This window comes from Apis mellifera, linkage group LG9 (assembly GCF_003254395.2).
Source record: "Apis mellifera strain DH4 linkage group LG9, Amel_HAv3.1, whole genome shotgun sequence".
Lineage (NCBI taxonomy): Eukaryota > Metazoa > Arthropoda > Insecta > Hymenoptera > Apidae > Apis > Apis mellifera.
Window position 1 is genome coordinate 10,049,312 of NC_037646.1, and position 138,376 is coordinate 10,187,687.

The 138,376-nt window shown below is 39.8% G+C and overlaps 21 protein-coding genes, 1 long non-coding RNA gene and 3 other non-coding genes across 34 annotated transcripts in view; 20 read left to right on the forward strand and 5 right to left on the reverse strand.

Annotated features, from left to right (window-relative positions):
- Positions 1–175: 175 nt before the first annotated feature.
- Positions 176–1,876, reverse strand: CPR11 (cuticular protein 11). Its single transcript, NM_001270823.1, has 4 exons — positions 1,846–1,876; positions 1,216–1,294; positions 838–1,083; positions 176–623 (listed from the first exon to the last, which is right to left on the reverse strand). Exons 1-4 carry the CDS (start codon positions 1,855–1,857, stop codon positions 463–465), a joined length of 498 nt encoding a protein of 165 aa, NP_001257752.1. The 5' UTR covers positions 1,858–1,876; the 3' UTR covers positions 176–462.
- A 1,774-nt stretch (positions 1,877–3,650) lies between these two features.
- Positions 3,651–15,212, reverse strand: LOC725710 (D-beta-hydroxybutyrate dehydrogenase, mitochondrial). Its single transcript, XM_006561872.3, has 6 exons — positions 14,926–15,212; positions 7,096–7,323; positions 6,537–6,765; positions 4,716–4,868; positions 4,384–4,591; positions 3,651–4,042 (listed from the first exon to the last, which is right to left on the reverse strand). The coding sequence occupies exons 2-6, from the start codon at positions 7,300–7,302 to the stop codon at positions 3,886–3,888; spliced, it is 954 nt and encodes a 317-aa protein (XP_006561935.1). The 5' UTR covers positions 7,303–7,323; positions 14,926–15,212; the 3' UTR covers positions 3,651–3,885.
- A 2,021-nt stretch (positions 15,213–17,233) lies between these two features.
- Positions 17,234–19,047, forward strand: LOC551133 (methyltransferase-like protein 6). 2 transcript variants are annotated; one of them, XR_001704298.2, is made up of 5 exons: positions 17,234–17,819; positions 17,898–18,043; positions 18,136–18,279; positions 18,364–18,513; positions 18,999–19,046. XR_001704298.2 is itself a non-coding variant. In XM_006561873.3 (5 exons), exons 1-4 carry the CDS (start codon positions 17,448–17,450, stop codon positions 18,501–18,503), a joined length of 819 nt encoding a protein of 272 aa, XP_006561936.1. In that variant the 5' UTR covers positions 17,234–17,447; the 3' UTR covers positions 18,504–18,513; positions 18,999–19,047. The 2 variants fall into 2 exon arrangements, 1 of the variants encoding a protein (XP_006561936.1); XM_006561873.3 differs by having other exon boundaries at positions 18,347–18,513; positions 18,999–19,047.
- Positions 18,845–18,927, forward strand: LOC113219026. The gene has a single exon (XR_003305382.1). It is a non-coding gene; the product is annotated as a small nucleolar RNA snR60/Z15/Z230/Z193/J17 (small nucleolar RNA).
- A 214-nt stretch (positions 19,048–19,261) lies between the features above and the next one.
- On the forward strand, positions 19,262–19,345 carry LOC113219025. Its single transcript, XR_003305381.1, has one exon. It is a non-coding gene; the product is annotated as a small nucleolar RNA snR60/Z15/Z230/Z193/J17 (small nucleolar RNA).
- Positions 19,346–21,943: 2,598 nt separating this feature from the next.
- On the forward strand, positions 21,944–23,037 carry LOC100576161. The gene is made up of 2 exons (XR_003305349.1): positions 21,944–22,100; positions 22,461–23,037. It is a non-coding gene; the product is annotated as an uncharacterized LOC100576161 (long non-coding RNA).
- Positions 23,038–24,331: 1,294 nt separating this feature from the next.
- On the forward strand, positions 24,332–27,222 carry LOC102655429 (proline-rich protein 36-like). Its single transcript, XM_016914159.2, has 2 exons — positions 24,332–24,523; positions 24,675–27,222. The coding sequence occupies exons 1-2, from the start codon at positions 24,509–24,511 to the stop codon at positions 26,574–26,576; spliced, it is 1,917 nt and encodes a 638-aa protein (XP_016769648.2). The 5' UTR covers positions 24,332–24,508; the 3' UTR covers positions 26,577–27,222.
- A 3,390-nt stretch (positions 27,223–30,612) lies between these two features.
- LOC102655476 (hornerin) lies at positions 30,613–32,612 on the forward strand. Its single transcript, XM_006561904.3, has 2 exons — positions 30,613–30,870; positions 31,032–32,612. The coding sequence occupies exons 1-2, from the start codon at positions 30,628–30,630 to the stop codon at positions 32,286–32,288; spliced, it is 1,500 nt and encodes a 499-aa protein (XP_006561967.2). The 5' UTR covers positions 30,613–30,627; the 3' UTR covers positions 32,289–32,612.
- Positions 32,613–34,971: 2,359 nt separating this feature from the next.
- LOC102653835 lies at positions 34,972–37,224 on the forward strand. The gene is made up of 2 exons (XM_006561875.3): positions 34,972–35,269; positions 35,450–37,224. Exons 1-2 carry the CDS (start codon positions 35,258–35,260, stop codon positions 36,830–36,832), a joined length of 1,395 nt encoding a protein of 464 aa, XP_006561938.1. The 5' UTR covers positions 34,972–35,257; the 3' UTR covers positions 36,833–37,224.
- A 3,524-nt stretch (positions 37,225–40,748) lies between these two features.
- LOC100576192 lies at positions 40,749–44,676 on the forward strand. Of its 2 annotated transcripts, none has more exons than XM_003249905.4 (7): positions 40,749–40,823; positions 41,526–41,765; positions 41,860–42,118; positions 42,197–42,441; positions 42,595–42,978; positions 43,777–43,979; positions 44,101–44,676. In XM_003249905.4, exons 1-7 carry the CDS (start codon positions 40,821–40,823, stop codon positions 44,183–44,185), a joined length of 1,419 nt encoding a protein of 472 aa, XP_003249953.1. In that variant the 5' UTR covers positions 40,749–40,820; the 3' UTR covers positions 44,186–44,676. The 2 variants fall into 2 exon arrangements, with proteins under 2 accessions (XP_003249953.1, XP_006561939.1); XM_006561876.3 differs by lacking the exon at positions 40,749–40,823 and adding an exon at positions 41,264–41,362.
- Positions 44,677–45,436: 760 nt separating this feature from the next.
- Positions 45,437–50,289, forward strand: LOC102655512. Its single transcript, XM_026442843.1, has 2 exons — positions 45,437–45,574; positions 47,576–50,289. The coding sequence occupies exons 1-2, from the start codon at positions 45,491–45,493 to the stop codon at positions 49,877–49,879; spliced, it is 2,388 nt and encodes a 795-aa protein (XP_026298628.1). The 5' UTR covers positions 45,437–45,490; the 3' UTR covers positions 49,880–50,289.
- Positions 50,290–51,573: 1,284 nt separating this feature from the next.
- LOC102653932 lies at positions 51,574–59,745 on the forward strand. 2 transcript variants are annotated; one of them, XM_006561877.3, is made up of 3 exons: positions 51,574–51,833; positions 51,908–51,956; positions 55,206–59,745. In XM_006561877.3, the coding sequence occupies exons 2-3, from the start codon at positions 51,930–51,932 to the stop codon at positions 59,394–59,396; spliced, it is 4,218 nt and encodes a 1,405-aa protein (XP_006561940.2). In that variant the 5' UTR covers positions 51,574–51,833; positions 51,908–51,929; the 3' UTR covers positions 59,397–59,745. The 2 variants fall into 2 exon arrangements, with proteins under 2 accessions (XP_006561940.2, XP_026298717.1); XM_026442932.1 differs by having other exon boundaries at positions 51,574–51,956.
- An 881-nt stretch (positions 59,746–60,626) lies between these two features.
- LOC102654008 lies at positions 60,627–63,852 on the forward strand. Its single transcript, XM_006561879.3, has 5 exons — positions 60,627–60,972; positions 61,068–61,479; positions 61,672–62,217; positions 63,050–63,490; positions 63,563–63,852. The coding sequence occupies exons 1-5, from the start codon at positions 60,967–60,969 to the stop codon at positions 63,748–63,750; spliced, it is 1,593 nt and encodes a 530-aa protein (XP_006561942.2). The 5' UTR covers positions 60,627–60,966; the 3' UTR covers positions 63,751–63,852.
- Positions 63,853–63,937: 85 nt separating this feature from the next.
- Positions 63,938–66,529, forward strand: LOC102654053. The gene is made up of 5 exons (XM_006561880.3): positions 63,938–64,307; positions 64,398–64,637; positions 64,710–64,906; positions 65,132–65,369; positions 65,450–66,529. Exons 1-5 carry the CDS (start codon positions 64,290–64,292, stop codon positions 65,546–65,548), a joined length of 792 nt encoding a protein of 263 aa, XP_006561943.2. The 5' UTR covers positions 63,938–64,289; the 3' UTR covers positions 65,549–66,529.
- A 1,280-nt stretch (positions 66,530–67,809) lies between these two features.
- Positions 67,810–70,397, forward strand: LOC725903 (zinc finger protein 512B). The gene is made up of 4 exons (XM_001121697.5): positions 67,810–67,903; positions 68,445–68,518; positions 68,585–68,787; positions 69,770–70,397. Exons 1-4 carry the CDS (start codon positions 67,886–67,888, stop codon positions 70,084–70,086), a joined length of 612 nt encoding a protein of 203 aa, XP_001121697.3. The 5' UTR covers positions 67,810–67,885; the 3' UTR covers positions 70,087–70,397.
- Positions 70,398–72,146: 1,749 nt separating this feature from the next.
- Positions 72,147–73,700, forward strand: LOC102654158 (keratin, type I cytoskeletal 9-like). Its single transcript, XM_006561881.3, has 3 exons — positions 72,147–72,254; positions 72,626–73,094; positions 73,209–73,700. The coding sequence occupies exons 1-3, from the start codon at positions 72,243–72,245 to the stop codon at positions 73,505–73,507; spliced, it is 780 nt and encodes a 259-aa protein (XP_006561944.2). The 5' UTR covers positions 72,147–72,242; the 3' UTR covers positions 73,508–73,700.
- Positions 73,701–75,855: 2,155 nt separating this feature from the next.
- Positions 75,856–77,093, forward strand: LOC725969 (MAGE-like protein 2). The gene is made up of 5 exons (XM_001121754.5): positions 75,856–75,968; positions 76,084–76,222; positions 76,315–76,380; positions 76,453–76,562; positions 76,653–77,093. The coding sequence occupies exons 1-5, from the start codon at positions 75,957–75,959 to the stop codon at positions 76,839–76,841; spliced, it is 516 nt and encodes a 171-aa protein (XP_001121754.3). The 5' UTR covers positions 75,856–75,956; the 3' UTR covers positions 76,842–77,093.
- A 5,515-nt stretch (positions 77,094–82,608) lies between these two features.
- On the forward strand, positions 82,609–83,840 carry LOC102654246 (MAGE-like protein 2). Its single transcript, XM_006561882.3, has 4 exons — positions 82,609–82,720; positions 82,891–83,017; positions 83,094–83,263; positions 83,359–83,840. The coding sequence occupies exons 1-4, from the start codon at positions 82,709–82,711 to the stop codon at positions 83,497–83,499; spliced, it is 450 nt and encodes a 149-aa protein (XP_006561945.1). The 5' UTR covers positions 82,609–82,708; the 3' UTR covers positions 83,500–83,840.
- A 1,725-nt stretch (positions 83,841–85,565) lies between these two features.
- LOC726001 (mantle protein-like) lies at positions 85,566–86,857 on the forward strand. Its single transcript, XM_001121782.5, has 3 exons — positions 85,566–85,658; positions 85,861–86,142; positions 86,547–86,857. The coding sequence occupies exons 1-3, from the start codon at positions 85,644–85,646 to the stop codon at positions 86,685–86,687; spliced, it is 438 nt and encodes a 145-aa protein (XP_001121782.1). The 5' UTR covers positions 85,566–85,643; the 3' UTR covers positions 86,688–86,857.
- Positions 86,858–87,718: 861 nt separating this feature from the next.
- Positions 87,719–88,748, forward strand: LOC726031 (uncharacterized). Its single transcript, NM_001174139.1, has 2 exons — positions 87,719–87,808; positions 88,119–88,748. Exons 1-2 carry the CDS (start codon positions 87,794–87,796, stop codon positions 88,746–88,748), a joined length of 645 nt encoding a protein of 214 aa, NP_001167610.1. The 5' UTR covers positions 87,719–87,793.
- Positions 88,749–89,760: 1,012 nt separating this feature from the next.
- LOC107964934 lies at positions 89,761–91,584 on the forward strand. Of its 2 annotated transcripts, XM_026442728.1 has the most exons (3): positions 89,761–90,429; positions 90,548–90,833; positions 90,898–91,584. In XM_026442728.1, the coding sequence occupies exons 1-3, from the start codon at positions 90,409–90,411 to the stop codon at positions 91,011–91,013; spliced, it is 423 nt and encodes a 140-aa protein (XP_026298513.1). In that variant the 5' UTR covers positions 89,761–90,408; the 3' UTR covers positions 91,014–91,584. The 2 variants fall into 2 exon arrangements, with proteins under 2 accessions (XP_026298513.1, XP_016769345.2); XM_016913856.2 differs by having other exon boundaries at positions 89,763–90,833.
- A 58-nt stretch (positions 91,585–91,642) lies between these two features.
- Positions 91,643–103,499, reverse strand: LOC408996 (1-phosphatidylinositol 4,5-bisphosphate phosphodiesterase). Of its 2 annotated transcripts, none has more exons than XM_026442726.1 (19): positions 103,354–103,499; positions 102,538–102,595; positions 100,548–100,814; positions 99,846–99,905; positions 99,180–99,317; positions 98,767–98,846; positions 98,102–98,237; positions 97,907–98,007; positions 97,672–97,838; positions 97,308–97,518; positions 96,978–97,236; positions 96,493–96,693; positions 95,945–96,376; positions 95,648–95,854; positions 94,047–94,419; positions 93,828–93,980; positions 93,571–93,748; positions 92,696–93,146; positions 91,643–92,318 (listed from the first exon to the last, which is right to left on the reverse strand). In XM_026442726.1, exons 3-19 carry the CDS (start codon positions 100,716–100,718, stop codon positions 92,250–92,252), a joined length of 3,387 nt encoding a protein of 1,128 aa, XP_026298511.1. In that variant the 5' UTR covers positions 100,719–100,814; positions 102,538–102,595; positions 103,354–103,499; the 3' UTR covers positions 91,643–92,249. The 2 variants fall into 2 exon arrangements, with proteins under 2 accessions (XP_026298511.1, XP_026298512.1); XM_026442727.1 differs by lacking the exon at positions 103,354–103,499 and adding an exon at positions 102,663–102,683.
- Positions 103,500–108,466: 4,967 nt separating this feature from the next.
- Positions 108,467–108,539, reverse strand: Mir9889 (microRNA 9889). Its single transcript, NR_127371.1, has one exon. It is a non-coding gene; the product is annotated as a microRNA 9889 (primary transcript).
- A 13,418-nt stretch (positions 108,540–121,957) lies between these two features.
- Positions 121,958–126,460, forward strand: LOC107964944. Its single transcript, XM_016913895.2, has 6 exons — positions 121,958–122,539; positions 122,858–123,099; positions 123,566–123,705; positions 124,227–124,795; positions 125,170–125,364; positions 126,041–126,460. Exons 1-6 carry the CDS (start codon positions 121,993–121,995, stop codon positions 126,202–126,204), a joined length of 1,857 nt encoding a protein of 618 aa, XP_016769384.2. The 5' UTR covers positions 121,958–121,992; the 3' UTR covers positions 126,205–126,460.
- Positions 126,461–131,982: 5,522 nt separating this feature from the next.
- Positions 131,983–138,376, reverse strand: part of Dop3 (D2-like dopamine receptor) — a 142,846-nt gene continuing 136,452 nt past the window's right edge. For 2 of the 5 annotated variants that reach the window (XM_006561506.3, XM_006561504.3), the window contains exons 7-8: positions 133,898–134,361; positions 131,983–133,660 (exon numbers count right to left, since the gene is read on the reverse strand). In XM_006561506.3, the coding sequence (XP_006561569.2) occupies positions 133,452–133,660; positions 133,898–134,361 (673 nt within the window). In that variant the 3' untranslated portion in view covers positions 131,983–133,451. 5 annotated transcript variants of the gene reach the window in all.

Genomic DNA, 138,376 nt, shown 5'->3' on the forward strand with positions numbered 1-138,376 from the left:
TTTGAACTTTGGAAGAAAAATTTATCGCAATAAAGAAAATATTCGAAACATTCGCTTCGTTTTAATTACGTACTTCTGCGAAGGGGAAAACATTTGCTCCTTCCATTTGCTGTTCCAATTTTCCTGGAGGGAGGGAATTTAGATTATCGTGAAAAGTTGTGCGTCGGATCGAGACTTATTTTCAAGTTGAATAAAATTTATTTATCGAATTTACGGCTCGACGAAGAATATTCGATTTTTAATCCTTCGTTTTGAATTTTAATATTTTTTTCATCGGTGTTTGTTAGTTAATCGAATCGCTTCTATTATATCGGCTTTCCAATATATGCTGGTTTATTTTTTAAAACGATTAATTTTTTAAAACAACAACAATGAAAACAATAACTTGGATCTAATGAAAATAAAACATACGACGCGAGTTCAACAAATATATACGGATTGGATAACAATAAACGTTGTTATTTATCCGTGTTTATGTCCACCATAAGTGCCACCTGAATGATCGTTTCCTCCATAATTGTGAACTTCCGCGAAGAAACCTCCATGAGGATCCGAATGGTACTTAACGCTTCTCACGTTGCCTCCGGGCTCGTGAAGATGGTACTCCCCTTCCACTTCTTTCCCTGTAATTTCGAAAACCAATTTTCCAAAAATTCCAAATCAAAATGTTCTCTCGATGAAAGGAAGAGAAAAAACTTTGACAATTGAACTACGTAAGTTATGCAATTAATAGAAATTATAATTCTTCGAAATTCTAATTCGAAGAACACGAAATCTATCATTTTCTTGCCTTCGATCAATCATTCAATCATTTCGTTACATAATCGCTAATCGTACCATCGCGATGCTCTTTCTGCCCGTGGAAATCCTTCGTGTGTTTGTCGTCCACGCCGTACGCGAACTTGTACTTGGGATGGGCCCTGTAGTCGTGATGAAGATGCCCGTGTTTGTCCTTCCACGTGACCTCTTCGTGATGGCCCACTACTGGCCCAGAGAAGTGATGGAAGGAGTGAGCGTGTCCACCTCCTCCCCCGTGTCCACCTCCTCCCCCGTGTCCGTGTTCGCTGCCAGCATCCTCGTTGTCTGCACATCGATATCATTTTTCAAAAATATGAAATCTATATAGAATCCTTTTCACGACGAAATTTAAAGTGAGATAGATACGAGATCTTATCATTACGAAACATATATTATTATAATTGCAATTATACGCACCCAAATCGTGATAGCTCGTCGATTGTACGACGTGGAGGGCGAGGGTTAGCAGCAAGACCGCAGCAGGAACGAGCAGGCTCTGAAATCGAATGATAAAAAAAGAAAAGGAAGAAAGAAAGAGAGAAGAGAATCTTATAACGATGGTTAATTTTATTCGCGAGAATTAATGGGAACGAAGGATGGAGTAGCCCGATAGAAATTTCAATCATGGGCGGATGGGGGGGGTGAGGTTGAAATTGCAGAACGGCCATTATTCTTTGTCGTTGGAACGGTAAACGGAACGGTGGGGTTCGCTTTGCCCGATCGCATAAAGATCTCCGGGACAACACTACTCCCTTCTTGCTTTACGATTACGACTTTGTAATACTTTGTCACGGATCCCTCGATCGATCCGTTTAAGGGAAGGTGGGCCAGCCCGCGCCTCTTTAATCAATAACACGTGAGACTCGAAATTGGAGCGATCGATCGTCTCCCTCTTTCGTCCAAACGCGCGAATTTCCACGGAGGAATCGTAATCCTCGTTTAATCGTCGTTTAATTCCTTAACGAATCCCGATAGCTTCGTCTCTCACGAGGAGAGGGTTCGATATTACGTTTCGAGAAAAATAATTTCGATCCTCTTCTTCCTCACCTTCGACTCCATTTCCTCTTCTCCCACGAAGGATCGGCGATGGACTGTTGCGGCTGATCGCGAGAATCCTATTTTATAAGAGCGTTCCACCGAGAGGAAAGAAACAGCTCGTTAAAGCATTAATTTGTCCGTCATTGCTTGTCACCGAGATCCCGAGAGGTGGTGGTGGTGAGAGGTAAATGGTGGGCGGCGGGGGTGGTGGACCTGCTCGGTGGACCGAACGTTCCTCCGTCTCTCAAAGTGGTGGTCGTCGCAATGGCTCTGGTTTTCGCCAGAAGTCCATTGATCGGTGTTGCGCTTCGTGACGTAAAACCGTTAATAAAAACCGATTGGAAAATCTCAGTCGATGGACTGAGAAGTTTTTAAGATTTCGAAATCCGTCACGAAGTATCCTAGATCCGCGAAATAGTGTCTCGAAATTAGAGGATTTTAATTTTCGTCCGGCTGGAAATGATCGAAACTATGGTATATACATATATGATATACGTTCAACGAAATGCTTTAGCAGTTTTAATCAGGGTGAAAATCTAGCGATAATTCGAGAGTTATAGGGCTACAATTATTCCCATGTTGGCTCCCGCTCGATTCCATTAAAGAAATCCATTCCTATCATACGTACGATCTGTAACTGTAAATTAAACCGTCAAGATTAATGAGCGATAAATTGCCCGTTTTCGACGATAGAGCGAACGAGTGTCAATATGTCGCCTGAATAGCCGCATCCCGGTGTGGCAATACAGTTTATTGTTGAATTTATTGCATTTCCGCGTACCGCTCGCCTCGCATGATACATTCATTCCTGGTTGAATTGTAATCTATCGATTCGACGGAAAGTCAAATATACTCTTCTCTTTCTTCGCCCAACCAATTCCTCCCTCTCCCTTTCTCTCTCTCACACACATACGCATTCGCCCTTCCATCCACTCTCGGAGAAATGTATCTCTTTGATTCGATGATAATATCAGGCGATGCACGTCCTGCTAATGGATAATATGAAATATTTTTGACGGATTGCCTCGTGAATTATTAACGGATTTATCATGGAAACGTTGTATCAACGTTACGTTTATTACGTTATAAACTTTTTTCCCCCCCTGCCATTATGTAAATTACATTGCTTTATCACTCGTGAAACTTAGGTTTTCTCGATTCCGCCCTACTCCTCTCCCCTCCCCTTTCTTGTTCCCTGCAACCTATCGGAAAAAGATTATCCACGGTCCGATGATTAATTAGAATAAGGTTTTGCGCGTTGATAATATACCTTTAAAATTCTTTCTACGCGTATCTGCGCGCCGCATACTTTTCAACTTTTCGAGGCAAAGTCGGGCAAGGAGGGGGCAATTGAGCAATCTTCGTTTTTCGAGTTGTTCGAGTTTGCGCAACTCGCCGAAGAAGGGAGCGGCGGACGGATTTCGCGGGATTAATTAATGGCGCGGCGACGATTGACGAAGGCGAATTGATGGCCGCGTCGATGTTTAATGCGCGAATTCCTTCCAGTAATCGCCGAAATTCCGTATCGGTTACGTAGCGATATTCGTTATTAATTCAAATGCTTTCGAATTATCCGTGAAACTCGCGATGGATACGAAACTAATATACATAGTTTCCGATGATTACAAACTGTATAACATGGAACTAAATAATTTACGATAGGAGCGGTAAAGTGCATTGAACGGAACAGTTCGTTGAACGGAAGTTAAGCCGGACTTGGTTCGTCGATTCGTTCGGAAACTTGATTTCAACGAATTAACGCGATCCCTCCAGGAGGAGCAGGAAACGACGCGGGATAATAAAGTAAATTAGAATTTTTTTGGTTAACGCTGTATTAATTACAAAAAAACTGTACACGTTACATCATTCATTGGAATTTAAGCCTCTCTCAAGTGTGTTGATGCGTCTCAATTAAGATTGATTACATGGAAAGATTTAAACGCATTTTAGATACGGTATGTTATAAAATTAACAATCATTGGATCTCACAAAGGATTATTCCGAATTTGAATTAATTTAGTAATATTAGCTTTCCCTCGAATCTGATTTTTATCTGCAGAAAAATCTCGATTTGGCAACCATGTCGTAAGAAACGTGAGGGCAGGGGGAGGTGAGAGCCGGGATTAACGAATTTTGAATGGCATTGGTGGATACAGGCGCGGTCCATGTCCCTTCCGAGGATACTATTCCAGACTCCACGTCAGACCTGAAAATAACGGTGATTTCTCATGTTAAATTCAAAAGTATCGATCGAAATTTTCCTCGATATAAAGCTGCTGCTACTACTCAGTCTACTACCGCGCAGACTGAAACGGTACGATACGCTGGAAACGTAATATCCCAAGAGTTTCACTATTAGAAATCAGCCTATCCGATTCGGTAGATTATCAGCTCGATACAATAGCAAGTCTAGATTATGGCGATACGATATTCCATACGATTGTTTCCCAGTTTCTGCACGGAGATTTGGAGCATACTCGTGTCGCGGTATTTCTCTCGTAAAAACTAAGAATTACTATTGTGGCGTAACGTCTTATGAGGCCTTACGTCTTGAGAACGGGCGAATTATAAAGAACGAGAGGATTCACTGGTGGAGGTCTAAGAAGAACGACATCGACCCCGGAGGATTGTAGTTCACTTTTTAATGCCTCCGCAGCTCCCTCCACGGCTTTCCTCGACGCGCTGTACGCCACCAATCCCGTTCCACTTTTGCTCCCGTAACTCGTCGTGGAATCGCCCAAAAAGATTATGCGACCTACGAAAAAAAAAAAAAAAAAGAAAAAGAAGAAAAGAAAAGAAAGGATATTTTTGAACATCGATCGTTCGTGGAATAAGGAAGGATCGAATAGAATGTATTAATTTGAAAATTAAAGCCAGACCTCTTTTCACGCGTAAAAGGGGAATGAACATTCTGACGGTCCTAAGTGGCGCCACCAAGTTATGTCGCAACATGGATTCCCACGCCGAACTCGATTGTCTCTCTATGGCACCGGGTAACGCCAGCCCGCCAGTGTACACGATTGCCCAGAGACCTGCAGTTAGCAAAGTTGAAACTTTGGTGTAGTTTAAGTGGCCGGTATTTTGGAACAATGGATGATGGACAACGAGGATGGAAGCGTGTCTTGCGTGAAATTTTTTTACGATTATATCTCGTAAAAAACGGGGGATAATAAACGGTATTAAAATTAAGAAAAATTTAAACCGCTATAATTCGGAGGATAGCGATCCCATGTTAATGGATGTAAAGACCGTTACAAGCACCGAACCTTGACCTTTAAAACGGTTTTTCATTTATCTCGATACGACTTCCGGTTCCCGAGATATCATCGTTCAAAGAAAAGCGTAATTTTTTTTAATCGCGTTTAAGTGTCTCTCTCTCTCTCTCTCTCTCTGTCCTTTCGACCTCTTATTTCGATCTCTCTCGCTCCTCCCATTGACCTATCCCAACTCCAGACGAATAACAGACGTAATTCTTGGAAAAACACGGCACGCAATTGCTGAACGACATAATACACGTTTCCAGGAAATATGCAGGTCATTGACTCCCGTTCCCATTCATTATCTTTGTTTTAAACACCGAGAATACCTCGAGTTGTAATTACTTATATCCAGGTGCAACCGATCGAGATATCGGGATGAACGAAAAAAATATTTCCAATGGCATAGATTTTCTCTATTTTTCGACAAATTCCGAAATTTTTTAATTTCTTCTCTCTTTTTCTTTTTCGTTTGAGAATATTTACAATTTAGCAATTCGGTATTTTATAGAGCGCGATGTTATATATTTATTAATGTAATATTCGTATAACGTTTTAATTATAAATAAAAATTGAAATTTTTCTTTTTTACCTCGATTCTGAAGAGAAATTGAGAAAGCGAAATTGAGAAAGCGAAAACAATTTATAGCCGAGTATCGAGTTTAATACGATTACGTTATAAACCGTAGGGACGTGCAGATTGGCGCGGGTATACGGGAAACAACGAGAAATATCGATAAAAGTAAATTCATTTCATTCGGTGAACAGTTATCAACGACCGTACGATGGAATTGTTTCTTTTAACCCAACTATTTCCAGGGAACCGAAAATGTTTTCACGGCTATGAATCTTTACGGTCAACATATCAGGGAAATCCTTACTCCACCTCCCTTGTATTATATTGGATTAAACTCGACAATCGTCGAGGAAGAACAATTATCGATCTCTGAATTGACGATCAATCCGCAGACGGATCTCTTTTCTCGAAAATCATCATCGTTCTTTGGAAAATTTCCCATGCATCCTTTTAGACTCGTGCAATTAATTAAGGATGAGAGATAAAAACGCGATAACGAGAGTTAAAAATGAATGAGTTCCTCGAGTTCTCCAATTCGAAGCATTGAGCGTATACGAAAGTATTTCTCGAAAACTTTAATTAACGTCCGGGGATAACACGGGTTTTTTGGTTAAATAAGGTAACCCATCCCTTCGCTCGATATCCCTTCGCCACGGATAAAAGGGCCTTCAACATTTTTCCCCTTCTTTTTAAAATTCAACCGGAGTGAAGCTTCGATCGCTAATAAATTCGTGTATCTCGTAATTGAAATTGGAACGGAGAGAATGGACGGAGAAAAGATGGGAGAAAATGAAGGGAACGGGGGATGGTGGTTTGGTTCGATCTTGGCCGATCTAGGTAGCATTAAAAGGGGGGATATTGCTTGCCATCTTCGCCGGCCGGAAGTTTCGCCCGAACTGCATCCAAACAAGCGCGTAAACTATCCTCCCTAGTTGAGTCCAGCTCCAATGGCACGATTTGGCCGCGAGCACGTACTTCCGGATCCTGCGGCTTCCTCTCCACCGGATCCTCCTCCCTTTCTTTCTGCTGCTCTATCGCCCTCAAAATTTTCATCGACGGCGAGTTCCCGGAAGGATCCAGCAGACCGACGAATACCTGAACGACAATAATTCGTACAATCTTGCTTACTGTACCATGCTCTCTTCCTTAACAATAATATCTTTTATTTTCGAAACAATTTTCAATCTCGAATCTAATTATCAATTATTATCATCAATTATCGAAGGAATAGAACATGTGCCGGAATTTTGCACGCAAATCTCGTAGCAAAAAGTTTATTTACTTTAAAGAATCCGATTAAAATTGAAAGAAAAGAAAGAAGCGCCTTCGTTTTTTTTATTCGATTGAATGATATAGAAAGGAAGAGCGCGTGAGAATAACAAAGTGACATAAGATGTGAAATGGGTTTAATAATAATAATATTACCTTGTAACCAGCCTCGTAGAGCGCAAGGGCGATCTGTAGGCCCAGCGAGGTATCGCAGCTGGTCACCAATACATGACGCTTGGTACGTGTCTCGTATTCGTCGTTGGCGTTCCTCGATTGGCGCATTAGGTAAGCCAACAGGGCTGCGACTATCGAGCAGAGGGCCAATATTTGTAGGGCCAAAATGGCCCCGGTTTCAGCATCCATCCCGCCCGGGTAATATTCAATCTGCAAAGCGCAAGTTCACAGTCCCTCTGTTATGGCACAATTCAAGACCGTACGAACGAGTCGCTCCTCCACTTCCGCAATGCGCTGAAACAGTTTCTCCTCGGTACACGCAACTTAACTACGCTAAATTTTCGGCCACGAAATTTCAATTGGCGCGCTGATACGTTTACACGCGCTCAAAGCTGCTCCGTTAACTACTCCTTTTCGAAGGACAAATTTTATCAGGACAAAATTACGTTCCAACTTGGAGATCCTAACGCGAAATTTATTTATTAATTTTAAGAAAGTTTCTTTTTTTTTAAAGATCCGTGTAGAGATGTTGCAGCCTGAAGAAGATTCTTTTTTCGTGAATAATTACGGATACTATTGGAATAAGTTTTCTTACGGAGGACATTTTTATCACGTCGGAGAATTAATTGTCGCGCGGAGTAAATTTTCACGCACACTTGTGAAACTTGTTTTCTGCGTCGAAGCTTTAGCAGTTAGTAGGTCATTCCGATACGAAATTCTGAACGACACCGAAATTTTGTATAATTTATACGATAATTCGCTCCGATATTTTCCGTGATTTTATGATAATAGAATTTCAATTTCATTGCACAATGCTCTTCTATGAATTTACTCGGTACTCGGCCGATATTATTTGTATCAAGGTTTGAACGATAGCACGCGACTCGTATAAATCCGCCACGAAGCGTAATTCTGTGCACGAATGCTGTTGACAGCCGATCAATCAATAATAATGCCATAAGGCATATATATAGGTATATATATTTAACCTAGACGATGAAATTGTTGCGAAATAGTTGATACGACGAATCAACCACTTTCACGTGTGCGTGTTTCGCAGAATCGTATTTATTTCGTTCAACGGAGGAATTACGAATTCGTGTATCGTGTATCGGACGATTTATCGATCATCGTACAGCAATAATGATAAGAGAAGGGGATAGAATACGTTTTTGAACAAAATATTTTTTTCTCTCCCTAATTTTATAACTCTGTATTTTCTCGTTTCTTTTTTCTCTTTCCTTCTTCTTCTTCTTCTTTTTTTCAACCACCACCAGAAAAAAAGTATAGCTATGAAACACTCAGGTTTGCCCCACATTTTCCTATAATTAAACTCCTTGACAGTAACGAGCAAGATAACGATACCTTCAAAAATTAAATGAAGAAGCTCTCGTATCAAACTTTATTTCGCCTCGTCGTAAAATTTTCCTAAAGTTTTCTTCACCTGAAACAACTCCTCGAAACTTGTGGGAATAAATTGAACGGAATTAAATTATCGAGTGTGATTATTCAATATGTATGACCTCGAAAGGATGGGAAACAAGTTTTCATCCGTTTACCGATTAACAGATTCCGATGATTAATTTTAATAAAACAAAATTCTTCGTCCAAATTATTCATCCGCGATTTATATTTCCCCCTCCCTCCATTCCCGATTAATTTCCAACTTTGAGGCCGTTTCGAAAGAGATTTCAGAATGGAAAAGCGTTCGTTCGAATCCGATCAATCGCGATAACGTTGGATAATTGGCAAGGTTGGAGGCACGGCCACGCGAACGTATCGCGACGCATCGCAAATTCTGTTTTTTTCCCGCGAAAAGTGAAGGGTGATGGAAAGGTTTTTGCAATGGCTCGCCTTTCTAAACTGTATCTGAGCTCAGCGAGGCGTGGCCGTTTCTGTTTCTTCACAAATGACCGACATCGATCATCATCATCATCGTCGCGAATATATCTCGCAGATATTGAGAATATTATTTATCGATCTTCGAAGAATCATCGATTTTTCTCGAAAGATATTCGTTCGCAAAGCGTAAGAATGAGCGAAAAATTGAGTGAAAGAGAGTTTGTAAAAAGTTTGAAAAAAGTTTACAATAATTGTAATTTTCATCTCGAGGATAGAGATATAATTTGAAGATAAATATCGTCGAAATCGGAATCGATCGGGTTTTTGTCTATCTATTTTTCCTCGACGATGAAATTAACCACGAAATTCGGAAAAAAAAAAGAAAAGTCTCACTTTTGCTCGATTTCGAACGATTTCACCTATTTCGAACGAAATATATTTGGAAAGCGTATCATCGAAAATTACATCGAGTCCGATGCTCGTCGGATATCGAGGATTTTGTTTTCAATAAGAGTTAGACTTCGATTTCAAACGAGGATTCAACGACCTGGTATAAATTATTCAAGGAAAGTCCGCGAATGATAAATTACGGCTTTTGCCGTTTGAACGCAAGCGGGAATACCGTGCGATCGTTTGAACGCTTTCATCCGTGCCATTGGCCGCAATTGATGCGAAACCTTTGACACGCGGTTGCGTATACTTATTACATTACCGCAATAAAAACTTTAAGTGGATTTAATTTTTTTTTTTTTTCCGCCAAACATTATGTTTCATAACTCCGATCATTTCATTCACTCGTCAAAACGGTGACGAGTTTTAGATTTTTTTTTTTTTCCTTATCGTTCGCATTTATTAGAAGTATAAATACTTTTGCGGAATTAATTTTGTTTTTTTTTCTTTGTCGCGTATCGATGATTCTAGATGAATGTTAACATTTTCCTCCGAAAGAATTTCCAATAATAAAATTGATTATTAATAAAAAAAAAAAAGAAAATTTTATTATAAATTTTATATAACGAAAATTCCAATAAATCTTTCGTTACGTCAAACATTTTCTTTCTTTCTTTCTTTCTTTTTTTTTTTTTTTTATTTATAGATACGCGCAATGTTCGAAAGCGTTTTCAAACAAGTAAACACGCGTGTATGTGTGTGACTATCAACGAATAGTTGTGCACAATGAGATTGTATGCGAGTCTCGATTGCGTGCCAAATCATGGCGGTTAACTTTCTCTGGAATGCAGGCGGAGAAAGAAACCAAGCTGACGGACAGGTGGCACAAAATTATGGAAGCTTATCCAGATGAGATCGCAGAACACTTACAACGTTTTTCTCCAATCCAATCTTCAAGACGAAACGCTCTTAATCTTGTTTATTTATTTTTTGAAATCGCGTTTCACGATTAATTAACATTTAATTCATCGCGCGATAATTATCTCGATCGTTGTTTTTTTTAATTTGAAAACAAGAGATTTTTCTTTTCTCTTTCTTTCTTTTCTTTTATACGTAATATCCTAAAACTTTTCAAACGAAAGGAAACTGCATGAAATTAACATCCACGATATCGGCAAATTAAGAGAGAGAAAACAAGGCTTAATTATTTTAATCGCGTTGCGATTGATGGAAACGAGCAGAGGCAGAGCTTTGAACGGTTTCTTTCAGTTTTTAGAAAGGCTAGGAGTAAAACTGAAAGCGCGTGAAATAAATTATCCAATTTATTTTCTCTTAAATAATATAAATCCTGATATCGTTAATAACCTGCTACACCCCTGCAATTCCATTCGTGCGGAACGGAGTAAAAGGCGAGTCGTGTTGACATTTATTTGCAAACTAGCTCGTTTCTTCCACGAAATACTTTACTTCGTTACGAAGAAAAATTCGTTCGAATTCTAAATTTTCTAGTTTCTAACTTTGAAAAAAATAAAAAAGATACGTACACTGAAACTTAATTGTATTCAAATTTTCCTTTCCTATATTTTTTTTCTCTTTAATTTTACATTTTTAATCGCCAAAATATGTCGAGTTAATTCGTCGTACGATATTACTTACTTAAATATATATATATATATTCGTAGATAGGGATCGCACAGAGGAGGACTATCCTTTGCTACCTCGTCTATCAAACAACAGTAATCGCGATTCCATACCAATGAGCAACTACCTGTGTCGTGTCTATTAATCGCTAATACCCAATCATCGTGAGGCATGCACCAGCTGTCATGCTAGAAGTTACACGGATTACATATACGCGCAAGTTGGCACACACACACACACGTGTCCCGACCGCATACGGACGAGTTTATCGGCGACGATCGACGTAATATTATCGGGTCCTCCTCCTCCTTTCGGTATGCGCGGACGAATCACGTATCGTGGTCGCATTATCGAATTGCGGCAGTTTATTTGCCCGTGCTAATTTCAACGGGAGAATGTAGAAATATCGATTAGAGGAGGCTTGGCTGGCCTCTCCTCCTCTGTGCGCTCCTTCTGATCCAGAATCTTGCCCAACAATTCCCAGGCTCTGGCTGCTGCGCCCGCGCGATGGAACATTGCAACGTTCCATTACCTGACCGACACAGATCTGATTAAAATAATCCTCGTTGAAAATTGAGTGTCTCGATAATCGTATATTAATTGGACAATCTTTGGGGGAAACGAAAATCCCCTAAAGTCGTCTCGCTCGCTTTAAAATCCGACTAAAATAATTCTGAATGGAAAAGCATCATCGTGTATATACTGATCAAAAAATTAGCGGGATTTTCAATATTCTTTTTTAAAAATATAAGTTTTTTTCATATAAGTTTTTTTTTTAAATTTAGAGATATTAATTAAAGAATCTCGGCTTTAAAATTCGATTAAAATAACTCTGAATGGAAAATCATCGTATATTGATCAAAAAATTAGCGGGATTTTCAATATTCTTTTCATATTTTTAAGAAAATAATTTTTTTTTTTTTGGAAAATTAGACATATTAATTAAAGAAAATCTTTAGGAAAACAAAAGTATCGTCTTCTCGGCTTTAAAATCCAATTAAAATAATTCTGAATGGGAAAGCACCATCATGTATACTGATCAAAAAATTAACGCGATTTTCAATATTTTTTAAAAATATAAGCTTTTTTCATATAATTTTTTTTTAAATTTAAAGATATTAATTAAAGAATCTCGGCTTTAAAATTCTGAATGGAAAAGCACCATCATATATTGATAAAAAAATTAGCGGAATTTTCAATATTCTTTTCGTGTTTTTAAGAAAATAAGCTTTTCACTCGTTCCATATAATTCTTTTTTTTTTTTTTTGGAAAATTTAAACATATTAATTAAAATCGTCTCGGCTTTAAAATCCGATTAAAATAATTCTGAATGGAAAAGCATTATCGTGTATACTGATAAAAAAATTAAAAGGATTTTCAATATTCTTTTCGTGTTTTTAAGAATATAAGCTTTTTGCACGTTTCATATAATTTTTTCTTTTATATTTATTCCTATTTCCAACCATCCTCACTTAACTTGTAACAGGTTAAGAAGGATTGATACAACTCGTTGGAATATTGCAATCATACATACGTGACTATATATCCTATTATTTATTAATTGATCCTCAATCGTCATCGTAGAGGAATTTTATCGCTCTCATAACACGTAAACAATTCGTAATAAAAAAAAAAAACAATATTATAATATACTAATTACTAATCCAAAACACGGAACGCACGAGGATTGATCATCGAAAAATTTCCAATTAAATTCAATTGAATTTCTTTTAAAAGAAAATAATTGAGAAATTCTTCTTTTCTTCTCCTTTTCTTAATCTCTCAACGATCGTGCGCAATTAAAAAAAAATCTCGGCTGGATGATGGATATAATTATTATCCCGTCCTTGGACCGCGAAACATTCAAATTAACACGCATCAGGAGGCTTCCGCTACAATTTCATTGCGGGCGGTCGAATCCCGCTAGAGAATTAACCCAGTCCATGATTCGAACGATGATGATCGGTCTCGAATGAGGAAGGCAAGGAGGAACGGGCGGGCAAATTTAACGGAAGCCTCTCAACCGCGCGCATTTCTTCGTATAATTGTCAGAGATATTTCTGGCTCGTTCGAAGCTCACGGGATCGTGAAAATCGTGGCTCGTTGCGAGCTAACAACTGCACACAACCGTCCGGCGCACAACAAGTAAACGCGCAACGGTACTCCAACGGTTGACCGCGAGTGACCGTGTGGAAAAGTTAAATACTTTGCGGTTCCTGGATATCCGTCCATTAATGTTTCGTACGATGATTATCGTCCGCGTCCCTGTTGCGCTTTGCCGCGCGATCAGATAAACCTCGAGACGGATAAACAGATCGAAATACATCCTCGAGAGTTAACAGAGAAATTCGACGATTTTATATAAAATTTAGAATTCTATCGATTCTTCGGTTTTTAAAATTCTTCGAGCGAGAATCGATTCTATGATCGAGGCGAATTCGAAGGAGAGGGGAGGGAGGGGATATCGTTGTTACGCAAGTAATTGATACGCGAGGAAGAACGATTTCGTTCGCGATTATATAAGTAACGCGAATCCTTGGACTCGATTTTAGTTTTAGAGTTCGCGCGGATATCTCGTCCATATATTACCGGCCACGATACGTACTTAGAAAGTTGCCAAGTACTTTCAGTTAACTGGAAAGTTGAATACGATTTGTTTCGTCGAATTAGATCTTTTCTTCTTCTTCTTCTTCCTCTTTTTGTATAAATGAAATTTGCAAACAATTTTTGTAGGAATAAATTTTTTATTAAAACTCCTACGAATTCGGATCGAGTCTTTTTTTCCTAATAGGCTAATAAAAATTCCACGATTTCTTATCTTGAATGTGCAATTAACATTTTGCAAGATCTTAGCCTTGTAGGCAGCTCGTGTGAGCTTTCGCGAAAGGAAGTGTTCGTATCGTTGCACGAACGACTCGTTTGCTTCGATTAGCTGTTAAACGAGGATCGTCGCTTCCGCTTCGAAACTTTCCGATTATCGTCGCTGGCGAACCGTGTCAATAGAATGAGATGGTCGAGTAAGAAGATTATTCGTCGATCGATCCCGATCCCGAGTACGACGTAAAATATTTAAACGCGGCAGTTTAAAAATTATCCATCGAGACTTGTCTTTCCATTCCCATTTTTGGGGCAGATTCGGCGAAAAATATATTTGGAGAAGGAGGTTATATATTTGGCAACAAGAATTTCCCTCCCGAGTTTATAAATAATTAATTATTAACGCGCATTGATTAAAATATTCTATACCTGTAAAGAATCTGCTAACGAATCAACATCGTTCAATATTCATGTTTCGACGTGCAATTTTTTCTCTCTTTCCTTTTCTTCTTCTCCTTCTTTTTTTTTCTTTTTTCTTTACACTACTACTCAGCTCCTCGATCCACGCTCTAATTCATCCTTAATTAACTTATCGCTTCATTGCAATTACGGGTTCGATAAGCTTAATGTTAATCGCGAAATTTCTTATTAGCACATCGTTCTCGCGATTTTTAATGATTAATCTCGAAATAATAGCGTATCTAACGATACGTTTGCTCGCCGAGTTACAACGGTCGTTAAAGAATAAAAAGAATTCCAATTGTCAATTGTAAAAAATTCAGTCTTGCGGCAATCATAAACAAAAGATGATTCGCGTGACTCCACTCCCGTCCAACTTCCGTTTCTTTGCTACAAAATTTCGTGTCCCCTTCCTTAATTCGTAAATTTCGTTCCCTACACTCTTCTATCCCGCAAACACGTTTTATATTTACGTTTTATATTAGACCACGATTCATAAATAAAACTTGACTACATGTACGATACTATAATAATATAAAAAGAAAAAGAAAAAAATATATCGAATTACCTCGACGCGTTTAACGAATCCGAAAATCGTTGTTGACAACGAAAGAAGAAAAAAATGTAAAGATCGCGAGTAGACGATTGACAAGGATTACTCACACAGAGAATCGATGATTCGCAAGAGTTTCGGTGAAGCAGCAGTTGGAAATATTGGACGAATCGGTCCCTCGGTAAGAGAATTCGGTGGGCACGGAAAAACGGGCAGAAAGCGAGGGGAAACGTCGATTTTACGAGCACTTGGAAAGTAGCGGCGAGCGGCAGGCCGCGACGCGTGTTTCTACGGCACAACTGGCTTTCGAGAATTCCCGGTTGGAATGCCTACGAGGACGAACGGTATAAGATGCTTCGACGCTTGCTTGCCGCCTCGACAAATGGAAAAGGAACGGGCGAACCATCTTCGCCGCGCCTACAATTACGTTTGCCGCCCCGTCGTTGTCTACTACTATTCCTCTCCGCGATCCTCCTCGGCCCCCTGCTGGCCTACGCCTATGCCCACGGTTAATTTCTAAAGAACGTGGCGTTTAACGTGCCTCGAATTCCCTTTCGGATGGGTCGCGAGTCTCTCGGAATTGCGTCCCGAAACGGCCAAATTATTACGCGGTCAAACGCGACCCCTTCGTTATGCAACGAAACCGACGAGCCGAGCAAGATATTTTCTCGTGCTGCGAGATATCACCAATCATTCGTTACGGTTGAAAAATATTGAGCAAAAGTGTTCTAGCTGATGAAAAGTTGTAAAATTCCCGAGTCGAGGGAGCTCGGTGAAAAAAGAAATATTAATTTTAATTTGGTTTAGGTTGGTTTAAATAATAAGGTTGAACAGGTGTGGCCGATCTCCCTTGCCCTCCCCTCCCCTCTCCCTCCTCTCTTTTTTTTACACGCATGAGAACGTATAGCGGGGATCGTTCTCTTGCGGAATCGGACAAAATGTCGGTGAATTCTGCGATCAATTTTTTACGGAGAGGAGAAAGACGATGGTTTACCGGTTCTTAATGAGAACGGATTTAAAATTACGTATAATAAGGGGAAGAAGCTTTAAGCTTGTGTAATATGCAAGTAAAGATGGAAAAGATTCCCGTAATACTTTGATCTCCTTTATAGCGAAATATAATTCTTCTTTAATCATTTTTAACATTTTTTTTTTTTTTTTTTTTAACAAAAATGTGATTATAACGTTGAAGTTTTAACAATATCTACGAGAAATCTTCTTGAAGAGAAAGAGAGAGAGAGAGAGAAGGGAAGAATCGATCAGTTTTAAATTGTGCAAGTTCCACGACGACGATAGAAGCCACCAAATGCGTTATTCGAAGAAACACTAACGATTGCAACTTGCGAAACGTGTTTTTCATTTCATTCAGTTAATCTATCGTCGTATCTTCCGTCAAACCCTCTACAAAATTCTAGTCCGCAATGACCTACATACTACTTGATCGATTAATTTCACTTTGACCTCGTTCTTTTTGCAAATTACGGAGGTTGGTTATAAATTATAATACGATAAATGATAAAGCAAAACGTGGGGAACGCGATAATGGAAGATCTAAATTATCGAGTTAGAACGGAATATTAGAGAATTCATTATTAATTTTATGGAAATTACAATTGGTTACTTAAATACCTGGCAAGCAATATTAATATTAACGAAACGTTTTATTATTATATATGGTATTATTATGCTTGATGCTATTTATAAACAATTAAATTTGCATAATTTATATGTAATTTATATATTTATATTTATATATACATAAAATTAAATAATGATTATCTCCGTTGTATTTAATATATTTAATATATAATTTTATAGATTTTAATTACGAATCTTAAATAAAATAGTAACTAACTATCGTATAAAATTTCAGTCACGACTAACCCCTTTCAGTACTGTGTCATCGTGTGACAATGCCGTACGCAGACAGAAAATATTCGTTTTGAACGGGAGCCGAATATTAATTTATCGAATAAGTTCATGCGTGGAATTCATACTGATATTTCGGTGTCTTACAAAATTAAATTAACCCGAAGAAATTAAATTACCGAGATTGAATGGTATGCTAATTAAAAAGTATATTATCTAAATGAAACATCGCGTGATTGCATTTTAAATAGCTCAGTATCAGTACTTGCACTCCATATAATATAATATACGATGTTAAATGTAAATTTAAAATTAAATATATATAGAGCGTACAAAAATAATTTTACGCAAAGATTATATTATTATCTCTTCTCGTTCTACGATTACCGGATGTATTAAAATATATATATTGTTATCGTACGCTTGAATTTTTAGTATAGAAATATCAATAGGGATTTTAGCAGGTATACGGTGGCGGCCTGATCTCACTAGTCTAGTTAAATTGCTATAGTGTGTGCCGTGGTGGGGCGGCGTCCATGCTACGCATGTTCCTCTCTTCCATTTCCTTTTGGAACTCGAAGGTGGGAGGTCGTTCTTCCGTAACGTAGTTCTTCTCGTAGTTTATACTTGCGATCGTTGCTTCGAATATCCGCGTAAATGTTTCAATTAATTACGATAAAACGCGTTTACACACTCTATAAGATTGTTAAATCGCATTTGTCCCGCGATCCGGTAAATTTTTATCAGAACGTAACTCGAGAAAATGGCTGAATCGATGAAGAGTGAATACGCAAGCCACGTGGCGAAGCAACTTACCGAAGAAGAAATTGTAAAGATGCGGGCGCAAAATTCGCGTTTAGTTTCCGAATTTCGAGCCAATCAGTTGGAAAAAGACGCGAAAAAGCATTGGGATCTATTTTACAAACGGAACGATACTAGATTCTTTAAGGACAGGCATTGGACTACCAGAGAATTCGACGAATTATTGAATTTGAATACGAAAAATGAACAAAACGTTCTTTTCGAAGTCGGCTGCGGTGTTGGGAATTTTGTATATCCCTTGATCGAGGATGGATTGAAATTTAAAATGATATTCGCGTGTGACCTCTCTTCTAGAGCCGTGGAACTAACAAAGGTATATATTTAATTATTTATTGATAATTAATTATTCACAATTTTATTTACCATATATATGTAATTATATTCTTTGCAGAATCATTCGTTGTACGATCCAGAAAATATGAAAATTTTTCAAACGGATATTACAACTGAAAATTGTTTTTTGGAGGTGAACTATCCAGTGAACATTGCAACGTTAATATTCGTTTTATCAGCTATTCATCCAAAAAAGTTTAGGAAGTAAGTTGTTTTATACTTTTATATTTTTTTTTAATAATTTTTCTAAATGATTTAGAATTCATTATAAAATTTACTTAATTAAAATATTTCAGAGTCGTGGAGAATTTATATAACGTTCTCGATAAAGGAGGAATCGTGCTTTTTAGAGATTATGGTTTATACGATATGGCTCAATTAAGATTTAAACCTGGTCACAAGATTAGTGAGAATCTTTATATGAGACAGGATGGTACCAGGTAAGATTTCTTTATTTCTTTTTATTACAATCGATATGTACAAAATTACAGTAATATTTTATTTCAGGACGTATTATTTTTCAGAGAAAGAAGTGTCAAATTTATTCCGATCGGTTGGCTTTGAAGTATTAACGTGTCATTATGTACAAAGACGAACTGTAAACTTCAAAGAAAAAATCGACGTACCCAGAATTTTTGTTCAAGGAAAATTTGTAAAATTCTAATAATATAACGGTACGTATTCATAAAAAAAAAAAGTAAATAAAAGAAAAAGCAACGCGGAAATAATATTACTAAGTCGTAAAATCGGTCAAGCGTTAGAAATTTGTGGTTTAAGATAGGACATGTAACTTGAGACGTTTTAAAGGAGATAAGGAACTCTGAGCTCTCCTTTAAATGGATTCTATACACACATACATATATATAATAGTTATGAGTACACACTGAATATACTACACACGTATATACTTTCTGCAGTGTATATTACAATGGCTTCATTAATCGATGTTATCGCTCAATGTTTTCGATTTCACTATCATTTTTATTATTTTCTTTTTATTTTTGGTGCATATAATGATGAAAGCATAGTTCAATTGATTTGCAGTGAAAAATATTAAAAATGTCTTTCGCTCCTATCTGATAAAATAATAATATGTAATTGTATTCAATACAAAAAGATTTTTCATTTTTGTAAAAAATGTGTGTACTTGATGTTTCAGGAAAGGTTCCATGGATCAGTAATTGAAGTATTATTGCAGCTATAATTAGTAAGTATTTTTCTTTTTTCTGGAAAAAAATATAACATGTTTGTAAAATTTATTCGGTGTTCAAATAAATATATTTTTAAAAGATATGGCGATAAAAATTGAATATCAGACGTATATATATTTTATCTCGAATTACGAAATTTTAGCGAAAATTACGATCATGTTATATTTTATCCGTTCATAAAATATAGAAAAGAAGATAATTTGATTAAAAATAAAAGTTTATGATGAATTCATAGTTCAACCGATTTTTAATGAGGCATATTTAAAATGTCTTTCGCTCCTATCTGAATTTTTTTTTAGTCTCAAATATATTATCTAAACATTGTACTTTTTATTTTACCTTCTTTTTTTTTTTTTACAGAAAGAAAACACTGGATTTAAAACTATAATAATAGTTGAAGGTTGTTGGTACAAGTAAGTATTTTTAACTTATTGTAATATATGATTATATATGATTAAATTTACTTTTTGTTATTTTTAAGAAGAAAAATTTTCGTTAATTTTATTTCTGAAATACAGAGCTATTAATTATTAGTCAATATTGAATTTTCAATGATGTATTTCTGTAAATATGTTTGATTTTTCATGATATGTATACATATTGAATTTCGTCACTACCGCTGAGAAATAATATTACATAAAATAATATTTCAAAATTATGATATTATTTATATTAGTAAAGAACAATATTGTTACTTTTTTGCAGGAAGAACTGAATATTTTAAATAGGAAAAATTAAATATAAATCTCCAATCATAGGTAAATAACTATTTCATTTTAAAAGATCAAGTATTACTGATAAAAAAAAAATATTTAAATTATTTTATCACAATGATGCAAAACATTTTCAATGATTCAATGATTACATTCCATTAGCTCTATCTGAAAGTTAAATTTCTCTTTCTATTGAGAAGAAAAATAGAAAAAGATAATCAATTTATGTTCCATTTTTATGTTCCAGGTTACAAAGGAGAATTTTGCCATATGAAATATATAGTGTATGCAAAATATATTTTATCAATATAATATAATTTATAATGTTGTTTCTAATAAATAAAATTTAACACAATTTAATCATTTACATCTTCATTTTTACCTATTTTTATACTCCTTTTATATCGATAAAATAAAAACTCGTTGCATTAAAATTTAGAAAATATATCGTGTACAGATATCGTGTTCCTAAGAAGGATTTGAAAGCGAAGCCGCAAACACGAATAAATTGCATTGAGATTATTAATTAGGCAAGAACGTACCATGTTCTAATTTGCCAAACAATATCTAAATACTAATAATAATAATAATAGCGATAAATCCAAGTAGATTGTAATGTTTTTTACATTCTCTTCAATAATAATAAAAATATCGATACGTATATTTAAGCAACTTAGTTTAAATTAAAAAAAAAAAATTAATATATGTTTATAAATTCATAAGATACGATTTTATTATGAAAAGCGAATTAAATATATGCGTAATTAATAATATGAATAATTATTATCCGATTATCATCTAATCTAATCTGATCGAATAAATTAACTTTGAACGTAAACAAAAATCGTTAAATATAACATTTGATCCAAGAAAAAAAAACATATACAGGTTTCGATTTCCTTAAAAGATAAATAGTAAGAGGTGATGAAGGTCATTTCTTCAATTTTTCTGACCGCTGTACGGATATTTTAAATTGTGGTCAACCGATAAAATACACGCGTCGTTAAAACATTTTTTTCGTTCAATCGGAAAGTGTTAAATTTCATCGTTCGTCCGTGCATGCGAACAGCACAATTAGAAAACTGACCTTGCAAGGAGCCGATATTTTTCGCTTATTTGGATTCTTATCGATTTTCATCCGATTTGAGCGTAGAAAAAGAAAATAGCAAATAAAAAACTATTTGTCGAGAATGTGAAAACGAATTCAGAATACGAATGGAATCGTATATAATCCACCAATTTACCAAAATCAGACAATAAGCATGCATCGAATAGGATGTTGGGCAATGGCCAAAATTTCCCGAAAAATTTAAATTCGAATCGTCAGAATCATTTTACCAATTAAACTCGATCAATCGTTTTACGATCGAAGATAATCGATCGTTTTTATATCATCGAAGTAAGAAATATATTTTTTAATCTTATTCCTAGATCGAAATTCAGCTTCTTACGTACGTCGGATATAAACTCACACGAAATTCCACTCCACGGTCGTATATATTCCTCGTAGAAATGGTAAAAATTAGCAATTCCAATTAATTGGATCTATCACAATACGAGCAAAATCGTAAGCAGAACATTCCTCGACACTCGCAAGGTCACGATGATTAAGCGCCATAAAATATTCAGTTGCTTTTTCTTTTATAGCACAGGTGGTGCGGTTGGTTTTATTAACCGGATGTTCCAGAAAGTACTCTTTCAAAGATATTTTCTGCGAAATCGATAGATAAAAAGCAATCGATATCTTCCTGATCCGGACTTATCTAATCGAGACGTCTAATATTCTTAATGTTTACAGAAAAATCATTCTTCGATCCATGGTTTTTCGTAAAAAAATAATGATGTATATGTATATGTGTGTGTATACATTACGATCATTAAGGTTCAGAGAACTTGTTACAACGTCGTACGAGGTAAAACACTTTCGTTCGTATTTGGCCGATTGCCAAGGTCCCTTGCTTCACCCGCGTGCCATGCATTGGAGGTTATACACGGATCTGCTTCAGGAATACCTGAACGAGATTGCTTAGCAGACCCCGTCGTCCCTGAAAGCTTCGATGGCACACGTACTTACACAGGCGTATATGGTCTCCGGTAAAGCAATAGGACGTGCAACAACCCCGTGCAACATCCACCAGCTCACGCACACACGCAATGGTTACACGCACCACACGCGTGTCCTCGTGCATTGATCGGCCAGTGACGCGCATAGGAGGATCTACTCGCCAGGTATATAAAGGTATCCACCAAAAAGCCAGAGCATCATTCACCTCCAGTTCAACACACGAGCTGATCTCCAAAGATCTACGAAACCTATCAACCATGAAGTGCATCGTTGTAAGTACTCATCTAATATTCGATCTAGATCTTTCTTCCAATCCTCCATGATGGGCCAATTTCTACCATTCTTTATCAAACTCTATACTTGCAATTAATATCGTACAATTATTATTGTAACGTTGCTATTAATCATAACACGTACAATTCGTTTTCTATTTCTCTAATGTTTATTCCGTGCAATAATTTGTCACTGAAAAAAGGTAACAAGATAAATGATTGAAATTCTACAATTACTTCTCACTTGCTTACCTACTTACTACCTTCGTTCTATTTCATTCCATCTTGTTAATATTATCAAGATCGTGTAAATGAAAAAAGAAAAATGTGCGCTTGCTGACCGTTGCTATTTGTTTCCAGCTTGTTGCTCTCTTCGCCCTGTTCGCTGTAGCCTTCGCACAGGCACCCAAGCCTGTCCAACCCGAACAGGAACAACCCGTCGAGGGGGAGGCATTGAGAGACAAGAGAGGCCTGTTACTAGCTTCGTACACTGCACCAGCAGCATTAGCACCAGCGCCAATTGCGTACTCTTCTTACGTCGCCCCGGCAGCCCCAATTAGCTACGCTCTGCCATACGCTTACCGCGCATACCCCAGCTACACGTATCTGGGTTAATTTTAGGGGTATTAGGGATAACACCGAAGGGACCTTTGTGATCACGACTAGGGAAATGATTACACGGCAATTGGAAGGATTTTCGAGCGAGTCGTTTAATCGACGCTTCACTTTAGTTTAAGTAAATTTAGCAACGATAGCAAAACCCGACGAAATTTTCTCTTTTTAAAAAGGTTAATCGCTGTAAATTGTGTATTGTTCGCGCCTATTGTATCGAAGATCACCGAAGATCTGTTTCAATTCTTTGACAAATCTTAATACACCGTTCCGTTGTATATCTCACCATGTTAATTAAATACAGAAATTTTTGATTAAGCTCATACTTGTCGTACTTGTCAATCGTATCATTTTCCTCGTCCAATCTCCACTTTTCCACTAAATATAAAATCAAAGAAGAGAAATTAATTACTACGAGACTTAAACTTGTCGATATTCGTAGGAAAGATAGTACTTGGTTTATCACGTGATCTATAAGGGATCTATGATGCAAATTTCATAATATCTTACGCGACTCATGATTAGACTATTAAACGTGCTACTATTAGACTATCTAACGTTCCATCTTTAATACAAGCATGGATCTTGCTTTGTTGCTGGCGTGCATTAGACTTCCTGTCGAAGTGACACGATGACGATGACATCATCGGATGGCAGTTTGGCGTTGTAATTTGATCATTTAGATTGGAATGAAGTCATTGGAATAGAAGCTATCCTATTGTTTCTGCTTTTATAAAACGAATGAGCGACGTGATCACGATCCCCACACCGATATCGCGCAAAACGAAAATTTAAAAACAGCGAATCTTGCAAATTTCTCGAAACGCGAAACGTTTCATTCGAATCGCCAATTTAACGCGTTGGCCAACGCTGGTGACGCTGGTACAATTATATAACAGAGATCCTTTTAACGAGTCAAAATGCGTAATCGACAGGGGCGACATTTGAAAAACAGACATCAGAGAATTCGAGCACGCGTGACTTATGTGTAAATGGCAATTACACAACAGGAATATATTACTATAAATGAACCGTCGTTCGGTATTCTTGTTCGAGGCTTGATGAGTTTAACCACTTTCACTGAGGTTTTGAGGAGTTTGAAAGCTTTGGAGGATAAATACGTGATGGGAATGGTATCCTATGCTTCGTAATATAGCTTCGAAATATAGAAACCAGTTAATAACAGGAGAGATAATTTTTCATAAAACGGGGACGACGGGAAATTGTTCTTCGTCGCTTCTCCGTCTTTCCGTGGAGAAAAAGTAATTTATGCTAAGAAAGTACGAGGGAAAGGGTACGATTGTATTCGTATCCCTATCGACGATCTCAAGCTAGGACGGAAGCTATGCGTCTTTCTCACTTTCGTACAGACTTTCGCGTTAACGATCGATATAATACGAGCATGAATACTTATTCCCCCTCCCCTTTTTTTCGAATTGAAATTTATTTTTGGAAACCGATTAATATATTCGAAGAGTCACGAGAGGACGATACTCTACATCGATATGTGTAACATCGATCCGTAACAGCATTGCCTAAGTGTGATCGATGAAAGCCAGCAAGAAAGTCTATTGTAATTCGTGGATGGTCGCGACCCGACTGTATTTATACATGTGCAGGTATGGCCGTGGTCTTTAGTCGGTGCGAGCCTGTCCATCCTTCAGGAAATTAGTCTTTTTTTTCCCCCCAACCCAGCTGCCCTGATTCCATGCTCGAGAAGATCGTAGACCAGTTACTAGCTTAGCTCAGGGAACGTCCGATTAGTGCGGTGATACAGTGCGATTGGATTACAAACCATGAAGTTCCTCTTGGTAAGTATACCACGCATTCGAAAATTAACGACTCCTGTTGACGCGTAAACGACTCGATTCGACAATTTTTGCGTGCTTCGCGACGAGTTGACAAGTCGATAAGATCGAGATAAAGCGGTTCGTCTTTTATTTTTTTTTGTTTTTTCTTTAGCTCGCTTGTCTACTGGCTACGAGCTTGTTATTATCCGTGACCGCGAAAACCGAGATCGAGGATGGCGAGGAGAAGCCGGAGATTACGAAGTTGGAAGTAGTTGATCTCGGCGAGGGCGAGGGCGACGTGGACGACGCGGAGGAAGTTCAGAAAAAGAGGGATTCGGGATATTCGTACAGGAGGCCGGCCAACCACGCTTTAGCCTCGAGGACTCGTTTCCAAGTTGGACAATCAAGCGGCCACGGAGGGCGCATAGTTAATAGACATCCCGGGCAAATAAATAGACCGGTTACGAAATACGGTCCACCCGGTTATCAGAACTCGTCCCCAACCAGGCTGACTTCGTCGCACGGTCAACAGCATCGGGACAAATTGCAATTCCACGGACATTTCGGTCAACAACATTCGAGCAACTTGGACGGCCGTCCAGGTGGCCTCCCGTTCGAGCAGGAAATACCAAGTCCGATCAGACAGGTCGATTTCGTCGAACCGAATCCAATATCAACGCAAAACGACGAGCCGTTTGCCGGCCATTCGGCCAATTACTTGCCTCCCCACAATCAAAAGTTACCCGGCCCTTCCACGCCCCAGATCTTCGCGCCCGTCCACCAGGGCCAACAGCAACAACAATTGGCGAATTTTCAAAATCGGGACGTCGCTCAAGGGCATATATCGGACGCTGCCCTTTTCCTCTCCCAAAACGCTCAAGCCATACAACAGCTTTACGGCGCCCCTCCGAACGAGCAGGATTTCGCGCCGAACGCCGACCACCAATTCCTGGGCCACGCGAATCAAGCGTCGCAGCTCGAAAATTTCGAGGCGACCTCCCAAACCCCGCAAAACTTCCCGGCTCCGTTGCCGTCCTACGCGTCTGGAACCCTTACCGCCCAAGAGACGTTGCAACAGATACAATCCCTCGAAAAGGACAGGCTGATCGCCCAGTTGCAGCACGCGCTCGCCGCCCAGGCACAGCCGCTGCAAAACGTGGCCGCGGACGTAGCTGGAAGGTACGCTCAAAATCAGCCTGGCTTCGTTCAGAATCAAGACCTTCTGGCTTCCATCGGGCAGCGAATCACCAAGTTTCACGGTTTAAACGCGCGGCCGAGCACCGTGAGCTTCGGTTCCACAGGAAACACAGCTTTCAATCAATCACCTTTTTTGCCAGGGACGACCGTCGGTCCGGGGTTTCCGCTTAGCTACGGCCCGCTGTCCACCACCGTCCGGCCCTCGACCACCGCCGCGACGACGACCACGTCCACCACCGCAGCGACAACCACCACCGCCCCTCAACCGGCCAAACCCGACGCAACCTCTCAAGTCGGTTCTTCGCTGCCCGCGCCGCAGGTCCCCGTTTACGGGGGATTCGTCCCATTCCTAGCCGGCGCCGCTTTCCTCCCCAACGTCCCCGCGTCCTACGGCCCCGCGTTCCTCGCCCCCGGCCCCCTCACCTCCGTCCACTCCTCAACCTCCTCGCCCACTCACTTCGGCATCCCCATACCCACGGACAAACCCGCCGCCGGAAACACCCCCGCGCCACCCACGTCCCCCGCCACTCCCTCCGCCAGCCGACCGCCCTCCCCTCCCTCGCTCCATCCCGTCCCGGCGACCCCCCTCCACCCCGTCGCGCCTCTCCACCCCGTCGCGCCCCTCCACCCCGTCGCGCCCCTTCAACCGGTGCTCCCCCCCGCGACACACGCGCATCCCCCGCCGACCGCGAATCCCGGCTACGGGTTGCAAACGGCGGTGATCAATCCGCTGCTGTACAAGCCCGTCAAACCGGTCTATCCGTTCTACTATTACCAGAACGTCGCGTATCAGGTGCCGAAACCGTCGGCGTTGCCCACGTATCCGTGGAGCTACGCGCCGACCTATGCCCAAGCGAAACCGACCCAAATATGGTAAATGAAACGGAGTCATCCCGTTCTCAATCGGGTTAATCGTGATAGCTGCTTGCTTCCCCTCCTCCTCCTGTCCCCTTCCTAGTATCGAGACTGACTGTTTACCCACGCGGAAAAGGGAACCCGAACGAGAAATTGAAGAAGAAAGTAATAAGTGTGGCACTGTGTGGCGGCGAGTCGCGGTAACGTTTCGGTTTAGATAACGAGATAGAGAGAGAGAGAGAGAGATGGTCTCGTTATTAGCTCGTGGTTTGAAATTTTAATCTGGAATCTATTTATATACGCGTTGCATGGCGTTTCTTTTTTTTCGTTTCGTTTTGTTTGTTTTCTTCTTTCGATAACTGAGATAGTTATTGTAGAGTTGTATGTATGGATTATCAGGAATATACTTATTCGTTGTTATTTGGTTTTATCGGTACGTAAGGAATAATCAGAGACAGGGTTTTTACTTTTCACACGAAGGTGGGATAAACGGGAAACTATTCGTGTTTCTTTTATTTATATAGGTTAATTTTTAATGTCGATCGATTATCGATTTCCGATTGCGGTTGCCTTCTCCCTTAATTGCGTACGATTTCTCTACGATTAAACGTTGTACATACGCATACAAGTTTTTATTTATTGTATCGAATAAATATTTTTTTACTTGACCGAGTAATTTTGTTTTCTCCTTGCTATAAAAAAAAAAAAAGAAAAAAGAAGCTGATTATAAAAGTTTTGCTCGCGAGTCGAGTGATTCTCGATCGAACGAAAGAGAGAGAGAGAGAAAAGTCAATCGCAGGCGGCGTGCTCGTTTCGTGCCGGTAAAGAAAGTACACCCTAGAAAAGCAACTGTCTCCATTTCCGGCCCGTAAACCTACACCAAAGAACTCTCACCGAACGCTTAATGGGCGTCCAATCGATCTGCTTGATCGTGACCTCAAAAGTCGTTCGATCATTCTAATCACGATCGATATATTCTCGACCAGATTAATCGGATTATTCTGGGCATGCATAATGAGTTCACCCGCCCACAGACCGTACGCATTACGATTAATATCCATTTTCTCTTTAATTTTGAACAGAGTATTAATATCAGGCAAATTTTATTTGGATCGAACCGAAACCTTGAATCGAATTTTCAATAATATTGAAATACTTACACTTACCGGAGTTGTTCGTAATTTTTTAAATCCTTGGTCACGACGAACACGCGACGAGTAACGCCGCTGAGCAGTTTTTAATTTTTGAACTCGATTAAAATTTGTCTTCGCGCCAAAAATTTTTGCTTAACTCCAGATCGATTGGTATTAAAACGTAAAACATGATTCGAGCAATTGCAATATATTGATATTAAGCTAAGATTATTAATTACATTTCTCACCGCTAGTAATAGTATTAAAATTACCGTATGCGTATATTATCTCTTAAAGTCACGTTCAAACGGAATAATAATGGTTAAAATATAACCATTAATTTTCTCCAAGATTGCGTTTACACTCTCCCTATATATATCTTTATTTAACGCGCTTGTGCATTTGTTTGTTTGTTCGTTCACATTTTTAATTTCGTAAAGGCTTATAGGTTTATAGGTTTACGATTTAGTGGCTGACCGGTTCCCGTGCACTATAAGTGAATAATATCCCGGGTAAAAAAAAAAAAAAAAAGGTAAATGGTTGTTACGCTGTGGCGCAATACAGGCGCGAAGCCTGTCGAAGAATCCGTGTGGCCGGGTCGGTTACACGATTATACCGCTAAACGTACCAGATTTCTACAAATATAGAACGAGTGTAATTGGCCTACGAAGTGGCCGGCCGTTTTTCATTTTCCGTCAGTAATCCGGCAAAGGCGGAAAAGGGAAAAGGGAACCACGAGCCACGAAGAAACTCGGAATAGAATAGCGGCTACTTTACGATTCACACAGGTGTCAACTCGCTTTCCGCGACTGACCCGAATCTCAATTTACTTTTCGTTTTAGTGCACTACTACCCGTTTCCTGCACATTTGTCGTTCCAACTTGGACAACAATTCCAGTTCTGGGGAATTATTATTCTTATATATATATATATATATAAAAAGGAACGGTTTATATCTCGAGAAATCTAGAAATCTAGATGAGCGGAACAAATAATAAACAAGTTTAATATCTTGTTAACGATTGTGACTCGAGCGCAATAATTTAACGTTACACCGTTTAAAATTGTGAATTTTTTTTATATTTAAAAAAATGGAGAGAAGAATACATCGCACGCTTTTTGCCCATTTCGTTATATAAATTATCATCTAAGTAACGAAAGTATAATATGTACGAAAGTGTATCTAACTTTTTTCCTTTTTTTTTTCCCCGTAGACATCGAGCTTTCTCGAATGGACGTTATTTAAGTAATAAACACATGTACACGTTCGGAAAATGTTGACAGAAAATTTACCTTCAGGTTATTAAGCACGTTTACTTTTCATGCAAACAATGTTAGTCCATGCAGGTTGTGCACCATTCCGGGAAAGCGTCTCATGTTTTTCGTTCCGACCACCACCACGCGGTCTCTTCCAAAGAAGATTGAAGCTACAAAATTCATTCGTACGTTTGAATAAAGTTACCATGGGATATATACGTATCTTCAACAACTCCTTTTAATAAAGTATTATTTATTATCCCGATTATTCACAGACCATTTAATCATTTATATTTATAAAACGTTAATAACACGTTTATATACGTGTCTTTTCGATAAACGCTTTTTCACAAAAAACTCGAAGTTTTATTTCGAGTTTTTGCCTCCCCCTTCCATCAGTAATTCGCTCTGGTTTACACGCAAGTTGACGAGGCAAGAATCGGCAAAGAATTCGCCTCATCTTTTTTCGTTCGCCTACGGGGAATCGCGATGGCCAACTTCCTTCCTTCGTGGCGCGAGTGAAAGTAAAACGAAATCAATCGGAGTTTTCAGCTGTTCAGTTGGATAGATAGCGGACGCACGCCGGATGGAAGACGTCGTATCCTTGCCTCGTATATTTTATCTTCGCTTATATTTTCGTTTCCCCCAACGCGGGCGAATTTTTCACGATTTCTTCACGTCTGTTCCTCCCGACGAACAACAGCGCAGCAATACTTAAATCTTGGCCATTTTTCTTTTTTTTTTTTTTTCCTTGCCCACCGTCCCAGAGCATTTCACTTTCCAACATCGAAATTGGCTTTCCGAAGGAGGAGAACGCTCGCGAAATCAACCACACCTTCACTGCTCCTTTCATGTCGCGCAACAAAAGACTATTGAAAAACAGTTGTTCCTTGCGCGAGGAATATTTTTCTGGGAAGGAAAAAAGTTTTTCCAGAAATGTTCGTATTCTCTCTCACTCTCACTTTTTCGTTATATAATATTATAATATTGTGAAGACAAGGGGAAAATTTAATCGCAAGCTGTTACTTCTTGGCACAGAATTTTCGTGTCAACGAAGAAGAAGAAACAGTAATTCAACAGTTGCGGTTCGAGAAGTGGATGGAAAGGCAAAAAATGTTTCGATAAATGTAGGATACAAGGGTGAGGATCAAGTACGTATACGGGATGACTTAATAAATTTTCGAGGAACACAGTGATAGTTGTCTTCTCGACGTTGGTTAATTATCCGTCAAGAAGAAGTTTTAATTAACGAGATCCGCGCCCGTTCGTAGCGAGTTATCTCAGAATTAATTAATAGGAAGCATGATATATTTAAGAAGAAAGTGCGTATATTTCCAAGATAACCGTGGTTTCGCAAAAATTAATGAAAACGATGACATTTCGAAACGAGAATTTGCCCGTTTAACGAGGATATCCGATTTTCGTTACAATTTTTCTTTCGTTTCTTCTCGAAAAGTATGTATGTACACGTGTGTAATTAGTAATTAACGTTGTATCGTTATCGTACAACAATCTCGAAGTAAATCTTCTTTCTTTCTAAAAAAAAAAAGAAAAAAGAAACGATCGAGTTCGTTGGAAGGAAACGTGTTTACTCGAGGAGCACAATACCCGATAGATATCGAGTTAATCACTTTTACCGGGACACTCTCGTTTACAAATTTTACATCTAGATTAGACGACTCGATGCTCGGAAGGAATACATTTGGTTGCGAAGGTGGTGGTGCACTAGTACCAACGCGGGGAGATTCACCTTCACCTAGACCTTTCTTTCACCATGTAAGAGGGGATTTGTATATAAAAGCTCTCTTCTGGGTAGCAAAGGCATCAGAGACCACAATTTCACTCACATACCCGGTTCCTTACTTGACCGACAAACAACTAGCGTATCGAAATAATACCTTGTTTAGAATCAACATGAGATCATTAGTAAGTCCATCACAGAAATATATATATATATAAATATACATACACACATATAATTGTTACGCATACAAGCTTCTATAAAACAGATCTCGCAAGATTTTTCCTTCTCCGAACGAGATTCTCCGAATTCTCCCGACACTCATCCGATTTTCACTTTTCGCTAGGTGATTTTGGTGCTGGTAGCGGTGGCCATTTCCCGCGTCTCGTGCAGAGAACTGAAGGGGGACAAACGATCGTCGAGGCTGCCGCTTAAAGGGAAGCGTGGCATCGTCGATTACTCAGGAGGATCGTCTTACAACTCTCCTCTCATAAGCTCTGGATACACCGGCGGATACTCCTCGGCCCATTCCCCCTCCATTCCTTCTATCCAAAGTTTAGGAGGCGGCTCGATGGGATACTCGCTAGGATCCGGAGGACTGGGCCACAACTTCGGCATCTCGTTGGGAGGGCAACACTTTGGGGGAGCGCAATCGTACTCCTCGCCCGGTCTCGGCTCCCTCGCCGGTGGAGGAGGCCTGTTCAGCCCGCCGTCCAAAAATGGACCGGTCACGTTCGGCATCCACGGGGGAGGTGGTTCTTCTTCCTCGACCAGTTACTCGGCCCCTGTCTACGCGACAGGTGTTCACGGATTGTCGTCGTACGGCAGCGGCTCCTCTCATCAAGGGATCAGCCTTTCGTCCATGTTGGGATCCGGTCACAGCTACGGCCTACCGGCCTCGTCCCTCGGCTCGGGTCACGCCCTGTCGATGATCCACTCCATCTCACCGGGTTACGCGGCCAGCGGGGGTTTGGTAATCGATTCTAGCTCCCTTGGGAAAGGATCCTCGAGCTACAGCCTCCCACTCTCCTCCTCCCACGGAAGTTCGTCCCTGTCTACCGGTAGCTCCTCCAGTTACGCTCTCCCCGTGTCCTCGGGATCCTCTCATTCCGGGATTTCTGCCCTTCACTCCGGCTCCACAGCCAGCTACTCCCTGCCCGTCTCCTCTGGATCGTCCATAGGGGGACACATAAGCTTCTCTGGCGGCTCCTCGGCGGACAGTTATTCCCTTCCCGCCTCCTCCATCTCCGCCTCGCACCCTTACGTAACGGTTATGTCCGACGCCTCCTCCTCCTCCTCGGGAAGTTCCAGCTACTCGAGTCCGTCCTCCAGCTATTCCGCGCCTGCTTCCGGATCCATATCCAGCTACTCGAGCCCTGCCTCCTCCTATTCCAGCTCGGGTTATTCCGGCACATCGAGCAGCTATTCCCCTATCTATTCCGCTCCTTCGACGTCCTACGGTACCCCGATGGAGTCACACGGCTCGTACTCGAATCTGGCGGCAAGATACGTCGAGTATCCCGGCTCGAAGAGCTACGAAGATTCTACGAGCAGCAACAAATACGACACGATTTCGTATTCAAGTCCAAGTGGGAAGTATTGAGTTGTTCGTTGTTGCTCGAGAATCGGACGTCCGCGAGACTCGGAGAGGAGGTGGATCTCGAAACTGTAGAGTCTATCGTGAGTCTTGCCCTGAGTTCTTACGGATCCGTGTCCGATCCATAGGATACCGTTCTAATTTATACATTTCACGTTTCTAGAATTAATTGTATTATTTAAAACGCCGTATTTATATTATATACTGCGAATTAATTTGTACGAAGAGTTCCGCAACATCGATATCTCTTCGTTCGATATCGGTGTTCATAGTTTTATACATGTTCTTGTTTGTAATAAAGCGATTCCTTTTTGTAACCGTTTTTCATTATATACTCGTTTTAAGAATAATCTAGTATGTACAACATTGGCTTTCACAATTTTGATTATCGATTTCCAAAATCGATCAAGAATTGAAAATATCTTTCAAGAGGATGTAATTTTTTAAATTATAATAATATCGTTTTTGGCCATTAATTTTATCATTTGGCTGTACAAAGTGTCACCGTTGAAAGATTTTTTTTATTCGTTCACCTTTCGCCGTGAAAGTTATTTCTCGAGAAAAGAATTGATCATTCCGTATAATAACGATGACGAGGGGAAAGAAGAAGAAGAAGAAGAAGAAGAAAAAGAAGATCACTTTTACTCTAAATCCTGCTCCAGCGAAATGAGCGAATTCCTTTCTAAACTTTTGTTCTTTTTGGGAAAGTATCGGACGAGTCGTGTACACTGAAAGCCACTGCTCGTCCAATTGCGGACCGGTTTAACACGATTTCATAAGGAAACTGTTCTTTTTCCCCTCTGCCCTTATTTCTATGAGCGAAGGTATTTAGCCTTCGATATTTTCCAAGAAGAAGAAGAAGAAGAAGAAGAAACAAAATTTGAATTTACAAAAAAAAAAAAAAAGAAAAAGAAAAAGAGATACTCGAGCAAAGAACAAATTGCTTTTCGTTTCGCCTCGGAGAGGAATAATTTGTTGCTTTCTTCTTAAAGATGAAATTTAAATTGGTGAGAGAATTTAATGTAATTCCGTCTCGATCCTGAATCCATCAGAATATTCTTTCGAAAAAGAAAACTTGTAAGCGGAGGAGAAACTTTGCTTGCTCGTAAAGCTTCGAGAAAGTGTTTCGCGAGAATAATAAAATCGTTGGAAAAATCGTTCCCTTATCACTTGTTCAATTCTTACAATTCATTCGATCTTTCCAATAAATATTTGTCTCTTTTAAAATTTATCAAAATTTTATCTATTTTCTTTATGGCAAAGTCGATTAATAAAATTGTTTGTTCGAACGAAACATCGTCGTTGTACGACCTTAATAACATCCTTTGTCGAGGAGTAAAATCTGTCGCGCGGCGTAAAACAACACCCTCGCAGAAGAAAGTGGCGGCGGGCATCGTTCTCGAAACGTACAAGAACGACCCACTTTTCAACGATCGCACGTGCGCATCGATGGGCAAACATGCATCCATCGTCGAAAAAACGAAACACGGAGGAGCGGCTCGAGATCGTTCGAAGGATCGAAAAGCGTTCGATCGATCTGGAACCGGGCTAGATCGCAAGAAAGTTGTATTCATTTCACTGTTTTCCGACTGGTTCGACTGGAGTGACATACTTGCCGATTCACTCTTAAGCCGGCCTGCAGCGAAAACAGGGAAAATCCACCTCTTACTCCTCCTCTCATCTTTAATAACAGCTATCTCTCTAATATTTCGTGCAATTTCTAGCGCGAGCGAAATTTCCACGTGGAAAACGTAATAAAAATGAAAATCGGATTTACGATACGTACGCGTTTCCTTTCATCCGGCGAGTCTCTGGTGTATTGGAAAGATCGCTTTCCCAAGATACGTTTATCGATATCGACCTTGCATCGATTAATAATTCATCGTCTGAAATAATTTTAGACAAATTATAGATATTTTCAATCGCTCGGAATCGATAAAAATTAAACTTTCCTAAATTGAATGTATTTTTTTAAAAATTGCAAGCTAAGATTGCTCTTCGAATCTCTCAAAGAAAAGAAAAAAGAAAAATCTTAACGAAACAAAAATTAATTCCCACGTATGCATTAGAATCTCAATTCGCAGATAACCGCATCGTTAAAAGAGAATCTGCGAATCTGCTCCAAAGATGTCTCCCCTATTCATCGGTGGAAGCGACGATTCGGCGTGGCGGTCGAGGGCGTGGTCCCCGCCCGCCGTGGCAAATATTCGCGGCAACGTGGAAGTCGACGGTGAAAGTAAAGCCGATGGACGGATGGATGGAGGCGAGTGGGCCGCGAGCCGATTCGGAGGAAACGTCCGCTTCGAAAGGCGTACGACGACCGGAACCGAACCAAGGCATCCTCAAGCTTTACTTCCGTGATCCCGCCGCGTTCCTTCTCCGAGGAACTCGCTCTTACTTTTTCCTTCACTTTTTCCTTCATTGTCCCCGCGCAACAAAAGGAGAGACGGATCCGTATCGCTGCGGGGATCGCGTGAGCCACTCGCATTCGAATAATCCGATCCGAATTATTCAAACGGCGATAATTATTTTAAAGTCGAAGTGGAAGTTGTTGTCTCTCCACATCGTTCGACATGGAGCTTTCACGCGCCTCGTCGTTTCGCGCGGCTTGCCTCCATCTCCCGCCCACCTTCACCTTGGAGACCAGTCGCGGTATCTTTTGCCTCGAAGGAGAGCGCCGTTTTAGCAGCGGGCAGGTTTCACTGAACCGGGCGTGCACACTCGCCTCGTACTCTACGTATCTACATATAAGAACGTGGAGAAACGTTAAACTAGTTCTCGCGATTTTTCAACCGGCCGAGTATAAAGGAGAAATTCAATGTCGGCCGATGCATCATTAGACGTCGCGGCGGCGCGCCGATTCCATCTTTCGTTCGTTGAGTCGGAGAAGCGCGAGTGAGGAGAAGCGGTGAATGAGAGGCAGAGTAAACGATAAAGATCGGGGTATTATTAATCAGTGAGGCGGATCACTCGATATGGATTTTTTGGTCAGTATTTATGATGATCAGGATTCGTATTTTTTTTTTTCTTAACGTTACGATGATAGGTAAACGAACCGGATGCCAAAGTATCGTTTCGAAACGTCTTTTTCTCGATAAAATATTTACACGATAATATTATTCTTTCTAAATCGACGACTCGCTTAAAAGTTCTTATTAAAATTTCAGCTACTGCTGTTCCTAGCGTCGTCCGCGGTTCTCGTTCAAGGGTACGGGAAAAGCAACGACCCGAACGACGAGCCGTTCCTACCGATATACCCGGTATACCCTTACAGCCCTAAATTAATTAAAAGAGGGACGGAGAAGGAGGCGGTGGCGCAATTATCCGCCGAATTGTACGCGCCGAAAGTTGACGCGAAGGACTCGTACAGCGCGAGCTACAGCGGCCGAGATTCTTCTTACTACCCTAATTACAACTCGTACCCCAAACTCCCCTCCTCGCCCAGTTACGCTTTCTACGGATCTCTTCCGTACCCCAACGATCCCTACACAACCCCCTACAATCCTTACTCGTACCCGCTCCCTTCACCCTCTTACTCACCTCCCATTCCTTACTCCTCCTCCTATCCCAATTATTACTACCAATCTCCCTATTATTATCCCAATTACTACAACCAGCCTCTGTTCCCACCGCCCCCGTTGCCGCCGCCTGTCGTCGATTACGAAGCTGACGGTGGATACCCCGAGTCGGAGAAGAATAAGGGTTACAGGGGCAAGGACGGAGCATCCCAGCATCAGTTCGTCGACGGGGCCAATTACATATCCGGTGGCTCGAAGGATCTCGACGGCCAGCCGACGACCGCGTACAAAGCGAGCGGCGGCGGCGTCCAGCAGAATCAGCTGGAAGAAGCGGGCAACGTGCAGATGAAGCATCCGCCTGTCCCGTTGCCGAAGACGACGTACAGGGTGATCAGCGTCGGCGGGCAACCGGTTGGCCCCGATTATCCGTTGCCACCTTCCTACGCGAGAGCCCAGCAATTGGAGGAGCTCGCGGCGACGAGGGGCCACCACGATTGGGTGAAGGCGTTGGCGAGGAATTTCAGCCCGCTCGACGCGAAAAATGTCGCTACGAACGACGACGATCGAAACGACGAGGGGAAGGAGGCGAGATACGTGCCTGCCTCGATCGCGAAGACCGGTTACGTGGTTACGAACCCCAGCGTTCTCAGGAAGGTGAACGTTGGACGGATCGTCGGGAAGACCAGGTTGAAGAGCGTCAAGTATCCGGCGTACGCGACGATCGAGAAACCTGACAAGGATCGAGGCGAGTCGAACGAGTACGAGAATTACGAGAGCTCGTCCTCGCGGGATAATCAGGATTACGACGCAGCTTTGAGCAGCCAGACCAGCGACGGCAAGCAGCAGAATTACGAGGAGGACGAGGATCAGAGTTCATATCAGAGTCAAAATTACGTTACGCAAACGCCTTCGTACGGCGGTTATCAGTATACGAGTTACGGCCAACCGCAGACGATCGTTCAGAGGCAAACGCAGCAGTACAAAAGTAATCTGGATAACGCGAATTTTGGCGCCAAGACGAAAAAGGCGTGATTGAACGAACGGACGAAAGACAGTTTTGTCGATACACGATACGGTACAATTGTTATTTCTGTTTCTTTTTTTTTTTTTTATATTCTTAGTTGAATAAGTTTACGTTGTTACCTTTTTCTTAGAGACACGTGGATAAATAATGTTTGCGCACTTTTCTAGCATATCGCGCGAAAATACCTCTTACTAGATATTCTGAATATTATATTTGACGCGACACTCGTTTCTTCGCGTTCTTTTTGTTTTTTATTCGTTCGTCAATCCGATGTTTCTCCTCGAAGACGGTGATATTTTTTTTCTCGACTCGCGTCAGACTTTTACATCCCACTCCATATGCAAATTCTGTATTCATTTTGTTACTGTTAATAATAAAATATCGTTGTTGTTTCTTATGAGATTTTCGTTCTCTCCGCTTATATAGCACGCCTATATAATCCCCAGCATCGAATTTCATTGCCGATAATAATTTTGTCAAGTGTCGATTTATTCTAATATCCTTTCCATTTAAATACCAACTAGTCTCGAACACGATGGTAATATCCATCTCCTCTTACAGCGAGTATACGTCGAGTTTACGTTAAATGAACACCAATTCATTATAAATTTTTTATTCCTAATAATAATTTTGCCAAATGTTAATTAATATCCTTTCTACTTAAGTAATCAAATCATCAATTATGATCGTATTCAAGATTTTCTTTTATATCTTATATATTGAAATGCATCATAGGTCAGCATACGATGGATGAATCGATTTTTCATTATCAATAACAATTTTCCCAAATGTCACGTTATACTTTCTAAATAACCAACTAGTAACGATACTAAAATTTCTTCAATAAATTCGATACCGATTCAATTTTTATTAATAATAACCGAAATTTTAAACTCGTTCATTTTTTAATTAGAAATGAAACGTGATCGACTTTCCCTTCTCCAATAATAATTTTACTAATTATCAATTCATTCTAATATTTAATCTTTTTCTTAATAATAATCGGTAGAAATCAGAAATGATATTAAATTTCATTCGACGTATTCTTATCACCAATAATAACAACCTTTTCCATTTAAATAATCAACTACTGTGACGCCGCATTTCCTCTTATTCCACTCTCTGAACGCAGATCGAATATATATTTACAACGCACGTTTAACGCAAATCGACTCGATTTGTTCCAATAATATATTTCGAATTAATTAATGGATGATATCCAAAACTTGGTCGCAATCGTATACATATAATTCAAGTGGTGTGGGTCGTCGCACTTTGCGGTGAATGCGTTTTCGTTTCGTTTCGATTCGATTCGATTGGTTCGGGAGGAAAGGAAGAGAGGAGCGATCGAATGAAAGGGAACGTCCGGTCGATCGTTTGGGCGCGGTGATGGAAAGGGGAAGTGAGATTCAACAGGAATTCAACAGGGATCCCTCATGCATTGGTGGCAGGTGAGAGAGAGAGTGGCGAGTGTTGGAGAGTGTTTCGCTTTATTTTTCTTGCTCGCGTGCGAGAGTAGTGGATGGTCGAAAAATAAATAAAATCGGACGAGCCTTTTACTTTCTCGTCGCCGGATTTCGGTTCTCGATCCCTTATATACACGATCGCGAAAGCTTCACGCCATTACCTGCCCGCATCCCACCTCTCTCTCGCTCCGCTTTTTACATTAATTCCGTTAAACTGGCGAACGTTATAATTACTTTTACCTTTGAAAGGGGACATTCCCGATTCCCTTTGTCCCTCCCCTTTTCGATTTAATGCCGATGGAGGAAAATTCGTTCGATCCTCCCTCCATTCGTTTCGTTTAATCTTTTCACATTCCAGGAGGAGGACTTCTTCTTCTTCTACGTCCCGTAGAAATAAACTACGAAGCAACGAAAGTTTACACGAGGGTAGAAATTATTATTGCAGCTATAAGCATAATTTTCAAGCGAACTTGCACTCTAAATGCACAGAGGAAAAGAGAGAGAGAGAGAGAGAGAGAGAGTAAAATTTAACCTCAAAGAGTCTTGACAAGTGTGTTGTTCAATTTGTTTGTCTGCGACGAAATGGAGATTCTAAAATCGTCAAACTGAGCAGGCATCATCGTAGCACGCTCGAGAAAGTTCCTTGACTTAATTGAAGATAATTTTACCGGAGATACAAGCCGGCCGGTCATCGTTTATTAGATCATTCTCTCTGCTTCCACACCCAGAATGCGGATAGAAAGTGTTTTTTTCTCTCTCTCTCTCTCTTTTTCTCTCGTTGCTTTGGACACTTGGTTGTTGATTCTCGAGTGTGGTGGAAAGGGTTTGCGGAAACACGCGAGTTTCAATGGCGAGTTTCGTTACAGGTGGGATGGGATTGACAAAGAGATTGATGGACTCCACGAGATTTCCTTTCCCTTCCTTAATTGCTTACCAATTTTTCAAAAGCTGTTTCAAACAGCGAAAAGTAACGCCTTCCTCGTTTGTTGAATGCGTTTACGCGTCTCGCCTCTCTTTTCTTTAATTCTTCGCTCGCGAGCAATAAAATAGCAATAAAATAGTTTTAACACTGTCGACAGTCAAATCCATTTATTATCGATCTATTTATTTAAAATTTAAACGCTTCATCCAAAGAAAATATATTTATCATTCGATCAATAAAAATATTTCTAATAATTGATTTAATGTAGACGTATATTATAATGTAATATTGTTGAGTTAAAGATTGACAATAATAAAATTTCGAATTTGATAAGCATGGTAATTATTTCGTTGAAATCCTCTTACCATGTACGAAACAATGGAGCCAACCTCGGCCACCATTAACTTTTCCATCGTTACCTCCCTTCTTCTGAATACATTTACCGCCCCTTCAATTGTTCCAGCAAAGTAAATTCTCAAATATCTCAATTCCGTTTTTAAGTGAAAAATATAAAAAAAATCATATCTCTCATAAATACATTTGCATCGACGTGTTGTTTATTCACGTACCCATATAATAAATACGAGGAATTATACTTTTCATTCGTAAATTCTCGTCCATCTCTCTTCATTTACATATCCACTAGAGATATTTGCGAAACACGGTCAAACGAGTCTATACATCTCAGCATTACACGCGCTACTTTATCGTTGCCTTTTGTAAAATCTGTCGAATACGAGATGAGAACGAAATCACTTCGTTAAGACAGGATTGCAAAGGATTTACAGACGGAATAATTTAATTGCGTAACTTTTGGAAAATTGGGGGAAACGATTTGTAAGAATATTTGTTCTAAGACGGTTACTTTTTCCGTTCGAAATGGATGGAAAAGAGATCCGTTTAATGAACAACTTCCGATCTCCCCGCATATCGTTCTTTCTATTCACTTTTCGCGACACGTTCTCACAGGCAAACGACCGTAGCTTGTTTTTCTTCGGATTAATGGCCGGTAATTATCGTGGCCTGTATCGTGAGAATTCGCATATCATTTTATTATACGGGGAAAATTAGAAATTGGATATCTCTCGAAATTGTATCGATTCCTTAACGATCCTCCTTTTCCCTTTCGAAAATTAAAATTACATTTCTTGTATAATTCTTCTGTTCCAAAAATTTGCAATTAATAATTGTTTGAAAGATCGATGTAATAATTAAAATAAAATATATATAGAACGAAATATTTTATAATCCGTAAAATTTTGAATAAATTGGAGTAAATTGTGATAAAAATTCGTAATTTTATGGTTGTATTTATACTTGCACAATTTATTTTCTTTTCTCGTTGCGTAGAAATCTCGTGTTCTACGACTTTTAATCCTGAAAGGGATGACGGTATCCTTCACTCCGTATTTGAATTGCGCGTATTCCTAGTAGTTCACGAGGGCCACGAAAGACGCTATGATCCACGAGTGAAATGTGCCCCATCAAGATATACATACACAGCTCGGGTAGGGGTAAAGGCTATATAAGAGAAGGTGAATCTACTTTGGTTTTATAGTAGAGCTAGAATCTTCGGGTCGCGGTCATATCTTGTGAAATTAAGGCAACATGGTAAGTGTGCCTCTTAACAGTTAATCATACTTTATGCAATTGCTCTGTCCTAATTATATTTTACAAAATTTACTTTAGAACAAATTATTATTTGAAAGATGATAAGAGAAGATATCGTCCATTAACGATAATTTGGATTATTTTCAAAATTATAAAATACTTTACGTAATTCCTTTTAATCTGATTTAATCTGATTGTTATTTAATATAGTACATTTTTATGAGAAATTACGACGATGAAAAAAGATATATCGTTCACAACGATTCCATGATATTTGAATTAAATTTTTCCCGATAATTTTAAGATTAATTTTTGAAAATTGGAACGTCAATCAATTGCTATGGGATTGATATGGGAAGCAGGAAGAGAAACTTTTACTTTTACATCTCGGTGATGAGATACTTACTTATAGGGAGGACCACTCCCCATAAGCATTCAGGTAGAGCGTATAAAAGAGTGCTCCTTGCCGGATGTTTGACCCAGAACTTGGCGAGCAGTGAAAGTACATCTCGATTCAAGATCATTTTTTACCAATAATGGTTAAGCGAATACGATCGAGCTTATAATAACGATTTTAATTTGCGCATAAAATTTCCATTTTAAAATTTCAAGCGTCGATCTTCCATGTTATTTAAAGCATTATAATACACGCACAAATATTTTTCCGCTCACGAACTTGCACGACTCTCGTTCATTTTCCAGAAATTTTACTTGGTACTCGGTCTTCTGTTCATCGGCGTGAAAGGCGAGAACAAGATCAACTTGGAGGACATAGAGAGGGATAATTTAAGAGTGGAGGGTATATCGAAGTCCGGTATTGCACGGGTCGAGGAGGCAAAGTATCCCACGAAGCCGGAAATTGGCCAGCAACAGTATCAGATATCGTATCGTGGGCCAACCAGTGCACCAGTCGCATACGTAACACCACCCTCGGTGCAAAATGTAAAAAAGAGGATTCTTTATGAAGAAAGATGTCGCTACTTTGACATACGTTTGCGTTTTAACGTGTACGATATTATTTGTATTTGCATTTCAGCTTCCTTCGAACGCGTACGCTACAAAGGAGCAAATATATCAGCAGCAAAATAACATCTTACCCGAGTCGATATTACCGCAGCGATATTACAACGAATACGAACAACAATCGTCGCCACCTTCGAAAGGAAACATCGTGCCGAACATTTACGACGAATCGCAACAATTGGCCTATCAACAGGAAGTGAACGTTGGGAATCAATTGCAGGCCATTCGGCAGAAAACGGTCACGGCAAAATTCGAGAAAAATGTGAACAAAGGTACCTTAACGTTCCTGATAAATATACTGAATTTGAAGGTTTAATTTTACTTCTCTTTAATTAAATTGCATCTTGTAGAACCAATATACGTCGATATTCCAACCATGCATCTTTTGACTTACTATCCGAATTTGGACGTGAATCCCGGTAAAAACAGTGGATTCTTTCTACCCCAATTGACCACAACGGCGAGCAACCATATTTCCATTCCGCTCTACGCAACGACGATTAGTCAAAAGCCAACGATCACTCCTGTGAAGCAAACTTATCAAATTCAGTACGCACCGAAATACAACGCCGTGCCTGGTGCTTCTTCAACCAAGGTAAATATCAAAGAAGAAAGGAATTTTTAAATTCTCGAACGCTATTTTTCTTCGTGATTTCCTCGAGTTTCGAAAATTATAAAAATGTTTCTCTGAATTTTCTGAAATTTTTCACAGATTTCTAATGTATCCTATATATGTATCCTTTTCCAGGTGACGAAGAACGCGGTTTACTCGGCACCCTTTACTTCAAAGAAATTGGCCGGCACTCAGGTATTGAACGTGCCAGCTTACGCCCCTCCGCTAGATCAATCGTACGCCCAAGGAAGGCAGCTGTTGTACACACAGGCGTACATTGCTCCGTCTCAGCCGCAGTACGTTTCTCAGCTAGTGTACGCTCAACCGGCCGCGATTTACATGCAAGCCACACCGGTTTACACCGACGTTTACGCACGTCCACCTAGCCACGATCGGGATAATTCTTTGCAAGGGAAATACGCAGCGCCGATCGAGCATACGCAGGTTGTCGATGACCTATCGAATCATGTTCTCGGGAAGCAAAGCAGCCAAGCAGCCGTGACTCAGAATTACGTCAAGGTTGGTAGTTGATAATTGAATATTAAAACGGAATTTCAACGGAGAGAAGGTGCACGTACAGTTTATTCCCCGAGCTGTAGCTGGGCGAATTTTACGAGACGAATCGCGTAATTAATTAACGTGAATCTCAAATGAAAGAAATTATCCGTAAATCTGGAGACGAGTGTGCGTATATATCGTTTAAAATAATTTAATATTGAATAGATTGTTGAAAGAATGGATTTATGGAAATATATATAATTATTTTCTCTGGAATTGGTTATGGCAATTGGTTACGATAAATATAAATCTTGAAGGAAGAAAAATTTATTTTGTGAAATAAATATGGAGATGAGTATTTATCATTTAAAATCATTTTATTTTTAACGCTACGTTTATTATTTATAACGTATGGATTATTTCAAGTATAATGTACGAATCTTGGAAATATTATTTTCTTGGTAATTTAGTTAAATGTGAATATCAAAGATGGAAGAAAAACTTATTAAAATAAATCCGGAGAAGAATGTATCGTATGAAATCATTTGCCATTGAAAGGTTCATACGTGGATTATTTCAAGTATACTGTACGAATTTTACGAATAATATTTTCTTGAATTGGTAATTAATTATGTAAATAAAAATGTTGAACGAGGAAAATATTATAATATAAGATAAATCTGAATACGAGTCGTATATTTTAAAATCATTTACCATTGAAAGGATTAAATTACGCACATTTCTTTTAACTACATTAGATATAAATTTTCTCTTGGATGAAAGATTTACTTATAAATATGCATGTTTTTTTTATAAAAGGATTCAGAAGGATCAAACGCCGACTTGGTGCCACCTCAGGTGCCTCCGCAGGATTTCAAATCTGGCGCCACACCTCTGTCTTCTGTCCCTGCGCGAGACGAAGAATCTATTCCTGAACAGAATCAAATAGGTTCGTCCGAGCCCAGATCTTTGTTGGATTCGTACATTCCGAGCAAATTGATAGCAGCTCACGACTCTTCCAGGTACGTGATTAATCTCAAAAAATAATAATTCAACATATTCTTTCATTTAAAAAAAAAAAAAAAAAACTTACAATCGTTGGTTGCAAGAAATCGAATTTATCTTATCAAATCTTTATTACAGATATCAAGAAAGGCCTATACAATTGGAAAGAGGTTTCCTCCCATCGAAAGAAAATTTCCTCTACAAGAAGCGTAAAATCGACTAAAAAAGAAGATCATCCATGGGAATTTTTTTTTCTTTATCTGATAATCGACGAGCACGATGGTCAGTAGAATGAGTTGTACCGTTAATTTCGACGCGGACGAGCGACACGATGTTCCCAAATCTGTTTCTCAACCATTTAATTTCGACGTCTACTATCCTTCTGCTTTCGAGATCGTGCTGTACGATTAGAAATGTAAAATCTGCCTAATTGCACGACTAAACTTAAGCGACCATAGATGACATACATCGTATCTTTCTACGACGAGCAGCTCTTTATGGAGCATCGATGTTTAAAAACGATTCACGAGCGAGTGAAGTCATGCCATTATAATTATATTATGTGTACAAGGAGTGGTAGCATCTAGTCTTTTAGTCGACGATCGCCAGATCAACGTTATTACTTAACTTTGTTATTCTTTCCACTTTTCTATATACCCATGGGTGTACGTTTTTATATACGATTTTTTTAATAATAAATCCTTATTAAACCAATCTCATCGAATTCTGATACCGTTATATCGATACAAATTTCACAAGTCCAATGATAATTTGAAAGAAATTATTCTCAATTGTACGTAATTATAATTTTTTAAAAAGATTCAGAAAAAATAATACGATCAAATCAAATATTACTTTTAATTCAAATCCTGTCTTCCTTTTTCTTTTTAACTAATTCATTAATTCATTTTTCTCGATTACAAAATTAATCGCAATATCGATGATATCGCTTCCTCTAATAGAGATTCTTTGACATAAGATAGGGGACACACTTGTTTACGCATAAACCGCACACACCAAAATGAGAAAGCGGATGCTGGTGGAAGAAGCGGTCCAATGGTGTAGGCTTTCGAAAATATTATAATCTCGGTCCAGGAATAATTTTCACCTGTATAAAAAAATAAATAATCAACCAAACGAACCAATAATTTATATATATGTATAAAATAATAAACAATCTATCCCATTTGTATATTTTATTGACACGTAGACGCAAATGACGTAATATCCTGGGTATTTTCGCAATTTCGAAGATCCAAGATAATTAGATGAACGAAATTACTAATTGGCGAGGATATGCAAGGCAAAAGTAACGATGATTAATCGCGGGACCCGTCACGGGAGGTATTATCGCGACCTCCAACTTTCTTCGTGACGAAATATTGGATGAGCACACGTGTGCGTCTCTACGCTACTGGCAGCTGTCTTTCCATATGTATCGTGGAACGAGGAATGTCAGTGTGTTACACCGGTGAAACTATAATCGTGGTGTCCCTCTCGCGGTTCAAGCGAAGGCATATAAGGTGGGATGTTGCCGCCACTGCTTCATCAGTTCCAAATAAACGCGAGAAGTTTAAGGTCGGCCGCCATTATGAAGATCCTCGTGATACACGTAAGTACGAGAATTTCTCCTCCTTTCGACGTTTCTTTTTCTTTTTCTTTTTCTTTCCTTTTTTTTTTTTTCTTCTCGATCTTTGAAATCTATCGAAACGAACATTTGTTTTTAAATTTGCTTTTGCATTCGAAATGAAAGTTCAAGTTTGTCACGTTTTTGACAATCGATTTCCTGTCTTAAACAAATATTCTTCCAAACATTCGTTATTTATTTTTTTTAAATTTATGGAAATTTAAAAAAGCGCGACGACGTGACAATTTGTAATACCTGATTAATTTTTATCTTAAAAAACAAATATTCTTCTAATATTTATGTTATTTCTCTCTCTCTTTTCTGCATTTATGGAAATATAACGTGTCACACATGGCGGCCGGTGATGATCAACTCGATATTTCTATACAGATTTCGTAATAAACCAGCGACCTCATTTATGCGATAAATGTAAATTTATGTAAATTCGTTCGTGCATTTATAGTTTTTAGGAAAATTGAACGTGTCGTGCTTGTCATCCGTTTTTATATATATTTGAAGCGCTCGTTTATTTATTTATTTTCTTTTTATCTCGTCGATAAAATCTCAACAATCTAAGAAAAGTTCACGTAGATTCACTTTTCAGAAGACGCGAATCGTCGAAACAGGAAAGGAATAAAATGGTTTCACGTGCGCTGAAACTATGGGTTTTCCCTTATCTCGTTTATGAAGGATCATCCCTATTAGTTCCTCCAAATGTTCACGATAATAGTACCGTATTATTTGTATGCGTTCTTCGTGTACGTTCTTCAACTTATCTCGCCCCATTTCGCGCGGAGATCTCACGAGAGAGATACACCTGCTATAACGATCAGCACGGCACAGTGTTATCCTCACAGTTGTAATATTAACGATATTAAAGCGATTAAAACGAAATTTGATAAAATTAAATTGCAGATAACAATTATTTATAATCTTCTTTGTTCCATTCGTTCCATCTTGGCTCGATGCAAACGAATTTATTTTCACCGGTAGAACCGAATTCTTTTAGTCGACGAGAGATAAAGCAAGCTCCTCTGACTCCGGTCATTACGGAGAAAGTGTTTCTTATTTTCCTTCGTCCACGCGGAGTCGAACAGCGGAGAGCAACAACACGGCAGATGCTCTTGGGCGAGTCAGTGAAAGTCCTTGAAGGTATTCGAGGAATAGCGGCTCTCGAGCTGCTCGTAAAAATCTGTTCGGTTTTACGGTTTATTATTAGGTAACCGTACGCGTCTCTATCGAGTAAAGAGTAAAGTGAAAATGGCGCGAAACTGGCATTCCTTCACCGACATTAATCACACATTCTGTACGGAGGATATATACGTCGGACGATTTCCAAAATCAATTTCTATGGTAATCCGTCCGAAAGAGGAATGCTCGCTTCGAAGCTACTTTCACGCTGATTCGCAAAGCAAATCCTCTTTATAAAATTATTAAAATGAAATTATTAAATGAAATTAAAAGGGAAAGGAGTGGAAGGTTTTCGAAGGGAGAAATAATAGAAAAATTCGTAATAAAATATATATATTGTTTCCTCGTGGAAATAAATTTTATAATGCGAAACGCGCGCGTGACCCGAGGCGCGTATATTTCGTCGAAGAAAGCGGTGAAAATCAGAGGAGAGCACCGGCAAGAAACTCGTTATTCCCCTGACTCGTCGAACGGGTGTTTGGCCTCAACTGTGACCTTGTAGAAATTCACCACTCTTTCCCGCCAAGGTCGATAATATAATGATGATAAAACTCTCACGACTCCCCCCCCTCCCCTTCCCTCCTCCTCGATAATTGCGACGTTAAACGTTCCTTGATTAATTAAAGTAAAGTAAAGGGTAGCGTGACACTAGGCGAGAGAAGGCGAAGGAAGGGAAGTGAAAGCGAGACATTAACATTAGTGGAGCATCGAGCCAGCAAGATCGATCGAATCAGCCTCGTCTCATTATTATAACGCGTTAAACGAGTTCTCTCACACGTGCTCCGTCACTTTCAGATTCCTCTCGTAATTGCTCTCTGCTGCTCTCTGCCCAACGTGTCCGGGAAGCCTTTGACCGTTGACGACGACGAGGACGAGGACGCGCACGAATACGAGTCGACCACCCCCTCAACCACCACCGTTCTCCAGTTCGACGACACCGTGAAATTGGAGGACGCGGTTCTGAAGGAGGTCGAGGCGAAAGTTGGGGATTCTATGCCCGATAAAATGCCGATTTTGCCGCCGATAATTCTGCTCGACTTCGCCAACGACACGGACGAGAACGAGAACATGACCCGCGAGGAAAAGTCGAAACGGACCGTGGACAATGGTCTCGGTTACGGGCTCAACAACATCCAGACGAGGAGATACAGTTATTATTTCCCAAGCGGGAAGAGTGGAACGACGGTGAGCATCGAGGAATCGATCAGCCCTTTCCTCCCGAAGACCATAATCGAGAGGGTGCCCGACACTCACAATCCGCAGAAAACGTCCATCAACGTGGTCCACCACAACTCTTTCGCCATGTCCACCTCCTTCTCCGAGATAAACTCACAGAATGAAAGGAGCCAGCACAACTTCGGCTACCTGAACCTTCATCGATCGACGAAGCCCCAATCCCTCGTGTACGGATTACGGGCGAAGCCTCAAAACACCGCCAACGAGAACTACCGCCAAACCTACTTCACAACTTCGAAACCTGGTGTTCTGAGCTCGTTGGAAATTCAAAATTCCGACTATGCGAGGGACAATGGAGGGGCGATCACCACGACCCAATCACCAGTACGATACGTGACTCCCGGCCAGGTGAACTTCGCCAGGAATCAGCAGAGGGGTTCGTTGAGCTACGCCACGCCGGATCCCCCATTATTCCGTAACGGGGAAAGTTACATCGGTCAGAACCACGTCCAATCCAATATCAATTCTCACTCAGGCTTCGTCCCTCAAAGTTCCATCGCCTCCGACTCCTCCACAATCTCCCCCTACAATCCCCACACGATCCCTTCGTTCTCCCCAGCCAACCAGCAGCAAGATGGGAGCACCGTGCCCAAGTACACGGTGGAAAATGGGGTGCGTTACGAGAACAAGGTATTCTGGAAGTATCCGGACGGCAGGGTGTCGGACGTGCCTCCTGCCACGTACGTGGAGACGACTTATCCACGGGAATATGCGCGCGAGCAATCGTTGACGGCGCGGCAATCCGGAAAATCGCAGGATTCCCGCTCGATTTACGAGAGCGAGATGGGGATGGGCGCGGTGGCGACGCCTGAGAACAGCATTCTCTCGCAGGGGCCGATGCAGTTCCCCACGATATCCGAGGAGGCAGGCAGGGAGCCAAACCCGTACATCTCGGCCGAATCCTTGTCGACGAGTTTGCCCCAGCAACAAGTGTACCGGCTGAGTTATCAGAATCTGGTGAGCCAGAGGCAGATCGCGGGCCTGGCACAACGGCACAAGGCCAACGGGAACGCGCCACCTTCGCCCCGCCCGGCCTCCTTCAAGATCGGGCCCAAGTTCGACGCGAAGAATTACAGGCAGAATTTGTCGAGATACATGGTGGACAGCCCAAATCCCGAGTACACGGGCAGTTACACGACCGAGGCCAGCGTCAACGCCACTACTCCCTTCTTCTCCTCGTCCAATTCCATCGCCTCCGTAACGTCCAAGTACGGCGCCAAGGTGCAGAGTTATCTGGACAAGGTGCTGTCCGGGGACGAGGGAGAATCGACGGGGGAGAAGAAAAGTTTCGACAACAACGACTTAAGCAGCTACTCCAACCTGGAATACTCGGATCTGTTGAATTACAACCCGTCCATATCGGAGTACATAAGGAATCCTTCGTCCATATTGAACGTGAGACCGACTTTCGTTCAGGTAGGGAACTCTTTGGTACCGGTGATCATACTCAGAGTGGACGGGGCATCTCCCATTCAAACCAAGTCAACGCAGAACATTAATCTGAAGGCTCTGTTGCAACGTTACCTGGTCCAATACGCCAAGAACATTCAACAACTGGCCGTGCCTTCCGCCTACAATGCTGGGACGACGGAACGATCGTACGTCAAACGTCCCGCGTACGGGATCGAGAAAAATCCTAGCCTCGATCTGATTCGTTTGACCGAGGACGACGCACGCCACTCGTCCACTTACAATTCGAACTCGTACGTGGGCAAATCGAGCTACGAGACGAGTAATTTGGAAGATTCGAAAGATTTTGCCAACAATCGTTACGTGGAGGATTCAAGTTCAAGGGGAAGGCAGAAGGTGAAGAACATTCAGATAATCGACGATCCGAGATTCACGAGTTACAAAAGTAATTGAAAAATGTAATATTTGAAAAGTTTGGATGCAAAGAGATGTAAAATCTAGATGTACCTGAGAGTGACGTATCTATTATTTTTATATAAGGAGCCTTGTGTCGTTGAAATTGAGAAGAACGAGATGTAATTGATATGCATATATATATATATATATATATATATATATATATATATATGGTTTAAGAATAGTTGTTTGGTAGTATTTATGATTATTTCGGGATTGTGCAATAATAAAGTTGGACCTTCGAAATTTCGAAGATATGGCACATGGTTGCCGCTGATTGACCAAATTTCTTACTTCAATAAGGTACCTTATAAACTTAGTTATTAAGGATCTGGTACTAAACGATTTACGCTTTTGTATACATTCCTACCTTTTTAATCGAATAAACATTTTCATCGAGGCAAATATACCTTTTATTTCCTTTCTAAATCTGGATCGTTGTATTTATTGCGAAGCTGTAGCGATATTTTCACGAAAATTCCGTGAAAATTAAGAAAGAAATTTCTCTTTTGAATTTATTCGTCGCGAATTCAAAACGATAAAGATCATTTTCTTTTTCCTTTTTTCTTTCGTTACTTTCAATCCCCAATCTCCATCAAAATTTCCTCGATAACACCCAATATCTCCCTGTGATTAATAGACGTTCAGCATGCTCATCTAATTAACCTGAAAGCGGTCGATATAAAATATTCGAGAAAAGTAAAAACTCGCGTCTAATTTCTAATGAAAACACCTCGTATCCACATCTCGCTTGTACTTTTCTCGCTTGTGGAAAAAGGCAGGCTCGTAAATGTGCCTAAATGAATGACTCGTTCGAAACTCGTTCTTCGCAACACCGGCGTCGACATCAACATCGCTATCGAAACAACAAACTTGTCTCGATGCATAAACACGCAACGCAAATCTAAATCTAAAATCTAAATCGATAAAGAATAATAATTATTCTTCAACGCTTTGAGGCAGCGTCGAAGGAAGGAAAACAAAAAAAAAAAAAAAGAAAAAAAAAACAAGACCGTTGAAATATTCGCGAAAGGAAGGCAATTAGCATTAATTATCTGTTAATCCGTAGACGAACAACAAGCAGAGATGTGCGATGGTCGCGTAGGGCGCGCTTAATTCCACGTTTTCACAATGAAAGGCGACGATAATATCTCTCCTCCTGTTATGCGCAGGAGAGCAATTAAACGCGAGGCATTAAACTGTGACGATTGTGAGCGCGGTCGCGAGAGCATAGAGGAGAAGAATGCTCGGTATCATCGGCGTCGGCCATTTCTATCGTGCCAGCCCGGTTGCATCTAGGAGGAGGTGGCGGCGCGCTGCGCATAATGCGTGTGTTTCAGAGCGCATAAAACGCAGCGGGGAAACTACTGACCACATCCGAGGCGAATCTTTATCCAATTACTTATTCTCCTTATATCTGATGGCATCGATTCCGTCGAAGAAAAATTATTTATTGTTCGAAATATATAGTCAGCTTCTTCTACCGCCAGCGTGTGATTAAATGGCGCGATAAAATTTACGAGCACAAGTAACAAGATAGATCGATTTGTGTGTGTGTGGATATCGTTCTGATTGACTTAATTAAAAAATATTTTTTTATCGGATTTGGAAATGTGTGGAATGTGATCGATAGATGTAAATTCTCTTCTTCTTCTTCTTCTTGTTCTTGTTCTTCTTTCAGTGAACGGCTGGCGCGTTAACGATGGACGGTAGTAGATCCTGAGCAGAAAAATGGACAAGAATTTCCCAACGTTGGTCGCGTGTCGCGAATGAAAGTATCCTCTTGATGGTGGAGTACAGGATAATATTTAGAACGATATTTTTCACTTGGCTACCAGAGTGTATAAAGAAAATCGCGTATCTACTATGTGGCTCAGTTCTCGCGTGGAGATCCACCTCGCAACGTCTTTTTCGGATTACTCGGCACAGGGGATTGGAGTAAAATATCGTGGTCGGGATCATCGATGTGCTCTACGCGAAGCTCAGTGAAATTCGCCCCATCTTAATCGTGGTTTTCTGTTCTAGGGGGGCAAACGGTGCTCCTACCATGGATAGGAAAATGTTCTTTTGTCTCGTAAGTAGTAACGCGATGTTATGCATAAATTTTTTTTAAGTACAAGTGTAAAATCGATTCCGTGTGAATTATTGACGGAGTTGGAAGATTTTTTTTCTAAAAATTGTGCGTTATATTTTTTTTTTTTTTTTTGGAATTCGCAATTAACAAATTACGCTTCCTTTATTCAACTCGAAACTCCGATGTTTCGCTCTGTTATTTTCTCGAATAAAAAAAAACACACACATACACGGGAAATAATTAACACGTGGAAGGAATTATAATAAAAGTAGTACGTAACGCTGTTTAATATTTATCCGAAAAATTAAACATAAAACATCGATAAAATTTATAGAGTGTATCCAAATAACAGACACGTAGATCGGTGTAATTGGAGCACTTTCTTTCTCTCTTCACATTTCGACACCAAAAGCCTTTCTTAATTTGCCTACTCGAGTCTGCTAATCAGAGGAAAAAAAGATCTTACTTTCTTTCGGTTGAATCGATCATTGAAACTTCGCGCGTATCGAGAATCGTTTTTCTCGAAAGTAGAACAGAAAATCTCTAAACGTATAAAAACTAATTTCCACTCATTTCTTAACTTATTAAATCTGATTAAATCTTATTCTATTCTCGCCATTGATTAAAAAAAAACGACCGATTATTTCACCAACCGTTGATTCAAACAAATTCGATCATAGATGTGACAATTTTAAATTATATAATAATTTTCATTTAGAAGGAAAAATTTGTCCAAAAGATTCGATCAAATTGTTTTCCAAATCGGTGAGAAAGTTTCTATGGATTTGCTCCCGTGCACATTCAGTCCTTGATTGTCATAATAGTACACGCATGCATTTTACTTTTCCAGCCTGCCCGTTTTTTTTCTAGGTCAGTCCCCTTGACTGCCACTTATTTTCACCGATCATTCCGTTTAGCGGTTTCGTATTATCTTAAATTCCCAATTATCGGTTTAGCGCTTTCTTCTTTCGAGGATCCTTGCACAAGGCCCTCGCCAACTCGAACGCGTTCGAGTTTTACGGGGACGCGTTTAAGTAGAAAACGCAGTGCGATTAATCCGTGCGATCGTCCATAATTCTTCGAAATTGTTCGGGGCAGCGGAGGGGAGCGTATAAAGCGAGCGGGAAATTTAAAAATTTCTCTCCTCGAGCGTAACGATCGATTTTAATAGGAATCTCGGATAATTATTTCACATATATCTCTTATAATTTTGGTTAAATTGGGATTTAATGAATAATCGGCGTTCACTCGCGATATAAATAAACGTGTTGGGTATAAAATTCGAGATATGCGATCATCACCTACGATTTAATCAGATCCGAGGCAATTCGATTTGAAATTTAAACGAGGAACGATTATGCGAAATAATATTTCTCAATATTCGGAAAATATGAATGAAATATTAATTTGCACGCGGAATAATTTATTTTCAACTAACGAGTGATTTTGTTACTCGCTTCGGTTTTCCGAAACCGAACGGACGAAAGAAATAACCGATCGGAATAATTTCAAACAAATCGATTTCCGTCGAATCGGGAAAAATTACGACGTTTCAAGCGTCGAGGAGTTTAATTAAACAAATTCCATATTTAACGGGAAGGAATAATCGTCGAAATAATTTCAAACAAAAATCACGAGATTATATTCGAAATTATCTCGGGTAATTATCACTCAAATTACACGTTACTCGATACATTATCATTTCCAATCAATATATCATTTCAAGAATTTTCACAAATTTGATTTCAATTTATGCTCCCCCAATAGCGCAAACCAAACTTTATACTTCCATCCATATCGAGTTTCCATCATTTGTTAAACTGTTTGATTAAATATGATCGACCTCTATTAACAAATATTTCATATTCGATGCAGGTCGTTCTCTTATCTTTCAGCTGGCCATTTCAACAAATCTGATTTCAATTTATGCTTCCCCAATAATACAAACTAAATTCTATACTTCCATCCATATCGAGTTTCTATCATTTGTTAAACTGTTTGATTAAATACGATCGATTAACAAATATTTCGTATTCGAGATCATTCTTTTATCTTCGAGCTGACCATTTCAAAAATTTTCACAAATCTGGTTTCAATTTATACTTTTCCTTTGATTAAACTTTATACTTCCATCCATATCGAACTATCATTTCTATCATTTATTAAACTGTTTAAATAGGATCGATCTTGATTAATAAATATTTCGTGCTCGATGCAGATCGTTCTTTGATCTTCGAGCCATTTCAAAAATTTTCATAATGTGTTTTCATAATGTGTAATTTCATAATTTTCTTTATGTTTTTCCTTTAATTAAACTTTATACTTCCATCCATATCGAACTATCATTTCTATCATTGTTAAACTATTAAACTGTTTATATGATTAAATATGATTGATCACAATTAAGAAATATTTCGTGTTCGATGCAGATTGTTTTCTTATTTTTGAGCTGACCATTTCAAAAATTTCCACAAATCTTCAATTTATACTTTTCTTTAATTAAACTTTATACTTTCATCCATATCGAACTATCATTTCTATCATTTATTGAACTGTTTAAATAAGATCAATCTCGATTAACAAATATTTCGTGCTCAATGCAGATCGTTCTCTTATTTTTGAGCTATTTCAAAAATTTCCACAAATTTTCAATTTGTGCTTTTCCTTTAACTAAACTTTATCACAACGAGTTTCTATCGTTCGTTAAATACGATCGACCTCGATTAACAAATATTTCGTGTTCGATGCAGGTCGTTCTCTTATTTTTGAGCCACTTCAAAAATTTCCACACATCTTCAATTTATGCTTTTCCTTTAATTAAATTTTATACTTCCATCCATATCGAACTATCATTTCTATCATTTATTAAACTGTTTGATTAAATATGATTGATCGCGATTAATAAATATTTCGTGTTCGATGAAGATCGTTCTCTTATTTTTGAGCCATTTCAAAAATTTCCACAAATCTGATTTCAATTTATGGTTTCCCTTTAACTAAACTTTATACTTCCATCCATATCGTACTATCTTTTCTATCATTTATTAAACTGTTTAAATAAGATCGATCTCGATTAACATATTTCGTGCTCGATGCAGATCGTTCTCTTATTTTTGAGCCATTTAAAAAATTTCCACAAATCTGATTTCAATTCATGCTCCTTTCTTAATTAAACTTTATCACAACGAGTTTCTATCGTTCGTTAAATACGATCGACCTCGATTAACAAATATTTCGTGTTCGATGCAGGTCGTTCTCTTATCTTTGAGCTGGCCACGCGTAACAGGTGCGGGAAACAAGAAGGTGGATGAGGCGGCGTTCGATCAGGTAGCGACCGCGTCCGAGAACGTGGCGCAAAAGGTGGCGGGGAAGGTGGAGCAGAGGCGGGATAATTTTCGAGGCCAGTTGATAACATCCATGATAGACACCACTGTCCACTACGAGAATTCGAACGGGTTCGTTCCTATATTGGTGTCCACGTCGGCATCGCCGTACGATCCGCGCCAACAGCTCGGCCGCTCCGCTCTGGGGAAGGGAAAAGAAACGATGAACGTTACTTTGAACGAGAACAATTCTTTGAACGAGAAGGAAAATTCGAGCAGGATCGAGGAAAGGGAGGAGAGGAAGGAGGAGGCGGGGGAGAGCGACGACTTCGTGAACGATCCCATGTACTCGACCGAGGCGAGAATACTGCTCAACTTTTCTAATTTGAACGCGAATCGTAGATCGTTCGAGTATCAAGGCAATCAGAACGATTTCGATCTGTTAAAAGTTAGGAACGATACGCCGGAGATAGCCAATTATCCGAATTTGTACGAAGAGTCGACGAGCAATATTCTCGAATCGTCGAAACGATCGAGAGGTCAAACCAAGGATCGAAAGTTAGAAGGATACGTGGGAAATTACGGCACGGTCGTTTCGCCTTCGTCGAAAAGCAACGAGGACGATCCGTACAGCTTTTACTACTCCGCCGACTCGGCCGAGGATAAAGAAAGAAAGAGGAGTCACGATAGGGAGAAAGTGGGTGGCAATTATGAACAGCACAGATATGTCACGGGATACGGCGGCCAGAACGAGCCATCCGCGTCGTCCTTTCCAAGGCTGAACCAGGAGGTCGACGCCTTTCTGAAGACCAACGCGAACAACGACGTTCCGCCATCCTCCTCCTCCTCCTCTCAACTAACGAACAGCCACAAATTTTCCAGGCCCGTCGTGGTCGCCGAACCGAATTACAACAAGTTTGATCAACCGTCCGGAATATCCGATCTCGACACGGACGATTACCGAACTTCGAGGATCATCGAAGGGAGCTCGGAGGTGTCGCATCGTTACACGATGAACAACAGGGACGGAAGGTTCGAAAACGACGAGGATTCGAGGGACACGTCGGACGACACCGATTACGTGGAATATACGGAGAGGCCGAGAAAGGCGCAGCAGAAGAACAGGAGGCGGCCGAACGGCAACTCGAAGAGGCTTCCCAAGGAGCATCGGGGCTCCCTGGACGACAGCGCGGAGCACAAGGGCAAGATGAAGCATCACTCGTCGAGGTCTAGGCAGGTTCATCGACAAAGAGTGAGAGGAGGGAACTCGTGGTCGGACGAGTCGGACAGGCATCGGGAGCAGGAGGACAGCTACGAGGACGTTAGATACGACGGCAGGTTGTCGGAGACGAGGCACGCCAAGTCGCAGAGCGTCAAGTTCAAGCCGAGCACCAGCTGGAACCAAATATCCCCGAATCTGGAGATATCGCACTCGAGCGGGATCGAGATCGATCAACTCGAGAAACCGAAGCTGATCGTCCCCGTCAAGGTGAACCTGGTACCTACGAGCTTCGACCACGCAACGGCGATCGGGAGCAGCCAAGGGTTCGACGTCTCGAACGCAATTTTGCGCAACATCGTTTCATCATCGCCCTCGATAAATCCCGGGGGGAACGAGGGGAAGATAAGGGTGTCCACGCCCCTTCCAGACATTATCGTCGGCCAGGGGAACTTTCGCAATTCGATGCACGCGGTTCTCCCGCAAGCGAACGGCCAACAGAGTAACAGATTCCCCCCGAATCTCAAACCGCAATACCTGTCCACCACGATCGCCCCTGTTTTCACGGTCAGCCCCAACCCCAATTTCCAGATTCAGGACGCGACTCGTACAAATGTGGTCGATCCCTCGAATCACGTGTCGACCAATCACGCTCCACGATTGATACTTCCACAACCGACCCTTCAAACCCTCTCGACGCTGGTGCAAACGCCGGTCACGGGCTCCGATTATATCCAGGTGAACCCTCACGGGATGCACGGCCAGAATCCTGTTAGCAATGGTAATTTGCAGGTGCAACCGCTTCCCACCATCGCCCCTACGGCTCACGCTATACCGGTCACCAAGATCAATCTGATTACGCCGGAATCTCAAGGTAAAAACGCCCTCCTCCCGGAAACGGACACGAATTTCTTGGCCACGGCCAGCCTGGCGGTCGGCCACAACGATCACGGCCAAAACGATAATTCTTATTATCTGGAAAACTCGAACGGGCAGCAAATTGTCAAGCAACCGGCCCAGGTCGTGCAACCGGCAGGCTTCTACCACCAGGCGATTCCTCCGTCGAGGACGAAAACGACCTACGTTCAAACGACCAATCTGTTGCCTGCGGTGTTGCAACCTCTGCCAACCTACACCACCCTATCCGCGAGCACCCCTTCCAATGTTCCCTTCCAAGGGAATACGGTGGAGGCGAGTGGGGGTCAAGGATTGGCGAAACAGGGCGAGCTGGATAACGCAGCCTCGAACTTGAGAAACGTCAAATTCCCGCCTCTCGCGTATCAAATGATCGACAGCGCGGGCAGTCACAGCACCGATAACGTTAACACTGTGATAGGTAGCGGGCATCTACCGCACGTGGGGACGAGGAACGTGGAAATCGTAAATCCGAACATGAAACCGGCCACGTTTCACGACGCTTCGATCATAAATACGTACGAGACGATGCACTATCCGGCCGCAGTTTTGACCACCTCGATACCGATGTTCGCCACGACCAGCTTCGTCACGGCCAGACCCGCCCTCCTGTCCTCGACCGTCGAACCGATCCAAAACGGGGCGGTTTCGACGACGGAGGGGCGCTCCGTCGACGACAATCGAGCGTCCAACACGAACGTAGATCCCACCAAGTCGTACCTGGGACGGGACAGGCCTGTGTACAATCCGCTCAACTTCGTGCCCAACGTGGACGTGGTGAAAAGTCAGAACGCCCTCAACAGTAAGCTGCACGCCGTCGAACCTCTTCAACAGAACCTGAATCTCGTCCCGTTGTTGCCTGGTGGCAACTTCTTCAAGCCGAGCTTCTCAGCTCAGAGCGAGCTTCTTGTCAAACCGAAACTGAACTCGGATCTGCAGGCGTACGCGGAGCAGATGTTCAAGGAGTCGTTGAAAACTATTTACAACACCCAGAAATGGAACAACGACAGGAAAACGGGGTTGTACAACCGGTACAACATCACCGATTCCGATATATCGAAGTTGAGGAACGAGTTGCAACGATTGAAGGCGTCCTTGGATTCGAGGAAGAAGAAGAACCACGATGCCGATCCGAGCGAGACCAAGGTGAGGACGACGGAGTTGGCCAACAGGAAGCCGGACGAGCTGATGGCTGCGTTGGAACAGATGCTGAAGAAGAATCCCTCGGATTCGTTGCACAATTTTCACGGAACTAATAATAAACCACACCGACATCGCAGGCCCAACGAACAGGACAATTACAATTTGGGCGATCCGAGGGACAACAAATACGAGTTTTTGACTCCGCCCCAATTGAATTCTCATCGAGGGAAGAATCATTTCCAAGCCGGTGACAAACCGGGGAAGAAACGGCCTGGGTCGAGCAGATACAAGAGTTACAATCATCAAAACCATCATCATCATCATCATCAGCATCATCAACAACACGGGCCAAGATCGCATCCGAGGAGTAATTCTAAGGCGGGGGGTATCGAGGCTTCTGGGTCGAATGTCGAGCCAGTGCGCGTAGACGGACTTTCCAAATATGGGAATATGCACGATTCGAGACAGTTCAGGAAGGGTTTTTCGCCGTTCGATTCTCACCTCGGCTCGGCATCGCCCTTCTCGCGCGAGAAAACGTCTCATTTTTCCAAAACGGGTTTGAAAGGGACGGAGAAGGGGAAGGAGAGCGCGCACAACAATCCCAAGATGCATAATTTTTACGGGATGTTGATGAAGAACAAGCAGCTGCCCGCCGGCGATACCCCCAACTATTTTCGGGACAAGGATCAGTTGAAGCAGTTCTTCGAGACGGAGAAGCAACGAATGCAGCAAAAGTTTTACGACGATGCTTTGAGGGATTATTTTAAAAAGATGTCGGATTTGGGATACGCCGGGATATCCAATTCTCGGATATCTTTGCCGGAGAAGAGGAAAGTTTGAATTTGTACAAAGAAATTCTGATGAATTCTGTCTTGTAGAGTAAATACACTTCTTTCTAATCGTAGAAATTGGTAAGATAATGAAATGCGCAAAAAATTTGATACCAAGTAGACGAATAAGTCTATCCATTGTTTTTTCTTCATCTTCTTATTTCTTTTTTTTTTGTATTCTATTCATTGTTAAATTGAGAGAGAAATGAGAAAAAAAAATTTATTTTTAATCAGAGATCATTTGGAGTTAAAAAGAGTTTTAAATTGAGACTGAAGGAAAAGTTGCAATTGTTTACTTTTAAGGTGCTATCGTTTGCTGTATATATTTACTTGCTATAAACGAAAAAAATGTGAGTTTACTTTTATTCTTCTCTATCAAATCTATTCGATCCTACGCTCCTTTTACCGACCTTCGGTTACTTTTACTTTTCTCTTCGGACAAAGTGCAGAAAAGTGAGCCGTTTTTCAAAACAATATCGCAACAATGTATTGTAAGAAAATGGCAAAAATATTTTCCACTGGATTAAAAAGCGTGATACGTAAAAAAGACGACGATTTCGCACCATTGATCGTGCAACAAAGATCTGCCAACCATTTCTGCAGAAAAAAAGAAACAAATCCCTGTGACGTAATCGACGCCATCTTTACGCTCCCGTTTTTTGCGAATTATCGACGCGCTGATTCTTCTTTCAATTTCCTGCGCACGTTGCGCCAATCATGATGGATTCAATTTGAAACGGAGACCACGCGTTGGAATATATCCGTAGCGATATAACTTTCACTAGAAATTATAGTTGGAAAGCAATTAGAAACTTTTTTCTTTTCGGCCTGCGACACGGCCTGGGAATAATATGGTCGAGCAATTTCTTCGAGAACGAACGGTCAGTTAATTGTATTTCCGGTGAACTTGATCGTTACTTCGGGTTCTTCATCCCTTCAATCTCAAAAGAAGATAATAATTTATTACTTCTTCTTCTTCTTCTTTTTACGAAATCCCTTCGAGCAACGTTTTCGATACGTCTTGTTATTTCACTCGTTGAAATTCACTCGCTCGAAAGTTTCGTTTAAATTTCTCGAAACTTTTTAAACCTCTCGAAAATCTCGAGAAGTTTTTTAAAAGTCTCGAAAAACTTTCGATAATTTCTCTTCTCTCCCTTTAAAAAATCTTAAATGTCGAGATACTAGAAAGAAATGGAAAAGAACGAAAGAAAGAATTTAAGAAAACGAATTGGATATAATTTCAATCTATCGTTGAAAGATATGCAATTCGCTTTCCTCTTCGAACGATATCGCTTCGAAATATTGAGAGTCACGGGTGACGATCATTGACTGCGCGCCAGGTATGCAATCGAGGAAATATAAATTAACGAGGAGCCGGGTCGTTGACACGCCGGGGGAGAGTCGATTTAACACTCGAACTGTTTTTCTCGACAAGGTTTTTTGCCGATTATAGAAAAGCCAAACCCATTCGGTTTGTCTCGCATCGCTAATCGCCGAATATAAAAGATCTCGAGGATCGTGCGTCGCAGACATTTAACAGGTAACATTGGCGACTATCTATCGAACGTCGGTGGTGCGTCATGCTGGTACGTCCATTCTTCTATTCGATTTCACTCGATTCGAGATAATTAATTGAATTCCGCGACATCGATCATTTATATCATCGTCGAATATATTCCAGATTATTTTCACCGTCCTACTTATATCGGCGCTCAACTCTGCTACAGGGGTTGAATTTTTCAGTGCAAGTTTCGCGAGACCGAGACGAGGGATCGTCGAGACGAGCCACGATGATCCCCGGGACGGTAAACCTCGATCGATCGACGTGGAGAAAAGTAGTCCAAGATCGAATTACAAAAATGCCAAAATTGTAAAGGAGCCTATAATTGGTTCCATCGATTCGCCAATGTACGGTGATATATTCAAACAATCATCGTCGTACATTGTTCCACCGTTTGAGACTCAGAACGTGCCGTTCCTGCCGTATTCCGATAATTTATTTACCATATCTGCCGGCTACAAAATTGCAAACGACGACAATTTCGGCAAACCGGTAAACCAAGCAAAGATATACAACCAGAACGTGGCTGCAGGTAAAATTTTCGATTAATAATAAATTAAATGTGATTCAAAGCTTTTCTGTATGCAAGTGAAACGGATATTTTCATTTTTGGCCTCCATGTTCCATTCAATTATCATATTTAATTCGGAATTTTATTACTTATATCGAATAATTGAAAGAAAATCATCGAAGAGTCTTGATTCAATCCCTTCTTCCTTCACAGGTACAAAGTTACAAATTCCAGTGTACAAGACTAATTATCCACCGAAATCCGGCGAAACGTACGCGCCAATTTTCCAAAATAAGAAAGCCTCGTTTCCCTCGTACTTGTCCAACTTGCAGAACCAGCTAGTTTTGAAGCCAACTGTGGAAGACAATCGGTTCAATTTCGGGGAAGCGGGGACGGGCGAAAAGGTAAACGCCGTTCAGCAACTGGGCTCCCATTTTCTGCTGCCCAGTTTTCAAGGCCAAGTGATCCCCATTTCCACCCTGGCCAACAACGCGCCGTTCCCGCGCTACAAAGGCGCGGCAATCCAGGTTTATCCAACCGTGGCCGGGTTTTCAACCACGGCTTATCAACCCCTCCAGGCACAGCAACAATTCCAATTTGGCCACGGTATCGTCCAACCTGTTGACAACTCGGGGCGACCTCCTCCTAGCCAGGCGGAGGAAATTCGATCAGACGTCGAGATAATCGACGAAAAGAAACCCAGACCCCCGCCTAGGAGCGACGAAGATGACGGCGATCAAGCTGATGACGACGATCATGGTTCGTTAATCATCGATGATTATTATTATTGAATTTGTTAATCGTGTCATTTGATTTTTATTTTTTAATATTAAAAAATATTAAATAATAATTATTTAATATTAAAATTTTATAATAATAAAATAATAAAATTTCTAGATTAACAATATTATTTGTGGAGTTAGTTGCAAATTTTAGAATTAGATTTAAAAAAAGTTGTTACTTATTCAATTCTTAGACAATTAGGATTTATAATGAGAATATTATCAATTGGTTCAACTGAATTAGTATTTTTACATTTATTTATTCATGCAATATTTAAATCATTAATATTTATGTGTATTGGTAGGTATATACATTATATAATAATCAGGATATTCGTTTATATTATATTTATCCATTAAAAAGAATAATTATAATTTTTTTAATTTTAAGCTTATGTGGATTTTCTTTTTTAGTAGGTTATTATTCTAAAGATTTAATTATTGAAATATTTTTTTTTAGAAAAATAATTTATTTTTCAATAATTAATTTAATTGTTGGTACAATTTTTATTTATTCATTTCGTATAATTTTAGTTATGACTAGAAAATATTTAATGATAAATATTATTTATAGGATAAAATTATATGTATTTCTATATTATTAATGATAATTTTTAGATTAATTTATAGAAAATTAATTTTTAATTTAGTAAATTTTAATTTAATAAGAATTAATTTATTATTAATTAATTTATAAGTTAATAGTATTTAAAATAATTAAAATAATAATTATTTTTTTTATTATTATAAAATTTTATTATTAAATTGAAAAATTTGGAGAGAGAATAAATTCGATTTCTTTTGAACAGGTTATACCCCTCCTGAAAGACATGAGGCAAATTCGCAGGACGATAACGATGATTACGAGGTTAAGAGTTTTAAAGCGCCGCCTGCGGAAGGTGACTTTAAGCCCTCCACGTCGTTTCCATTCAAGGAATACGACGAGAAGTTTGGCAGATACTCGAATCGTGATAAATTGGGTGGGGATGAGAAATCGGTTTCGAAGAATCGTGATTATTCGGGCGACGATGACGACGAGTCTTCGGCCAGGTATCTGTCGGAGGACACTTCCTCGAAAGCTTACTACGATCGGCAAGAGGAGGAAGAGGGTGAAACGTACGATGACAAGCCACGTGACTACGAAAGACGGAAGACGAAAGAGGAGAGAGACGAGAATGCGGCTAAATATTACGATAAAAATTTCGACGAGGAATTCGATGCGTCGTACAAAGCGAAATTATCGAAACAAAGTAAGCTCTATTTCTTCTTTCCTTTTTATTCAAGTTAATTATTTGTAAAGTAATAAATTGTAAAAATTCAAGAAATGAAACACGGGAAAGGAGGGAGGAACATCTACGAGGTCGAAGATCCTTCGAGCGAAGGAAGTCAAAGGAACTTCAGGTATTACAAAGATTCACGGAATACAGGAGGGTATAGCTTAGTACCTGAAACGAATATATACGAAGGAGGTTTTGGATATAAGATACTTGGAAGACGTACGATATTATAAGATCCACGATTCATCTGCGTTAATATTCGAAGGACAATTATATCTGTTCCAATTTTTGTTGTGTTATTTGTATATTACGTTTGTTTCTATATATACGTGTTACATAAATCTACGTTATAATAATTAAACGATTTTTTTCATTTTCATTCAATTATTACATCTCACACAGAGAAACAGAATATTCAATTTGAAGAAATTTTGACATTCATTGAATAAATTGAACGATTCTCGATTTAAGATTTATAGCCGGAAGTATCGTGGTAATTAAATTTCTTTCTAAGTTTCTCGTTCTCAAGAGAACAGCCTTCCGGCCGGGTAATTGTACGGCAAAGCTATTGTCATTAGTCAATAAATATAATTTTCGTCGCGATACTCCTATTTTTACATTCGATCTTAATAGCCTTAATTAATCTTCCCGTTGCACCGATTCGATCGTTCGAGCGTTCACTCACAAATGAGAATCTCTATATATACTCGTTCCTCTCGAGCTGGACAATTCAGTATCATCGATAACACGATTCCACGCGATTCCTACCGATATGAAGATCACTTACAAGGTAATCCATCTTTTTCTCAAAGACTTTTTTATAAAATCCTTTCTTTGATTCCCGTGAAGGGATGATTGTTTAAAAACCCTTTTCTTTCAGATGGTCGTTGTCTTGGCTTTGGCCAGTATAGCGAGGCCAAAATTGATATCGAAAAGGGGAAAAAGAAGCGTGGCCGTGGTGGGGCCGTCCGGCTACGACTTTTTTGGGGTGGCGCCAATCTTCTCTACCGGATCGTGGCCCTCAACCGGGTTTGGATCCGCTCCCTGGAACCCTTCGGGGATACCCGACGTACCTTTGACGCAAGTTCAGGTCCAAGCCACGCACGACGTTGCTATTCAGGTATGCTATTCAGGGTTAACGATCCAAGTGTTTTTCCTTTCTTCTTTTCTTATTCTCATCGGTCGAATCCAGGCATTGAAGGATCCGGTTGACGGAACCCCTAGCGTCGCCTATCCACCAGACGTATTGAAAGCTATTCAACAGGCTAAGGAGGCGAATCGGAACGTAAATTGGGCGCAACAAAAGGTGGCAGAGGCGAAACAGACTACTGTTATTCAGCAGAAAGTCGCACTTGCTAAGGAGGCTGCCGCGAGGGAGGCTGCAGCGAGGTATTCGATCTTTCAATTTTTAATCCCTATTTTTTTTCTTTTGATTAAATGAAAAAAGAAAAGGACATTGATGACTAACGTATAGACAGATAAGTGCTATATATCCTGAATAACAGCACCGAAGCGCCATCTCTCGAGAACTAGAGCGAACTAGAATACTAGACGATACGATCCTCGAAACGAAATATCAATCAGTTGAAAATCCTTTGTCGTTTCTATATACAGATCGCAAGAAATTTCGTCAGCTGCCGAGGCCGAGGCAAGAGCAAGCGCAAAACAATTGGTGGCCCTGCAACAAAGATTGGCGTCGTTGAAAGATGCGGTCGCAGCTGCCCAACGAGTGGCCGCTGCGAGGGAAGCAGCTGCGGCCGCCGCCATTCAGAGGAACGCCGCTGCAACGGCTGCCGAGTTGCAAAAACAGGATGTCGACAAACAGATTAGCCAAAGCGAGCAAGAAGCGAAGGTATGATATACGTATTCACGATCCTGTTGAGTTTCACGAGTTTTGTAGACAAAAGGCAGAACGAGAACTTTTATTTTCAGGAGAAAGATATAATAGCGGCCAAGGAGGACGCCGTCGCGAATGCCGTGCAACTCGCGGCATTGCAGAAATCATCGCAACATCACCCTTGGCGTCGATAAATTCTTTTTCTTTTTCTTTTTTTTTCTCTCTTTTCAATCTTCTTCCTCTTTCAATAACCATCTCGTTACATTAACGAATGTAATCACGGTGACGGTTTGCTCTTGGAATCTTTTCTTTACACTTGTTACGCAAAATAAACGTTGTCTCGTTATATAATATAAACAAAATCGATCGAAATCGATTAATCGTCCAATCCACCAAACTGGTAAAGAGAAATGGTGAAAAATGTGTGCAACGAGCGAAAAACCATTATTCCGAAACCCATTATCCGTTTAACCTCGTTCGACCTTATTCAAACGACGATCTTCCTCCCTCGAGCGAAAGATTACTTAACAACGTTCGATCGTGGCACACTTGCAATCAGAGATCTGCGACTCTGCGCCAGATTAGCTATCGGTCAGCGCTTCCTTTCACGAGAGGTTGCGGTCGAATCACGGGGAGGTCGGAGGTCGGAGACCCCGATTTCGAGATTTCCTGGACCTGGCGTGAGACAATGGTATCGGCGACGGTTTGTCGAACGGAAATGGGAGTGAAAGTGACCAGTGGGGTGAATTCGTTTCTTTGATCCGAGTATCAAAGAATGCGAGACTTGGTCTATGAATGTGTGTCTGGACAAGCCGACACACGACGACTCACGAGAACAACGATCCGATTTTTTTCTCTTTCCTTTTTTTCTTTCTTTAAAGTGACGCCGCTCGTCCAATCTAGGAACAGTATCGGAAATTTCCTTTCACCCGCCTCTCTTTCTCCAATATCCGTAACACCGCCCCACATTCTCCCCCCGTCCACTCCACGAATCAGGAGTAATTACGTGGGAAGAAAGTACGTTCGATCAAAGTCACTCTTTCCAGCCTTTGGGCGTCTTCCACGTATTTGCTCCTTGACCGTTCACCTGGATAAAATGCCACCTTTCTGTCACCGAAACGAAACAGAGAGAGAGAGAGACATGCATTTCGCGTAATCATTTCTGGGAGGGATGCACTTTGCCAGCGTTTATAACGTAAACGAGTAATGTAACGAGTGACTTTACTCGAAGATCGATTTCTTTTTTTTTTTAGAGTCAAAGAATGAACTTAAAATCTTATGGATTAATAATAGGTTTTATATTAATAATATTAGAAATTTTTCGTTCTTTAATAAAGATTCGTGGAACGGACGATGAGAGCGTGCTGAATAACAATAACTAAGCTTGTAAAATTATCCTGCTTCGTCGAAAGAAAAGAGAGAAGAAATTGGAATAACTATCTGGTAAACACGACTATTATTATTATAACGAGACGCCTCTTTTCGACTGATATTTTTATCGATTCAATTTTTTTGGAAGGGGGAGGAGGAGGAATTCGCTTTTTGCCTTTTACCTCGCCTAGTTTTAATTCTACTTTCCTTTTTTTTCTCTTGTTTTGTTTTTTTTTTATTGCGCCATCGGTGAAACTCGAGCTGTAACTCGAATATTTTAATAATCGGTGTCACGAAAGCGTCCCATCTTCTACATTCTCGAGTTTTAAAAAAGTTAAGGATTCTTTCTCAACCGCGCTTCATTGTTTTTCACGAGGAGGAAAGTGGCATTGAAAATATATAGCCCGATATTTCCGTACCCTCGCACTTGTTTTCCATTCCATTCAGAGCTCGATGCGTGTTGCTCTCGTTCGAGCGAAAGAGAAAGAATTTCATTTCATCAAATAAGGGAAAACGGAAGAGAGGAGATCCACGAATAGGAAAAGAAATCGATTCGAACCAGCGTTCAGGATCAGGATTGTTGTGTTGTGCATGGGAGGTTCGTTAGAAAACGACGCATTTCAACCGAATTCCTTCGAGAGTCGAAACTGCTCCTCGACGAGAAGCCTGGTCATAACATGTTAATCCGAGGGAAAGTTAAAATAATATCGTTTTTTGCCACCAAGAAAAAAAAAAAGAAAGAAAAAAAAACATAATAAAACGAAATTACGCCAGCAGGAGGGAAAGCTTCTTAGATAGAAACTGAATGAAACTGCACGTTACAACGATCGATCGTAACTTCCAATTTCCTGCGGGACGATCGCGGTTTCGAATCCCGTGACGGTTGACACGGAAAGTAAAGTAAAGTAAAGTAAGGTGCTTACTTTTGCAAGGAGCAAGAGCGCGGCGTTTCGAGTTTCGACCCATATCGATATGGACTCGTAAACGGTTTCTTACAGTGTTAGTATATACGAGCATGCAAGTCCGGTTTCCAAGGAGAGAGATCATCCGCGCCTCCCGGGTAGGGAGAAAGCGTATAAAAAGGATCGGTCCATGGACGAGCTCTCGCAGTATCCGTATACGTTTCTACACCCACTGTTTCGAATTGGTGGTTCGAAAAAATGCTTCCCTGCTCCCCTGTAAGTAAATCGAGGAAGGGATTGTTAAACATGGACATTAGATATCGCGTATACGAGTATACATTCACGAGGGAGGATCTTAAGAGAAAGAGAAAGAGAGAGAGAGAGAAACGGAGGGAGAATATTTTTGTACTCGTCTTTCGAATTCAGCCATCCAGACACACCACCGTGAAAAGTGACCATTCGCGAGTATATACTCTTCCCTCCAATTCTTTCTCATCGGTTCCAATGCGTAATTTATTCGCGACGGTTCGTAAAACCTGTCATCCGTGCGGGCTTCCATCTCCACTTTTATACTCGAAGATCGAAGTTACGATCGTGCGTGGACGTGTGATTTATCGAGGTATCAGTTGACCGAGTTTAGAAAGTGGCAGCTGCTGCTCCGAAACAATTGAAATTTCGAATCTCTCTCTCTCTTTCTCTCTCTCTCTCTCTCTCATCCATTACCCTATCCTCGTCCGACGAAACGGAGGGAACTCTCTCGATGGCTCGAACTCTCTTCACCCCGCCTTTTCGACGAATAACTGATAAATTATTTCAGGTGTTGGTCGCGCTTCTACTTGCATCGCGATCCGTGGTAGGCAGTATCGAGAGTAGTTCCGGAGGTTGGCAGGGGTAAGAGGTTGCTTCCCACGTTCGAGAGCGCGCGTTCTAAATCGAGCTTTCAATCTCATTGAACAGGATATCGGGTAGCGACTATGGAACGGGGCACGGGGTGGAATTGGTCGGGCACGGGTTGTCCGATTATGGCTCGTACGGGGGCGGTGGGATCGGTCACGGGTTGTACGAGGGACACGTCCAGCATCATTACGCGCCGGCAGTACCCGTCAGCCAGCACGTCGAGATTACCAAACCTGTGCCCGTCCCCGTTGTTAAAAATGTCGGTAAGTTGATCATTCTTATCTCCATCGATTGCAGGACTCTTTGGTTTGTGTGACTTTTGATTCGAAAGGTAGAAATTGTAATTGTACTCGTATCCGAGATTCGTACGCACAGTTTTCAAGTTTCAAATGCGATCATATATCTAACCAAATAGAAATGTGTCTGTTGTTAAAAATGTCGATAAGTTGATCACGATTCTTATTTCTTGGGGGACTTATTCTTATTCTTATCCTATTCTTATTTCTTTGGTTCGTGTGACTCTTGATTCGAAAAATAGAAGGGATTGTAATTGTATTTGTATCCGAGACGTACGTTTTCAAGTTTCAAATGTGATCGTATATCTAACTGAATAGAAATGTGCCCATGTCTCTTATTAAAAATATCGGTAAGTTGATTACGATTCTTATTTCTTGGGGGACACTTTGGTTCGTGTGACTCTTGATTCGAAAGGTAAAAGAGACTGTAACTTGTACTCGTATCCGAGATTCGTACGCACAGTTTTCAAGTTTCAAATGCGATCATATATCTAACCGAATAGAAATGTGTTTGTTAAAAATATCGGTAAGTCGATCACGATTCTTATTTCTTGGGGGACACTTTGGTTCGTGTGACTCTTGATTCGAAAGATAGAAGAGATTGTAATTGTACTCGTATCCGTACACATAGTTTTCAAGTTTCAAATGCGATCGTATATCTAACCGAATAGAAATGTGTCCGTTGTTAAAAATGTCGATAAGTCGATCACGATTCTTATCTATCGAAGGGTAACTTTGATTCGTGTGACTCTTGATTCGAAAAATAAAAGGGATTGTAATTGTATTAATATCCGAGACGTACGTTTTCAAGTTTCAAATGCGATCGTATAAATATTCCATAGTTAACCTAAAAGTCTCTTTCTCTTGTCATCGAAACTTCGAGCAACGGGTGTATATGATAAAAATTCTTCGAATAGCATCTCAATTAGGACTTTCTACGCGACCACAGGTGTGCCAGTTGCTCAACCAGTGGCGATAGGAGTTCCACATCCGGTCGCCGTAGGAGTACCACAACCTTTTCCAGTTCACGTACCGGTCGCGAAGCCGGTGGCGATCCCCGTGGTGAAGACTGTGGCGATCCCAGTGGAGAAAAAGGTTCCGTTCCCCGTGGAGAAGGTGATACCTGTCCCGGTGGAGAAACACGTGCCCATAACGGTGGAGAAGCACATACCGGTCCCCGTGGAGAAGCCTTATCCCATCCACGTGCCTGTGTACAAGCACGTGTTCCATCGGGTCAAGTCTCACGGTTACGGGTGGAGCCATTAAAGAGAGAAACTTATTTTAAGGATATTACGCGTGTAAACGTAACGTGTATTTAGCTCGCCCGATCTACGAAGAGAAGGAGGGATGACAGACGATGATCTTCCTTCCGCGACGATAACGAGTCTCGATTACATTTTGCTCGAGTGTAAAGGAAGCGTCGGGAAGGAGTGCGAATGAGATGAGATTGTTCGCGCAAGGGGGAATAAAATAGAGAGAGCCATTCTTCGAAGCTATTTTCGTTCATCGTGGTTCAATGTTCGTATATTTCGTTACCTTGTTGTACCAAATAAAAGATGTACGATTATTAACCAAGAGACTGTTTATTTACACTTTCTCCCCTCCCTCGTGTAACAGAGTTACTCGATCGATTACGCGCGAACCTTTCTCTCTCTCTTTTCATGGATGGGCCAGAGTCATCCATCAGAATTAAAAAAAATAACTGGTATATCGAAATGAGAGGAAGGATCTATTTATTATCTTCTTATCGATCGTGAGCGACAGGCAGTGTGTCACGATCGAATAGAAATTATATAATTAAGAATAGAGGCTGGTTCGATGCGGATATGCACTCGAATAATCGAAAGTTGTTTATAGCCTTGGCTATGTGCGAAGGTTTATTTATGTCTACGTAAATTGCCACGCATAATAATTCTTGCATTTTTATATAAGAGATAGAGTTTGATTAAGTCGCATTGATTTCCTAGAGAGAGAAAGAGAGAGAGAGAGAGAGAGAGAGAGAGAGAGAATGGTTGGGAAGGGATTCGACACCTCCTATTATTATACATTTTATACGTCTCGTAATTATCATAATTTTCTGTATAATAACGAACAGATAGCGCGTTTCGTGCCTCTAACTGCGTTCGTGTCTTGGGAATCTTCGTTATGCTCTCTCCACAAGCTCGGCTAAATTCAAATAAACAAATAAGTGGACTAGATTGTAGTAGGCTTGGATCTTGGTTGGTATATAAGATTGTCGTCTGACTATTAGGAGATTAAATGAATAACAGAAACGGACTTTTGCCAGATTCTTTGTAACAGTGTAACAATAAAAAAAAATAATAATAGTATTATTGCAATATAATGTACGATTTGGAAATTTTTTTTAGACGAGAGAAGTTAAATTAAGAAATTAACGAAGCTTGTAACTTTTTATCGGGTTTTTAATTTAATCGGATAAGATATTTACAATTATAATTACAAAAATCTGTAATAATATAACGTGACGAATATTTTATTAACAAATATAGATATTAATCATTTTTTTCATTTTTCTAGATAAAAGATAAAATTGACCGAAGGATTATTCCCGTATAAATTTAGCTTGTTTTTAAAAAATGCGTTTCAATGTTTTTAGTTCGCCTTTCGTTCTTTTTTTAAATTTTCAAGTTATTTTTTTTTTCAGGTTGATTTTTATACTTTCGAAATTAGTTTTTAGATTATTTTTTCCAATTTTTTTAAAACTTGCTTTTCATATTTTTTTCATCCATTTACTTTATTTTATTTTATTTATTTATTTATTCATTTTTTTCTATATTTTTTTCATTTTCCATTTTATATTTGTACGCGCTACAGGAAATCGGATGTCACGTGTATTACCATGCGCGCACATACGAAACGTGTTCAACTATTAGAAATTTTCACACGTGCGACATCGCGAAATTCACTAAACCACATTATTCTCTATTCTGTAATGGAAAGTAGTGTTAATTATTCGATGAAAGAAAATCTTCTTGCTCTCGAATTCAATTCAAAATTCGTAAAAATATGAAATGAATCGGGGAAAGGGGAAGGAGGGACATTATTCGAAATCAATTCGTGTTTGAATTTGAATTTGAATAAAGATATTGGATCGATGCTGTGAGTGACAGGCGGATGATGAAAATTGTGAACGTACGTATTGTGGGCCACTCACTTACGAATAGGAAAATGTCTAATTCGTATGGTTGCAAGAATGGCCAATACTTACGACGTGTTCGCCGAACCGATGCCAGGGGGAACACCGATTTATCTCTATCGAGGCGACGGACTAAACTAAATCGCCGACAGTGAAAGGCCCGATGGTATATTAAGACGGGCAATGAGCAAAGATGTATCAGTCGTTTGAAGAAACTTCTGCAAACTTCTAGCAGCCAGGTGTACAGTCCAAATACTGTCTAAACATGAACAAGATCGTGAGTAAACAATACGTGTATAATCACATTCACACGATTCTTCATGCTCGACCAATATAACCAATCGACTAGAAAATTCCTTAGCACCTTCTTCCAAAAAGAACCTGTCTTTTCGATCAGCGAGAATAACCAAATAAAAAATCCAATACCAAATAATCTTTATATCTATAATTTCCATACTCTTAAAATTTACGATACAAAATTTTCTCCAAATAACACTTCCTTCCATCTTCTCCAAAATGAGAAATTTCCAATTTCGAGAGACGAACGATCTTCGAAAGGAATTATATTATCATTTTTTCCAAACACTTCCTCCTCCATCCATTCAAAATATTTTCCCGTTCGCCAACTTGAACTTTACCTTCACGCAGGTGCTACTTTCCCTGGTGTCCTTGGCCGCGAGCGCGCCAGTGATCGTGCAAGATCACCACCAACACTTTCAGCCTCAACTTCACGGCGATTTCCACCCTTTGGAGAGGTCTGATCAGGAGAGTCTGGCCACGTCGTCAGGTAGTTACGGAGGCGGGGGCGACTACGGTGGCGCGGGTGGTGAATACGGCGGTGGTTACGGAGGGGGGGATTTCGGCGGGGGCCACGAAGCCGAATTCGGCGGAGGCCACGGCGGGGGCTTCGAGGGATCCTCCGGGGGGCATTTGGAGGTTGGCGGTGAGCACTCGGATTACTCGTCTCTGGGAGGAGGTGGCGGAGGCCACCTGGAAGGTGGAGACGAGGGTGGAGTTTCGTTGGACGGGGGTCATCACAGTGTAGTGCAAAGCGTTCCAGTGTCGGAGCACGTCGAGGTGACCAAGCCTGTGCCCGTCAAAGTGGTCAAACACATCGGTGAGCCCTTTAACGCAATTCCTTTTTTGCGTTCCAACAAGTTGTGGCTATTTTTTAATTGATATCGTTGTTTCGATCATCGTGTGTAATATTTAAGGAATTTTTGCTCCTCAGGGGTACCGGTTCCTCAAATCTTGAAGATAGGCGTACCCCATCCGGTGCCGGTCGGTGTTCCTCAACAGTATCCGGTGGCGCATCCGGTTCCAAAATTGGTCCCGGTGCAAGTGGTGAAGACGGTGGCCGTGCCTGTGGAGAAGAAGGTCCCTTTCCCGGTTGAGAAGCATATCCCGGTGCCCGTTGAGAAGCCGATCCCTATCACGATCGAGAAACACGTGCCGGTTCCGGTTATCAAACCGTACCCCATCAAAATACCCGTGTACAAGACGATCTATCACCACGCGAAGAAGCATTAAAAAAATTTGAAATTTCTTAAATCGTTTTAAACAATGCGACTGATAAGGCTGATAACACGGTTTTAGGATCGCTTTTAGGATTTCGATTCCATATTGAACGATCTCCGACGAAGTAGCGATGAATTTTAAACTTTGAGGCTTCTTTTTTTATCTTCTTCTTCGTGTATATAGTATATATGTATATGAAACATTGTTATCATTGTTGTATGTTTTTTATAATTTTATAATTGTTATTGTTTTATTGCTTCACGTTTTCAATAAAAAAGAAACATTTGAAGAGAAGATTGTGTATCTTTGATAAAAATTGATCGATCACCTGTGATTTCAACGCACAATTTCATACTTCATCGTGCATGTCAGACACGAATGATACTTTTCATCCAATGATTACGATTCCTCCAATGTTCGATCTTGAAATTATAGTGTAGAATAATTGCACTTTGCGTATTTAATCTGGAAAGAAGCTTTAGAGATCCGTTATTTCGAGAAGATTGTGAATATATTTTTCGAGAAGAGAAATCGATTAAGTCGAATCGAGGGAACACTTTCCACTCGAGGATAGATGGATGGAACGAATTTTTTTTTTTCCGGGAGTTGGTGGATTGCGGTCATCGCACCTCGACGATAGACACATCGAGGCTTGCAACGCGCTCGAGATCGTAATCGAAACTTTCACTCGCATTTTCGATGCATCAGCGATAGATTCCGTGGAAAGTGAGCGCTGGGAATGCACCAGTTGCAGGGATGAAAGGAACATTTGATCAGGGTAAATGAACCGTGAACAAAGAGGAAGTTCGTCAAGGTAATCAATTAATAATCCTTTATTACCTTTATTGCCCATCGTTAAACGAAATAAGGAACAACAGGAAGTGGACTGATTATCTTGGGGGAAAAAAATTGATTGCGGATGATTATTATAAAACTATGCATTTTTATGCAAGAATACAAGAGCAATTTAATGTTTGCGTAATTAATTCGTGATTAAATGTTAAAATAAGTATTCATTAAATTATTACAACCTGTTTCGAAATGATGCGTTTAAAAGCAATATGCGTCAGATGCGAGGCTATTATTATTGAAATATAAACTGGCTACACCAGGGAATAATTTCGTAATTTTTTAATTAAAATATCTTCCAAATTAATTCCTTTTTCATAATAAACGAGAATCGAATAAACTTGTTAAAAAATATATTACTTCGTTTAACGAGAAATTTATTCTCCTCTATCTCCGTAGAAAAGATTAATTATTCGAAGACGTGTTCCTTTGGTCATTTTCGTTTCGAAATATTTCTCGATATAATTTAATATTTATACAATATTGAAAAAAAATATATTACGGACGTCCATCGTATCGAACGATAACCCAATCAATTAAAATTAAATCGATATTAATATCGATAATAAGATTACATAAATTATCCTAATCTCTCAATTAGCTATATTCCTACAATCTCTAATCTATTCCAATTTATCTAACTTTTCCTCTGACTTTTTAATATTATTCTAACCTAAACCTATTGATCCAACTATTTATATAAAAAAAAAAGGAAATTTTAACTAATTTTATCTTAATCTTTATCTAATCTATTCCAATTTATCTAATTTTTGCTCTGACTTTTTAATATTATTCTAACCTAAACCTATTGATCCAACTATTTATAAAAAAAAAGGAAATTTTAACTAATTTTATCTTGATTATTATCAATACACATAATATATATATATATTTAAGAGCAATTTAATAAGATAAGAATATACATATTGTTATCAATGCTGGTGCAAACTCATTAATATATAATTCACTATATAACTTCAGGCAATCTACAATTCATTTCTCAACCGTATCTTTAAACTCCATCGTTTTTTATTACCCCACTTTCATGATCATTTACTCACGATATCCCAGCCATCGGCATGCCAACTTTACATTCTCAATTAATGTATCGGGTGACTAATCGGTATCAGGAAATAGGAAGTGCTCGATCGATGAAAACGTAGCCGATGATAACACTCTTTCGAGCAGGATCTACAATCGCGTAGATCGATTCCTCGCTTCTTTTCAAGATTGATTTTTAGAAAGGATTGACGGACGGACGGATGAACAATTTTAATCATCGGAAGGGGAAGAAGGATTCGAGGAAAGGAAGAGAAAAAAATCGTTGCTCGTCGCTCGGAAGATGGAAATGCTGGTATTACGTAACAGGTGGCAGACAGGTATACATATAAGGTGTTTGGAGAAATGTAACACGATAGTGAACGCGTCGAATAGGATTTCGCGGGGATGGTGGGGTTGCTTGTGTCCCTAGAGCGCCTATATAAAGTGTATCAACGCCGACGACTCGTCTCGAGTTGATCTCTTATTCGCCTCGCGCGCGTTGAATCCTTCGAGTTAAGGGAAAACGAAACAAAAAAAAAAAAAAAAAAAAAAGAAAGAAAAAGAAAAAGAAATGGAGAAATTCGTACGTACGAATTTATTTTTAAAGAATCGATCGAGTCGAACGAATTGCGAATTCGGGAATATTTCGAGATATTAGAATTTTTCAATTTTTCAAGAGAAACTTTGTTTGCTTTAAGGTTATAATCTTGATGGCCGCCGTCCCGAGTCTGGCCGGGGAATTGGAATTGAGCGGTCACGGATTGGGCGATCACGGATTGACTTTGGGAGAAATAGCAGTGGGCCACGAGGATGGAGATATCGGCTTGGAGGAAATAGGTTTGCTGAACGTTTTGTACACGTATCTTGTCTTGCGGTTTTTGACCTAAACGGTGTGCCATGTTATACGAGATCGTTTCACTTGTTAACAGGAGGACACGAAATTGGGGAATACGGAGGGCACGGTGGACATTATGTACCGATTGTGAAATCGATTGGTAAGTTTTAATAGATTCCGACCAAGATTCGATTTTCACCCTCGATTTACACGTAATCGATCGGGCAAACAGGTGTTCCGGTCCCGAAGAAGGTCCCCGTATTGATTCCGAAACTGGAGGTTGAATCCGTTCCACAGAATTATCCAGTTCCTGTAATCGTACCGAAACCCGTTCCTTACCAGGTGATGGAAAATGTTTTAATCATCGAGAAAATCTTCGTTGAAGCGTTAATGTTTGTTTTTTCTTTCTTTTTTTTTTGTCATCCTGTTCAGGTGGAGAAACAAGTGTTCAAGAAGGTGGAGAAGAAAGTGCCCACGCCCATCGAGAAAATAATCCCGGTGAAAATCGAGAAGCCGGTCCCATTCCACGTGGTTAAGCATGTTCCCGTCCCCGTGGTGAAGCCTATTCCAATTAAGATTCCAATTTACAAAACGGTGGTGCATAGCCACAAGGGCCATTAACGCGTTTGAAATTGCGTTGTTGATTGTTCTTCGCGTTAATCGTTGTTGCGCGTCGTCCAAATTATACTTTCCCTCCCTAATGTTTTTTTAAGTTATTAAGTTATCCTTTCATATCTATCCATAATCCTCGTAATTGTTCATTTCGAAATTATTTATAAATTTCCCATTGTTGTTAATTATCGTCGTTTATATCTCATTGTTGTAAGATTGTTATACGTTAATATGATAAATATAAATATTCGATTTATCCCAGATTCGTTTTATTTATTCACATTTTATTAATGACATTCAATAAAATTTAATCATTTCATTACAAATTCATTGTCAAAATAGCTTGGTAAATCATTAAATTATAATATTTCCCTATAATATATCCATCTATTAAATAATAAAATTGTTTTCAATTCATTACACCTGCGAATTATTCATTAACGTAGCGCGGTTGTTATTTCGTTTAAAATTGTAATGTCAATTAAATTATTGTTGGAATGAACAACAATAATTGCGTTTAACGATAAATTAAATCAATTAACCATTAATTAAGCATTTCATTTTCTATTATTCCATCGAACATGGAAATTTCTTCCGATTTGTACCACGTAATCGGAACGCTTCGATCGGAACTGCGTGCACCAATTAAATCCTGCGAGGAGGAACGTGTCTCCATTCAACGCCGTTATTTTCCCGATCATGGCTGTGAATAAACAGGAAGCTCGGTGCCTCGATATTACGTTAACAGAGCGTTACGTTTTATTGAATTTGCGTACCTTGCGACAAGCAACGGGGGGATGGAAGGGGATGGGGAGGAGAAAGGAGCGTTGTAGAGCGTTCGAAGCGAAAGTCATCATCAACGATTCCTTTCCTCTGTCACTGACCTTTGCAAATTCGATTGTGCGACAGCGCGCGAGGAATCCGCTCCGAAGAAAAATATCAACGCTCACCAGAGTTGAAAAAGTGAACGTAGTAGATCGAGCATAATTGAAATTCTTATTCTCCAGATAATCGAATAATGTCGAAAAATGAAAAAGCAAGTTCAAAGTCGACTTTCACTCTTCTCTCTCTCTCTCTCTCTCTTTCTCTCTCTTTTTCTCTCTCTTTCCGTCTTCCTACAATTTCGAACATCGAACGAAACGGCGAAAGGATTATCGATAAAATTGAAATAAAAAAAGGAAACTTACGGAAGAGTTACGACGGAGTGAGTCTCCTTTCTCTGTCTGAAGAGAAGATTGCATTAGCATAGAAGCGTGATGGAAAAAAAAAAGGAAAAAAAAAGGCCGGAAATGAAGAAAAGTTCGCGGAAGGAGAGTGTGCGAAAGTGTGGCGTAAAAGTGATGTGCCGTTTCGTTGATCTTGGCAATTACGAAGTCGTGGCAAGGGTGGCAAGTTTTGTTTGGTAAAACATCCATGTAAGAGATTCGAGCATTGATAATGATATCATTATCAACGTATTATTTCTTGCTTGAGAGAGAGAAATAAAAAATTAATCAAACTTTATATACATTATTATAGAAAAGTTGGAAGATAAATAAAGGATCGAGGATAATTGTTGGCGGGAAATTTTAATTAATAACGTTAACAAACGACATTCTTCCGATACTTCCGACCATGTTTTCCCACTTCATTACCGCGCTCTCGTTATCCGCTCGTGATAATCGATTAAATTATCCTGAAAAAAAAGAAAAAAAAGAAGAAGAAGAAAAAAAAAGAAACGTTGCTTAATTACCCGTTCAGAACTTCCTCTCACAATTCCTTTCGCATGCCTCTCTCGACCATCCTTCTCCCCCTGCTCCTTTTCCAACGATGTAACGAGCATTCGTTGAACAACATCTTTCTGGCATGTGTGCAGGAATCAAGAAAGAAAGAAGTGAAAGAAAGAAGTTTTGTTACGGGAAAAAGTTTTCCGGCGAAAGTAAAATTTAAAGCGTGGCAAGGCAATCTCCTCCGTTGAAGGTTTTTCTCCCCGTTGAAGAAAGAAGGAACCGTTTCCTTTGTAACCGTATTAAACGTTACACAAATGTTTCTGACATTTTTTTAATCTAGAACGCAGATTGGATTGGAATCCAGCAAGATCCTTCCCCTTTGAAAAATCTTGTTCGCGACGCGAATGCAAATAATCTTTTTTTTTTTCGACGAACAACGTCTAAAGAATTATAAAATTATAAAAATCTGTGCTGGTAAATTGTGGCGAATAATTTTGATAATCGAAGAATAATAATCGTTATTAGATATCGTTATTGAAACTTATTGAAAAATTTTAGAGGAGAGTTTAGTTATTCCTTCTCTTAAGACCGATCGATCATTTATCTTTACATTACTATTTAACGAACACTCGCTTGAAGATAAAAAAGAAAAATGGATTGAGCATACGAGCTTTCTTCCATGGCGGTAAACGGCAATCTTGCCGTGCGTCGATTTGCATTTTTTAATAGTTTGACACTCGCACAATTTCTCTTCGAGTTTTAATAGGCAAATGATAATAAAAAACGATCGAAAGAGTCACTTTCGCTTCTTCGTAAAGGAGAATTCGCTTCGATCGAATTTTGTCTCTATTTTTTATTTTTCCTTTTCCAAATCAGGAACAAAAGAGATCGTGGGCGTTGTTGAACTTTAAACATCGAACGAATAAAACATTGATTTCTTCGTTGTTCCGTTTAAGTATGGGGAAGTGTGTAATTTATTCCATCCAAGATGGCGTGCATCGCGTGCATCCCATTAGAGAGAGAGATTAAGTGCCGCTTAATAATAGCCGTCCAAGCTTTCTGATAAATAGTCAAATAAATCAAACAGTTAAAGAAGAGTTAAAAGACCGATCGGATCGCTTTCGTTTTCGTGATTAATCTCGTTTAAAACTAAATTAAGTGAAATAAGAGGAGCGTAAATTGTAAGCACTAGATTTGGCGTAAACGTTGTCCCTGCGCCGTGCGACGGGATAACGGAAATTTGAACAGTAACTGGAAACAGTATACTCTCGGAAATTTAACCGAAACTGAGACCGAAACTTTCCACGATGAAAATGATAGCTCATCAGTACCCTTGTTTCTCATCAAGAGATATTGTAATACATATTCATATTCGTGTTTACATTGAATTTGTGCCGTGACAGATACATTTAAGTTAGAGATCCATCCTTGTCTCTAGAACATTTTCGATTAATTTATATTTCGCGATCGAAAATAGGGAAGATAGAAGTTAGAAACATTTTTTCTCTCCTCTTCATCGTACATCTCTTACACTATAAATTGAAAACACGAATTAAGAATATCTCTTTCCTTTCTTTTTTTTTTTTCCATTCGCCACATTTCTTCTTCACGATTAATTCGATTGTTGAAAGTATTCTTCGAACTTACCCTCTCACTTTTGGATAGAAGGTAGAATGTAGATCGGAGAGAAAGATAAGCATACTTTTTTTTTTCTCGACACGTATCTCTTCTTTGCCATAAAAAAAAATCACAATTTTTACATTGGAGCAACGATCGGCGTATCAGATCGATTCTTCTTTTTCTTCTTTTTTTTTTTTTTTTCTCTCTTTTCATCGACAGTCCTTTCACACGGCGAACGCGTTTGGACTTTCATTTCGTCGACCCGAAAACTTTGATCCGCTTTGAGCCTCTTTACGCCGGTACACCTTCACTTCCGCTTTATATCATAGATTCGCAGAACGGAAACGAGCATGACCGATCGATCAGGCGAACAAATCGAAGAAATCGAATCGGCCTTCATCAGGCATCTCGACCAACCTTGCCAGATTCCAACCATGCGTGGAACGACGTGTGATAATTTATGCGCGGCGAGGTTCATCGATTCGATCCTTTCGAACCGTTTTCTAAATACGGCCATCCCGTTCCTCTCGAATTCCTCGTCGAATCCAGACGGAAATATCCCCAGACTGACGATTTTTGTTCGCCGCATTTCGTTTCCGGTGAATTTGCGGTTGCATCCGAAGTCACGTTTGATCTTCCGCTTTACCGACCATTGCACCCACCGCAAATAGTCGAAAAAGATTCTTCCACGCGGTGTGCTTCGTTTTCTGATTTCCAATTCTGATTATTATTTAAAATAGTACGATTTTCCTTTAGATTCGTTCCTTTTTTTTTTAATTTTTTTTTCTAGACTCGTTCACAAGCATAACTTCTTCTCCAAGTTATTAAATTGTTGTTATTATTCTTATTAAGAAGAGAGAACATTTTAGGAACATCGATTTTCCTTTAGATTCGTTACTTTTTTTTAATTTTTTCTAAGACTCGCTCACAAGCATAACCTCTTCTCCAAGTTATTAAATTGTTGTTATTATTTTTATTAAAAAGAGAGAACATTTTAAGAATGTCGCATTAATCAATGAATCGAGGAGGAATATCTTCCTCGAGTCTCTCTTCTGATTTCCAATTCTGATTATTATTTAAAATAGTAACGAATAACGATTTTCCTTTAGATTCGTTTCTTTTTTTTTTATTTTTTCTGAGACTCGCTCACAAGCATAATTTCTTCTGCAAGTTAAATTGTTGTTATTATTCTTATTAAAAAGAGAGAACATTTTAAGAACATCGCATTAATCAATGAATCGACGAGGAATATCTTCCGAGTCTCTCTTCTGATTTCCAATTCTGATTATTATTTAAAATAGTACGATTTTCCTTTACATTCGTTCAAATCTTTTTTTTTAAATTAGTTTTTTTCTGATATTCGCTCACAAGCATAATCTCCAAGTTAAATTGTTGTTATTATTCTTATTAAGAAGAGAGAACATTTTAAGAATGTCGCATTAATATCTTTCGAGTCTCTCTTCTGATTTCCAATTCTGATTATTATTTAAAATACGATTTTTCTTTAAGTTCGTTCTTTTTTTTTTTATTTTTTCTGAGACTAGCTCACAAGCATAATCTCTTCTCCAAGTTATTAAATTGTTGTTATTATTCTTATTAAGAAGAGAGAACATTTTAGGAACGTCGATTTTCCTTTAGATTCGTTCCTTTTTTTTTTATTATTTTTCTTTTTTGAGACTTGTTTACAAGTATAATCTCTTCTCCAAATTATTAAATTGTTGTTGTTATTATTCTTATTAAGAAGAAAGAACATTTTAAGAAAATGAATCGCATCAATCAATGAATCGACGAAGAATATCTTCCGATTTCCATTCTGATTATTATTTAAAATAGTACGATTTTCCTTTACATTCGTTCAAATCTTTTTTTTTAAATTAGTTTTTTTCTGATATTCGCTCACAAGCATAATCTCCAAGTTAAATTGTTGTTATTATTCTTATTAAGAAGAGAGAACATTTTAAGAATGTCGCATTAATATCTTTCGAATCTCTCTTCTGATTATTATTTAAAGTACGATTTTCCTTTAGATTCGTCCCTTTTTTTTATAATGTCTTCTCCAAGTTATTAAATTGTTGTTGTTATTATTCTTATTAAGAAGAGAGAACATTTTAGACAATGTCGCATCAATGAATCGAGGAATATCTTCCGAGTCTCGAAAAAAACGATCCGATACATCGAATGTGATCCATCGAAAAGAAAGTATTACCCGAGCGAGATAACTTACACTTCCCACTCGGCCCCGTAAATACACGTAATTTCGTCTTCCGGTTAACTCCGGTGGACGGAGAGCGGTCAATGGAAAATGAAACCTTTCCCATATTCATGGTACGCGCGCTAGGTGTAGTAGAGTTTGGATCGATGGTGGCACCGGTGTGCCGATATATCCTGGAAAGGGTCGGGACTCTAGCTGGACGGAATCGAGTGAAAGGTGGTGGAATCGATGTTACTATATAAGCTCGGGATATTCTATTCCGGAGTAGACACTCAAGACGTTTTGTGCTTAAAACACAATATATCCACCCTTCGTTGGAATACGACCAACCGACTATGAATCATATCGTAAGATTTATGTGACGACGTTCTTTTCTTAAATCTGTATAAACGATGCTCCTCTGAACTCGACACGATGAGAATTAACTTCGAGAAAATTCGTTTACGCGAGATTTGAATGAATTGAAGAAAAAAAAAAAAAGAATAGCAGAGAGAAAAAAGAATTATAATGTTCGCAGATCGCCTTCCTCGCCCTCGCCCTGGCGTCCGGAATCGTTTCTGCTGGATACATCGACGAGGATCACGGAAGCTCCACCTACGAGGAGAAAACTAAACCTGTGGAAATTCCTATATACAAAAAATACGGTAAATATTGGGAAACAAAAAGGGGAGAGGTATTGACATTTAAAAAGAGTTAAACGACTGTCGTGCGATATTACAGCGATCCCGATTCCTCATCCCGTGCCGGTCGAGATCCCGCAGAAGATCGAAATTCCTATTCCCCAACCTCAAAAGGTCCCCGTCGAAATTCCTCACCCTTACCCAGTCGAGGTCGTGAAGCACGTCGAGGTGCCGATCGAGAAGCCGGAACCTGTTATCGTTGAGAAGCACGTGAGTAAGAAAGAAAAAGGGATTAAAGAGAGAGAAGAAAATTAATAACTAAATCGTGTATCGTTGTAACGTGTAATTTCGTCGATTTTTCCCAGGTACCTTTTGTGGTGGAGAAGCCGTATCCAGTTTACGTCGAAAAGAAATTTCCCATTCCGGTCGCCAAGCCGTATCCAGTTCACGTGCCAGTTTATAAGCACGTATTCCATTACACTTCAAAAGGCAAAGGATGGCACTAAGGTGATCCTCCTATTACCCGCCCGGGGATTGTTTCTTCCACGGAGTGATCGTTTTACAAGAGAGTTTCTTTCCACCTGAAATCCAAACTTGCTTAATTTCAACGAAAATCCATTCGTCGTTTCTCGATCGTTTTTTTTCTTTTCTTTTTTTTTCTTCTTTCGTAAAGAGAGAATCTCGAAAAATCGAAGAAGAGAGAAGAAAAAATGCGAACGTGTTATATTTATAAGTTATTTACAGATACTATTTTGTTACTACTTTTATACACTTGTTAAGTTTTTCCTCTCCCTTTTTGTTTCTTCACCGAAATGTACACTTGTTAATAAATCGTATTGAAAAAAAAAAAAAGAAAAAGGAAAAAAGAAAAAGTGAACACAATTGCCACACTTTGTCCCTTGATCGAATAATAATCGAACCAGTTTGCTGTTGAAAAGTGCAGCGACGGACGAAATACCGGAAGAACGATCTACCGTTCTCTTCCTGTTGTTCCACACGCAAGAAGGAAACGCGTAAGATTCGTTCCTTCTCGTCATCCGGTGTTACGAATCTACTAGAAACGCTCTCAGGAATCCTGGCGCGATCTTGATTCGCCCATAATGAGCCCGACAACAGGCGCGTTCCTACAACTCGCGCCGTGGCAAAACCACTTTTACTCCGAGATATACTTTCACTGTTCCGCTAGCCGAGAGTATCGTGTACAATTCTAATCTTTCAAGCGACCTCTCTCTCCCATGACCACACCCCCTCGTGGGTCTACGCCCTCGTCTCCCGTCTTTGTTAAAAAAGAAAAAAAAAATAAAAATGAACATCTCCGGCATTCCATTCTTGAATCGAGTGATTTTCTTGTTTCTCTTTGGAAAAATATATACGTTGGAAGGAGAGGAAAAGTTTCTGTTCCATTCGAAAGTTCCAAGTTTTGTTGCAACGAGATGATCGATGCGCGATTTGAAGGATTGTGTATGTTATACGATCGGTGCGCCATCTAGATCGAGTTCGTGTATATTATAAATCGTATCTATAATTCAAAGCCTTTATCAACGCTATTGTAACGCATGAACGGAAATAAAAGTCGGATAAAAATGATTTGTATTTATTGGAACGTACACGTTTTCTGTTATTATGTTCGTTAAGAGGTTATATATATAGGGGATCAGGGAAATTTCGTTTTCTTTAAAATTCGCACAATGCGTGCAGATAATTGAAAAAGAAGAAAAAAGAAATGAAAAGTATCCTCCCACGCAATACACATTCTTCGTATAGAAATTGTAATTAAAGGCTAATTCTTCGTTGGATCGCGTGTTGGATATCGATCTCACGGCGGCCGACATTAATTGACAAATTGTTAAATATGCGAATTAGACCACGACAGAGCCGTGTTGTGATCTCGATTGACTACCAGCTCGATTCTCGATTGTCTACTAGAAAGGTAGTCACGCTTGGGCATAATTAAAACTCTATTTACTTCTCTATCCTTGTAACTAACTGATAGAAATAAAATTAAACGCGTCTAATTACTCAATATCCCCGAGAAAATCGAGGAAGAAATAAGATACTTCCTATCTCACCATTGACCATTTATTTTTTGTTCGCGAATAATAATAATTCCATTCTTGCCGTAAATGGTGAAAATCGAAAGTGGTTCGGTATTCGGTGGAAAACTACTCGCGGTATAATATCATAAATTTCTTAGACACATCTTTCGTGTCACTGCCTGATAAATGAATGAACGAAATCCAACTCGATCGACCAAATTTTCAGATCAGATAATTAAAGAAAATGATATGCGAAAATGCATTGTTCGATTCGAGAAAGTAGCTTGTTTACCGTGTAATAAGGAAGAAAAAAAAAAGAAAGAAAGAAAGAAAAGAAAAAGAAAAAGAAAGAAAAAATTGAATAACTTGGGAGGAAGAAATGGTCGGAGACTCGATCATAGGCAGATGTAGTATATCTTCGCAGACAATCGTGAAGCGATCCTGTACGTGTGGAAATGACTACAACGAGTAATGAAGAGAAGGGAGAAAGTGACGTTGGTATATAAGCACTTGGCCGTGACTTTGAAAGCATCAAAGTGATCGTGGCGAGTTAACACTGCGAGTTGTTGCACGCTCAGAATTTCAGTTTTAGCGTGGATAAAGGTGCGGGGACCATGAGAGCTATTATAGTAAGTTTCGATCGCCGATTTCTCGCTTTCCATTTTTCCACATCGATGTTAAAAAAAAAAAAAAAAAAAAGAAAGAATTATCACGATCCCCTTAAAAATTAATCGAGATCGGATCATATCGTCGATAATTTTTCCCCAACTCACGACTTATGGATCATTATTATCGAATTAACGAGTGATATCGTCGATTATATCATTATAGATATTCGCCGGGCTAATTACATTGGTATACGCTTCTTACGAAGAGGATCATGGCAGCTCGACATACCACGAAATCTCCAAGCCCGTGGAAATTCCAGTTTACAAAAAATACGCCATACCTATTCCACATCCAGTTCCAGTCCCCATTCCTCAGCAAATTAAGGTACCCATTCCACAACCGTATCAAGTCGAGGTGCCAGTACCTCATCCAGTGCCGATAGAAGTCGTGAAACACGTCGAAATACCAGTGGAGAAGCCTGAGCCTTATGTGGTGGAGAAGAAGGTACGGTCGAAACGGAATGGAATTTTTCCATTTTAAATTTTTAACGTTGTTAAATATTAATAAAAAAAGAAAAGGAAAAAAAATTATTGAATATCCGTTTGAAAAAACAAATCACGCGATAACAAATCTCTTCTTTCTAAAAAATTTTTGATTTTTACCTATTTCAAGAATGCGAAAAAGAAAAATGAAAATTACGGGTAAACGATAAATGAACCGGTAAACGTTGGATAATATTGAAACGGAAATTGAATTATTTGATAACACGACGAAATTCGATAATATCGAGGGACGATAGATATAATTTAATCCCCGTATATAATTTAGCGTTAAATTACTCTCACTTTGATGCTCTGGTGTGTATAAATACTACGATTTAAACGATAATTGACATCGATGTCGCACAGGTGCCGTACGTTGTCGAGAAGCCATATCCGGTGACGGTGGAAAAGCACTTTCCTGTGCCCATCCCGAAACCGTATCCAGTTCACGTACCTGTCTACAAACACGTGTTCCATCACCAAAGCAAAGGAGGCTGGAAGCACTGATTTTTGTATCCATTTCTTCCAAAGCAATCGAACTACTAGCCAAATATAACCGAAGACAGAAACATTCCAGTTTCTCGGCATTATGACACTTGTATATAGACCGTTGTTGTTATATAGTCAATCTATTGTTACGTTGTTTACGAAATAAATTGTTTTTGTTTATATATATACATAATGTATATTGTTCCCTTATCTTTGATTTATCATCATGAAGGAATGAGCAATGTCCATCTTTTTCCTCTCATATCTCTTAATCAACTCGACGAAAATGTAAAAATTTAGATTCCGATGAAATAATTCAGAACTATATCCTTCTTCATTAATTGTTCTCCATCAATTAACACGCGATACTAAACTGTTAAATCACATCAATTTTCCATCTAAAATACCAAAGAAGAAGTATTTTCTACCAAAATTTTTTCTGACAAGGAGAAAGTGAAAATTGGCCATAAAGATTTCTATTCCCGTTCCCACTTTTTATAAAAATCCCTTTCGATGATATTCATTAACGATCCACCAGATCGTCGATCTATCGAACCAGACAGTTGTACGCGTAACACCAGATAGGTCTTAATAGCGGATAAATCGTGGCATGATTCAGTGGCGATCGGATGGAAAATCGGTAAGAGAGACACGTATAAATTGGTTTAAGAAAATAATTCCAACCGTTTTTCCTTTTTCTTCGTTCATTTTTTCCCCCTCGAATTTCCCGTAGGCGACACCCGGGGCGATCCAATCACCGTCGCCTCCTTCGGTTTTGTTCGTACGGAGGCCGGCCAATGGAGCCGATACGACACCGGTGGCGGTGTGTGTAAATGACGAACGTGCGTGTCCAACTACGACGACATAACAGGGCTGCCCGCCCGAGGTGCACAATTTATTCAGGAAATACCAACCGCTTGCATCATAGGCTCGACCGACGACCGCTTTTTACTCCGCTTAAGGGTATCGCATTGGACTCGGGCGGGCAAGAAACGTGCCCTGTTTAAGTGGTAGCAAAAGTTTATAAGACCGAGGGACACGCACGACGCGCTTTTAGTTTCGCCCGGGACATTAGAACCGACGTTCTAACGTGCAACAATCCGTCCAACAGAGGATCCGAAATCATGTTCAGATTACTGGTGAGTTCGAGGACGAATCGAAAATTACGGGAAGGGAGGAGGATGATTGATTTTCTCTTTCGAATCGTTTCGTGGGGAAATTTTTAAAAATTCGGAGAATCAAATAGTTCTATTCAAAGTTTTCAAAATATATAATGTAATATAATTCTTGAAATTCTCCTCCTGAAGAGAAAGAGAAATCTCTATATTGGATTCCTAATTTTCTTTTCGAATCTTCATCGATCGATTTTTATTAATTTCATATCACACTTACCTTCGAAGCCTTCTTCGTCCTTAAAAATTCTAAATTCTCACGTATTTGTCTCTCTAGATCCCGTGCCTGATATGGCTGTCGAGCGTTCGCTCGGAGACGGGCGTGAGCATGCACATGGCGGAGGGCATGATGGAGGACAAAGCGGCGATGAAAAGGGAGTCGTACTACAACCCCTGCCCTCCGACATACGCTCACCCGATCTCGTACTCACCGCCACCGCAAATTTACGTGAAACCGTACGTGCAGCAGGCCCCGTTACAGTACATCCCGAAGCCGAGCATCACCTACGTGAAACCGTCACCGCCCCCGGTGATCGTGCCGCCCGTGGTCAAGGCGGCCCCCGTAATCGTGAAACCGATCGCCCCTCAGCCGAAAGTGGTTTACCCGATCTACCACGAGAAACCGATGATATCGTACGCGCCTATCTACCAGAAGCCCGTCTACTACGCGCCCATGTACCAGAAGCTCATGTACCAGGCGCCCAAGGTTTACCTGAAGAAGTACGAATTGCCGGCGATCACCCAAGTGATCGCCCAGAAACCGCACGTCTCCTCCTATCCGATCCAGTATCACGAGCCGAAGGTGGTCCAAGTGCCCGCACCCCAGATCAATTACGTGAAGCTCGCCCAACCGATCGTCCATTCCCCGCCTGTCTACCAATCGGCCGTAAAGCCGTACTGCCCCTAAGGACGATATTTGACGAATGTTCGAACGAAACATCGGCTGAATTGAATCGCGCCGATCGATGCTCGCTTCGATCGTTTTTCTTATTTCTACTGTTTTTTTTTTTTTTTTTTTTTTTGTTTAGTTATTGTTTAGTTATTGTCTCGAAGAAAAGGTGGGGGAAGGAACGGGAGAGGATTCTTCTCTTCCTCATCCCTTGGTCGGGGGAGAACTTCTCGCCGGAACGGAACTCGAAACGTCGAAGCGGCAGCCTTGAGGGCAATGACGCCACCGACGTTCGAGCGATAATTTAGCGAAATCCACGAAAAAATTATACAATAAAGAAACGAAGGAACTGTCTGAATCTGGGTGTTCAATGTACCCTTGTCCGTGCGTATATCCCTTCTTAAAACTTTTCTTCCTCGCAATGATTCCGCAATCGTTGGCGCTTCCTCGATATCCAAGGGGACTCTGTCCTGGCTCTCGTAGTCGCAACAATGAGCGGCAGGATTGAAACTCCGTTAAAAGCTTATACCATTCTGTGGAGAGTTACGAAGGAGAAGTTTCGATGGCCGGCTGATTTTTCGCCCGAGAACTTTGCGCCGCGTGGAATAATGCTGATCCGCGTGGATTTCATAACAGATGATCTCTCTCTTTTTCTCTCTGCAACACGAGGATTACGAGTCGATACAACGAGATTGCTTCTCTCGAGAAAGAGAGAAAGAGAGAGAGAGATCTTAATCCGAAACTCGTGGAAACTCATTTTTCGATGAAACTTTCCCTCGATATTATTCCTGGCAAACGGAAATGGCGTTGCTCCTACGTTGGCCGTGTGTACACAATGTGTTCTCGGCCACTCCATCGATTTCGAGATGCCGCTTTTCCACCGGCAAACCTTTCCAACCTCGAGAAGCAAACTTTGCTGCTCGTTGCTCGCGGGCAATCTCGTTTTTTTCTGCCTCCATTTCATCATCCATGTTAAAGGTTAAATAGAGAGAAAAAGAGAGAGAGAGAGAGAGAGATACTTTTAAAATCATCAGGTTTTTCCATATATATATATATGGAATATTTTTCACCCTGTTTCCAATTACGTGAACGTGCAAAGTTACGCCACGACATCAAGGTGATCTACTCAACAAGATGTATAGTTTCTAAGTTTGGTAGACTCGATATTACAAGAAATGAAATTGATCGGCGATTAACTTTTGATTCGACGTAATGTACTCCGACAATATAAAAGTTGCTAGATTTAAAGAAAAATGCAAAGAAAAAAGATACCTGTGTACATGGGAGAAAAGCTGGGAGACGGTCTCGAACGCCTGGCAACGAATTTCCAGCATATCTTCGCCTTCCATCGACCAGGATTGCGCCAGTTCGGCGGCCAAGACTATGTAAGGAATTAATTACGAGCCGGTCTCGCTTTCGATTCCCGATTATTTCGATGAATCGCTCGTTTCCTCACCGCAATTCGCCGCAATCGTATTGCGCAAGTCGGCGGCAATGAAACGTATAGTTGCGCGATAAATGACGGATACGAGGGTGGTAATCTTTCCGTTTCCTCAACGTCAACGTCGGTTTTCGAAATTCTTTGCCAATGTCGTGTATAAAACGTGTATGCTCGCGCGGAGATCCTCTAGTGGGATCTTTTCAATAATTCTTTCGCCGGGCATCAGAGGCATTCGTTATGAAGTTTCATTGTCTGTTGGTGAGTGATGTTATTTATTCGAATTAAGTTTTTGCATCAATATCGCAAAAATTTTCCCCATAAAGAAAATTCTCGATCTTTCGAAACAAGGATTTATCTTGGTAAAACTTGGTTCCAGTTGTGTCTTGCGACGATTGTCGTTTGCCAAGCAAGGAGAATACCGAGAATACCTCAACATCCGTATTTTCCCAATTTCCAACAACACGTTTATCAGCCACGCAATTATCCGAACGAATTGCTAGGGGACCAGCATATCGGGCCGCCTTTCTTCGGGAATTATAGAACGCAAGAAGGGAATACGGGCGGAGGGAACACGGGGAGAGAAGAAGGCGTGGGACAGGATTATTACGATCATCGAATTCCGATCGACGGTCAACCGAATTTCCTTCATCCTTTCGCGGCAGGTAACGAGTAAAAGTTGATAACTATTTATTTCAAACGATATAGTAAACTTTTCCTCGTTTTCAGTCCCGTTCGACGATATCCATGTGAACAATGGGGACTTCAGGGGCCGAGACATCGACTCGCCCCATCGATACGAACGATTCAACCATCCGCCCAATTATAATAATCACCAATTGTAATAAAATTCTTTTCTTTATACGAAGAATTGAACGAAGAAATAGAAATTGAATCGCAATCGAATCAATCGAGTAGAGCTAGCAATCTCTTTATTTCTCCTCTTCTCTTTACTCCTTTATAATTCAATATATATATAATATATATTGAACGTTATATCGTTATAATATAAGTTAATATAATAATTTGTGTAAATAACGTTATTATTAAGAAAGAAAACAACGACGTGATAATGATTAACGCTAGGCTCCCCTTTCTCGTCGATTTTCTCATTTACACTTTAATATTTACAATGCTTTGTTTTCTTTTTTTTTTTTTTTGGCTCACGCTGTTTTATTTTTATTTTCTTTTTTCTCTTTCTTTTTTTTTTTTTACGACTTTGGACCATTCGGTACCGTTTCGAGACGGAGGAGAGAAAAAAGAACGAATCCTCGAAACGGGTACCTTCTCGATCTGTAAGATCGTTCCATGATCGAGGCTCTATCTCTAAGGCTCTAATAAAGGCGGCCGGTGTTGGTTTGCGCCATAATTGGCTTTCCATAATTCACTCTATCCGGCCGTAAAAAAAAAAAAAAAGAAAAAAAAAAAGAAAAAGCGAACGACGTAGAATCGTCACGACAAATTCCTTTTGGCATTTTTTTTTTTTTTTTTTTTTTTTTAGGCATGAAATACATACGCGCTCTTTTTTGCAGTCGCTCTTTATTCTCACGCATCACGGTACGATAGAATTCGGTAATAGCGTTTTTTTTAACAATCGAAAAATATTGAAATCGACGAATCACTCGGCACGCTCGATCCTCGTGATCCGTTTCTCATTTTATATTTTTATGTATATATATATATATAATAAATATATATATGTAATATATATATACTTATTAATATGTAAGAACTTGACTAGATCACTTTAGTTTTTTTTTTTATTGACTCCCTTATTTAGTCTAGGTACTTGCTCGTGCGACGACGGAGAGTATGAAGTTACAAGATGCTTCTTCTTCTTCTTCTTCTTCTTCTTTTTTTCTTCTTTTTTATAAAAAAATATTCAGGAGAATGAACTAGAATACGATTAACGCGGCTTGTCTGGTTGCTTCTGGTTGCTCCCAAAAAAGTTTTTGAGAACGGTGAGAGCTAACGAGGCTTGATCCCAATTCCAATTGTAATTAACGATAGGAGCGGATTCTATGAACGCAGCAGCACCTCAGGTTCGTGAGAATTTTGCCAGATTATCCGTCGATCGGCCATCACACGTAGCATTCGGTCTTAGGGCCCAACTCGTACTCCATTTCCTCGTTGTTGTACATATCCATTACCTGAGAGAATATTGTTTTCAAATAAATTTGTATATTTGTAAATTAATTGGAATAGATTATTCTTTCCAATTAATAATAATATAAATCACTATATTTTAAAGGATTTTCTCGTGAGTTCTTTATTTCTAATCTTAATAAGTGAATGTGAAATTGGAATCTTCCTTTTCGAGGAAGATGGCCAAAGATAAACAGAGAAGACGTTCGATTAATAATAATATAAATCACTATATTTTAAAGGATTTTCTCGTGAGTTCTTTATTTCTAATCTTGATAAGTGAGAATATGAAATTGATTTTTCGAGGAAAATGGCCAAAGGTAAACAGAGAAGATGTTTAATTATAATAAAAATTCCCCCCCTAGAAAAATTTAAAAATTACCGCATTCATGTCTTTTTGCAATTCCTCCAATTGCTTCTCGTGGATTACTTTCAGCTTCTCCTTCTCCCTGTTCTGGATCATTTGTGCGATTCTCCTCTCCTCCATGAATTTTTTCGTATTGTTCTGCTGCTTCTCCCTAAGCCGGCCCTCCTTTATCCCCCGGGTCTTCAAAGTTTTATCGTTCATCACCTCCCTCGTGCTCTCCACGGACAGCCTCGCCTGCCTCGCGTTCATTTCTTTGATCTCGCGCTCGTGCCGCGCCGTCAGCTGTTTCTGCTGAGCCAACTGAGCAGCCACACACAATTTTCTCAGAGTGTTCCTCCGCTCCTCCAAATGTGAACGTATCAGGTCACGTTCCTCTCGACGTTGCTTATCCGCCAATCGAGACCATTGAACCGTTTGCTCGGAAACTTCTCGACGAACGATCGGATCTCTCGACAGCTCCGCTTTGCTATCGAACCAAGAAAAAAAAAAAAAAATTTTAATTTTAGGAGAAAACTTCGAGAAAGAAACTTTTTCCGACTACTCCATGTCGTAAACTGTCCGATAATTATCCCTTTCTTTCATTCTTTCTACACTTTGAAAAGAAAGAAACGTTAACCAACCGCTACTTCTGTTGTCCAATAATCATCACCGACTTTTTCACGGTTAAAACGACGTTTGGTCGTGGAATATTGGAGAAAAGAAGAAAGTATGGAACTAGTCAGCGAGGCTTTCTGACTGTTTAAAGAGAAACATCGGATATATATATAAATAGAAAAGTAGGATATATATTTAGCATCCGTTTGGAGACGAAGAACGGACAGAAACACGGTCAATAATCAAGGAAAAAGTTCCTCGTTGCACCAGTTAAAAAAAAAAAAGGAATCACGTACTTTTTCCCTTTGATAATCTTCTCTATCGCTGTGCAATGTTGTTTCTGGACGGTAAGTTTCTCCTTCTGATGCCTCTTCTTCAAAGACTCCAAATCCTTCTGCTGCTTTCTCAACACTTTCTGATACCCCTTCTCTTGCCTCAACGATTCAGCCGTTATCGGATTGAATTTCATTTCCTCTAAAGGAAAAAAAGGAAAGGAAAAATTCTCCTATCTTCCTATACCATCCAATTCCAAATTCAATCGAAAATGAATTACCTCGAGGTTTAGGCGCTTCCCGATGATGAGCGGGCGCGGAGTCACAGTGCCCTTTGCTGTCGCTCTCCTCTATCCCAAGCCCGCGCATCTTATTCTGAGACGCGTTCTCCGACTTCTTGTAGGCCCGTGGCGCCGTGAGCGCGTCCATGAGCCCTGTCCAATCCCCAAATTCGATTAAAAATATCGAGCCATGTCGAAATATCGCGCTGAGACGCTTACCCTCGTACCCGTCCGGCACGTAAATCTTGATCTCTATGTTGCAGAACAGCATGGGCAAGGACATGGGGAAGTTCGCCTCCGTCCTCAGGGATATGTGCCTGTATCCCGACTGTAGACCGTCTAACGGGACGATCCTTTGGCCCAACAGCTTCCCGTTCGACTCGTCGTAAACAGCGAATCTGAGGGCGGCCAGATCCGGCAGCACGACTTTTCGAAACAGGAAAGGCTCCTCGTTGTAAACGGGATTCAAGCCGTTCGCAGGAACAACCCTGGTCCGAAATTCTTTCCTGATCGTGTCCGTCGGTAGACCGTACATCTCCACCTCCACGTAAGTGCCGACCTTCTTGTCGGATAAAAATTGACCAGCGATCACCTAGCGAACGAACAAATGTCAAAAAAGGATTCTATAAAAGTCAGTTTGTTTCCGTTTCACGTTTCTTAACCGCCTTTCGCTTTTTTACGGTTTTAACGGCCAGTCATTAGTCGTTAGACAGACCAGCTGAGCGCAAGTTTCGTCTTAATTGTCGAAAGTTAATTTAATCATTGTGGATTATTGTAGTATAATAATAATAATATAAGGATATAATTGTATGTAGGGTTTATAGTTCTTGTAATTAATATTTAATTTAAATTAACTTTGAGAATTAATAATTAGAATTAATTATTTTGTGAAATTTTATGAAATTTTGTGAACTGATTAATAATGGAATTATTATGTGAATCAAGTAAGTAATTAAATTATAAAATCATGATATTTTAGTAATTAGTGTTATGTATCTTGTTGAATATCTTGTATTTTATTTTTTTCATACTTCATTTTAAAAATTTGTTAGATCTATTCCCGATAACGATGTTATATCAAATCATGCAACAGCATGAAAATGGGAGATATATTTATTATCTATATTTATTTCTTTAAACGTTTACAGATTGAACAAAATATGCGTATGTAGACAGAGAACTAATCGATAACTGATCGATCACATTTCAATATTCCGTGAATTTATTAAGAAGTATTTAAAGATTTCAATTTTATAACGATATGACGTTTCGAAACGTCTATTTTAATTTAAATTGTTATAAATTGTGTAAAAAAAAATATAGATATTGAACTTCAGATCTTTGGAGTCAGATCTTTCGTCTCAAAAACATCATTATAACACCGCTTTCAAAAGTGTTAATAATTATTCATAACGGTGTATTTATAACTTTTCGATGAACATATTCAATTAAACGTTAAAATTAATTAAATTTTTACATTGCACAATAGCAATTATAATGATAACGTAATATCGAGCGATAAAACTTTTCGAATACGAAAATTATGCGATTAAAATTTCGAGTAAAGTTACGTGATCAAGTTGCAATAAATTTATCTGCTAAAGTTAACTGCTTACGATGCTTTGAATGAATTACATTCGAATAACTTTATCCTACCCTTAAAATTTTCCCTTAAAAGAAAGAACTATCGACTTAACTTGATGTAAAAGTTAAAGAAGTCATACGTTCTTGGAGGAAGACGTAGATAGTTCTTCGATTTGGAAATGCAGAATCGACCCTTTCTATAAATCAGAATTGGGAGAATAATTCAAGCAGATTACCTGAACGCTGCATTGGGTGGCGATCACACCGTCCACAGGGCTCTCCGCGAACGGGTCGAAGCTTCGATCGGCACGTCTCATGAAGTCAGGTTTGAGTAGGTAGCCGGACGAGCCGTTGTACTCGAACTTGCCCTGATTCAGTTGCATGGGCAGGTCCGCGGTTTGGAAATTCAACGACACCATTTGACAACCAGCGTTCCAGAAGACCTGTTTCGCAATCGATCGATCGGTTTTGGACGGAGGATTTTAGGCACGAGGATATCGGGGGAGGGGGAGGGAGAGGGGGGGGGGGATTACCTGTGGCATGTAATTCGATGAATCCGCTCGGGTTCCTTTCGGATAAATCCGGCTCATTTGCCGCTTGTTGTAATTGACGAACTCGATCGCTTGGGTCTTCAAGTAATTGAGGCCAGCGGTTTCCGCGAAGGAAGACATATTGTGATGAATATTCTTTTCTGTACAAGAGGGCACTATCATCAATCGTCTCTTTCGTTTAACCGTATAACCGAGGGAAATCTTTGCCTTACGTTCGGCAACATCGAAGCCTGGGAACTTGATGGGCTGCGCGTAGTTGACCATCGAGGACAACCATGGGTGGACGTTTGTCGTGCTTCCTGTATACGGAGGAACGGGTATGTCCAGAGTTTCGCCCAATCCCGTGCTCGAGCTCGACTGTTGCTGGTTCCCGGTCGTCGACGATGCGACTGACTCGGTCGTCGAAACCTCTTCCTGGAAATCGATCAAATTGTGATTGGGAAATTAATGCTGGAATATAATAAATTTCTTTTTTATTTTTGAATTGAATTTTTTTTATATATGTATTTCGTGATGGATAGTCGTATTACCTTTACCGATTGTTGTTCAACGACAACAGCGACGGAGGGAGGCGCGCTCGCGTCTTCCTTGACCTCGTCCTCGATGACGAATTGGCCTTGCCGGAACAATTCCAACTCGTGCTTCTCCACCTCGGGTTTCAAACGTTTGTTCTTTATCAGAATCTTACGTTTGAGCAGATTGGGCGACGGCAGAGGTACTCCTGGCTCCAGCTATTTTATCACAACAATATTCGTTATGTCTTTTTTTTTTTTTTTCAGTTCGATAATATGAAAATTCGCGATGATACATAATACAAGCAGATGTATAATTTAATCGAGCGATACTCGAACTCCGTATTACAGATAAATTTTTAGATAACGACGAGTGGCTACCTATGAGGATTTTATCGATATTGACGTATTTAATTCGTTATCGCGAGATATGAGAAAGTATCGAAGCCGGTGAAAGAAACGACGTTTCAATCCGGATAATAAAACTAGGAAAATAAACTTACTGGATAGTCTTTGAGCGGTTCCTTGAGAAGCAGATCGCCCAGAATTTCGTCGCAGTATTTGGCCAATTTGTACTGCTGCTTCTTGCTGCAATGGTTCTCGAAGCTAAGAATGACCGGATATTCCGACGTGACGAACGCTGTGTCCCTCACCGCGTAAATCACGTCCTTGAAGAGAATGTCCGTGCACATAGCTTTGCCATGCGTAATTATCGGCTCCTCGTCCTCCCCTTTTCCATCCCAACAATCCAACTCGACGCACCTTCAAGTTCCACGCGTTCTTCACACGCCTTCACAACTCGATCGTATCGATGTCGTCCCTGCATATCTTACCTGCAACCGGCCAACAACACCTGCCTGTACATCTCGACGCTGCTCTTCCCGCCGAATTGACGGCCGCACAGGTACGTGTTGTGGCTCGAGTTGATGTAGTAATGCGCGAGCGGTTGATCCATGTCCATGTAAACGTCCAGCCTGTCCAGGAATACGGGGGCATTTTCGTCTGACATCAGGTACCTTATGAAACCGTCCTTCGTCATCGTTTCTGAAAGGACGTGATTGCTTCTGAAAGGATCCCATTACACGAAAGGTACAAACTAAATTCGAGATAGACGATCGATGATGTTGAAGAGAGAAAGAGAGAGGGAGAGGAAAAAATTTTCGACGACGAAAAAAAAAAAATAACAACATTTCTTACTTTGATTCCTCGCTATCTCGTTCTGCTCGTAATCGTTTATTATCTCCAACGCCCTCTTCTCGTCGTACAACGGGTACAAGATCTCGTTCAACGTTGGATCTCGTTGCTTCTCGTTCAGGAACATGACCAATTGATCGAGATTGATCGTGTCCGCTTTGCCCTGGGTGCTGGAAATAAAGTTCAAGTTCGGATAAAGAACCATCACCACTTCGTTATTCACTTCGGAATCACTTACATGGATTGGAACAATTCCTCTATGTCGTTTCGAGGGCAGATTTTATGGTACAACGCGTAGAAAGCGTCGAAGGTGAAGTCTTCAGGCTCGATCACATCGTTCTGCAAATTCGTCAATTTCATCAAAACTTTTCGCCAAGGCAATACGTGTTTCTCTTTTTCTTTTTTTTTTATTTTTGTTTCTCTCGCCTCTTACCTTCCCGCTGGATAGACCTAAATCGGCGAGGCACTGATAAACAAGCTTTTCCGTTTTCCCAGATGCGAAAGTTCTCGCGACCACTTTCACCGGAACTTTTCCATTCGGATCGATCAGCATTCTAAGCCTCATCCAACTGGAACACGGCAAACATTTATTTACTCCTCGACGACCCTTCTTCAGAATCTTGAGCGAGATCGAGGTATAGGGTTCAAAATGTATATACGTATATTTTTTATAAAAAAAAAGTTATATATAAGATGCACGAAACTAGATCGTAATAATAATTTAGACGTTTAAGAAAAATTTAAATTTTATCAAAAAGAAAAAAAAAGTTATGTAAAGTTACAAAATATTCGGAGAGATTAAGTTTATTCGAAGGAAGAAAATTACGTTACATCTCTGGAGGATAAAAATACGTTGGATAATAATATCGCCGTTATATTCTCGATTGCTTTGACAAAAGAAAAACCAGGAAATGTTACGTGTTCTCCTCTCTCTCTCTCTCTATCTCTCGATATTTAAAATCGATATCGCAAATAAAGGGTTTACAGGTGTGGAATACTTGTTTCTGGCTAATTGTTTCATCGCGTTAATGTCAACGAGAGAATCGGCGAGTATATGTGTGTGTGTGTGTGTGTGTGTAATTGCATTAGGAAACTCACTGTTTCTTCAAGCACGTAAGCGGGCAAACGTTGTTGGCTTTCACGTTGTGCGTAATCGATCGTATGCCATCCAGCCATATCTGTCATGGGGCACAGCAAACACGTGGACATTATTGATCGTGATAATAATTGCTTAACCGAATGAATTGGAAAATTTCTTTTCTACTGTATCGATCTGTAAAATATTCCCCTCATCTCTCGTATTTTCCCCCCCTCTTCCTCGTATAATTCGGCGAATTACGTCACATAATCACGTGACATTACCGTCGAGAAAGTTTTAAATATATATATATATATATTATTATGAGAAACAATCCCAAAAGAGCTTAGGAGAAGCTTCAGGTTCATTTGCTAAATTTTCAGAGGGGAACATATATATCGAACAGAACGGGTTATATAACGAGTAAATTTACCTTGGCCGTAGCTGAATCCGGGCAAACGACATGCTGGTAATTAATATTGGTATAATCTACGCCCGAACAGATGGTTAAACATTTCTCCTCTAATTGCTCCCCGTGCTTTGTCACAAGCTTGTCGTACAGCTTCGGGTCCTATATTAAAGATTAGAAAACGATCATAACAATTCGTACGGTTGGCAAGACGGTTGATTAAGACGAGCGAGGCGTAGGTGCGTTATCGATCCGGTTTCTTATAAACTCTCTTTTCTTAGAAAAAGAGGGATAAAAAGAGCCGGGTGTCTGGTTGAATAATTTGCAAGTGGATATCGAAAAACTGGCCGGAGTGAAAAGTGTATTTTTAAAAAAATTAAAATTGTAATTTGAAACGAAAATTTTTACAGTTTGTAAGAAAAGAAGAAGAAGAATATAATAAAATATAATAAATATTTTTTCTGCAGATCCACATCGTACATGGAATCGTAAAAAAGAAAAAAACAAAATCGTAATAAAAATTTTATCTCCAATAGCGAATCAATAGCCGTCGAAACGATTATGTGTCTGTTTGAAATTTTGAACGTTTTTTTTCTTTTTTCTTTTTCTTTTTCTTTTTTTTTTGATGAAAAATGGATGTCACGTTCGAAACAGGATGACACACAATAGTTGGATACATGACATTCTTACCTTTGGTAATCCGCCGGCGCGTATATCGCTCACTTGACACAGCTCTATCACGTCCCCGTCCTATGCATATTTGAAACGTAAATACGAAACGTTTAAGCAATTAAACGCGGTAATTAAATGCGCATAATACGATGAAACCTGTCAAGATTTGTTTGTCAAGGTCAAGTTGCGAGATTCTAACCGGATGCTTGGCAATAGATAGATAATTTCTTTTAAATTTAAATATTAATCAAAAATCAAACATTTCTCGATCAATTTCGATCGATCAATTTAATCTCTTTACGATATGAATTATCATATTACGTAATTAAAAAATTTCTACGCTACTACGGAACGGGAAGGTTAATAATATTAAAATAACGACGTAGCAATGAGGTCGGGAGCTAAATGATTAAAAAGACAGGGATCAAGGATCGATACTAGTTTTTCTAGATTGCATTCGTTGCAAGCTTTAACGAGTGCACGAACAAAGACTATCCCAACGGGAATTTAGGAATTTTTCATTTAATTTTCCTTAACCTAAAATCACGCGAATACCGTAGATAGAATATTTATCATTCCGTATTTTCGCGTTCCAATTGCAGCTGGAATATATTCCCCTTCAGATTCCCAGAAGTCGTCGGTTGGAAAAAAAGAGGGAGAGATTATACTCCCGAATAAATCGGAATAAATCGGAATTGAAAGAAACAGGAATCGACTCACCCTTCCTTCGCTCTGCCAGTAGATGAAGAACCCATATTCGTCGACCTTGAACACGCAATTCAGCTCGAGCTCCGTGTTGTCCTTCTCTTCCGACCATCGATCGAACACGCATCCCTGACGGAGGGCTAAGGGTACCTCGATCTGCCAATTGAACTCGAATCTTTTCGTCATCTCTCTTCTCTCTCTCTCTTTCTCTCTCTCTCTTCACACCGACCGTATCAAGAGACGCGTGCCACGCGTCAGCCCCGTCAGCTCTTCGTCCAAATCCTGTCGAGAAACGACGAGAAAGAAAAAAAAAAGAATATTAAAATAGTTTTCTCTCGTCAATTTCCGAACCGTCATCCGCGTCCGTGACACGGATTCATTCACGCGGAGGCAATTCGCACGAATTACGCGTTCGCAGGGATAAAAGATTAGATAGTTTTCAACGCCGTTTAACTCTCCGCCGTCTCTCCACGAGCCGTTGCTCTCCACGAAAGATAAAACGTTTCCCAATTGAACGTGAGATGTAGTGAGATACTACGCCACTACTCACCGCCCCCTCGCCCACTCAAAATAATCGAATTACGTGACTAACCGATCTACATTTAGACACGAAGTTTGGTTTTTGAAATAATTAATGGGATATCGCAAGATCATACTAGTTAACGATTCCAACGTTGTTCCGATTCATCGGGATTACGAAAGTAATTCGTTGCTTCGAAAACAAATCTCGAGAATTACTCTTTGATGATGTTCACTTATTTAAAACTCGCGGCATTGAACACGAGGGGGAGAGGATCGATTGAACCACGTACAGTGTGTCTCTTAACGGTATTTCCCCGGGCCACAATCGAGTTAACCTGATCGAGAACGAGAGGGAGGGGGATACGTGCCACGGCCTCTTTAACCTGCATCAAAATCCGATTAAACCTCGTTCATCTCGTTACGCGAGACACTCAACGCTACCCGACAACGTTATCCTTAAACAATCTCTCGTTCGTGATCCCCGAAATCGAAAATCGCCTTCGTTCGTCGCGATGATCGAATGGATAGATCGTGGGGTCAAAGGGTACGTCGATTTTTGTTACTGGGAGCCATCATGGGGATTTTAACAGTATTTTCTCAACTTCCTACGGGAATCAAGTTAATCGCATTTTTCTATTTCGTTACACGTGGATCGATGGTGACGAGCGAACAGGATAAAAGAAGAAAAATCGAAATTGTTTTATTTTATTCTACGGAAGAATAGAACGCAAATTTTCTTTTGTACGGAAGAAGAAATAAAGCTCGAAGCGAATAAACACGTGAATACGCGTGCTCATGGAATTTTTAAATTCGATTTTCTCGGAAACGAGAATTTTGTTCCACCTTGTTTTTCAACTTGCGGAATAATATTAATATCCAATCGAAAATGGAGCTTCTTCTCCTCTCGCGAATTTCGATCCTCGTTATATAAAATGTACGACGAGATAAGGTTGTAAGGTTAAAGGGAAGTGAAGTCAACGAAGATGAAGTCACACCGCCTACGAGAATCCCCAATTAAATATACACTGTTGCAGGTGTATACAGCGTGCGGCACGAGATCGTCGTGAGATTTTTCATTTTTTTTTTCTTTTTTTTTTTTTTTTCGACCGGTCGATATCGTATCGAAGCGCAAAGAATTTACCGGCATCGTTGCACCGATTGACCTTTATTCCCTAGTTACAAAGTAGGACGAAGCATAGAAAGAGTTTAGGTGAAAAATAGAACGATACTAGAGAACGCACTCTATGCTCGCTCTAATCTCGAGCTTAGACGTCTTTCGTATGCAACCAAGTTTCATCGATTCGGGGGGATCATCTTTTTTTATTATTAGAGGATTAAAATTCGATCTCGTTTCTCGCGGGATCGAAGCAAGGAAGGGAGAGGTATAAAAGATAAACGGTGAATAATAAATGGTAAAGTTTTATCTTTCGTGTCGAGGGGGAGCAAACAAGGCGATAAAACTAGTGGTAAATGAGCCACTTACGAGCGTTAAGAACGTTTCTTCCTCGCTGGCTTGCACATCTCTTAGCTCTCCGCTTCACCTAGAAAACAAGAAAGAACAGAGGGCCCGGTTAATGCAAGTTTTCGTACACACACACACACACACACCTTGAACACGAACAGAAGTCAAGGTCTCGGGATTCTATACATAGAATTCGTATACAAATTGATTTCACCGAATTTTATGATCGAACTTCGGTATATATTTCAAACCGCTGTCAAACATCGTTTTCCTGCAACTCGTTGCCTCGTTTCCGGTCAACCGGACAACCGCTATCGTTCAATTTCTTTGACCGACACCGAATTCAAGGAATCGCACGGATGCCACCGTCAAACGTTATCTTTATTATAATATTTACACGAACGATCGATCAAGTCCAAAACATGTTATACTTCGCACAAAAGGAGTCGAGCATCGCAGTTGTGTATAATACTAATAATAATTCAACGTAGCACGAAGAAATATACATTGAAAATTAAAGGATTAAATAAAAATTAAAAAAAGAACTACAAACTAATCGCTCGCAATTTTCTTTATTCGAATAACAATTTACTTGACGTGAAGTTAAATTCTTAACTTTTTGAACGATCTCTCGAAATTTTCTTTTTTTTTTTCACATTGTAAAAATTTGACACTATGAACGTAAAATGGGAACGACGGATGAAACACTTTTTTGCAATCATTGTCTTTGCACGATGAACCGACATAGATGCACGGAACGAATTCTTTTCGTTCCATCTCAATTCTAATTTTCTCTTTACGCGAAAACGAAGAGAGAAAGCTGATAACTCTACTTACTGTACGATAACGCGACCGGGAATAATATAGTCGCCGCACGAAACTTTTGACATCGCCTCTGAAAGTCGCAAGAGCGGCGTACCGTAAACGAAAGTACAATTAAACGGGAGTGCTTATCGTTCAACATTCGGTGAAATGGATTTATCACTCGCGAACGAGAAAGGTCGAGCATCTATCGATGTTTCTCTATCGTATACGGATATCCCGCCTTATCTTAAAGCGTTGTTATCTTAATTGACGCAAAAGGAAGCTTTGAAAAAAAGAAAAAAAAATATACAATCAATGACGTTTGAAATTTATACGCTCGATAATTATGTGTAAAAAAAAAAAGGGACTTCGTGTTCTTTTGTTTCGATTCGAATGTTACAACTTCGTTAGATTAGATATCGAAAAGAAAAAAAGGAAGAGATCTGTAAAATGTAATAACGATACTTTTCCACGATCGGATTAGATATCGATTTGAAGAAAAGAAGAAGAAGAAGAGGAAGAAGAGGAAGGAGAAAGAAGGAAGAAACGCGAGGTCGAATGTCGAATTAGATATTCGTGAAAAATTTCAGAGATAGATACGGACACAATGGAGGTATATAATGGGCATGAGAAACACAACTGGACCGAACACGAGTAGCAACAAAGCCGGCGAAGCACAAAAGAAAAATAAAATAAAGAAAGCGGGGGAATAAGGTCGGGGGGGGGGATAAGTATAACGAAACGAACTCGTAGATATTTTCGGATTGCCTGGGTTTCAGAAATTTTCAGACGTCCACCAATCTGACTCGTACAAGAAGTATATACCCTGCTATAAATTCTTAAAGATTGACGTTGATTCTGCTTTTCGTCCGTTTATTCCGTTCGTGGGGAAATAAGTCTCCTGGATTTCGAACCATTAATCATAGTTAACTGTTCGAATTTCGAGTTTTTTCAATAGCGCGGCCAATCCCCAAATCGAGTTTCCGTGCGAATTTCGTTTCGAATTTAAATTTTCATTAACTAAAGAAAAAAAAATTGTAAAATGTTGCGAAAATTTCGACGACGACAACGAAAATAAGATGATAGATAAATTTAAGATTATATAAAACCTACGTAACCTATGAAAATAAGTATAGTACGGAAGTGTTCAAAACAACGTCCACATTGTAAGATATTTTTCTTCCCGTTCGCGATATTTATTTCTTTCTTTCACGGATAAACGAGAAAAGCGTTGAGAGTACGAGTTCCATTGGCCGCGCGTCAACAAATTGGTCGCGGAAGACTAACGAGCTAACATTTTAAAATTAAAGAAAAAAAATAGAAAAGATGATAAAAAATTGAAAAGCGCAGAGAAATTTAGACGAGTAAACCGTCTCATCTGTTGTACGTGTTTAATTTCTTCGACGTTTTTCTTCGCGATTCATCAAACGTGTAATTGATAAAATTGACGTCCGCGCACACACGCGCGTAATTACGGCCGATTTATTTCCCACACGACACATCTATACGTGTGCAGCTTGTGTACACGGAGAGGCGGCGCGTAAACAGAGGAACGTTACGAAAATAATGTAGGAGTTTGCGGCTCGTGCCGGTAGCTTCTTCCTTGGCACGATGAAAACGTTTCTGGCGTCTGACAGAGTAAACGAATTCTTCGTGAAGGGGAGAGCGGAGAGAAGGGAGCCCATGTAACGGCGTATCATAAGCACGAGCGCGCGCCACGGTTTACTTAATGGCAAAGTGGTGATCGAAGTATTTTGGTCGTGAAAGCGGAAGAACGCGGAATGTCGTAATATAGCTTATCCCTGTTGATAGTCCCCGCCGCATTCGCTAAACGGCAGCCCGCTCGTAAAACTTCTCTCGAGCTTGAAGCAGCGTTCCCATCGAGTCAACCAAATGGAGAGAGAAGCTCGATATTTTTGACAAATATCAGAGACGAGCTCTTGTTTTCCAACCAGTGTTTCCATTTCTCTTGGCTTCTGTTTTCGGTTTCAAGGTGACAGTGGAGGGGACGTTCCTTCCTATCGAGACGCGTCGACGCCAGACGGCTTATTTAAAAACGAGAAAAAAAAAAAAAGAAACGTGAGAAGCGAGAAAATAGAGAAATTTTTCTAAAAATTTTTTCCAACAATACGAAACAATGGTAAAGAAAAAAAAAAAGAGTTCGATAAATCGTTCGCTTCGGTAGGAACGCAGCTTAACGATTTCCGTTCCTTCGATCGAGATGTTTGTTTACACGATTTTCAAAACTCGATTGCACGCGTCTTATTCGACGAAACGAATTAAAAACGATGTAAAAATTCTCCAATTCCCCGAGACAGACTCTGTCGATCGTAAATATCTCCTAGTGTCGATACACTCCGTTACGTGTTATTTTTACGGAACCGGGGGGAGAGGAAAATGAACGAATAATGCAGCGTGAGAACGGGCTGGCCGTTGGATCGTTGAAAGAGAAGGAAGGTTATGTGCGCTTATGCAATATCGCGTAATATCTTCACCCTGTGTTCTTCAACCTCTCGGGATGAATGAAATTATCGGCTTTACGGACAATCTATCGATAAAGTAATATCGGAAAATCGGGGCGGAAGAAACTTCGTCCAGTTCGAACGACACCCTCTCCCCCTCCTCTTCTCCTCCACCTGTATCCCGCACGCGCGCGTTTTTCAACGAAGTTTTGGAACTTTTTAACAAACATTGCACGATACGCATTATCTCTGGTGGAATAGGCAGCTCATATACACGCTCGGTCGTAAATACAAGGCAAACATTTGCACTTTGATACACGCATAAATGGGACGTTGTTGGAAAAATATTTGCACAGTGGATGAATACCTCGGCTACTTGCGCGGATTCAGTGCAGAGCAGAGTTAGAGGGGCAGGTCAAGCGAGAATTTGTTCACGCGTTGGATTAATAGGCAAGTGGCTCGGTTACGCGGGCGATGGGTCGGATAATTACACGACTTCCGGCACAGGCTTTTGAAGGACGATGAGGAGGAGGAGGAGGAGGAGTATGCCGCGACATTGACCGCTCAATCGCTTAATGCGCTCGCCGGCCTCTTCGAGAAGAATGGGAAATAAATGAGGGTCGTGACCCGTATTGAGCAATAACGGCAATAGGAAAAGACGAGGTTATTACACACGTTTCGCGGGTCCTACCCTGTTGTAAACTCTGCGATTTCGATGAGTCCAAATCCCAGTTGAATTTCTAATTTAGATAACAATTTCGAATTTATCTTTATATTTTCCTTCCCTTCGTGATCGTGAATAGCGTAATTTTTAATTAAAAAAAAAAGAAAGATTCATCTCCATATTCGCGTGAAAAAAATCCTCATCGAAAGAATTCGATCGTAACGCAATATAATATATAATTTGTTTGCAATTTATCTCCTAGTTTAATTTTTTCCTTCCTTTTTTTTCCCCATCGAAACACAGCGTCATCGTATAAATCATCCGCGAGAACTTGTCAGCCTCATCGATCATCTTACGTCAATGATATAACGCATTTACGTTCGTAATCGAAAAAGTTAACAGACACGCTCGATATCCAGCACGGAGTTGGAAGAATATAGAAAAAAGTAGCAGTGAGAGGAAAAAAAGTAGCGATAAACGTTGACACGTTGATCGGGAGACGATTAACAATCACGGAGAATCTCCGTGAAGAGATGGCAATTGCGGTATTTCCGCGTCGCTAACGAGCGTAATTATCCGTGGTGGCTGTTTTCCTCGAGTCCCCTCCCCGAGATGAGAAGGTCAAAAGTCGGGAAAGGAGGAGAGAAAACGAGGGTTGAAATAGATAGAGCGGTGGCTCGCAGGCTGATACAGGGAACGCGGTGAAAGGACTCGATTTGGAGGCCGAAATCTCTCCTCTCGCGAATCCATATCGTCGAAGGTTATGCACCGGCCTCGTCATTATCGTTCCCTTGACCCCAAAAATCTCTCGGCTCTGCGATTATTAATCTCTCGCCCGTGCTCCTCTCTCGTCTTAATCCATGCCCGCTAATTAGCAAATCGTTGCCTGTGCGGTTAACCGTTGTGTAACGGAGCTACGATACATACGTGCGTGTACGTATGTTATAACGATAGTAGTAAAATGAAAGACGAGACGAGTGAAAGAGACCGAAGGGACGTGTACAACGCTCGCGTGGATCAGCACGCATGAGCGGTAACGTAAACGCAACGGGGAAAGAAAGGAAAACAGAGAAAGAGGCGGAGGAGAAGCAGGAAGAAGGAAAGGGACGGTGGGGAGAGGAGGCAGTGGGAAATGAAAGGGAGATGGAAAGGTTACGCAAAGAGAGAGAGAGAGAGGAGAAGAAGAACGAGGGAAGAAAAGTGAAAGGGAAAAAGATATCGCACGGATAGAGGGCCGTGACTGTGAACATGCGCGCGAGTGGATGTTGTTTCATGTTAATGGTTATCTAGCTGGAAGGAATCTAATTTATTCTGTATGAACAAGTGTATGAAAATTATTCCGTTCCAATACGAAAGACGAACGAAACGATCGAGTCGATCGAGTATCACCTTCCGTAGCAAAGTTCGAACTCGTTTCGTTCGCCTGGAAATCGAAGCATTTTTTCTTTTTTTTTTTTTTCTTTTTTTATATATATATGTATACACATCAGATTTCTTATATCCGGAGGTCTATGAACCGTTACGTAGTTAATTACGTTCATCTACTACACGGTATCTGACGTCCGTGATCCTACGTAAATTTCCCGACTGATACATAGTTTATACGAGAGCGTCCAAGGTTCCGGATGAAACGCAATGTGTCTGTGACGTGCAGTAACCATGAACGGTCGTGTACGATGACGGCTCGCGCGTGTATACACACACACACACACACATCTATACGCTCGAGTCGCGCGTGTATCCGAGCACACATGGGCGTACCACGCTCCTCGAACGATATTTCTGCAAGGTGTTACTCGCTCGCCTTACCCGTACGTGTATGCGTGAAATAACCGGCTGACTGACGGCTACGCTCTCGTGTCGGTTCGATTACATTCTCTTTCCCCTTTCTCTGTCACGGTTCCTTCCTTCCTTCCTTCCTTCCTTCCTCCGTTCTCGCACACACTCGTCACGCGCGTCACCTATCCGCGCTTGGTGGTGAAAAAATTAAAAAAAAAAAAAAAAATACGAACGGACAGTGTAGAAGAAGCGCGCGTTTCTTCGGCTCGACACTGAACGCCTTTCAGGCGCGGCGGAAGAAACTGACGGTGCGACACCGTCTGTTGACGGGCAAGCCACTAGCCTGGCTCGATACCGTCCTTTTCTCCTGCGCGCATGTGCCGCGCTCGGTTAATAAAAACGATACCTGCCTTTACCCTGCTTCCGTGGAAATTATTTACGTGAAATCTCGTTTATCGGGACGCGACAGGGAAGAAGCGTGCGAATTCTGATATAATAGGAATTTAATTTCACCCCTCTGATCCCTCTTGCACGATAATTGCTAGAGTTTCCGTGAAGAGGATATAGACTCTTCTTTTGAAATATTATTTTCCACGTATTATGTATATCTCGTACGATGCATTTTTGGTACAATTATTATTCGCGTCGTGGAATATTGGAATTGAAATTCGACGAAAAAATTATATTTATCTTTTCTACGACGCAATTTTGCGTCAAATGGGATGAATCGGAAAATTTGTCAATTTGTAAAAATTAAATCGAACAATTGTGAAAGTTAAATTACTTGATTTACGTTTCTCGTGTAATTATTTGCTCTTATTGATTTTGTTCCTACTTGACGCTACTTGAGCGATTAGGTAAGGAATCGAACGTTTCCGTGTCTGACCGCACGGTACGATTCCACTTTGGCATGAAGAATCGGAACCATGAAATGCGTTTCAATGGCAACGCGTTTCGAGAGGTGTATATAAAATTTAGGCGTGAATATCAATTCGTCAAGGTACGAATTATTCGTATATAACTTCAATCGGAAGGCGTAAAAGCGTGAAATTTCGTCTGTGAAAATTAATATTTGAACCGATTTAAAATTAAACGATCCCCGGTTTAGTTTCGAATATGTGTTCGAATTCGGGCCGATCGATCAATCAAAATTGATCTTTCTGGATTTTTGTAAAAAAAGTCGAATCGGAAACGGAATAATCACTAAAACTGCGTATCCCGTATTTGTGAAATACGAATCCTCTATATTTGAGACACTTAAATTGAAAAACAGCAATGGAGAGAACAGTTTCTTTGAATATGCAAATCTTTGAATAATGTACAGTAATTTTGTCATATTTGCGATTGCATTTCAATAAGGTAATGAAAATGTGTCATAGGATATAAATATCTACTCGAGTGAATAAAGTGAGGACAATTATATTTATATTTGCAGACAAATGTGTATAAAGTTAATATTTCAAATATTTCATTCATTTGCAAAGTTAAATTGGCTAAAGTTCAGAACGACGTCATTTGTTTTCAAAGATAACTTTTCATTTTGATAAAATTATTAAAATTATTCAGTTTCCTAATTTTTATATATACAACATAGAAATTCAGTTTCTCCAAGTTCTTAATACGAAACTTTCTTGCTGAAATTTGCATATAAAGTTCTGCTTAATCTTATTAAGCATTGAATCAAAGTTAGCGCGATCTCGAATTGCATCAAGTTACGAACGTCATGAAAGGATGAAATATATCGATAATGGATATAAAACAATACATGCAACTACTTACCAGACGTGTGTATTGTAGAAAACTTCGAATCTATAATTATAGATCAGAAATGGAATAGACGCGACATCTTATGAGATTTCGAATTACACATTTTGAAATACTGAAAAAAAAAAAAAAAAGATGAAAATATATTAATATCTAGCATGTTATAATCTAATAATAAATCTATATTTAATTACGTGATATTTTTTCAAACTATTTTAATAGATGATTCTTTTTTAAGTAATAAAATAAAATTTAAAAAATCAGAAAATTATTAAAATATAGAGAATTACGAAATAATACGATGCAATATATTATATATCGAGCAATGTTCAACAGTTCGTATCGTACAGAGGTTAAGTAAATATTTAATACCTTTTCAAGATAATGTTTTAATTTATTCCATATAATTTAATCTTTTTAGTTCACGATTTATCTTTTTTTTTATTTATATTTAAAAAAAATATATAAAAATGCTCATTAATAGGTTTCTTAACGAGGAAGTGACATAAAAAATACAAAGAATTATTAAAATTTTACTTAACGAAATTAAACAAATGTAAAAACATTTATTCTGTTAAGATTTTTAATCGATAAATTAAAGAATAATGCAAAAAATTATTCAGAAATCGTTCTCTTGTGCGTTTAAATTCATAGACTAAATATAGATAAGGAAAGCAATAAGTGGAAGAAGGATGGAGATAAGTTAAAAATAATGAATTCAGCGCCATCTGCAGAGTGCCGCAAATGAAACTCATAAAGAAAGGATAGAAAATAATAGAAGAAGGACAGAAACAGGATAACTGATCGCTAGTGCCCTCTCTTGGCCATGAGTTGTAAACATTCCTTCAAAAATGCTTAAGAGATGGCGCTAAACGTTCATTTTTACTCTATCTTGCCGTACTTTTGCGCTAGAGAGATGGCGCCAACGATCAATTTTTACATTTACCGAGTTTCATTTGCGGCACTCTCAAGATGGCGCTGAATTCATAATTTTTAATTTATCTCCATCCTTTTTCCACTTATTGCTTTCCTTATCTATCACTATCTGCTTTCTTTGTTCATATTCACGAATTCACTCGCTCAAAAGGACGACTTCTGAATACATTTTATGCATCGTTCTTCGATCACGAGGACTCTGATCACTCACACGAGGATACCTGTCCTTAGAAATAGAAAAATTCTTTTCGAACAAACGTCGATATGAGAACGAATACTAGAACCGTCTTTAGTTAAAATTTTAGTTAAAATTCCTATTTATTTATTTCATGGTTGATTATTAAAAGCTCATGTTGAAACTCCTTATTATGGATCGATAATTTTAGCTTCAATTATATTGAAGTTAGGTGGATATGGAATATTACGATTGATAATTATTTATAAAAATGAATTTATTTGAACTCAAAAAATTTTGGTAATAATTAAAATAATATCGATCGCTGTTGAAAAAGAATGAACTTTTTTCATATTACTTTGATCAACCAAAAAATTTTGTCGACGATATCGACAAAAAATCTTATACTTACCATTATCATTCGCTTTAGAGATCAATACTTTTTCCAATTTCTTCCAACGAATCATTCCTATTCGATCAGGAAGAGTCCAAAGGTCGAACAAGAATTCTCGAATCGAAATCTTCGAATCGTTTCAATCGGATATTATCAAATTCTCCAATTATGATGTTTGAAATACGAAAGAAATTTCACAAAGAACAAAACTCGATACCCAGACTAACAAACTTTAACCAAACTTTTTTCTTTAATGGAAAAGTGTACGCTCAGTAGTCGCGATCCCGTGGGATGCGATTAAACGACCCGATGATGTTAGCAACTTACCGCATCTCGTAACATTTTCTCCGCGACACATCCTCCCTCGTGGAAACGTATTGTGTATCAGTGTCGCGCGGTTAATCTTAAAATAAACGAACTTGCCCAAGGTATTTACCGGGGCCCGGTAATGCTCCCAGATAAATCTAGATCCACTTCCCAACTGGGTAGGAAATTTCGCTCCCAAACAATGGGAATCACGTACGTGCCGGTGGAAATATACGATCAACATCCATACGCTCAAGAAGTTCCTCCTTTAGTTCCTCTATTTTCTATTCTCTCTAACGTTGAACGCCATCCGATTCGCGTATCCTAAATAAGATCTCGTCCGTGTCGAAGAAAGAAACGATATATATATATAAAAATAACGATGACGATATTTGTAAATTTGCAATTCCAATTCAAGTTTCAATTTTAGGGGAGAGGGAAAAAAATTGGATGGAAAAGAAGAGGCGAGTGACAGCCGTAGCCCTACGTGAAAACGAGCGAGCGTCCTTTTTCTCTTTCTCGGTCGGACCTGCTAACTCGACAGACCACACGGGTGTAAACCCTCGTTTTGAATATGCATGACAGTTCTCTTTTTTCCTCTCTCTCTCTCTCTCTCTCTGCCGTCTGCTCGTTTCTCTCTCTCTCTCGGTTCCAAAGCATACTCTCCTCCCTCATCCCCCATTTCTCTTAACCCTCATTCTGGCTTCGCCCGCTACGAAATTAACTCGCATTCCGAGCTTCCTTTGATGTCACCCAAAGTGTCACTGACCATCGGCGATGCTCGTGGTGCTCGTAGTTCTATATATATATATATATATACGTGTGTGGGTGTATAAAATACACGGTCAGAGCCTTTATTCATTCCTGCTTGATTCGTTTACAATCTGTAAACAAATGTTCCCGGCTCTGCTCCACGACACTTCAACGCTGTGGGGGCGGAGATGCAAGGAGCGATTCTGACGAAATGTTTGCGTAAAATTTAGGATGATTTATGTAGGTGCGCGTGCGTGAGGATTAAATGTCGGCGCAGTTAGCGAGGATAGAGATAGGGATAATGTTCGAGAGAAAGAGAGAGAGAGTGCTAGCCTCGCCCATACTCGGCAAAGTAAAAAGGATTCGCTTAATTTTACTCACGGTATTACGAATTGAGATTAATCAGGGTTTGCTCCTCGCCGTTATTTCCGAGGAAGGCGTCATTTATGTAGAGAAAAATTTAGAGAAACTTCTAATACCTTTCTATCTTCGAAGAAGCTTGACTCGATTCCTAGAATTTAATTTTCCAACGATGAGAAGAAAAACTTTAACTTTAGAAGAAAAAAGCGAGGAATGATTAAAGGAATTTTTGGATCGGTAATTTTTAAATTTTCGTTTGGAAAAATCGAAAGAGAAAAAGAAAAAAAGAAAAAGAAAGAATGGTCGAATTAAGGGAAATTTCCATTTACGTTATTAAATACAGCTTAATATTAATAACAACTGTCGGTTATTCGGATCGAGATCAATTAAGCTTCGAGACGGGATCGAATCATTGAAGAATTTGGCGCGACGCGTTCGTTACTGTTACGGTACCTTTAAGGATCACGATTTGTAGACACGCATCACCACGACACGTGTCGTGGCGCGGCGTGCACGCGTGTTACATGCATGCATCGCATTGGCACCCGCATGTACGTTTCACGGAGGGACGTGTTTCGGAAAGGGGCGAAGCCATTTCGTAATTGCTTTCCTTCCCCTCCTTCCCATCGCCTCCCTTTCCCTCCCACCCCAAGGAAAACCAGGCAACCTACTCATCCTCGACACGAGCCACTGATTTACGTCAGTTACGAGACTTGTGCAAACCATTCTCCCTCTCCCTCTCTCTCTCTCGACTCAATTATTTCCCTCGATCTTCCCTTTATCTCTACGAATATCTCACGCCCTCTTCCCCTTTTTTCAACCTATCTACCCCTTTCTCCTTCGAAATTACTGCAGGAAGCGAGAAAAAAGAAAGAGAGAGAAATATATAAGATCGAAATTGCACGATTCTGTTTTCGGGAAACGCGTGGAAAAGATCGAACTCGTGATATTCGTCTGGATTTTCTGGGATCCCGAGGCTGTGGAAAATTATTATTGCGCGCGGTGGTGGGTCGTTTAGAACGGCGTAAGTAGGGGGGAGGGAGGACTCGGTTAATCGTCGGATTAACTGCATTAACGTAATTGCTTCCTTCCATGTCCCCTCTGGTACAATGCATTTACTTTCAATTACACGATGCCCCACCAATGATGAAAACCCAATGCGTTGGACAGGGAAAGTTGATACAATCGGTGGTTATTTTTCTTTTTTTATTCCTCCTTTGATTTCTCTCTCTCTTCCCTCTCTTTTCCTTAATTCCTCCGTCGCAACTCGATTCGCGTAATCGAATGATCATTTCCTCCCCCGCAAATCGATGCAATTAGGAGGCATCCGCTATTACTTTCAACCTGTGTGTCAATCAATTTCAAAGGCAAATTGGCAAATCGTTTCCCCGCTATTTTCGTTAACTCGCCCCGGTTATATGCTCACACCCGTCACTCGGGAATTTCGATTCTTGAATAAAGAGGCATTGTTCGACGTCGAATACGAACGAACAAACGAACGAACGAATCGAATCGAATCGAAACTACCCAGCACAGTCGTTTAACTCCATTGTCTTGAATATTATATTTCATGCAGCCGTGATTCACACGACAAATCTATCGAATATATTACCACGCTGGATATTCCTATTCGTGGACCGATCTCGATTCACGGTTATTTCACACGGGTCCATTAATTGATTTCCATAAAAATTTCACACCAAAGGGAGGAGAGAATGTTAAATTCGATCGATTTAAATATTTTTTTAAATTTATTCTTAGAATTATTTCATGGACGAAACGTCGCCTGTACGTCATCTGTCGTATCAAGTCACGTGACGACACGATAGATAGATAGATCTCCTCGTTCGTGAGATTCAACTCGTTATTAAACGAGGAGGCTGGGATATATCGGCCGAGCAATATTGTCCTCATTCGTCGTGCAAGGAAGCCCGTGTAACGCACGCGTGTAACCCGGCTAACATGTTCAAATTGGGCGCATGCATGGAACAGGAGAACGCGGAGAAATTCGTTCCCAAGAGGGAGGAGAAGTTGAACAACCGTGGCCCCCTAGGAAATTCTCTCGTCGAATGGATCATGCGTCGCGTTTGCGAATAACGCGCACAAAATTCTCCCCAACATCGTCATCGCGAATATATCGTATACTTGGATTCGTTTCTCTCGATAATTCGCCCGGTTGTCCACCTGATCCAAAATTCTCCCGAGGGTTCGTTCGACCATTCCCCTCATTCGTTCCGCTGGAAATTCGTCCCGATGGAATTTGCATCTCAACAGATATTTCCTACGTATCCATCGAAATAACTCTGATCGAGCAGCTTGATTTCCAATGCACGCGCGCGCCTCGAAAAAGGCTAAACGCCGCGATTCAACCAATAACGAAAGGAGAAATACGACTGGTAATGACTGATCGGATACACGAGTTTGCGTGTGTTATATAGGGGTTGCAATTGATACGATACGGTTCGAATTAGATTCGAGTTGAACTCTCGTTTAATCCCATATGCGTGGCACGGAGTTTTTAGGAATATTGGAAACCAGTTTGCGAGACCGCAACTGGAGGAGATCAAGGAAACGTATAAATGGAAAAAACTGCAAGCTTCTCTCTCTCTTTCTCTCTTCCTCGTTCTCTCTTTTTTTTTCTGTTAAAACTATTTTTTCTCTCCGTTTCCCCCTTTTTCTTATTATTATTTTACCGTTCCAATTTTCGCGTCGGAGTCGGCGAATAAAAGTTGAGGGACCAAGATGCAATCTTGATGGGCCGCGGTCCTCCACTCTTACCTCCATTATTCCCTATCCTCCCCGGCAATATGTATTCTCATCTCTACCTAATTTAAATTTTAACCCCCTTTTATCCTAACGCCACGCGTTACAAGTCCTTTAAATTCCCTGGATCGATCTTTGCATAGTTAAAATCCAATCGGAATCCGGTGATCCGGTTTGAATCACGGACCGTTCAAATTTTCATTCGAGTATGCACGCGAATATATTTTTAAAGCTTGTCGATATTCTAAACGAAGATGAATATCCGCGTCAAATTTGTCGCGAAAAATCGGTGGAGATAATTCTTTTTTTCTCTTTTTGTTTTTCTATATATAAAAAAGGGGGGAAAAACAGATCACATACCTCGAATCTTTGCAAAAATCGAAAAACGAATGAAAATTTTCTCTTTCGCGTGTTATTTTCAATTAGAGAAACGAGATTATTAATTATTTCACGGCGAAAATTTGGGAACGAAAATCCAGAAACGGGGGAAAGAGAGAGAGAGAGGGTGAAAATTTTAATTACTAATTTTTCATCCGCATGGTATGGCGGATCGATGAAATTTTTGATTCCGGAAATTATATAGAGAAACGACAAAAGCGTTATTCGCAAATTTCGCGATTGCACGGTCAGGTGCAAACGATTTAACGAGCTCTCCATATTTTTAGCTCGACAAATGCGTAAATTTTTGTCATCCTTTCCCGAATTCGAACACACGATTCGAACATATCTCGAAACGACAACCGAACAATTTTATGAGAATGACGTTTCGAGTAATCGCTTAATAGATCACGACTCGTTGGAAGAAGGCATTTTCGCACAAGCGCACAATAGCAAGCATTATCGTATTTCTCTGGATAATTAACGTCATCGATCAACGCGATTCGCAAGAGACACGATGGATACGAATATAAGGATTGCGGAACCGGTTGTGCCCCGTTTGGCAGTGAACTTGAACGATCTTGAGAATCTCGTTCCATCCGGATGGAGGCAAAAAAAAAAAGAAAAAAAGAAACTGTGCAACAAAGGTAAAGTAAATTAATTTCTTTCTCTCTTCTGTCGTCCTTCCTGACTGATACGTCGATGGATCGGGAAGAAGAGAAAATATACCCTGTGGAAAAGTTCTCTTGATCTTTTAATAAGTGTGAGAGGATGGATGGATGGATGGATGGTTCGCGCTTAAAGGATGGAGAGAAAAATTTATACGGGGTTAGGGGGGTGCTGCGCCTTCGTGCAAATGAACAAGAGGCGAATATAGGGGAATAAGGGGAAATAAATAAATAAATAAATAAATAAAATGATGGAGATATAAAATATCGTATTTACAGGTAAACTTTGGAAATGTTTGGACACCTGTGACGCGTTGTTGATTCCCATCGAGCATGAAACAACCGGTATTTGGAAAGAAATATCATAAATGGTATATAAAAATACAACTAGATTGTGAAAACGATATATGTGGAGATACACATGGTGACCCTGTGAGAAATAAAAGTTTAGAAACGATGCATTTTTCTTTCCTCCTTTTCTCTTTTTTTTTTTTGCTTGTTTTTCCGAATAAAAAATTACGATATTACCAAAGAAAAAATAATTTGAAATCTCCTGTTCCAACTCCTCGTAAATAGTAAATAGTTATTTGGTACCAATTCTTTTTCGAGTGTTGGCAATAATCGATCAAATTAAATTTAATTTCGTAACTTAGAACGATGATTCGATAAATTGAATCGCGAGTCACGATTTTTCGCCTCGATTAAAAATTTCATAAAATTTCATAAAATTATTCACGACATTAATGAAATCCTCTCTCTCTCTCTCTCTCTCTCTCTTCGTATTAATGAATCCGGACGCAACATCGGTCATTGTAATATTACATATTTCTCTGTATAAAATATTTCGAAATATTTCCACTGTCAATCGCAAATACGCAACTTGAAAGCTACTACCTCCGACAGAGTTTGTTCGACACCAGTTTCAGTTTTCTCTCCGTTGTTTCAACAAATAATCGTACAAATGCAAAAATTGTATTACTTCGTTGCTGATGGAATCGTTAATAGTTGATCATAAAATCGTAATAAAATGAATGCTATTCAAAAATAAAAAAAAAAAAAAAGATACGCGACAAGGAGTGAATAGGAAATTTTCCTTCCTAACGTTAATAACGCGATATATATATATATATATCGTTACAAACAGGATGAAATCCCATACGAATGAATCAACGCGTAACGTTAACATCGCTCAATGACGATTACTCGACGCTGGATTAATAATGCCACTACTGATAACGATTGCAAGTTCATAATCCGTTCGCTAATTAATTAACGCTATTAAGCTAAATCCTTGCCACGGAAAATGTCATCGTACCCGGCCTGCTCGAACAGGAAAATGGATTCGACGAACGCTATGATATATATATATATTGCCGCCCAGACTCTCCAGTGACGCAATCTAACGCAATTTCGATTGATTCGTTCGCGTACAACCAGCGTGTACACGTACGTGTGTACGTGTGTGCAACTTTTGAGGTCGCGTAAGAGGTGGTCGGTGGAAATTTGAAAAATTCCCCGTCCCGGTTCATTTGCTTAAAACACGATCACGAAAAATCGAAGAGATATCCGGTCGGTCGGGCGAGAAAGAAGAAGGAAGAGAGAGAGGAGAAGGAAAGTCGAGGAAAATTAAGAGCGTACGTATTCCGTCGAAGATAATGAATGGCAAGTTGGAATGGATTTGCGGCATCGATTATTCTTTCTTCTGATTTTTCTACTTTCTCTTCCTTCTTTTTTTCTACGAGTGTTTTACGAGTGAAAAATGATTTAAAATAGGTCGACGAAAAAATAATATATATATGTATGTACCATTTCTTTTGAATGTTGTTCGAATATGTATACACGTCGAATTGAAACTCGACACTGAAGCTTTCGTTGATAAAAGAAAATAGAGAGAGAGAGAGAGTAAAAACGAGAAAAATACGATAGACTTTTGGTAGGTGGTATTACAATTTAACTGAATATTGGGTTATTTTCTTTTTTTTTTTTTCAAAGATAGCCACGGTTAGTTAGGTTCGATTGCACGTTGGAAACGGTATCGATTGTTTAATTAGAGGGCACAATAGGCACACGTGTCTAACAATAGAAAGGACTTTCCGCCGGACAATGGATTCATTCGGCCAATTTTCTTCTTCAAAACATCCAATTAAGCGACTTACAAATCGCAATTTGAAACGGAAGATGGGCGCACAGGTTGTCGCAAGGTGTGTGGATATACGGTCTATAATTTTTTCTCAATCCTTTTTTTTCCCTTCGGTTATGTCTAGTTCCAGTAGATATTTCTACAGGGAGAAAGTGCCATCTGACCGGATCGACTTCTTTCTTTCCCGTCCGCGGCTGACGGCTCCCTAAAAAAGTATCGAGTCGAAGTCGATACTGTTCAATTATTCATTAGATCAACGCGACATCGACAATTATTTCGTTGCCGAATCTTTGCCGAGGAAATTAACTAACCCTCGTGTCACGTATAATAATTTAAAAGTTTTCTTCCCAATTCATGGTTTTTTCACTCACTTTCAAATGTTTGAATTATGGAAAAATTATGCGACGTTCTTGCAATTCGACGTTTCCAAAACTCGAGTATTATGTACGATTATTACATACGAATTTCGTTTAATTTTACAGTTAACGAAACCATTTTCGAATCATTTTTCCAAACGCATTAAACATTTCCCCCTTTCACGTACTTAATTCAAACGTATAAATACGCATTAAAATAATAAATGGTTTCATCTGGCGCAACGTGGCCATAGGATAGGGGAATAAGGAAAATTAATTAAATAAACTCACTCGGGCCGCAACGAACGGTTACATCGCGTTTCGAATATGTATACGTACACATGTACCCGTGTATATTAATCAACTTTTAATTATCTCACTTTTCCACGATCAAATATGCAAACAAAATTGTAACAGACGTTCATCTTGACGTTATTGTTTCATTTTAGATGAACAATAACTCTCTTTTCAATGCAACGTCTTATCAAAATTGATGATTGCCAGGTTTATTAATTATTAAACGTCAAGGGAGAGGGGGAAACAAGTTTACAAAGAATTGGCGGAAATCTTGCACCTAAACTTTCTTCTTAGAATGTCTTGGAACGGTTACTCGACACGCGATGTAATATTGAATGTAACATTGGCAAGACCTTTGCCGACCTTGCCGGCAAACTTGAATTTCAAATGATGTTGAAAACTCTTTGTTTGACTATCAACTGATCTTAAACGCGGTCTAATCTGACTATAAAGTGACCGTGAATAAAGCTTGTTTGACTTGATCCCGATCGATTTCCCGCCAATATTTAGAAATTCATTCTCCCGACGAATTTGATGGAATGGTCAATTTTGCGGTATATTTTTTAAATAAATATCCATCGATCCGTAAACATGAACAGTTAGGATAGCCTCGATAAAATTTTTATGATATAAAATTTCATAAAGGAACCGTAGAAGTGGATATTTTTCCGTTTATTTCTTCCCTGTAACTTAATCCTCCATCCAAATAGAATCCAAGCAATCTGATCCAGGCAATAAAATATATGTAATATTAAAAATTATTTACTTTTCCATATATTCGAAATCTAATCCTAGTAAATAAATCGATTTAAACAATGTATCATCGTTGCTAATTGAAGTCGATCTCATTTAATCATAATTACCGTTTCGAGATCGAAATATGACGATAAATATTTGCCTAAATCATCGAGGGATTTAAGAAGCTTCAGAATTTAAGAAACATAGGCAATTAGAGTTGAGAAAAGCGGTTGAAAAGTTAATTAAGATCGATAGCACTTAGCTCGAGAGCAATATTTGTTAATTGTTATAATCGATGCGTTGTGGTCGAAGATAAGAGAAATGATTCATTTCTCTTCGAGAATTATTCCTGATAAATGTACATTTTTATACTTTTAAATACTATTCGTAATAATTCATCTTGAATTTATTTAAATCTTCGTAAATAATATCTTCGTAATAATTTCTTGTGATAATTTGTTCGAATGCACGATTCGAATACCGATCCAATCTCTGAAAACGAGAAGATTGTTTGAACAAATATTTGGAGTACAAACAACGTTTTAGATATACACGTGTATAATGTATAATTTACATAATTTACAACTTCTTGTTCGTGATTGTTCGTGGTAGAAATACATGTTTACGATACCCAATTATCAAACGATAAATATTTATCGGTTAATTTTAAACATTTTGAATTAATTACGTCGCTCATGATCGCATTAATACGTTCATTAATTAATGTAAATAACTCATGATCAATTCTGTCGAATGAAATTCGTCGATCGATTTTTCTATTTCCATTTCGTTCCATTTCGTCGATAAGTTTATTAGACAGGCGAATAAGCTTTCTCTTTCGAGTTATCGACGTTTTATACGAGGCAAGGTCGAAAGTATATATATATATAAGTATGGCTCGACGTATAATTTTTATTACCATTTCCATTGCCTTCTTAAAAATCGACCGGCATACAGCCTTTATGGTTTTCGTTACAAACCTTACAATACCATCTTTATATATATATTGTTATTATTGTTCCGCCATTTTCGAAACATTCGTCGAAGATAGAGTAATTTCAGAAACAATGAATCTGTTTGGCTATGATCATTGAGTTAAAATTTATATGGAAAGATAAAATCGATGGACGTTTAAAATAAAAAATATATAATTAAATGAAAAAAAGAATACAAGATTCTAGATTTTGTCCTTATACACGCGAGAATGATACATTAAGTACTTGGCAATGAACCTATCATAGAAAGAGAAAGGAGTCGATGTTCCATGATACCGGATCCAGTTCTTGACCCGAACTGGAAGACGTACACAACTGGAAGAAATGGAAAAGATGCGAGTTACAGTTTTTTCCCCTCGTCTCGTAACTATATAAGAGAGTCGATCGCGGTGATCGAGACTCAGACTATCCTTGGTTGTTCAATTTCACTCTCATCCTCCGGAGCGTTTAAAAAAAAAAATATCAAATGAAGAGACTGGTGAGTTCATCCTCGTCTTCTAAAAAACTTAGATGAAGCTTCTAAAAAAAAAAAAAACGAAATTTCAAAAGTTCCTTAGAGAGAAATCGATTAATCGATCGGAAGGAAGCGTTAAAAATTTAAAACTTGGGAAATTCCGCAAAAGCGCGAAGCCGCTTGTGCGGAAGGAAAATTTAAGGAACGCAGAAAACTTTCGAAAGTTTCGCAATCTTCGTGAAGAAAAGAGAGAGAGAGAAAAAAATTGATTTCAGATCGTAATCGTGTCGATGGTGGCGATCGTCGCCTCATACGGGAAAGGGAGAAGAAGCGTCTCGTCGAGTTTGGAAAACTTTCCGCCTTATCAAAGACCCGTTTGGCATCCACCTTTGTACGAGCAACACCGTTCGTTCAGGGAGCTTCCGTCGAAAACGCAACAGTATCCACCGTACAGGCAACGATCCAATAGGCAGGATATACCACCGCCTCGCCCTGCCGAACAGTCGCCTTTCAGGGATCAACCGTATCAAGATTACCCGTCGAACAGATACCGTCCATCCTATTACGAAATCGATCCATCCTTTAAAAACGTTTCGGACTTGCACGGCCCGTCCTCGTACTTCGCCGACGCATCTTCGTATAGGTATCATCAAGAGAGGGATCATCAGATACCGTACGCGGGTAAACAGCCCTCGTATCATTATCAAGACGATCGGCAATCCTTTCGCGATGATTACCGATTCCCAGATCACTACGACAAGATTAACCATTACAAAGAACAATCGGGGCAGCAACAGGTCGAATCGTTTGGCAGGGATCCGGAATATTTGAAGCACGGTAAGCATCTTGTATCGAGAGGAGAGACTTTGTTGTCAAGGTTTGTCATAAGCAGATCAATCGTTACTGCGTTTAATGCTCCTTTTATCTCGTTTAGATTACAATTTTCTACATCACAGTTGGTACGTTTTCTATGGATATTTTTTTGAAACAAATTTTCTAATTTTTTTAATTTAGAAGCGTGGATTTTTAAGTAACACGATTATTAAAGAATAAGATAGATATTAATTAAGGAGGAGTTTGAAACGAATACGATAGGAAATTCGTTCTAAAAAGAAAAAGAAAAGAAAAGGAAAGGAGAATGTGTTCAATCTTCAGGAAACCATGGTCTCGGATATGCGTTTGTGCCACCCATTTCACCGTACGAGAACCCACTACCATTGAACGAGGAAACATCGACGACGATGGCACCGACCACCACCTCCCAGCCATTGCTCCAGTCCACCACCGCTGCGGCTATCACCCAAGTTCATACGTCTCCAACTTCCGAGCCGAAAATGGCTCCTCTCAAGCCTTTATATACACCGACCATGCCACCCGTCAAAGCAGCCACCGATAGGGTATCATACTTTTCCATCCAATAATTTTCTTAAAACGTGCAAATCGATGATCAACATTTTTATAAATTATTTATTTCTCACACTGTTAATATATATTATTTATATTCTCAAGAATAACGTACAAATTGCTCTTGAGAATTCTTTCAACTCGAAATTTATTTTAATCATCGCTGTTAACATATCCACTCTCCCGAGAGTTTTAAAATTCTCTCCTCCTCGAATGAAATTTCTTAAATTTCCCATCCCTTTGTTTTCACGCAATTTACCGATCGCGATTAAATCGAGAGTTCAATCCCCCTTCCTCTTCCCAGGCGTGAAAATTCCCTCGAACTCCTGCGAGGAGCTTTTTAATCAAACGATCCGAGATTTAATCATAACTTCCTCCACAACATTCTTCCGGATGCGAGGCAATGAATCTTGTAATATATAAATATCCGACGAAAGTTTGGTTTTAATTGGTTCACAGCCGGCTGACCACACCGCCACCACGCGCGCACCAACCCCCCTAATTTCTACGGTGACGGCGAAATTGGCCGATTCGACGAGCACCGAGAACAGCTTACCTGTCACGGCCACGGAACCACCGATCGTATCTTTCGGACGACAGTACGTAATGCCGTTGTCACGAGTCGTTACTTGCTCGATCGAATTTGCGGCCGAGTCGTCGCATCTATAACCGTTCTCAACGATTTTGTAAGAAACGTGGCTTTCTGCGCCATTGAATCGATCCTTCGATTCCCCGGAACGGAACCGATGATTCGGATCCTTCGAACTTTTCGATTCGTCGCGAGAGGATTGCGGCAATTTCCAATTGCAATTTTTGCTCGAGGCAAAGAGTGAAGAGTAATGGTCGAGAGTTATTTTTGCAGCTATACATTTCGTTACACGGTGATAATTACTCTAAGAAATTATTCGCAATTATTCTCGAGTTATTCTTAACGAAATTCGACGACGAAATCGTTTGCGTAAACCTTTTTCGATTATTCGAGATCGTGAAAGGTTAAATATTTAGATCAACTCTCTTCGCAAATGGAACAGAACGGATCTTTTCATTTTCCTAAAGTTAAATTTTCCTTTAAATTGATTCGTACGATATAAAAAATATAAATTCACGTTTCTCGTCACAGGTCAGCGGCTCCAGTCGAGTTTCCAACGGTCAAATTCACTTTGCCAACGTCTTATTACCTGCCTTCAAGCTCAAAGGAGAAGCTGCAGCAATCTGTGCTCAGCTACCTGTTATCGCAACACTCGAAAGACTCGGTGAAAAGCATCTTACCCACGAGCCACGAATTATCAGATACTTTAAACAACAGTCTGAACGGCAAACTGCAAGGCGCGGTGTTGAATTACGTGGTTCCAGAAGAATCGAAGGACTCGTTGAAGAGCACGTTGCAGAATTCGTTGTTGAACTATCTCCTCCAGCAACAATCCGGCCACGGATCCACGTTTCAACAACCTTCCCTGTTCGAGGCGACTTCGAATCACGTCCCGTTGACGCCGATCGTCGACAGGCCGAAGATGGCACTGCCGAGCATACCGATCGCTGCCTTGTCACCGGTTTCTCGCCCGTTCTCGCAAGCGATAAACTACATCCCGATATCGATGCCAAAAGTGTCCCCGTTCGCGGGTACTCAAGTCTCGTCCCCCGGCCTCCAGTTAGATATAAACTCTTTCCCGAGAATCGATAAACTTCAAGGTACGAATCGTTCCTCAACGAGAGAGAGAGAGAGAGACTCGCCTCGGGGGATACACGGTCGTTAAGAGAAATTTAATCTCTTTTATCGGCCGCGTATCTCACCGCGATCAAGTTTATTAGGAAACCCAGTTTCTGCTTAAACCAAACTTCTGCAATTCTGAAAATTCCATCCGGTTCCTCTCTCTCTCTCTCCTTTTCTTCGTGGGTCTTCGATGGATTTTCGATGGATATACTTCTTCCCAACGCTCTTTCTCGGCTTCATAGTTTTCAGTTTCGAAAGTTCGGATTTTAAATCCGGAAGAGCTGTGACGACAAGCACGCGTAGTCGCGAAATTTTGTTCTCTTGAAAGGGGTGATGTATGTTTGCGTTTCAGACACGAGTTTGCAACCCACCGGCCTGACCTCGAGCGTGTTCAACAGTTTACCTGGGGGGTTAAACGGCGGCATAAGTGGTAGCATATCCGAGGGCGTATCAACTGGCGTACCAACTTTGAACTTGGGCCAGAATTTCCAATATTTAGGCCAGGTGCGACCGTTTGAACCGGCGAGGAGTCAACCGTATTCCACAGGTATGTGATACACGTTAAAAGAATCATCGATTAAGAAGAATAGAAAAATGTTTCTCGTTTTCATGTTCGTATTTGTCCACGTGTACTAATCCAAAACGATGATCTTGTCGATCTAAATCTCGATGCATTAGTGTAGGTATAGAATTCAGAATATTCTAATCGACATGATATAAAAATTTGGTTAATCTTAATAATTTACAAGTGTAATTTATAAATGTGTTCAATGTTGGATTATTCTAAGATAACTTTATAAATAAAAATAATTTTTACGATTTTGAATATTCAAATTGTATCTCTTCCATCACTATTATGTAGTATGTAGAGTTAGAATTGACAACAAAGTATGAAATGGAGAATTTTTATTCAATAGTATGATGTTTGTAAAAATATGAGACACTTGGATTCTAGAGATTGAATTATAAGCATTTCAAGTTCACGTTGGATGAAACGAGGCGGAAACAGAATAGTATAATGCGATAAAATGAGAAGACAAAGTTATATTTGCTATACAAAAATGTCCTACATTTTTATAACCATCCATACATGTATCTAAATCTTTTCCAATAAGTTTCTCCTATAATATATCTCGTATAATCGATCGGGGAAATTAATTGCATAGCGATGGAACTCTTTCCTTTGAGATACTTAATCTTCAAATGACGGGTCTTTGGCGCAGGATTGCAGTTACAGCTGGGCGGTTTCGGAGGGATGGATTACTCGTTGCGCACCACTAATCCTGCCCCACGTTCCACCAACCTGGGCATTACAAAATTGGGCTTAAGTTTGCCAGAATTTCCACGCTTCCTACGTCCCACGATACCGGCTTCCTACGTTCTCTGAGGTAAATTTTCCATAAACCGCTCGTGTCAAACGATCGCCGGGACGAGCGTCTTCAACGTCTTGTATCGTCTCGTTATATTCACGATATTCCTTCGCTCTGGAATGAAACTTCTATCTTATTTGCGGTTCTTCGACAAATTTGTTTTCTTTTCTTTCTCTCTCTCTCTCTCTCTCTCTCGATATGGACTTTCTTATTCACGGTTACTCGCTGTACAGCACGGACCTCGAGAAGTTGGTAAATCCCCCTGTCGATGGAGTGGCGTGAAACTTGTACGATGCTCGGTATCGGGAAAGTTGGGGGTGTGTTCGCGCTCGGTTTTGCCGGCGAAATTTTTTTCCATCCCGGTGTACGAAAATTGTTATATTGTTCCGAGTACACGTGTAACGCGAGTTCCCGTAATCACTCGATGGAAGTTTGTCGTTCAACCGGCAACTATTACATAGGCCGTTGAAATTTTACGAAACTGTGCTTCGATCCCCGGAATGCTGGATTTTTACGGAGCAAAAAATTCTTTTTTTCTCCTTTTTTTTTTTTCTTTCCTTTTTCGTCGGAATACGTCGGATCGATTAATCAATTTCGAGGCCGAACAAGTCGTTACGTTCGAATATATTTTTTGCCAGATGTGATTAAGCGTATTCGTTTATTGCAAGCGAACGTAAAAGGTATAACGTGAAAATAATTTTCTTATCGCGTGTGTGTTGTAGGATGAATTGGAAACAACCTTTGACGAACGAAAATAGAAAATCCATCCGTTTGGAAAACAAGTGTTTATTGAGAAAAAGTGTGACAAAGTATTCTAGCAGACTGCCAAAGTGTAAAAATTTCTAGATTACACTGAGATATATATAATATCATAATGTTGTAATATTATAATTGTATTGTAATTTAATTTAATAAAGAGATAAGTGTTCGTGTATCTATTTAAAAATTGAAATTATGAAGTTAAAATATGATGTAATTTATCATACTACGTAATAGAACACAAGGATTATAATCAATATCGTATCAATTAAAAATAATACGATCAAATCCAACAAATCGATTCGATCTATCATTCGTTCTCATTTTTCACTTTGTCATCGTTCGATATTGATACATCGATATTATTTCCACTATATTTTTTCCATCCATCGTGTTCTTTCAACCGTAATATTCCCAGATTACAATCCCTATATCCTTACAACAAACCCCGTTCTATTCCTCCGAATATTCGTAAACGTCGTATCTGCGCGAAACGATTTCGTTGCAGATTGAATTTCGACAACGCTTCGTAACCACTTCTCTATGACCATTGTCAACGAGAATTCCATTGACTCGAACAAATACCACGAGAACATCGCAGACTTTTTCGCTTTCCATTGTTCTCGAAAAATCTGCAGATAGAAACGTATTCCCTAAAGTTTCAAGATAAAAAAAAAGAAAAATCGATATAACGTCTCGACAATTGTATCTTTCGCGAAATTCCATGAAATTTCTTCTCATGATGAAAATTGCGAATTGAGAGAAGAAAAAAAAAAGAAGAAAGAATTCGAGACGTTAAATCACACCATATCTTATTAATTTCGAACAAATTCGTTCGATTCATATATATGAACGACGACTTACTTACCTTTCGAAATTTTATCCTTTTTCCAGAATGAAAGTCTGAAAATGATGAGATTAAACATCACAAAAAGTTAATTTATACTATATTTTTATTAATTTCGACAAGTGTCCGTGTGTTTTCGATTTCTCTGATTGATTCTTCGTGTATGTGTCCCATGTGTTTTTTTTTTTTTGCACTCGCGTGTGAATATGTATACGGTATTGCCATCGGTACATACAGCGTTTTTTTTTTTTTTTTTTTTTGGTTTGAATAATTCATTTCACTTTTTTCCTTTTCTTCTTCTTCTTCTTCCTCCTCTTCCATTTGATTCGCCTCCTCGCTTATCATCTAATCGTCAAACTAAAGTTTCTTTTTTTTTTTTGTTTTTTTTTCTCACAATCTCTTACATCTATGCCCTGTATAGACCATTCGTAATAATGATTAAGAAATTCATAGGAAAAAACGTAATTCTCTCACGCCGAAGTGACACGCTCTCGTCAAACATGGACACTTATTAGACGTTTCCGCTCCGCTTTTATTTATTTACTTTTCGCGCTTTCCTCTATCTCTCGTTCCAAGGAGGTAGAAACCGGCCCCCCTCTCCCGAGAATTTCCGCGAAATTCGTACAATCGTTCGTGTATTTCTCGCGATTTCTTCATATCGATTAGATATACGTATATTTACACAGATGTACAGCGCTACCCTCGTTGTACTCTCGTTACAATACTGCTTTCCTTAGTCGAAATGTCGCAGCATTTCAAAATATTCAAAAAAGAAAAGAAAAAAGTTTAAGATTTTATTATTATTATTCTCTTTTCTAAATGATATCTTTATTTTTTAAATATCCAAACACAAAATACACTGTGTGCTTTTAAACTTGACATTTTCAAAAGTAACTTTTAAAGAGATATGGAGAATAAAATTTTCTCTGATAATTGAGAAAGTGAAAGATTGTTTTTCCAATTTAAATATTCTTGAAAAATAGAAGAAACGTTACGTAGGAGGACATTTCGACTAAGTAAGTCGGAGAGTACGGATATCTCTCGTGTATTGCACGCATACACGATGTTATGTACAGAAGAAGGAAGGGTTAGAAAAATACGGAGCGATCTTAGCAGGATTGTAAGAAAACTTTTATAATGCGTTTATCAGGTGCGTTGCGTTAAAACAATCCGCTAGGCTGTTTGTTGAGCTTCGCTCGCCGTGATAAATACTCTTTAATTTTTCCTCTTGTTTTGAATACAATGGTTGAGCGTAAAGGTGCTTAAAGAAAGAAGCTTTGGTCGTCGTTTCGAGAATTTTCTCGCGCGCTTAAAACAAAAGAAGAAGAAAAAGAAGAAGAGGAAGAAGAGGAAAGAAAGTAAGAAAATAAGGAGATCGGTAAGTGATTTCGTGGTATCGAGGGATCGATTTGAAACTTTCGCCTTAACGAACGACAAGAAATTTAATCCAATTAATAATCCAATCCTGATGTTGGATTTATTCTTTCTAAAAAAATGATCTCCGCGATGATACGAATACATTTAAAAGTAAACCTCTGGAAATTTATCTAGAGTTATTTTTATGTTGGTAGATACTTTTATTTTAAAATTATTATTGGATAAACGCTTCTATCTCAGTGTTGTAATCGTGAAAAATACCCGTCGAGAGAAATTTTTTTAAACAAAGCTCTCAACATATTCGAGGGTAAAATTTTCTCGAAAATTCCTTTTTTTTAAAAATCAATACGACGATGAATTTGAATACTAAAGTCTAACGTCTACTTCAGGCGAAAACTAATTTTCGAGAGAGACACTATAGAACTTTTACTCTCAAATGGACTGCGTGCACCGTGAAAGTGACACCGCAGCGTCATCTGTCGAATCGAATTTAAATGTTGGCCGATGGGAAGGGAAAGTTTGTCGCGCCATTATTAAAGGACAGAAAGTTGGTCGATTCTGGCTGCGACGAGGATTCTGGCTGTAACGAAACGGATTTAACTGACGAGGATTTTAAGAGATTTCAGTTTAAAGAATTAGGGGTGAATTAAGAGATTGGATGGAAATTTTTATTTTTGTCGATCGATTTTGACGAGAAACGGGAAAAAGGGTGGAAGATCGGCGACGATTCGTAATGCGGGTTCATAAATCATAAATTATTACGAGGAAATTTAATGTTGAAACGGGGTAAAAGGTTACGTAACAAAACCTAGCTTTATCACAATTCATCGAGAAAAAAGTTTCCCTAAAGGTTTTGCCTAGCACATGCGCACTAGCTTTGTCCCTAGTAATTAGTAATTGCGGTGTATCTAGGTCTTACGAGGAATACGAGAGCGGATGGTCATCGTTTCTGGAATAATAAATAAGTGCTTCGAAGAAATCTCGCGAGATTTGAAGGATTGAAAGTGAATCCTGATGATGAAAAATCTTGTTCGAAACTAACTTTGGGAAATCTTGTTGTTTTCTTGCCAAATCGTGTTGCGAATCATGTTCGTGCGAAACATCTTGATCTTTGAAACTTTGCTTCTTTAACTCGTGTTGCGGTTTAAGTTAACTTTGGATACGGTCAAGTTTGCATTTGTATTTGGTATTTGGCAAAAGATGTTTTGCTTACTGGCCTCCTCTGTTAACGCTTTATTCAACTATTTTTGAGAAACGAGAGGAGGAATCGTGCGGAATTTTAAATTCGAATTCCTCTCGAAAACAAAGGTTCATTTTAACAATTTTTTTCATTAATAGTATTAGAATTTGTATGCCTGTAATAAATATTCCATAAATGATTTCCATCCACTTACGCAGTCCTTGTTAGCGGGCGATCTTCTATTCGCACGTATCGCTTTACAAACCGATTTGCACAGTTCGATCAATTCGTTAATATTACTACTAATTATGTACAAATATACATTGGAAGGTTTTAAAGTTATACAACGCGTTCACAGAAACTGATAAGAAAAGCTTTGATTGTAGTTATTGCAGGGTCAAACGCGCGAAACAACCGTGTTTCCTTTTGCGTTACAACGCGCGTGTGTCATCATTTTCCATCGTAGTCCATCCATTTGAGCTTTGCACGAAATACGAAGTCAAAAAGAAATCAATTTTGCATCCCATTTCTTAAGCTTCGATTTGATATTCGACACGAATGGAAAGATGCCGTCACTGTTCAGCTGATTTCCTCATCGAATAATTGCATAATATTGCACGTTTAACCAGCTGAATACGGATGATTAAGCGAGAATTTCTGGGGATTCGAAGCGAAACGAGGAGAGGAGATGAGCGTGTTACCCTGCGCGTACATTTTGCATACGTATCGAAAACGATTGGTTTGGTTTCAAGTTTCGTTCGAAGCTCCCTGAGATCCAATTTCCAAGAATCGATGGGGTAGCGATTTATAAACCGATCATAAAATGTTCGATACATAACGAAACTTCTTCCTTTTCGAATGTAATCGTAATACAACGTTCAGACGTTTCCTACATGAATAATAAATAATTCGGATTAATAAAATTCGATTTCTTTTCTGATCGTATCTCGTGCAGCACGTGTTCGACCAGCGCGTATATGACGGTTATACCTGTCATGCTTGTATTGATATGTTTGAAAATTCGGACGCCGGAAACTTTGGCAGACGTTGGTGGAGATGGGACGTGAAACGGAGCCGGTACAGGTGCTTCTGACGCGTCTATCTCGATTTTCCATTCTGTCGAACGCGTCACCTAAGTACACGATGTTTATCTTTGGAGGAGGAATCCCCCTCCTCCTCCTCCTCCTCCTCCTCCTCCTGCCCTCTTGCAGGCGGGATAGAAAGGCGAACGTGCCGGCTGATTTCCCTTCCCTCTATCGATTTTCGTTTCACCAACGTTCCAGAGACAATACATAAATCTTAATTAGTGGCTGGAACGAATGGCATTGCGCAGGGGGGATGATCGATAGATCGAAGAGAACGAGTTAATAATCTCGTTCCGTCACTTCGAAGTGATCTGGAATTTTTTTCAATCCAAAGACTATTTCGGAAATTGAGCGAATAATATCGAAGATTTGAGCAGTGCACTTGTTTTTTTGTAGAACACAAGTATTTACGAAACTCGTACAAGTGATCAAATTGTTACGAATATTTGAGAATTATGATTTATTCAAAGTTGAGAATTGAATCTTGTAAATAATAATTTTCTAAGCGATGATATTAAGAAAAGTGTGCATATTATACTTTTCACAATTATTCTTCTGAATAAAAAAAAAAAAAAAAGAAAAATATTAAGATTAGACTGCCTTATCGACGATATTAAGTGTGGATAAGAGAAATTGACAATAAACGATTTCTTAAGGGATTCGGGTCAGAATAGGACCAGGGGGAGGGGAGCGCACCGCTCGAAGGAAGCCTCGGAAATGGCATCGTGGATTCGATCATGGACACGTTCGACAGACTCGATTCCTTTTCCCCCCTTTTCGCGTGAATCAATTTTCCAGAATTCGAAAAACACGTTCCCGACGATATCGTGATGCGCAACCATTTTGCCTCCACGGATTTATAAAACTCGGGGTAAAATTGCGCCCGAGACTCGAGGACGAGACTTTCGTCTCGTTTCGTTGGGAAAAACTTGTTCCTCGGTCTCCTCGTTTCAGAAGGGCGAAAAACGGAGCGACGAATCTCGAATCGCGAAACGATTACGGGGGGGGTGGATCCGGTGCTTCAACCGGATAAATCGTACATAGTACAAAGGCGTTGGGGATTAGACTGCGCGACGCGCAGGTGTACAGTGACGCGTAACAGTATGCCAGCGGAACTGGTGCTCTCCCGTTCCTCCGCTTCTTGAGCCGAAAAAATTTCTCTATACCTTACGAGCTACGATAATACTGCCACGGTATAATTCAATATCCAACAAGGTATATATATATATATATACGTAATTTTATATATACTATATATATATCATTTGCTCGTCAAACACGCCTTCGATCGATTTTACGCTTTAACCCGATGTTTATCGCTGCTTTTATTCTTAAACTCTCGTGTTCTTTATCCGTGTTATTTATACGAAGCCAGAGTAGCTGGAAATGGCAGGGAAACGCAAATTTCTCGACGCGTTCGACGCACTTAACAACACATCGCGCTTTAAAACACACACCGTGACTTCGTTTTTCTTCTTCATTTTTAATCCTCCGATATATCTATACTTATCGTTAGCTTAAATATTTATTTGGTAATTCAGCTCTAACATCGATGCACATCGCCCCCCCCCCGGTATCGATATCGAACGAAATGATCTCGCGGCGAGGAAGGTGGACGATGATAAAGTGCCTGTGAGAGAATATTAACGATGATCTTTCGATAAAAGGACAAGTAAAAAGTGCATGGAGGATGTAATTCTATTCTTCATAAAAAGCTTCGATTCGGCTCAATTTCGCACACGATCGATCCACCGCGTCGCGTTTAATCTTTCTCTTCTGTTTTTTTTTTTTAATTTCGCTATTTTTGTTTTATTTATTACAATCAGGAGAAAACTCGATCTCGTTCCCGTATTGTCCATCTGTAAAAGGCTCGAGGGGCACGAAAAGATATATATATATATACATATATACCTTGAGCCGAACAAATGTTGAGCTATTCGATTGTCCAATTGCCTCGTTGCTGTTCCTCCTTGTTCGAGATAAAACGTGACTCGATAAAACGAAATTGAGATACGCCTAGAAGCTGACAAGTTTATGAAAGGCTTTGCGAAATTCCGGATTGAACACAGTGTAAATCACGGGATTTACGAAGCTGTTCATGTACCCTAGCCAAGAGGTCACTATGAATGCGGTGACGCCTGGTTGACAGTCGGCAGTCAGCTTCGTGCAAATAGCGTCCATGATGTTGCACGTGAAGAACGGCAGCCAACAGATCAGAAACACACCTGTAAACGTGAAACAAATTTCTTCTGTATACGAACAAACAAAAAAGAAAAGAAATCAAAGATGACAATCTATCTATACGCGACATTCTTACACAGTTTGATAACATCCCGAAATATGTCGATCTTTCTCAACTGAAAGGAAAAGAAATCATGAAAATATATAAAGAAATCACACTGATAGATAAACTACATAATAAACTCGTTTTCCCGCCAAAATTCCCCCAAAATCGGACGTACCAAGAACAATGGCCAACGTTTTCGTGGCCTTGCGCTCCTTCTTCGCCGAGCTTTTCTCCCGTTTCTTCTTGCTCGCCTTGTTCGCCTTGTATATGGTGAAACGGGATCCTGAACCGGCATTCTTCTTGTCCTTCTTGCAGGTGGACGAGGCGGACATGACGCTCGGCGTACGCGCGAGCGGGAGGGGGAGAAGGGAGACGGTGCTCTTCAACCTCTTCAATTCCTGCTTGTTCGTTTCGCCGCCGTTCCTCTTCGAGGATTGGCCGGCCGCGGCCGCGCCCTTGGCGGGCGGCGAGGACGAGGTGGAGGACGACGGGGCGGACGCGATCCGCGGGTTCGGGCTCGGGCTCGAATTCGTTTCCACCACGGGCTCGTGTATCACCGCTGTGCTCGCCGCACCGTCGTATCCCGAATCCTTTCTGCCGTTCTGCCGTTCCCCGCCCAGCTGAGCTTGAGCCACTGCGCTGAAACGACAACTGCAATTCGAGTATCAGTGGCGCCGACGTCCACGATATTTACACTGCACCTGGAGGGTATATCTCGTAAGTTATACGGCAAATGTGTGAGGAGAATTGCCTCGCTTCGGTATTATTCGATAGTAATAATAAGATGTATTGGGTTGGCAACTAAGTAATTGCGGATTTCAGTTGAAGTCGGTGACGATCTAATCAAAGCAATAATCGATTTGGATCGTCACAGTATAACTCGTGAGATTGCAGAGAAGCTTCACGTATCACATACATGTATTGAAAACCATTTAAAACAACTTGGCTATGTTCAAAAATGTTCGATACATGGGTTCCTCACGAACTGAAAGAAAAGCATTTAACGCAACGCATTAACAGCTGCGATTTGCTAAAGAAACGTAATGAAAATCCATTTTTAAAACGACTGGCGATGAAAAATGGGTTGTTTACAACAATATCAAGCGGAAAAGATCGTGGAGCAGGTCACGTGAACCAGCTCGAACAACATCAAAAGCTATTCATTGAAAGAAGGTTTTGTTATCAGTTTGGTGGGATTACAAAGGAATTGTCTATTTTGAATTCTTACCATCCAACCGAACGATCTGTTGTCTACATTGAACAACTAACGAAATTAAACAATGCAGTTGAAGAAAAGCGGCCCGAATTGACAAATCGAAAAGATGTTGTATTCCATCATGCAATGCAAGGCCACACACATCTTTGGTCACTCGGCAAAAATTATTGGAGCTTGGTTGGGATGTTTTGCCACATCCACCATATAGTCCTGACCTAGCACCATCTGATTACTTTTTGTTTCGATCTTTACAAAACTCCTTGAATGGTAAAAATTTCAATAATGATGATGATATCAAATCGTACCTGATTCAGTTTTTTGCTAATAAAAACCACAAGTTTTATGAACGTGGGATTATGATGCTGCCTGAAAGATGGCAAAAGGTCATTGATCAAAATAGGCAACACATTACAGAATAAAGTTATTTAGTTCTATGAAAAAATTGTCTTTGATTTTCTAAAAAAAATCCGCAATTACTTAGTTGCCAACCCAATATATTTTGTTGACGATTAATATTTGGATTACGGGGATGCGTTTACGCGATTGGTTCAATTGGAAGGGGAGATGGGGAGCGAGATAGAGGGAATAATGGTATATTTTAATATTATTATATTTTTCTTGCCATCTTCTGCGGAGGAATAGGTAGAATTCTCTGCCGCACAATGAAACTTGCCTCGAGGGAAGCAAGTTTGCCTCCGTTACTTGCATCGTGACTAGTAATGGAGATTGTTTGGCGTACTCGAATTTAGTATTTCGAATTTCTGTTTTGTGTACGATCGTGAGACAGAGAGAGAGCTCGTTCGGTGTATTCGGATCGATCGAGATCCGAGTATAAATTGGATAACGAAAATTGAAACGGAAACTTGTAGTGAAATCGAAATTTAATATTGGTTTGACCGCTCGAGTGGGTAAGAACTACGAGTGTAAAGCATAGTTGAGTTGTGTAGCGAGAGTTGTTTCTATCCGGTTCTATCACCTGCCCCGCAGCTACCGCGTCTCATCGTGTACACTACTCGTAGGTAGGAGAAGGTTGGCGAGAAATTACTTCTCGTCGTAACGAAACGACACACGTTTCGTTCGAAACCGATCGAACAATGAGCTACCGCCGCGTGCATTAACGTACCGTCCATTGGCCGTGTACGGCCAACAACAAACCCGTCCGTGTAATTAAACTTGCTTGCACCGCCGATGGAACCGCTCTCGGCGATTAGTCTCAAAGACATCTCGCTGCGTGGACCACCACCGTTCCCACGCGCCATACGTATCGATCGTGCGATTAGCCGGCATGTATGGCAGGTATTATCATCGCGTTACATTGGGTTATCATTGCCCATCTCTGCGTAACGCTACTCTTTTCGTGTCGAAATTTATTCCTAACATTTGATTTGACATTTTGTGGAATATATTTTAACCGTGGAATTATTAACAAATAAATCTAACATTTACTTTCATTCAAAATTTTCAATTCGTCAAAGTATCTACATACGTTATTGTACATACAAATGGATGAACGTTTCGATTAATCAGTTAATTTGTACACTCTGACAAAATTGAAATGTAAGAATTAATGAAAAATAGCGTAGGCACGTTATATCTCGGCCAACCAAAGAAATCGAATCATTTCCAATCCCTTCTTCGTTATCCCTTGCATTGTGTACAGGGAACGTGAATATACTATAAGCTTTTTCCTTTTTAATCACTTATCGTTTTGTTATCGTTAAGCTATCGATCGAGGCGACGTGTCTTCCGCGTTCAATCAATACTTGGTTACTACTCCAACTTGCTGGACCAGTGGACGTTCCACAAACAAACGAATCGATTTCACAGTGGACCGAGTTTATCGGTGTTTTCTTCCTATTTTTATCGAATGTGTCGGCGCAGTAATTCTTTACGCCAATGAATTATCGACTCCGCGGCCAATATATATATATATATATATATATATATATATATATATATATATATATTTAAAAGGAAAAAAAAGTTCAACCCTTCCTTTCGTCCAATTTTACGCAGGCAAATATATGATTCCAATTTTCCATCCTCTCGTTTCGTAAGTTTAACGTCCTCCTCTCCTGAGATCTCCCTATCTCGTTCAATGGAAGATAAAAGGGGCAATTAGTCGGTGACCCGAGGAATTTTGAAAGGAAGACGGCGTTTCGACATAAAACACCGGCAAATAAGAACCGATGCTATCTTAATTCGCAGATCTAACCAATTAAGATGGAACTTTAGATCGACTCAACTCCGCCGCTCCTTCCAAACTCCTAACCGAAAATTCATTTCCTCCTGATGAACAGGAAAATAGTATTCCCCCCTTCTCCCCCCTTCTCCCCTTTCTACCCCAATGTTACGCCTCCCGTTTTCAATGCTAATTGATTCCATCCACCCCTTTGTCCTTCTCCATTATTGTTTTTTCTTTCTTTCTTTCTTTCTTTCTTTTTTTCGCTCTCGTTAATTTTCCCGGCAAAGTTTCAACGCCTCCGCGTCTCGCCAATTCCCTTCATTCGTCCAGAAAAACGGATCCACATCGGCCCGTCCTTTTTACCAACCTCTGCCAAGAACATTTTTAACTTCGTTCTAACCCTTGTTATACGTTTTTGCTTGGACTTATCACGCGGTGAAATTCATTAATTAGAAATTCTCGGGTGAGGAAGAGGAAATTAGGTACGAGGGATTTGTATAAAAAGAGAAAGGGAGGGAGAGAGAGGGAGAAGGAATGGAGAGATAAATAGACTGCTGGATTTTCAGGCAAATATATATTTGTCGCATTATATCTTTTTTATATAAATATAGGATGTGCAGCTACAAGTGTCCAAAAATTATATAATCTAGAAAATCCGCTCGATATAATTAAACGAAGATTCAATTTACTTTAAGCAAAGAATTTTCCCGAAGTCATTATTAAAATCATTCCAAGCGATATTTATCCAAAAATAAATTTATACAGCTTGATCTCCTTTGATTAAATTTCCTATCAAAATTAGGAAAACTTCGAAGCGCTGTAACTTCGAAGATACTAACTTCCGGTTAACTAGTGAACGATCGTTAAAAGCTTGGAATCTTACCCTTTAAAACGTTCTTTTATTCATCTCGATACAACTTCCCGTTCCCGAGATATCGTCGCGTAATGAAAAACTAATTTTCAACTATTTATTTCAAACCCCGACTATTAATCTTATTAAAATTCGGAAAACTTTAAACCGCTGTAACTCCGAAGATACTTACTTCCGGTCAACGAGTGAACGATCGTTAGAAGCGTGAAATCTTACCCTTTGAATCGTTTTTTCACTCATCTCGATACGACTTCCCGTTCCCGAGATATCGTAGTGCAAAGAAAAACCTAATTTTTAAATCGTTTACTATCTTCCTTCTTATCGTTTACTCGGATCTCTTACTCGCGCCTTCTCTCGCTGACTTATCTCGAGACTCCAGACG

Excerpts from the sequence above, each read along its gene's own strand:
- CPR11 (NM_001270823.1), bottom strand. Across the intron at positions 1,084-1,215 it reads GACGAGCTATCACGATTTGG|ACAACGAGGATGCTGGCAGC; the intron begins GTGCGTATAATT and ends ATCGATGTGCAG. Across the intron at positions 624-837 it reads GCAGAAAGAGCATCGCGATG|GGAAAGAAGTGGAAGGGGAG; the intron begins GTACGATTAGCG and ends TCGAAATTACAG.
- LOC725710 (XM_006561872.3), bottom strand. The coding sequence starts at position 7,302 with ATGGATGCTGAAACCGGGGCCATTTTGGCCCTACAAATATTGGCCCTC. Across the intron at positions 4,592-4,715 it reads CCTTTTACGCGTGAAAAGAG|GTCGCATAATCTTTTTGGGC; the intron begins GTCTGGCTTTAA and ends TTTTTTTCGTAG. Across the intron at positions 4,043-4,383 it reads AATTCGCCCGTTCTCAAGAC|GTCTGACGTGGAGTCTGGAA; the intron begins GTAAGGCCTCAT and ends CGTTATTTTCAG.
- LOC551133 (XM_006561873.3), top strand. The coding sequence starts at position 17,448 with ATGGCTGAATCGATGAAGAGTGAATACGCAAGCCACGTGGCGAAGCAA. Across the intron at positions 18,044-18,135 it reads CATCCAAAAAAGTTTAGGAA|AGTCGTGGAGAATTTATATA; the intron begins GTAAGTTGTTTT and ends AAAATATTTCAG. Across the intron at positions 18,280-18,346 it reads ATGAGACAGGATGGTACCAG|GACGTATTATTTTTCAGAGA; the intron begins GTAAGATTTCTT and ends ATTTTATTTCAG.
- LOC102655476 (XM_006561904.3), top strand. The coding sequence starts at position 30,628 with ATGCTCGGAAGGAATACATTTGGTTGCGAAGGTGGTGGTGCACTAGTA. Across the intron at positions 30,871-31,031 it reads GAATCAACATGAGATCATTA|GTGATTTTGGTGCTGGTAGC; the intron begins GTAAGTCCATCA and ends ACTTTTCGCTAG.
- LOC100576192 (XM_003249905.4), top strand. Across the intron at positions 42,442-42,594 it reads CTGGTGCTTCTTCAACCAAG|GTGACGAAGAACGCGGTTTA; the intron begins GTAAATATCAAA and ends ATCCTTTTCCAG. Across the intron at positions 42,979-43,776 it reads TGACTCAGAATTACGTCAAG|GATTCAGAAGGATCAAACGC; the intron begins GTTGGTAGTTGA and ends TTTTTATAAAAG.
- LOC102655512 (XM_026442843.1), top strand. The coding sequence starts at position 45,491 with ATGTTGCCGCCACTGCTTCATCAGTTCCAAATAAACGCGAGAAGTTTA. Across the intron at positions 45,575-47,575 it reads TGAAGATCCTCGTGATACAC|ATTCCTCTCGTAATTGCTCT; the intron begins GTAAGTACGAGA and ends CGTCACTTTCAG.
- LOC102653932 (XM_026442932.1), top strand. The coding sequence starts at position 51,930 with ATGGATAGGAAAATGTTCTTTTGTCTC. Across the intron at positions 51,957-55,205 it reads GGAAAATGTTCTTTTGTCTC|GTCGTTCTCTTATCTTTGAG; the intron begins GTAAGTAGTAAC and ends TGTTCGATGCAG.
- LOC102654008 (XM_006561879.3), top strand. Across the intron at positions 62,218-63,049 it reads AGCTGATGACGACGATCATG|GTTATACCCCTCCTGAAAGA; the intron begins GTTCGTTAATCA and ends TCTTTTGAACAG. Across the intron at positions 63,491-63,562 it reads AGCGAAATTATCGAAACAAA|AAATGAAACACGGGAAAGGA; the intron begins GTAAGCTCTATT and ends TAAAAATTCAAG.
- LOC102654053 (XM_006561880.3), top strand. Across the intron at positions 64,638-64,709 it reads CGCACGACGTTGCTATTCAG|GCATTGAAGGATCCGGTTGA; the intron begins GTATGCTATTCA and ends GGTCGAATCCAG. Across the intron at positions 65,370-65,449 it reads AAAGCGAGCAAGAAGCGAAG|GAGAAAGATATAATAGCGGC; the intron begins GTATGATATACG and ends TTTTATTTTCAG.
- LOC725903 (XM_001121697.5), top strand. Across the intron at positions 68,519-68,584 it reads AGTTCCGGAGGTTGGCAGGG|GATATCGGGTAGCGACTATG; the intron begins GTAAGAGGTTGC and ends CTCATTGAACAG. Across the intron at positions 68,788-69,769 it reads CCCCGTTGTTAAAAATGTCG|GTGTGCCAGTTGCTCAACCA; the intron begins GTAAGTTGATCA and ends ACGCGACCACAG.
- LOC102654158 (XM_006561881.3), top strand. Across the intron at positions 73,095-73,208 it reads CAAAGTGGTCAAACACATCG|GGGTACCGGTTCCTCAAATC; the intron begins GTGAGCCCTTTA and ends TTTGCTCCTCAG.
- LOC725969 (XM_001121754.5), top strand. Across the intron at positions 76,223-76,314 it reads TATCGGCTTGGAGGAAATAG|GAGGACACGAAATTGGGGAA; the intron begins GTTTGCTGAACG and ends ACTTGTTAACAG. Across the intron at positions 76,563-76,652 it reads CGAAACCCGTTCCTTACCAG|GTGGAGAAACAAGTGTTCAA; the intron begins GTGATGGAAAAT and ends CATCCTGTTCAG.
- LOC102654246 (XM_006561882.3), top strand. Across the intron at positions 83,018-83,093 it reads TCCTATATACAAAAAATACG|CGATCCCGATTCCTCATCCC; the intron begins GTAAATATTGGG and ends GCGATATTACAG. Across the intron at positions 83,264-83,358 it reads CTGTTATCGTTGAGAAGCAC|GTACCTTTTGTGGTGGAGAA; the intron begins GTGAGTAAGAAA and ends GATTTTTCCCAG.
- LOC726001 (XM_001121782.5), top strand. Across the intron at positions 86,143-86,546 it reads CTTATGTGGTGGAGAAGAAG|GTGCCGTACGTTGTCGAGAA; the intron begins GTACGGTCGAAA and ends GATGTCGCACAG.
- LOC107964934 (XM_016913856.2), top strand. The coding sequence starts at position 90,437 with ATGTTATTTATTCGAATTAAGTTTTTGCATCAATATCGCAAAAATTTT. Across the intron at positions 90,834-90,897 it reads CCTTCATCCTTTCGCGGCAG|TCCCGTTCGACGATATCCAT; the intron begins GTAACGAGTAAA and ends CCTCGTTTTCAG.
- LOC408996 (XM_026442726.1), bottom strand. The coding sequence starts at position 100,718 with ATGACGAAAAGATTCGAGTTCAATTGGCAGATCGAGGTACCCTTAGCC. Across the intron at positions 99,318-99,845 it reads GCGCCGGCGGATTACCAAAG|GACCCGAAGCTGTACGACAA; the intron begins GTAAGAATGTCA and ends TCTTTAATATAG. Across the intron at positions 93,749-93,827 it reads GGAAGCGCCTAAACCTCGAG|AGGAAATGAAATTCAATCCG; the intron begins GTAATTCATTTT and ends TTTTTCCTTTAG.
- LOC107964944 (XM_016913895.2), top strand. The coding sequence starts at position 121,993 with ATGGTGGCGATCGTCGCCTCATACGGGAAAGGGAGAAGAAGCGTCTCG. Across the intron at positions 122,540-122,857 it reads TCCGGAATATTTGAAGCACG|GAAACCATGGTCTCGGATAT; the intron begins GTAAGCATCTTG and ends TTCAATCTTCAG. Across the intron at positions 125,365-126,040 it reads GAGTCAACCGTATTCCACAG|GATTGCAGTTACAGCTGGGC; the intron begins GTATGTGATACA and ends TCTTTGGCGCAG.